This window comes from Rutilus rutilus (assembly GCF_951802725.1).
Source record: "Rutilus rutilus genome assembly, chromosome: 10".
Classification (NCBI taxonomy): Eukaryota; Metazoa; Chordata; class Actinopteri; order Cypriniformes; family Leuciscidae; genus Rutilus; species Rutilus rutilus.
The window spans coordinates 31,511,020-31,655,198 of record NC_140215.1 but is presented as its reverse complement, the minus strand read 5'-3'; the positions used below and the strand labels follow the sequence as shown (position 1 = coordinate 31,655,198).

At 40.0% G+C, this 144,179-nt stretch overlaps 1 protein-coding gene across 1 annotated transcript; it reads left to right on the top strand.

The window, feature by feature from the left end:
* The first annotated feature begins 47,664 nt into the window (after nt 1-47,664).
* Nucleotides 47,665-121,761, top strand: kcnj3a (potassium inwardly rectifying channel subfamily J member 3a). Its single transcript, XM_084420988.1, has 4 exons — nt 47,665-48,342; nt 50,143-50,811; nt 52,068-52,284; nt 120,439-121,761. Exons 2-4 carry the CDS (start codon nt 50,149-50,151, stop codon nt 121,029-121,031), a joined length of 1,473 nt encoding a protein of 490 aa, XP_084277114.1. The 5' UTR covers nt 47,665-48,342; nt 50,143-50,148; the 3' UTR covers nt 121,032-121,761.
* The last annotated feature ends 22,418 nt before the right edge of the window (nt 121,762-144,179 follow it).

Below are 144,179 nucleotides of genomic sequence, written 5' to 3'. Positions count from 1 at the left end.
CTGTATCGCAAAAAGATTCTTCACCCACAGCACCCCCTCATCTCTGGAAGATTTTTTGGCTGCTGTGTTAACTGCGAAAGTTTAAAATGCATTAATTGCTCCTCGCTGATGGGAGATAATCTGCACAATTAAAATAATTGTTCTGCTGGAGCTGTGCTGGAAGCGTCCCCTGTCACAGCTCTTGCAAGAGGCTGGCCATAAATAGCAAGATGCTCCTCACCATATGCTCTAGAGCTCATAAGGGACCGCTCCAGTTCAGACTGCCCTTATGCGCCACTTACTGTAAGAGCAAATCTTAGAGATAACAGAGGTCAAATTACATTTGTAACTGGCTGTTTTTGAGCATTACAAAGATCAAGATAACGTGTAAAGTCTTACCAGGAAATGTGATGTGTTTGTTTTACTTGAGTGAATGTGTGTGTGTGTGTGTGTGTGTGTGTGTGTGTGTAGTATGTTGTATGTTATTCTGTGTATTATGTATTGCCAGAAAGTAGAAGCCTGAGCTTCTTTTCATTCTTTGTTATGCTGCTTGTCATTTAAAAAAAAAAAAAAAAAAAACAGTTTTTAACCTAGTCAGCTAACTTCTATGGAGGACACTTTCTGTTAGTGTTGTAGTCAAGACCACCTAAACTGAGACCAAGTCAAGACCAATAAATTGAGGGGTTGAGACCAAGACAATACCAAGACCAGAAAAGACCATCTAAAAGATCCACATTATTTACTGCCTGTGAAATTTTTAATCAGTAAATAGAACTAGAATAATAATACACTATATAGAGCTGTTACCAATCAAATGAAATCACTAAAAACAAAAGTCATATTTGCACCGCAGAAGTGGCACGTCACGTGTGGCTGAGTAGAAACACACTACGTAGGAGAATATATATATATATATATATATATATATATAATAAATAAAAACGTAATTAAATCCAGACAAGAAAAGTGCAGGAGAATGGGAAAACACAACCACATAACATTGACGAGACAGGACAAAGAACTGAAGAAAACAGTGATATACCAGACAAAATGATGGAACTAATGAGCTAATAGGCTCTATGCACGATCGCTTCCGCGTTTTGTCTCAGCCCGCCCAGTTACATCCGGTGCTGCGTCAGAAGCAGTTTTTGCATTAGGTGGAGATAATGGCAAATTACACTCGCTGTTTACAAAAACTTCCAGCGGTTAACGTGAATGAAGTTAACAATATTGTAAGGCAGTTAAACTGTCACACATGAGTAAAAAAGAGAAGTTCTTTAAATTATAAATTACGAGCTACATCAACAACTTTGAGGGTGAGTATTCTCTCATATCGCGCGAAATCCGACTAGCGAATCAGTTTCTAAAATCGTTGTCTCCGTTTCTGAGAAAATGAATTTTATTGAAGTGAATTGTCCTATAGAACGCGCTATGCGGAAGTAAAGACGCTGGCTGAGATCCTACCGGAAATACGTCAGCAGCGTTCGTGCATAGAGCCTATTAATGTACACCAGGTGTACTAAATTAAACTGACACAGACTTGGAAACTAGGGTTACATTCAGACTGTCAGTCCAAAGCCGGTTTTGTGGATATCCGATTGAAATCCGATCAAAATTAGCTAATGTGTACAGCAAAAAAATCACATGAAATTTTTGCAAATCTGGTTCAAGCTACATACATATGTGGTTTGAAATCCTATTCAAATGCAGTCTGACCGCTCTGATCAAACACAACTGAACAGAACATAATCCTGACATTACCCCGCTGGAAAGGCACATCCTTGCGCCATACAAGGTCCAACTGAGGAGGGAGGGTGGGAGTTCTGGAGGAGGACGTGGAAGAAGCCATGAACAAAAACAGTCAGCAGGCAATCAGGAGAAAGAGTGGCGATGTAGGAACCAAGAAGTTCAGCCAGCCAAGAAGGAGGGGACACAGATGACTGTCTGAGGAGGAACCGGGGTACCAAAGTGCTGAGGTGGAGCCGGAGCAACTGAGGCCCAAGGTGGAGCCAGAGGGAGGGCAGAGCCAGAAGGAGCCTAAGGTGGGTCTAAGGCAGGGGTGGGCAACTTCGGTCCTGGAGGGCCACTGTCCTACAGAGTTTAGCTCCAACCCTGAAAAAATCACCTGCCTGTAATTTTCTAGTAATCCTGAGGGCCTTGATTAGCTTGTTCAGGTGTGTTTGATTAGGGTTGAAGCTAAACTCTGTAGGACAGTGGCCCTCCAGGACCGAAGTTGCCCACCCCTGGTCTAAGGTGTTTTTGGGGTCCTTGAGATGTTTTGACATGCCCTGACATTTGTGCTTTTTTCAGTTGCTTATAAACATATTAATGTCAAAGGTGTCATTACACTCTATTTAGAACAAACAGGGCTACCATAATATGTGAACAACATGTATGTACATGTTTGTATTTTTGAGAGAATAATGTTTATGCATGGTTATAAAAAAAAAAAAAAAAAAAAAAGTTTCTGAAATAAGGCCACAAAACACATACAAATATGTGTCCACAATACTTTTGACTTTTTTGCTTGAATTTTTGCTTCAAAATGATCTGAAAATAATCCTGCCTAATCATTCGCATAAAACAATACATTGATTTAAACTTTGTAAGACTGCATAAAGCTGCATAATGAGCCTTTCAGTCAGGTATGTCACTGAGAGGGTACCACAAGAAAGAATGCGAGGGCAAACGAAATATTTAAATATATATACATATATATATTGCTTTTAATTTATTTAGAATATAGTTAACAATATATAAATATAAATGAAAGTCAAATTAGTTTTTAGTACATAGTCATATCTGGAAACAAATCCTGTTCAAATAGGCTATATGTGTCAGGGTTCTGTCACTTCTGTCTAGTTCTATTCTAGGTTTTGTGACAGAGCTCTGACACTCTCGGTTCTGTCTCGTCTTTGTCTGAGTGCACGGTTACGAGCGTGCTCGGGCCGTGCACTCACTTGTCTACGTGCCTTGTTACGTGTGCGGGGCATAGTGTTGGATCCCGGCACGACGGTCTAGTTTAGTTTTCGGGTTCTGTGTCGGGATTCAGACATCCATGCTCCGCGTGTTTGTTTTCTGCTGTGAGCGCACAGGATTAGCTTACGCTCGTTCTTGTGTGCTCTGTCTTGTCGTGTGAGCGTGCAGTTTCGAGTTTGCTCGGGCCGTACGCTCTTGTCCGCGTGCTTTCATGTCATGTTTTGTCTTGTGCTGTGTAGCACACAGCTTGTTTTTCACTAGCTGTGTGCTTTCATGTTGTCTTGTTTTGTGTGAACACGTGGCTTATGAGTTTTCATTAGCTGCGTGTTCATATCTCATTTTGTGCTTGTGTTTTTTTTCATGTTTGGTGTGAGCACATGGCTTGTCATTTTTCCTTGTGCCATGTGCTCTCCTGTCTATTGTCTAACCCCACCCACTTTGTTACCTGATTATGGTTCATTTGCCCCATCTGTCCTCCCTCGTTACCTACCTTGTTTGCTCCTATTTATTCTCCCTGTGTTTGCAGTCCTGTGCTGGTTCGTCATCTTATGCACACTGTGTGTTTCCCTGCTGTGTGCTCAAGTCAAGTCAAGTCAAGTCAAGTCTTGTTTTCCCCCTCGGGGTAGTTTTTGTATTATTAAAATCATCAACTCTGCGCTTGAGTCCTCACTTCATCCCTCACCCACAAACCTGACAATATGGGCCATTCTACAGAATTGGTTCAAAGTTAGAGTTGGAAACATCTTGAAAAAAATGTGTATTTTTCCACAAATTTTGTATGCATGCAAATTGTATAATATCCAAGGTAAATATTTCTAGTAATTGTGCAGTTAATTCTCATACTGTATTTTCAGAAAGTTTTGGAATATCCTCTCCCCAAATGTGTCACTAATAAAACACAATAATAAATAATTTAATAAGAAGACTTATATTGACCTATTAAGATGTTGCTTACATCTACCTTGTAAATATATGTTTTGCTATTTTATTAAAAAGTTTTCACATGTAAATCAAAACCAATTACAATTTAACAATATTTCAAGTTTAATCTTTCTTTGTAAAAGGTATACATTTTATCATACGTATTTCAAAGTTACGGATTCATTAGTTTGAATATACATTGGAACAAACACTATAATAACATCTTAGTTGATGACTTTATTTTTGACAAAACATCCCATACTATATAATTAACATACCAGCAGAAATTGGCGAACAAAAGCTTATTTGATGTAGCAGTAGTCTATTTTACAGTAAAAAAATTATAATCTATCCAAGTCAACGAAATTTTGTCTAAACATTCATATTTTGTGAGTAACATATTGTTTTTATGATATATTAGGGCATATAAATGTTAATTTGCAGTTTAATATGTTGCTTATAAAAAAGACATTTTTTTGCAACATGTTTCAGTCAATTTTTACTCATCTCAGTATAGCAATATAGTTTGGTAAAAGCTAAACTAGTAGATGTGTTCATGTAAAAATAACATGTTTACTAATGTAAGTGCCTGTAAACAACAGCGCACATCTGTGCCGTTCATTCATTCACACATAGACATGCGATTCATATTTAAACAGTCTTTTTGCGGTTTGCAGACACTATTCCATATCGCGATTAGAACAAAGCACTTAAGAATAAAGAACTTACTATTCAAAATCCTTAGCTGGATCCATTGCTCCTCGAAATGAAAAAGGTACATTTTTCCAGGATTATATTACTATTACACTTTTATTATTCCTCACAGCGTCGCAAGACGATGTAAAGTACATGAATCTGATTAAACTTGGTGTGTTTTATCGAGGGCGGTGACAGGTTTGCATGGATTGCCTCAGATCATTTGCGTTTGCATAGCTCTCACACTCTCAGTTGGCGTGTTCACATTAGCAGATAATGAGCTGAAATGAGAACGTCTCGGTTACGGATGTAACCCTCGTTCCCTGAGTGGGAACGGAGACGTTACGTCGGATGACGACGATTGGGGTTTCGCTTAGAAGCCTATCACCTTCGAGTATTAGAAAACGAGCCAATGGCAATGAAATGCCATGGGTCTGCGGAATTTGCATAGCGTAACTCCGCCCGCCGCAGGGGGTATATAAGGAAGTACGCGGCACAATGCAGACATGCCTTCGCTGAGGAGCCGAGACTGGCCCCAGGCGTTTTTCAGCGGTACAGCGGAAGTGGCAGGAAGACGTAACGTCTCCGTTCCCACTCAGGGAACGAGGGTTACATCCGTAACCGAGACGTTCCCTTTCGTGGTCACTCCGAGTTACGTCGGATGACGACGATTGGGGTTCCAGTCTAATCACGCCACCTCGGCTGTCTTCCAGTGCCCTGCGTAAGTCTGAGCTCCCTGTTGTGAGACTAGCACGAACGAAGGAGTCCTACTTAACACAGGGATACCAAGGTACACTGGGGAGCATATCTCCAGGGAGAAGTATGCAATTACGCCCAGCCATTGATGGGGGGGACTTAGAATACACATATGGCCAGAGGCTGCATATGGAAGAACACTGGGGTGTCCAGCCGCAGGTGGAATTTTAAACCCCAGGGGTGGCAAGGGTGGCTTGCCAAGGGAAAGACACACGCTCACAAGGAGACTTACAGCGGAATACCCATGTGGGGGTCGCCCAGAGGGGGGACCATGCACATGGTGGCACCTAGTCAAGCGCAAAAGCTGAGTATGGAATTTGGCATAACTCAGGCGTTGACGTCAGCAGTGCTGGAGGAAACTCAGAGCTTATCAGACTCACCTGAGGAAATATCGCACGTATCCCGTCCGTGGAGAGGAATGGCGAGCAAGCGAAGACACCTGAGCAGAATCTAGCACCGGCTGGTTGAAGCGAGTACATGAGAAGAAACTGGCTCTACTCGGAGATTATAGAATCTCGCGAATGTGTTGGGTGTCGCCCAGCCTGCAGCTCTACAAATGTCTGTTAGCGAGGCGCCATGCGCTAGAGCCCAAGAGGAAGCCACACTACGTGTGGAGTGGGCTTTCACACCAAGGGGGCACGGACGACCTTGCTGCTGGTATGCCAAAGCAATGGTATCCACTATCCAGTGTGATAACCTTTGCTTTGAGAGAGCCTTTCCCTTCAGCTTCCCACCATGACAGACAAAGAGCTGGTCTGAGGTCCTGAAGCACTGCGTTCTGTCTACATAGGCACGGAGGGCGCGTACTGGACAGAGCAGTGCCAAGGCTGGGTCTGCCTCCTCCAAGGGCAGCGCTTGCAGGTTCACTACCTGGTCTCGAAAGGGTGTGGTAGGAACCTTGGGCACATATCCAAGCCGGGGTCTCAGGATCACGTGAGAGTCAGCCGGCCCGAATTCCAGGCACGCTTCGTCAACCGAAAATGCCTGCAGGTCCCCTACCCTCTTGATGGAGGCCAATGCAACCAGGAGCGCTGTCTTCATTGACAGGAACTTAAGCTCCACTGATTGCAAAGGCTCAAAGGGAGCACTCTGCAGGGCAGTTAGAACCACTGAGAGGTCCCAAGAGGGAACGAGGGGAGGACGAGGAGGATTTAGTCTCCTCGCTCCCCTCAGGAACCTGACGATCAGGTCGTGCTTACCCAGAGACTTACCATCAACTGCTTCGTGATGTGCGGCAATGGCGGCAACATACACTTTCAGGGTGGAGGGAGACAGCCTTCGCTCCAACCCTTCTTGCAGGAAGGAAAGCACGACACTGATCGGGCATTTCGTGGGTTCTTGATGTTTAGAAGAACACCAGTTGACGAAGAGGTTCCACTTCAACGCATAGGCATGTCTCGTGGACGATGCTCTAGCGGAAGTGATGGTAGCCACCACCGCAGGTGGTAGGGTACTCAAACCTGCCTCGTCCCGTCCAGGAGCCACACGTGGAGGCTCCAAAGATCGGGACGAGGGTGCCATAAGGTGCCCCGTCCCTGAGAAAGGAGGTCCTTCCTCAGAGGAATTGGCCAGGGAGGTGCTGTCGCGAGGAGTACTAGTTCGGAGAACCAGGTCCGGTTGGGCCAATACGGGGCAACCAAAATGACCTGCTCCTCGTCCTCCCTGATCTTGCGCAAGGTCTGCGCAAGAAGGCTCACTGGGGGAAACGCATACTTGCGTAGGCCCCGCGGCCAGCTGTGCGCCAGTGCATCCGTGCCGAGCGTGCCCTCGGTCAGGGAATAAAACAGGTCGCAGTGGGACGAGTCGTGGGAGGCAAACAGGTCTACCTGTGCGTCGCCGAACTGATCCCAAATCAGCTGGACCGTCCGGGGATGGAGTCGCCATTCTCCAGCGAGAGGCCGAACTCGAGACAGCTCGTCGGCCGCCTGGTTTAGGTGTCCCGGGATATAAATGGCTCGAAGCGACCTCAGATGCTTCTGACTTCATATGAGGAGGTGGCGAGCGAGTTGCGACATACGGCGGGAGCGTAGACCACCTTGATGGTTGATGTACGCTACTGTTGCGGTATTGTCTGATCGGACTAGTACGTGCTGGCCCCTGAGCAACGCCCGGAAGCGGTGCAGGGCGAGACGTACAGCCAGCAACTCGAGGCAATTGACATGCCAAAGGCGCTGGGGTCCTGTCCAGGAGCCCGCGGCAGCATGACCATTGCACATGGCGCCCCAGCCCGTGTTGGAGGCATCTGTTGATACAACAACATGCCGGGAAACTCGTTCTAAGGGCACTCCGGCCCGTAGAAAACTGAGGTTCGCCCACGGGGTGAAGGTCTGACGGCAGGCTGGAGTCACTGGCACTTGGAGCGTGCCGTGTTGCCATGCCCACCTCGGGACTCGATCGCGAAGCCAAAGCTGAAGCGGTCTCATATGAAGCAATCCCAGCGGCGTTACTGCGGCTGCGGATGCCATATGCCCCAGGAGCCTCTGAAAAAGTTTCAGTGGAACCGCACTCTTGCCCTCGAACTGACGAAGACAAGTCAGCAGTGACTGCGCGCGCTCGCTCGTAAGCTGCGCGCACATGGCGACCGAGTCGATCTCCATACCGAGAAAAGAGATCCTCTGCACGGGGCAGAGTTTGCTCTTCTCCCAGTTGACCCGAAGGCCCAGACGAGCTAGGTGCCGGAGCACTAGGTCCCTGTGTTCGCAAACCTGGTCTCGAGAGTGAGCTAGGATCAGCCAGTCGTCGAGATAGTTCAGGATGCGAACCCCGTGTTCCCGGAGGGGAACAAGGGCTGCCTCGACGACCTTCGTAAAGACGCGAGGAGACAGGGCTAGCCCGAAAGGGAGAACCGCGTACTGGTATGCCTGCCCCTCGAAAGCAAACCGTAGAAACGGTCTGTGTCGAGGTAAAATGGAGACATGGAAGTAGGCGTCCTTCAGGTCGATCGCTGCAAACCAATCCTGCGGCCGCACACACTGGAGGATGTGTTTGGCCGTTAACATCTTGAACGGCAGCCTGTGAAGGGAGCGGTTCAAGACGCGTAGGTCGAGGATTGGCCGTAACCCACCGGACTTCTTGGGTACAATGAAGTAAGGGCTGTAGAAGCCGGACTTCATCTCTGCTGGAGGGACAATCTCGATCGCACCCTTCGCCAGCAGGGTGGCGACCTCCGCTCTCATGACAGGGGCATTGCCACCGATCATAGTGAAGCGGACTCCCCTGAAGCGGGGAGGAGATCGCGCGAACTGAATCGCGTAGCCGAGCCTGATGGTTCTCGCGACCCAGCGGGACAGTCTGGGAAGCTCTAGCCAGGCCTCCAGAAAGTGCACCAGCGGGGTCATACGAACCACAGACGTACCGTCGGTGGGGCAGCGAGGCGGAATGACCGGCACCGGCGAGGGTGGTATAGCGGCCCTGTGCGGGGGCACGGTCATTAACCGCGTCCTGCCAGAGGAGGCCAGGGGAGGGCGCGCGTCCCACGGGGGCGTGCTCTGGCAGGGGTCTGGCGACAGAGGGGGATGAGAGGAGCGAGGCCCGTGGGCGGCGCGTGCTGTCATCCCGCACCTCTGGGACAGAGGAGGGCGGCAGTGGCGGGACCCGAGGGTGGCGCGCACTGCGGCCCTCGGGCTCTGTGGGCTCAGGATTGGGGATTTCGATTCTGTCTTTAACCACATTAGGGTGCTGCCCGTCGTGGGACGAGCAGCGGGGAGTGGAGAACAAAAGATTCTCCCCCGGCCCTCCACCGGGGGAAGGAGTGGCCCTGCTACCACCTCCTGAACAGAAAAGAAAGCCAATCCTGAGCTGCCCGTCTCAGGAGCGCCGCTTAGCCTGGCGTTTAGCGGGCGGCGGGGCTGGAGAGGGCTGTGGCGCCTTCCTGCGGCTTCCTCCACGACGCGACCCCGATGACTGCTGCTGGGGCCGTGCGGGAGGGGCGGGAGCCGCAGGAGGGCGCCCTCGGCGGCGAGCAGGCTGAGGACTCTGAACCGGTGGCTTAGCAGCAACAGCACGCCGGGGCAGAATGTGTTTAATGGCCTCAGTCTGCTTCTGAGCAGTCGAGAACTGTTGGGCAAAGTCCTCGACTGCACCGCCGAAAAGGCCGGCCTGGGATATGGGAGCGTTGAGCAGACGAGTCCGCTCAGGCTCACGCATATCGGCCAGGTTCAGCCACAGGTGTCTCTCCTGGACCACAGCTGTGGACATCACCAAACCCAGGGAGCGCGCGGTCACTTTCGTCGCCCGGAGAGCGAGGTCAGTGGCGGCGCGCAGCTCATCAAAGAGCCCTGGGTCTGTCCTACCCTCGTGCATGTCACGGAGCATCTTGGCCTGGTAGACCTGTAAGATGGCCATGGCATGCAGTGAAGCAGCTGCCTGTCCCGCCGCTCTGTAAGATTTCGCCACCATAGTAGACGAGAATCTACAGGCCTTGGAAGGGTGCTTTGGATCACCACGTGATGAAGCGCTTGCCGGACACAGCTGCATCGCGACAGAACGTTCAACCGTGGGAATCCCAGTGTACCCACAAGCATCAGCTTTATCGAGGGGAGGAAAGGCGGAGAAAGCCGACGAACGATCACGAGAAGACATGGGAGCCTTCCAGGACCGCGTGACTTCCTCATGCACTTCCGGGAAGAAAGGAATTGGGGTTGGGCGGCGACGGGTGTCAGCGGCCGCTCCCAAAAACCAATCGTCCAGCCGCGAGCGCACTGGATCAGGTGGCGGGGACCACTCAACACCAATGGCCGCGGCTGCCCGGGAAAGCATGGCGGTCAGCTCGGGATCAGACTCGGGCAACGCTGGCACGCCCGAGGGCGGCAACGCAGCCGAATCCTCACTTCCCGAGGACTCGCGCCCACCTTGTGATGCCGCGATCGACATAGTATCTTCCTCTGGAGCTCCAAACGAGACGCGCTGGGGCTCCGAAGAGGGACCAGCGGTCTCAGTCTGAACACTCGCGGGTACCACTGCTGAAGAGGGGTGTGTGGACCGCGGACGTGTCGGCGGTATGTCCCACACAGTCACCCTCAGGTCACCCCGGCCACCAGCCGAAGTACTAACCCTCTCGGAGTCAGTAGATCGGGGTGTGGGTAGGGGGACTCTCGCTCTGGTGAGCTCATTGAGTCTCGACCGCAGCATGGAGATGGTCATGTTCCCGCAGTGAGAACATGAGTCATCCATGAACGCTGCTTTAGCGTGATCAACGCCCAAACACGCTAAGCAGTGTTCATGCCCATCAGAGAAAAATATCTCGCGACCGCAACCAGAAGTGCACGGGCGAGGCATCTTTAAAAAGACGTGCCGCGTGCAAGCTCTTTTTGTGAGAGGATAAACTCCGCGGATGCTGAAGCGAACAGGGAGAAACACACTAACTGTCAGATCACTGAACAGACCAGCAGGGTAGTGAGCACTCGCTGAAATCGCCGTCACACCAACACCGGAGAGTTCGCTCGTCTCGAAGGTAAGAGAAGACTAACTCAGAATATTTGGCTTGCAGGAGTGGAGAAGTTCTCGGCTCCGAAGCGAAAGCATGTCTGCATTGTGCCGCGTACTTCCTTATATACCCCCTGCGGCGGGCGGAGTTACGCTATGCAAATTCCGCAGACCCATGGCATTTCATTGCCATTGGCTCGTTTTCTAATACTCGAAGGTGATAGGCTTCTAAGCGAAACCCCAATCGTCGTCATCCGACGTAACTCGGAGTGACCACGAAAGGGAACGACTGACATCTCTCTGTTTTCATACAGATTACATAAACAGAGAATATTTGTTTTCGTTTTGAATTAGATCATTTAATAGTAGACACTTAAATGTGCATAAAGATATATTGCTCATGCCTGGGTGAATAGTATTTGCTGAGTTTTGTTTAAGTTTAGAGAGAGACGTGCTCCAGAAAAAAAGTTCACGAAGAAAGCACACCCTGTTTATTATCTTAATTTTACCAAAGCACAATGTTTTGTTTCGATTGTAAGTGGACACATACAAAAGTAGACAAGTTGCAGTTGTCTTTTTTTATATATATTTCTTAAGTCTGTATAACCATAAATGACGGAATATTTTAAGTCTCACTGCATGAAAAGTGGGATTTTCGTCAGTAAGCAGCACTGTAGATTGTCGTGGAAGTTCAGGTTTACGACTGCACACGGCAATTTGCAGGCAACACTGAAAACTGACGTGAATTGTCGGAAATTGACGTGGACCTTGCTTGGCAGTTGTCCCCCCATGACCCCCCTCCCCCTAATTCTAGGGGAGGCTTTAACATGTAAATGAAAATGCTGTGAGCTATACAAATGCAAATCAGGGCAGGGGGAGTTTTACCCCAGGTAAAAAAATTTTTTTTTAAGTTATTTACTTCATTCTAAGAAAATCTCTGATATAAATAGATCAGGCTCAGTATAGCCTAATTATAGACTCTTACATTTTAGCTTAAATTGATATATTTAATGAAAGTAGCTAGATTAGTTACTATGTGTTATTAGCAGGGGTTAAAGTGGGCCGGAACGGTCCGGAACTGCGTTCCGGCACCTCATATAAATTAATAAATAAATAGATTCAAATCAAATCAAATCATTCTCATCAAATTCAATGATTCTCATCATTCATCAAATCAAAACTGAATATCACCGCCTGGCCGCACCTTCACAAACACGCTTCCCGACGTTACGTTCTCACGGTTCTCCTGTCTGATTGAGTGCATCTGCACCGGTTCACGTCTCCCCTCCCCACTGAACGCAAGCGGTTACTGATGCGTGATTGCACTCACAATCACGCATCAGTTGAGCGCGGTAAAGTAAGTTTTGGGTTCGATATTCGCCGGACATTTGTTTTCCCTTGTAATATATTTTATTATTTATTATTATATTATATATTATATTTATACCTGAGAATGCTTTGATGAGTTTCCACAGCGCATGATACTTAAGGGAACGTCTGCCAATTCCACCAACTGCGTTAAACGTAGACTATAATTTGTATTATTTAAAATTACTTTTAACATTTAAAAACAGACGTTTTTTTCAAATTCCAAAGCTTGTAGAAGGTTCCTATTGGCAATACTGACTTAGGCTACAGCTTGCCTGGTAGCCTTGAGTAAATTAACTTGTCTCAGAAAATGATTCATAAAACATATAAACATCAGTTGAGCCTATGTTTACTTTCTTCACTGACACAGACGAAAATGAAAAGACTATCAGTCAAAGTTCAGCTTTAGAAGGGGAAGAATTAGGGCTGAAGGAGACTGAGAGAAAAAGAAAGATGAAGATGAGGAGAGAGCAGGTATTGGCAAATAATCTAATGACAAAGTTTTAAAGCTATTTCTTATCAAATTTGTTTTGGCCTTCAAAAGCCCTAAATTGCACATATGTTGGCCAGAGAAATCCAAATTTTCTCGGGGGAGCATGCCCCCGAACCCCCCTAACTACCACACATTTCTGTCAGTTTTGGACTTCACATTTTTAGGTTTGTGAAAAACAAGGTTGTGTTCCATATTGTGGTGTTCAGCAATTTTTACATAGTATCGTCATCATATCAGTGTAGATGTAGATGGACCAAAATAAAAACATTGAAATAAGTATTGTGATACTTGGTGCCACAGTGACAATCTTGTCCCAAAAAGTATTGCTATACCACGATACTCAATATGTTGTCCCACGGCGAGTCGTTTTTCCCTATTGCACCAAAACAAAATTTGAGGGTTCCCCCACCTGCCAAATCCCACTTTAACCACTGGTTATTAGCAATGGCCAACAATGTTATGTAAAAAAGACACAAAACCATTTATTTCAACAATTAATTTCAATCAGGCTTTGCCACAAAGGTAAAATGTGCATTCCATGCAAACAGCATCACAATCTCTTAGAGCTCAACCACTGTGCATAATACAACTGTTCACAAACAAAAGATTGTATTTGACTCATGCTGCTTACACATACGCAATGACAAGAATTATGCCTACTGTACATATAGAGTTACAACTACGATTAGAGTTGTTTGCATAAAATGTACCGTGAACATTCACGTTTGCCCTGTGATAGGCTACAATTTATCTCTATAAATACTATTTTCTCAATTCTGTGCATATATTTTTACTTACTTAGATCAATTGACATGATGCTGATAATGACGACATTGTGTGTAAGTAACTTTTTTACTAGTCTGGCCTAGTAGTAGTGTAAATATACCTCGTTTCTATTTTGCATTAAAAATGTTTGTGGCCCCTTTAAGAAATCCCTCTCTTCTCGCGATACTATTCACTTGTGCTGGACGCGTGCGCGCGACCAGAGAAGCCATTTTTCAGTGTTCAGGAGAGCTCCATGTGGTGCATGCATCGATCGGATTCGGTGTTATACGTTCTTCTTTCTTGGTAAATATTACTCCAATATCTTTAATATGCACAAATAAGTTGTGAAGCGAAGTTAAAAGAACATTTGATGTGTACATTTTTTTTTTATAGATTTATTTCGAGCGCATGTGTGACGAGTGAACCTCGTGGTGATTGGTAAAGGATTGGGTATGTACGTTTCATGGTTTATGGGGTAAATTACTGATGGTATGTTTATTTGATAAATCTGTTAATGAGTTTAATCTATATTCTGTGATTATACTGTATAACTTTATGGTTTAATGCATATTTCTGGTTCTGCATGATTAAACGTGGGTTGTGGCTTTGTTGAAGTGCTTTTATTTCTCTTGTAACTTAGGCCTACCTCAGCTACTGCCGTATTCCAGTTTGTGTTATCGTATTTAATTGTAACATATTTTGGTTTGGAGAAATCGATTTAAATGACATAACATTCAATCAAAAACAACAATCAAATTTAAAAAAAAAAAATGACATAACATTATAGTAAGTTTATTTGATTCACAGCTTATTTAGAGTTTTGACCTCGACAACCCAACTGCATTTACGCAAACAGTCTAAACTAAAAGATTGTTTTGCTAATTGTTCTACACATTGTCATATACAGTAGATAACCTGAAAATACAGTAAAGGTTAAATCTTGCTAAAAATGGGGTAAGCACACTTAGCCTACATTCTCATTTTAAGAGGTGTTAAATGTGGTTTGATTTGTTTACATTAGTTAATGTATTAGGCTAACTAATGAACCACGAGCAGTACATTTGTTACTGTATTTATTAATCTTTGTTAGTCTTAGTTGAACAGTGAACAGCTGTATTTTTATTGTTACTTCACACAGTGCATTAGGCTAACTAACGTTAATAAATACAACTTTTAATTGATTAATGTTGTAGATGTGCAGTTTATTCATATTTAATGTTAACTAATGTAGTTAACTGGAGTTTAATAAATGGAACCTTATTGTAAAGTGTTACTGATTTGTTATACACTGATTCAGAGTTCATCAGTAGTTGATCAGTTGTTTTAACCATTCATGAAATGGAATCGGTTCAAAGGAGTCATTAGTTTGCGAATCGGACGTGTCATTAGCGGACTTGTACGCGTTGTGTGATTATCCCAGCCGGCAGTTAGGACATCACACAAGATTTGTCAACACAGAAAACATTTCATAATTGGATAGGTTTTGTTTTGTTTATTGAAAGTGTTTTTTATGTCAGCTGAATCTTTTCAGAGAAGATAAGGCAACGTTTTTTTTTATTTATTTTTTTTAGCACAATTCACACCCAGCGGTAATTCAGGGAAAAAATATCCGAATGCTCCACGTGAACACGCGCGTCCGGGCCTCTCTCTCTGCTCGTTCTTTCAGCAATACGCCCTATCGCAAGCGCAGCAGTTATCATCACTCACCGATCAAATAAGACTTTGGCGAGACAAAAATTCGCTTGTGAGAGAGACGCGTGAGTGACAGAGAGACGGAGGGAGAGCAGGGAAAGGAAATGCAGCTGAATGAATACGCTGCGTGTTTTAAATAGCGTAAAAAATAAATAAAAAAAATAATAACGAAACGCAATATGTGGTGGCCGGTGTTGATTCTGTGGCGCACCGCCACGAATTAGTCTATGTGTGGGAAACACTGTCTGATGAGGAAGACGGCATCGTCGGCGGGGTGTCTGGATGGATTGTGCGACCTCCGTCCTTTCGCAGCCAGGAGCTCACCGAGCTCTGTGCCACGCTGCAGTCGTGATTAGAGGCGACTCCGAAGTACAGGGCAACGCACCACAGACGTCTGCAAAATGGACCGAATTCAGACAGAATGCCGCTAGTTACCTGCAGCTCTGAAGCAGAAAACAGACACTTCACGGTGCTGTAGGATTTTGTGCTTCTCATGAGCTTCCCATTTGTTGTGTGGGCAAATCTCCTATGCTTTGTACATATATGATAGTTGTGTGTTTGTGCTAATAAAGCTCCTTCTTTGAATAAACAGCACGTCCCTGGCAAATTTTCCTTTCCTCAATAAATTCATTCATGTCCTTGATGATGGTAATAGTGTAGTCCATAGGATAACAATGACATGAATATACAACATAACATCATATATATATATATATATATATATATATATATATTATAATTATAATTTTGGGGTGAGGTTTAAATTTATAATGACCCAGGGTCACCAATAGTAACAGATCTGCCAACCAATCACGAGTGATTATTTTTTTTTTTTTAAATGTAGTGGTTTCAACCAATACTGAGTGAGGAAATTCAAGCCATTCTCTGGCAAGGCGCGGGCGCTGCTATTCATATGCAAATGAGCCATTAGCACCTCCGTGAGCTCTCCACATACGTCATGGTTAGTTTCCGTTAATATGTGGCACAGACGAACGCGACGTTCACAGGCTGTAAATTGTCGTTAACTGCCGAAAATTATGGAGATTTCCGGCCGTTTACGGGGACGAAAATCCCACTTTTCATGCAGTGTCTATTTTGCTGCTATGTGAAAACAATCGAGCAAAACGCGCCGGCACGTTTGCCGACCCCAGAGGGTTAACGCAGCGGACGGCTCGCAATACAGGTGAGGCGACGTCTGACAGAGGTAGAGCAAGAGGATCGAGGGAGCCCGGTGGAGCCGTAAGGCCGATGGTTGCCAAGTAGGGCAGAGGGAAGAAGGAGCCAAGGCTGAGAAGTCTGGACAACGGGCCGAGGTGGAGTGACAGGATTAGCTGGAGGCAGAGTCAGGGGACACCTTTACCCAGGAAGAGCTGGATGCCAGAAGGCCCAAGGTGGATCCACCCTGAAGAGGGGAGGCAGAGGAGGAGGAGCCGAGGGACTGACGAGAGACAGTGGAGACTGGGCAGAGGAGCTGGCTGAGATTTGAAGAGGAGGTGGGAGAGGGAGGCTGGGAGGGATCATAGGAGATGCAGGAGACTTGGAGCTGGGTAGGACCAGCGTACATGAAGGAGAACTTTAACTGGATGGGATCAGCGGTGACAGGAGAGACAGGGTAACATCCTCTTCAAACAAACACCACACAGAGGCCAGCAGCAGCTCTCCGTCAGTGGCAGGAGTGTGGGGGAGGCGCCAATCCATACCCGCGAACTCCACTAATACCCCCAAGACTTCACACAGTGTTTCCACACATAACCCTGGTCAGATGTTTAGAACCACATTTAAAAACAACCACATTTAGAAACGATATCGAGTCTATAAAAGCCTACTATCACTATAAGTCTACACCGTGTCCTAACCATGTATGACGCGACACGCAAGAAAATTTATCTTTTCCATGTTCCATGAGTTTTTTGTACTAACCAACCGCAACGGTGATTTTTTTTTTTTTTTTTTTTTTTGTTTGCATAAAATGTACCGTGAACATTCACGTTTGCCCTGTGATAGGCTACAATTTATCTCTATAAATACTATTTTCTCAATTCTGTGCATATATTTTTACTTACTTAGATCAATTGACATGATGCTGATAATGACGACATTGTGTGTAAGTAACTTTTTTACTAGTCTGGCCTAGTAGTAGTGTAAATATACCTCGTTTCTATTTTGCATTAAAAATGTTTGTGGCCCCTTTAAGAAATCCCTCTCTTCTCGCGATACTATTCACTTGTGCTGGACGCGTGCGCGCGACCAGAGAAGCCATTTTTCAGTGTTCAGGAGAGCTCCATGTGGTGCATGCATCGATCGGATTCGGTGTTATACGTTCTTCTTTCTTGGTAAATATTACTCCAATATCTTTAATATGCACAAATAAGTTGTGAAGCGAAGTTAAAAGAACATTTGATGTGTACATTTTTTTTTTATAGATTTATTTCGAGCGCATGTGTGACGAGTGAACCTCGTGGTGATTGGTAAAGGATTGGGTATGTACGTTTCATGGTTTATGGGGTAAATTACTGATGGTATGTTTATTTGATAAATCTGTTAATGAGTTTAATCTATATTCTGTGATTATACTGTATAACTTTATGGTTTAATGCATATTTCTGGTTCTGCATGATTAAACGTGGGTTGTGGCTTTGTTGAAGTGCTTTTATTTCTCTTGTAACTTAGGCCTACCTCAGCTACTGCCGTATTCCAGTTTGTGTTATCGTATTTAATTGTAACATATTTTGGTTTGGAGAAATCGATTTAAATGACATAACATTCAATCAAAAACAACAATCAAATTTAAAAAAAAAAAATGACATAACATTATAGTAAGTTTATTTGATTCACAGCTTATTTAGAGTTTTGACCTCGACAACCCAACTGCATTTACGCAAACAGTCTAAACTAAAAGATTGTTTTGCTAATTGTTCTACACATTGTCATATACAGTAGATAACCTGAAAATACAGTAAAGGTTAAATCTTGCTAAAAATGGGGTAAGCACACTTAGCCTACATTCTCATTTTAAGAGGTGTTAAATGTGGTTTGATTTGTTTACATTAGTTAATGTATTAGGCTAACTAATGAACCACGAGCAGTACATTTGTTACTGTATTTATTAATCTTTGTTAGTCTTAGTTGAACAGTGAACAGCTGTATTTTTATTGTTACTTCACACAGTGCATTAGGCTAACTAACGTTAATAAATACAACTTTTAATTGATTAATGTTGTAGATGTGCAGTTTATTCATATTTAATGTTAACTAATGTAGTTAACTGGAGTTTAATAAATGGAACCTTATTGTAAAGTGTTACTGATTTGTTATACACTGATTCAGAGTTCATCAGTAGTTGATCAGTTGTTTTAACCATTCATGAAATGGAATCGGTTCAAAGGAGTCATTAGTTTGCGAATCGGACGTGTCATTAGCGGACTTGTACGCGTTGTGTGATTATCCCAGCCGGCAGTTAGGACATCACACAAGATTTGTCAACACAGAAAACATTTCATAATTGGATAGGTTTTGTTTTGTTTATTGAAAGTGTTTTTTATGTCAGCTGAATCTTTTCAGAGAAGATAAGGCAACGTTTTTTTTTATTTATTTTTTTTAGCACAATTCACACCCAGCGGTAATTCAGGGAAAAAATATCCGAATGCTCCACGTGAACACGCGCGTCCGGGCCTCTCTCTCTGCTCGTTCTTTCAGCAATACGCCCTATCGCAAGCGCAGCAGTTATCATCACTCACCGATCAAATAAGACTTTGGCGAGACAAAAATTCGCTTGTGAGAGAGACGCGTGAGTGACAGAGAGACGGAGGGAGAGCAGGGAAAGGAAATGCAGCTGAATGAATACGCTGCGTGTTTTAAATAGCGTAAAAAATAAATAAAAAAAATAATAACGAAACGCAATATGTGGTGGCCGGTGTTGATTCTGTGGCGCACCGCCACGAATTAGTCTATGTGTGGGAAACACTGTCTGATGAGGAAGACGGCATCGTCGGCGGGGTGTCTGGATGGATTGTGCGACCTCCGTCCTTTCGCAGCCAGGAGCTCACCGAGCTCTGTGCCACGCTGCAGTCGTGATTAGAGGCGACTCCGAAGTACAGGGCAACGCACCACAGACGTCTGCAAAATGGACCGAATTCAGACAGAATGCCGCTAGTTACCTGCAGCTCTGAAGCAGAAAACAGACACTTCACGGTGCTGTAGGATTTTGTGCTTCTCATGAGCTTCCCATTTGTTGTGTGGGCAAATCTCCTATGCTTTGTACATATATGATAGTTGTGTGTTTGTGCTAATAAAGCTCCTTCTTTGAATAAACAGCACGTCCCTGGCAAATTTTCCTTTCCTCAATAAATTCATTCATGTCCTTGATGATGGTAATAGTGTAGTCCATAGGATAACAATGACATGAATATACAACATAACATCATATATATATATATATATATATATATATATTATAATTATAATTTTGGGGTGAGGTTTAAATTTATAATGACCCAGGGTCACCAATAGTAACAGATCTGCCAACCAATCACGAGTGATTATTTTTTTTTTTTTAAATGTAGTGGTTTCAACCAATACTGAGTGAGGAAATTCAAGCCATTCTCTGGCAAGGCGCGGGCGCTGCTATTCATATGCAAATGAGCCATTAGCACCTCCGTGAGCTCTCCACATACGTCATGGTTAGTTTCCGTTAATATGTGGCACAGACGAACGCGACGTTCACAGGCTGTAAATTGTCGTTAACTGCCGAAAATTATGGAGATTTCCGGCCGTTTACGGGGACGAAAATCCCACTTTTCATGCAGTGTCTATTTTGCTGCTATGTGAAAACAATCGAGCAAAACGCGCCGGCACGTTTGCCGACCCCAGAGGGTTAACGCAGCGGACGGCTCGCAATACAGGTGAGGCGACGTCTGACAGAGGTAGAGCAAGAGGATCGAGGGAGCCCGGTGGAGCCGTAAGGCCGATGGTTGCCAAGTAGGGCAGAGGGAAGAAGGAGCCAAGGCTGAGAAGTCTGGACAACGGGCCGAGGTGGAGTGACAGGATTAGCTGGAGGCAGAGTCAGGGGACACCTTTACCCAGGAAGAGCTGGATGCCAGAAGGCCCAAGGTGGATCCACCCTGAAGAGGGGAGGCAGAGGAGGAGGAGCCGAGGGACTGACGAGAGACAGTGGAGACTGGGCAGAGGAGCTGGCTGAGATTTGAAGAGGAGGTGGGAGAGGGAGGCTGGGAGGGATCATAGGAGATGCAGGAGACTTGGAGCTGGGTAGGACCAGCGTACATGAAGGAGAACTTTAACTGGATGGGATCAGCGGTGACAGGAGAGACAGGGTAACATCCTCTTCAAACAAACACCACACAGAGGCCAGCAGCAGCTCTCCGTCAGTGGCAGGAGTGTGGGGGAGGCGCCAATCCATACCCGCGAACTCCACTAATACCCCCAAGACTTCACACAGTGTTTCCACACATAACCCTGGTCAGATGTTTAGAACCACATTTAAAAACAACCACATTTAGAAACGATATCGAGTCTATAAAAGCCTACTATCACTATAAGTCTACACCGTGTCCTAACCATGTATGACGCGACACGCAAGAAAATTTATCTTTTCCATGTTCCATGAGTTTTTTGTACTAACCAACCGCAACGGTGATTTTTTTTTTTTTTTTTTTTTTTTCGGAAAAAATACAAATGTTTCAGTCACCCAATATGTATTTTGTAAGATTTAGGAATTTGATAATCTACTTATTCATTTAGTTTGTGAATGCAAGCTTGCATAAAAAATGAACACAGAAAACCTGTAACCTTACACTACAGCAAAGATGTTTCTACACACACTGCAACGGTCACAATATGATGTCACACTCAGTGCATATGTTTTAAAAACACAATTCAACATATAAATAACGCTTTTTAATAGCCCACTTAAACGCGTTTATTACAAATAAATTACTAAACGCTAACAATGAATAAATACATTTACAATCCAGCGAAAACAGGGGGTGCTGCAGTATCCCTAGCACCCCTACTTCCCACACCCCTGTTGGCCGCTCTACTGTTTTCCAGCACCCACTCCACAAACTCAGCGAAATTCTCAGCATGCCTTTGTCTCCGTGTTCAGGCTGGTTAAATAGAAGGTGCACAGTTATCGATCTATGAAATTTGTGAGGCACATCAGTTGTTGAAATCTCCGGGGATGGGACTCCTGCTCCTGGTTATATAAAATTAATATCACATTTGTAATAATGCTTATTTTTGTGAAAACAACTCTAGCTCATCTGATATTGCTGATTTTTTTCAAGCGTATATTACATTTAGTCAAGTCACCTTTATTTTTAATTATCTCTGATAGTATCAATCTTGCAAGTAAAGAAATGTATAAAGTAATTTCTGGTGTGCTGTTTGGAAATGTCCGAAATTGTTGAAGCTTTATTTCTCGTAAATTGATCAAATAAATACCTAGGGTCGTTTTCTACTAAAAGAGATAAAAAATAAGCAGATATAGCAGTTTTTAAGACCTTTCTGTATATGCAGCTGCAGTGGTCGTCTTGACCAGTCTTGAAATAGATAAAATAAAAGTACATTTATGTCATTAAACTCAGAAAAAAAGTAATGAAATTTGATACCAAACACATTCATTTAATGCACATTTACATGGATTACTTACAGTTTGATGTTAGCATGCTAACAATGTCCTGGGTCATTCCTACAGTTTCCCACAGGAAGTTTGTTGAAATATTTTATTTACAACAGAACAACTGTCAGGTTTGCACACACGAAGCAGACAAGATGGTAGGTTTGATATTTGAATAGCAGAATGGATCGGACAGCGTGAATGGTGAGTAAACAGGAAGTAGAGAATCTGATGAAGCTTAACTGAATGGTAACCAAGTCTCTCTCTTTCTTATCCAGATGAAGATGAAGTTTCTGATGACGGAATGAAGACTGGCTGAAGAGGATCGGGATCAACGGTGAGTATGCAGGTAGGTAAAGTCTGTAGGAAGGGAGTCTGTAGCCGTTTCTCAATACCAAGTACGCAAAGTTCGGACTTGAGTCCTTGGTAGTTCGGACTGACAAGTTCGACTCAGGAGAACGAACTCCCGAGGACGGGAGGACACAAGTCCGATAATTCTGAAATGGAACAGCAGCGTACTTGATAGTGTCACTCATGCAGCTCGCTCTGGCTACTCCGGTTATCTCTTTATAGGCTATACAAAATATGTTATAAACCACCTTTGCCTCTTTTCATTTTCATTTAAATAAAACTTTAACATAATGGCCACACAAATGTGGTTCAGGCAACGCAATTGATTATCTTAACTGCATATTTACAACAACACGAAATATAAAGCACAACCCTGACTCTTTGTTTTCATTTTAAAAATATGATGAATAAAAACATTATAATATTGATCATTAAAACGAACATTTAGCAAAAAGAGACAGGGTTGTGTCATATGTATATACAGTGAAGAGAATGTAGGCAACATGTAGGCTATAATAAAATATTTTATGTTTTAAATATATAAAATAAAATGGCATAACCTTTTTTTTGTTAAATGTCAGTTTTAATGATCAATAATAGCCATTCTAAAAGTATAAGTAGCCTAAAAGGTATAAGAAGCTATACAATAATAAAGCAAACGATTCAGTCAAACATAAGTCAGCTCTCTAGGCTACATCGTTAAAGTTAAATAGACTAACGTTAAATAGAGTTATGAAACTTCACTTTGCCCTCAGCTAAAACGTTTTGCCAGGGAACAAATTATACATTAATGAGACAAATAAAATAAATAAATCGCCTGTTGGATATACAGAAGACGATTTATATCTCATGTTAAACCACTAGACTAGAGACATCCGAGCCAGCGGCAAGTCAGCAGCAGTAGCCGAGGAAAGATTGTTCTCGGCGGGGTACGAGCGCCGCGCGTCCGATTGCCTGGTTCTCACAACTCCGAAAACGTCAGATCAAATTTTCAAATAGGTGCTATCTTTATAAATAAACCAAAGATTTGAGCTTTAAACAACTACATTCTCGCCTGAAATACTCTTAAAACTACATTTCATGACACAATTATAGCAGTATTTTTAAATTACGCGGGGTTTCTCCTCTGCTATTGACGCTTGCTGGTTGGTGTGCGATGCATTCTGGGATACCTGGCTGTCTCGAGTTCGCACAAGTCACCTCTCGATGCATCCTCGGTAAAAGGGGCGGATCAAGAACACATCCGGGGATTCGAACTGGACTTGGCTAGATGTGAACTTTGAATTGGAACAGTACTAGGGCAGCGACTGATGACGTTTCACAAGTCCACAAGAACACAAGTACAGACAAGTTCGCATATTGAGAAACGGCTTGTGTGTCTTGTATTAACGTGTATAGATGAGACCAGACGATGACTGAAGGGTGAGTGCTGAATATAAAGGGTGAGACTGATGAGGGAGTGCAGGTGATGCTGATGATTGATGATGAGAGAGTGAGTGCAGGTGTGCGCCACGGAGGATTCTGGGGAGTGTAGTGCACACACACAGGTGAAGGCAGATGAACATGACAACAACATGCCAGCAGAAGATTTACATTTAGGGAGAATTTTAATAGATTATGAATGATAAAATCTATTTAAAAAATAAAGGAAAATGTTCAATGTACATTGACACAACAGGGTAGACATGTTATGTTTTATGTTATTAGATAAGTCTCCTAAAAATTAGGAAACAAGAGAAAAGTGTATGACTAATACCAAAGGGCCTGTCCTAAAACCCTCACTTGTGGTATTTGCACTTCACCACTTGTCTAGTTACATGATGTATTTCCTGTATTTGGCCCGAGTTCAAGTGGGTGCAAAGACCACAAGTGTGCATATAACTTTTGATTACCCAATAAGACATGCTTCTAACATAGTATTGTAAAAAAGCAAGAGATTTATTTAAATTAAACATTTTGATTTGCAATACTCTTTAAAATAACATTTAGATTGTCTGTTCAGTCTAAAGGTTAAAAGTCTAAAGTTTAAAAGGTTAAAAGATTAAAAGATTATCAGAAGTGACCGGAGGCCTAAAAATGAAACTTCCTCCATCCCAGTAAAACCAATGCAATTTATTTTTGTTCTATAATATTTATTCTTTTTAATTTAGTATTTTGAGATCATTTTATTGAATTTATTAATATTTATGCAATATTTATGGGCTATTTTTGCCATTGAAAATAATTTAAAAATTTATATAAATATATGTTTTTTTTTTTTTTAATTATACAGTATTTTAGTTTAATATAGAGTCTAGGCCTTCAAAAAAAAAATGTTTGAAGCAGATTAGCACCATCTGGTGAGAGTATGGAGAGAAAGCGTAGGAGCATGGTGTAACCACTAGATGGCATCTACAGTTCTCTATGGAGAGGCATGTGAATTCCCCAGCTGTTTATGGACACATTTACTTTTTTTTTTGTACAGAATTTGTAACAAAAATTGCAATTCATTCAATTATAACACTTTTTGTAAAATAATATTAATTTTTTTCATTTTTTTTATTTTTTTTTCATTTTTTTTTCAATTTCCCATTCATTTTCTATGGGGGTCATTTTTGACCGAAGACCACAAGTGTGACTATTTTTTTTACGACCACTTAGCATGCTCGAATCATGACCTCGGAACATTCCAATGAAGCTGTGATTTTTAAAAATTCAAAACAGATTTTTTGTAATCAAAATTTATTGGTGTTTATGTGTATAAAAGTGTGTGTGTGTGTGGGTGGGTGTGTCTTTTTTGTACTCTTGATGTTGTAGAGTGTCACCCCTTTACAGCGGTGTACTTTTTTTTGGGATTGAGGCCGATTTGTAGATTGTACACACAAAAATTCGGAGAATTTTTTTTTTTTTGTGAATTTCCCATTCATTTCCTATGGGTCGGTCATTTTTGACCGAAGACCAAAATCGTCACTATTTTTTTTACGACCACTTAGCATGCTCGGATCATGACCTCAATTTTTTTTTGTATTCACATACCTAATGCCATAAAAGTCACCAAGTTTCATAACATTCCGATGAAGCTGTGATTTTTAGAAATTCAAAACAGAAAATTTATCGGTCAGAAATGACCGAGGACCGTCTGAAGGTTAAGAATAGAATAGAATAGAATAGAATAGAATCGGGCATTTATATAGCGCTTTCATATGTATGTTAATTGTGGTGCTTATAATTAAGTGATAAAAAGCAGTTGCAAATAATTTTTTTATTCAAAATACACATATCTCTGTACCAATAAAATGTCCACCACTTTACATTTCACTACCAGGTTATATGGAATATCTAATTAATGTAACTTACACTGGAAAGTTTTCTAGACATGTAGCAAAAATCGGGGCATGCAAGTTCCTGAATGTGATATTAGAGATAGTGTGGATAAAGTGTAAGGGTGAATTTCCTGCAGCGGTTCAGTCTGCAAGACTCCTGAATGGCTAGAGAAATGTTCTTAACAAGATGGTAGAAAACTGGACATTTCTTGTCTATACCACCCACTGCCACTTATACCAACAACGGAAATAAGCGCAGTTACAATAGCTAAATATGTGGGAGAGCGTTGCTATATAGAGTGACAATATTGTATTGCAATAGGTAGCACTTCAAAGTCAATGCCAAATCAAAACTAGTTAGCACATTATTTGTAATTGAAAAGGTTTAATGACAAAATATGGTTATGGTTACACTTAAAATAGTTACAAAATAGATGTATGAGATGATGATAACTTATACCAATAATCTTACCCAGCATGTAAAATGTTACCAGAGAGAGAGAGAGAGAGAACCAGAGCACCAAAAAGAGGCATAGCATCAGTTACAATCTTGTTTTATCCTTTCCCAGACCATGTGACTAAAACTCAAACGTGAGACATTCAAACTGATCAGATGACCAATCAGATAATTACAACTTCCCCCACCACACTAAAGGTGTGACAATTCATAGACCCCCAAAGTACAAACATCTTGGCCTACAGACCTTGATCACTATATGTGTCTTTGGGAACTCCAAATGGTCCTTGTGGTAGAAAAACAGGAAAGCAAATGTCTTTGTTAGTTTCAAATATCTTGGATTATTTTCAATCCTACAAAAGTAAAAAAAAGTGTGAATTCCAAACTGTGTTTTTGCTTCCTTGAAGGGCACTCTGGGAAGGGGATGACATTTGGAGGGTTGTTCCAAATGAAAGTTAACACCTGAATCCCTTCACGAAGGACCCTTCCACAAGTCTGTAAGCCAAGGGTACATTCGATGGTCACCTCAAGGAAGTAATTTTATCATTTATGGTCCTGTGACCCAGTGTTCATTTAAAAAAAAAAAAATGATATATTACACAGATTTATGCCTCTGTACAGGATGCTGCTTAGATTTAGGCTAAAATCATTTTGAATTTGATTTGCTTATTTCATCATTATCTTCTATTAATGTTGACAGATTAATGTTTCTTCCTTCAGTATGCAGATATGAAGCCTTCAAATTCTGTATTTTTTAGTAGTTCACAAGGGTTTGGAACAAAGCTTGTTTACAATAAGATATAGCTACAATGCAGTTATGTCACACTGCTCTTATTTTTAACATTTCTGCATTAGGCTAAAGTTTTCTCTCTCTTCTTGCTGGCTTCAGAATCCATTCTGATCTTAAACTGATCCGTGAGATGGTGTGAAATTCTTTTGTTTAGAGTCTACCATTAGCAGAGACTCAAGACAAACAGAACCTCTTCTGCTCATTAAGGAAGGGAAGAGCAGACGTTACACTGACCCGCTCTCACCCGGAACTCATTAATATCACTGACGCTTCCGTGAGCCGGGCCTGCTGCTCCTCTTATCTGACATCTCGCCATATTTAAGACTTAGAAGACTGGCCACAGGAAAGTTCATTATCTCTGAAGAAAAGGAAAAGGCCAAGAGAAACTGAATACTAATTGGATATGTCTGTATATTATTGAAATAAAAATGTTCCCATTACATAACACATTAGGCTGAGTAAAAGTTAATAGCAGTGCATGTGGACACTTCTAGTGACAAACGATGTGTAATTTGTTTTCATTATATTAAACCTTTCAAAAATATGAAGATTTTTAATTACAGACACCAATATATTTCATTTAGAATGCTATGAAGAATTATTCCCACTGTCTTCTGTACTGATATTATTTATGTAATATACCATCATACTTTATATGGTATTCATCCCTCCTGGAATGGTGCTGCTCTTCTCTCTGGTAATATGGCACATAGTCTTAGAGCTCAAACATGGCGATTTGGGACTCAGGTCAGGAAGCAGACAGACTGGCTAAACCGACCATGGGCTAGCTGTCTCACGTCACTGAGGTCAGATAAATCCCATCACATAGAGACTCTTTCACCTAGATATCATCATAGAGACTGTGTCTGTTCCCCAAATTAAGAAATACAAAAAACTCCCAAACCCATAAAAATGTAATTGATGTTCAACAAATAAAAAATAGATATAATACAGATGAACAAATAATAAATCTCGTGTTGCTGAATATTCGATCCCTTACTTCAAATGCACTTATTGTTAATGATATGATTACAGATTATGTCTGAAAACCAGTCAGTATCTGGTGTGACCACCATTTGCCTCACGCAGTGCAACTCATCTCCTTCACATAGAGTTGATCAGGTTGTTGATTGTGGCCTGTGGAATGTTGGTCCACTTCTCTTCAATGGCTGTACAAAGTTACTGGATATTGGCAGGACCTGGAACATGTTGTTGTATACGCCGATCCAGAGCATCCCAAACATGCTCAATGCGTGACATGTCCGGTGAGTATGCTGTCCATGCAAGAACTGGAATGTTTTCAGCTTCCAGAAATTGTGTACAGATCCTTGCAACATGGGGCCGTGCATTATCATGCTGCAACATGAGGTGTCTCAAGTCGGTTACAACGACAAACTGCAGTCAGGTTGAGACCCTGACGAGGACGACGAGCATGCAGATGAGCTTCCCTGAGACGGTTTCTGACAGTTTGTACAGAAATTCTTTGGTTATGCAAACCGATTGTTGCAGCAGCTGTGCTCAGTGGCTGGTCTCAGACGATCTTGGAGATGAAGAAGCTGGATGTGGAGGTCCAGGGGCCTCATTTATAACCGTTGCGTACGCACAAAACAGGCCCTGAAAGAGGCGTACGCCACTTCCGACGCTTAAGTTGTGATTTATAAAAACAAACTTGACGGGAAAATTTGCGCACCTGCACGCAGACTCTTACCCATGCGTACGAACGTTTTGGAGATGGAGCAGTTTGGCGATACCGATGGTGAGCTGGAGTTAAATGTCTTTTTGGTCACTTTTAGACAGAAAATCTAAAGACATACAGAAAGATGATACAAAATATAATTTCACTCACCAAGCCTATCACTTGAAGCAAATATCCATCCCTTCTTAAATGTCCACGCCAGTGAGCGTGTTGGGCCGTTTAGTGAAACTGACGCAACAGTTTAAATAAATAAAATAATGATTTAAACTATGTTTTACTTCTGATATAAACATTTAGATTAAATATGCCATTCAAATTAATGGAGTTTAACACTTAAACATGAAATCATTACTGAGAAGTTACAACATTTTTTAATATTCAATCAATAGAAATATTTGTTGTGGATGCGATGTTTTTGAACACTTTTCCTGTGGCGTGCTGTTTTAATGTTTTAACCACAGAGATAATTGCTTATCATGATAATACCAGATTGTCTGAGCAAATAATGTGCAAATAATTTTGTGCAAATAATGCCAAAGGCCTATTTGTTTCCATTAAAAATATAAATCAATTAAAAATACAATTCAGCCAGTGGGAAAGATTGAGAAAAAACTTTCTCTGAAATGTTTTTTTACACTATTTGATTTATGTATTCAAAAACAAGGCAAGATATAGGCAACTACTTGATTTTTATTAATGTAATGTGTCTTGTACCGTTAAACGTTCTCACGTGGATGAATAATCATATGCAAATGATATGCAGATGAGGATCTGCATAGTAAAACTAGGCGTTGTAAGCTCCATATATGGTTCACGAGTTCACGTTAATGAAATCTGATGTAATATTAAAATGCGTATTTGGCTTGCTGTCCGGGGGGAGGGCTCCGAGCTCGGAATTCAGCCCGACCCCAGAGTACTCCCCCCTATAAATGTATAGATCATCATAGGTATCTATGAGCAGACCCAGCCGAATGTGAGGTGATGGGGTGGTGGCGGGATGCTGAGAAATTAGTCATGAGACAGGAGGTAAGGGAAGGCTTTATTTATACTGGCTTCTTCTTGTGCTGATTGGATGATTACCTGAACATGCTCCTCCCGAACTTTGTTACATAAAACTTCATTTATTTCGGGGTGGAGACGCATGTGCGCACAATTTTCCGCTGACTGGGATTTCTAAAGTGAATTCTGCGCAGGTTCTGGCGTACGAACGGTTTTATAAGTCTGAATATTTTTTTGCGTACGCCATTTTTGGCTTTCGGGCGCACGTACACTTTTAGTAAGGTTCCTACGCACAGTTTTATAAATAAGACCCCAGGACTGGTGTGGTTACACGTGGTCTGCGGTTGTGAGGCCCGTTGGATGTACTGCCAAATTCTTTGAAATGCCTTTGGAGATGGCTTATGGTAGATAAATGAGCATTCAATTCACAGGCAACAGTTCTGGTGGACATTCCTGCAGTCAGCATGCCAATTGCATGCTCCCTTAAAACTTGTGACATCTGTGGCATTGTGCTGAGTGATAAAACTGCACATTTTAGAGTGGCCTTTTATTGTGGCCAGCCTAAGGCACACCTGTGCAATAATCATGCTGTCTAATCAGCATTTTGATATGCCACACCTGTGAGGTGGATGGATTATCTTGGCAAATGAGAAGTGCTCACTAACACAGATTTAGACAGATTTGTGAGAAATAGGCCTTTTGTGTACATAGAAAAAGTCTTAGATCTTTGAGTTCAACTCAAAGGGCATTAACAAAAGTGTTGCATTTATAATTTTGTTCAGTGTACATGTAGATAATGAAAAAGACGCATTAGGATTGGCATTTAGAGACATTCTGAACTCTACTGGAGTTAGACAACACTAACTCAACTAACACAACACCCACTCATTGTCATAATCATACTTTAGATCTAATATTGTCACATGGAATCAATGTTAATGCCATTGAAATTCTGCAGCAGAGCAATGACATCTCAGATCATTATCTAGTCTTGTGTATACTCCATTTAGCCAAGGTTGCAAAGCCGACTCCGTGTTACAAATATGTTAGAACTATCACTTCTGCCACTAAAGATTGCTTTATTAATAATATTCCTGATCAGTTTCATCTCCTCAGCATCCCAGATAGCATCCCAGATAGCTTAGAAGAACTTGATATTCCTATTTAGCACCTAAACTCTGGTACAGTCTCCCGAACATTGTCCGAGAAGCAGACACACTCTGTCAGTTAGAAACACATCTCTTTAACCTGGCATACACATAGAAAATTATACATTCCTATTATTCAAATCAGTTAAATGATGATCAGGCTGCATAAATTAGGTCAGCCGGAACTGGGAATACTTCCTATAACACCCAATGTACTCGTTACATCATAAGAAGAATGGCATCTACGTCTTCCTGCTTATTCCGAGGGTTTACTGTAATCAGCTGGATCCAGGCCGTATCCAGATCAGATGGTGGACCTGCGCCTAGACTAGGGTTGTAACGGTATACCGGTATGGCGGTTTATCACGATTTTGACATGTACGATTATCATATCGTGAACATTTGCTTATCCACAGTTTTGGGGAAAAAAATAAACCAGATCTCACCTGCGCATATGCAACTTCTTTCCACTTGACTGCTTAGACTGCACCCATACATGTGCAGCGGAGAAAATGTCTGAGACAGAGGCTGCGAATTCTAATCTCTATCCCCCGCCGAAAAAAAAAGTTAAAATCTGCAGTGTGAGAATACTTTGGTTATCCGAAAAACGAACGCGGGGTTTTCCTTGAAGATGGATATCCAGTTGTGTCCAGAAATGTGGACGAATAGTGGCTGCAAAAGGAGGAAATACGTGAAACACGTTCTCCCATATTCGCGAACACCATCCCTCCCTACAGATAATGTTCCATTTATAACTTAAGGCCGTATTATTTCCGTGATGCTGAATACATTTATAATATAACGCAGATGTCACGTAAAATGCACGATTTGATAGATGGATGAATAAATCTAAAATATAGCTGTGCAATAAATCAAATCACTATATGAGTGTGTCGATTAATATACAGTGCAAAAAACTGCTATACTGTAAACCTATATTCTGCTTGTTCTGCGTGTCTGTGTGAATGAGCAGTGCCGTTTCGCCTAGTACATACTCAAGTATGTGTCATGCTCATGATGTTTAAAGCATCTGCTGTCTCACTCACTACATGAGGACGTGAACACATGAACATATCCAGAGCTGTTCTCAGAGAACTAAATGAGCATTTAATAATTTTATTTAAAAGAATCATCGTCAAATACACTCTGACTGAAACTCATAGGAGTTTAGTGCAACCTGTCAAAATAAAAGGTCGGTTTCATCATTGCTTAGTTGGGGACATTAAATGTAGCATTTAATTAAATTTTCAACAATAATATTGATCTGCCTACTTTGACACCATTATATGAGAACTAAACTGAGCTGGACGATGACATCATGGTTTTCTCCAGAGCGGCTATACTGCCCTGCAAAGGCGAAAGACCTTAACTCGCTAGAGTGTGACACTGAGAAAAATGACTTAAAAGTTTCTGTTTTGTCCAGACAAAAGTATTATAGGTAGGACTCCCAAAATTTGACAACTAGTTGCTATAATGAAGAAATGTTTGTATGCAAAAAATCTTGAGCTCAAAATTTACCTTTGACCTTTGTTTGGCAGTTACTTTACTCTGCCATTGAATCATGTGCCAAAAATAAGGAGTCGTGCAAAGGCAAAAGGCAGTAACTGACATATAATCAATATTTGCTTGCTGTTCACCATACTTACATCCATTATAAGAACACCTAACCAAGGTCTAGTCATCATGGTATTTGTTTTAAATTATATAGAAGACCTTTGGTTGTTCCTATTTAGTGCTATAATGATCAGGATAGTGCGGCAACACTAACATAGTTAAATGTTAGATAAGTGATAATGACAGATAAGTTACTTTGCAGTACAGTATGTACAGTATGAATAAATACAAGAAATATTTTCTCAATAAAGATAATTTTATTATAATTGAATACAAAGGTATATTTATTTAAATGCAAGATATAGAGTAATAATTAATTAAACATTAGACCAAGACATCAGAGATTAGAGACTGTTCATTCCTCATCCTCCATGTTCACAGGCAGCGAGACCCAGAAGGCCCTTCTGCTGAAGGCATAAGAGGACACGGGTTTTTAATAATTTCAGTCTTCTTGCCCTCTTCAATCCCCCAGTCATGTGACCTGAGGAGAGAGTGTATATTCATGCTGAACAACTTCTGGAGAAAGTCCAATTCAATGAAGCTTTCATCTGTGTGGGTGAGCTTGTAAAATAAACTTGGCCCACGTCACAGCTGAATTTCAGCCATTTCGCTCAACTTGTGGGCCGTCTTGACCTTCGTAGTGGAATGGCCATCCCTCTAATTCAGTACATTGGCATTTTTCATTTGTAAAACCTCCACTTAACCGGAGTTGGAAGTGGCCACTACACTAAAACAGTCCTCATAGTCATAGACAGCACCACCAGGCCTCCTCTTCATCTCCAGCTCTACGCCATGGTGAAAACTGTCGGCGCTCATGAAGGTGTGTCCCTTTTCAAAGTACTTTAATGTGATATCCTCCCTTTCCAAGGTAGCAGCATTGATGTTGCAGACTAACGTACTCAACAGACACTAGTTCTTGTTCTGGGATGCACAATTGTCCACCCAGAGGATGCTGTGTCTGACATCTCGCTCTTTCTCCAATGCCATCACATAAGCTGATGCTATTTCTTGAGCACTTATGCGCGCCATGCCCTCATGCCAGACCACAGAGATGGTGTGTTTTTTATTCCCTTTCTTCTCCACTGAGGCATTGGTCTCATGGTATGCCACTATACGCCGGGTGAAGATGGCAGTTTTAACTCCAAGCATGCGTGGCAACATAATAACCTTCTGGAGGTCCACACTCCTCACTGATGTGTCTCCCTGCCAGTCCTTCTCTGCATCAGCCTGATATGCGAGTCTGCTCAGCAAAGCAGAATTTTTATGTTTGCGCCAACGCTCACATTGCAAGCAGTCTATGACTTCGTCATCACAAGCATGTTCATGCTGTTCATGTAGCAAGCACTCCTCACATTCCTCCTCTCCAAGCTTTGTGAAGCTGATGTTTTTTTGCCACACTGCTTTGCGATAAGTTTCGTAGGAGCACCTGTTGCCCTTTTCCAGCCAGTCTGCATACATCAGTTTGATGCTAATGTCACTAGGGAGATAGCGGTGATGGGGAGCATATTTCCTCCAATAATGACTGACGGAAGGGAGAAAAGACTCAATGTGATCCAACAATGGCTGCAGTTCCAGTTTGTTGCCCGGTGTGTGTCTCTCTCTTTGATCCTTTGGGATCCCCTCATTTCCCATATCCCTTCTCATCACGACAGAACCAGGCTATCATTTGTTGGGTGGTACCCCAAAGTGGCCAAAAAGAAATTCTTGGAGACCTGCTGTGGAACCTGATCCTCATTTTTAAGCCTGTAAACAAAAGACCTGTTGCACCGACTCGTTCCTTTTGGGACAAACAATCGTAGGTAGGTGGTTTGTTTCAGAACATAAATGCACGTTTTTCGGTGTAGTCCATGTTACAGTACATGGCCCAAACCTCCTTTCGCCATTCCTCACTAAATCTCTCGGAACATTTTCTCCTGTGTTTCTGACCACATGGTTCCCTCATCAGAGGGGCCGATGGTAGACAGGGCTCCGTTGGTGTTGGAGGCAGGCAGACAGGCAGGCATAGTGGCTGGGACGAGGGCCCCGGTGGTGTTGGAGGTAGGCAGAGTGGCTGGGACGAGGGCTCCGGTGGTGTTGGAGGCAGGCAGACAGGCAGGCGGAGTGGCTGGGGAGAGGGCTCCGGTGGTGTTGGAGGCAGGCTGACAGGCAGGCAGAGTGGCTGGGACGAGGGCCCCGGTGGTGTTGGAGGCAGGAAGAGTGGCAGGCAGAGTGGCTGGGACGAGGGCCCCGGTGGTGTTGGAGGCAGGAAGAGTGGCAGGCAGAGTGGCTGGGACGAGGGCCCTGGTGGTGTTGTCAACAGGCAGAGTGACTATGTCTGGACTACTGTAGAAATCCAGAAGCGCATTTAAAGAGGTATCAGGCGTGCTGTTAAACAAGCTATCTGAACCAAATTGCGGGAAACTGATGTCCAGACAGCTATCCAGGATTGCCCATGTTTTCATATCATCGTCTCGAACACAGTAATCCTTAAGAGTCTGAAATGAAAATTATAGTTAGAAAAATTATAATCAGAGACATGGAAATCTCAAATATATGAATGTAAGACATTGACATTAATTTGAATGAAAAGGCATACCATTGTCCAGAATGATCTTTTTTTTGTTGTGTATGGTGCTTCTGGAACACACTGAATAGGCTTGTCCCTACAAGGTTCTGAAATTATATGAAACAAGGAGATGATTAATACTGGTATACTAGTCCTATTAATAACAACAAGTGGTAGTGACGACCCCATGTGGCTCATGGACTATATGCCATCTAATGCACGGATGGCAGAAGTTACGTTCATTTATATTTAAATTTCTTAGTTGATGCTTTTGCCCAACACAACTAATTTTATATTTTGCATAGGGACCTAACAAATCACCTGAGGAAGGAAGTTTAACCATACCCTCCATACTGGAGAAAAAAAGAAAAAAAAATGCCCATGTTTACAAACGACCTATCTGGAAAAGAGCAGCACCTTGTGACCAAGCTGGTCAATAAAATTTAAGGGTTAAGGGTTAAGAGCCACCAAACTGCTCAAGATGCACAGTCAACGAACTCGACTTGAATTACTACTTTTTAATTCTGAGATAACATAGACAGAGTCGACCGAAAGAAAGTTGGAATTACTTTTACCATTTAGGTTAGCCTACTTTGTATGGATGTTAGCGATAACTAGCTTAGTGCTATTATGGATTTGTGTAAGATCTGACATGAACACCTGCAAGAAGGAAATATGGCTCAAACACGTATGGATTGTTGTGGATACAGCAGATGACGTGCATTGCTATGGATTATATCTTCCAAGGATTATATGGGATTGCATGGAAAGGTAGGATGCCTGTGTATTTAATAATTTGTTTTCTAGCGTCTGATGTGAGGCTCCGCCAAGTGAGGAGGTGTGTCAGCATTTACGTTAGCGCTACGTGACACAGATTCAATTTAGCTAGCTTCGTGCTGTCACTGACATTGACAGATCTGAACCATCGCCCTGAACAAAAATAACAAAATTGATGACAACCTATTAGCTTGCATACCATCTAAGTATGGCTTGTTCACCTTGCTTTGTTTCTGATTGCATACTTGGAGCAGTTTGTCTGGCCAGCTAAGTGGTGGTATGTTGTTCTCGCAACTGAATTAAGCAGAATACAATCGAAAATGTATCATGTTTTTAATCCAATTTATAATCTTTTTGGTATGTTCTTACCTTGCTCTTGATGTCTGCGTTTCAAGGCCATCTCCACCAACATTTTTCCACGAGAGTAATGGGCCATTAGGCTATCACAGTGTAATAATACAAACAAGCACTCAGCAGTCTACACTTTATTTCAAAGATGTGTCATGTGTATGTTACATGGTTTGGTGACAATTAAAGAGCGGCAAACTTTGACAGTGTGACAAAGCCAGAGTACTGTAACATCACGCCGGCACAGTAACATCTCTCTTGATGCCTGGCTAAACAAAGTCAGAACACTGTAACTCAACTTAAGCATGCCAGAACAAAGGCTAAATGTGATGATACACGGGGCAACTTTTTGAGCAATGTTGCTGGGCAATGTTGCCGTCAACGGGCAACCAGATGAGACACAGGGCAACTAATTAGGGCAATGGACAGTTGGCAGCAGCCAATCAGAGGAGCAAATCTATTGCCATGGAGACAGACACCACAAAGATGGATGCTGAAACTTTTGCAGCTGTCACTGTTGTCTTGGCTTCTTCAACAATTGAATTCAAAAAGAGAGACTGGCAATAGCATTGAGGTACTTGGCCACAGGACAGACCTTCTCCTCTCTGGAATACACATTCCGGGTTAGTAGGCACAGCATTTCCAGGATAGTAGTCGAGACCTGTGAGGCTCTACAAGGCATTACAACAGGATTACCTCAAAGTGCCATCCACAGAAGAGGAGTGGAAACACATCTCCACCAGATTTGAGGAGAGGTGGAACTTTCCACATTGCATTGGTGCCTTAGATGGCAAGCATGTCAACATCCTTCCGCCACCAAATTCAGGGTCTCATTACTATAACTACAAAGGTTTCAATTCAATAGTTCTCATGGCTCTAGTAGATGCAGACCTGAAATTTATTTATATTGATGTAGGCTCAAATGGCAGAGTTAGCGACAGGGGAGTTTGGGCCAAGTGTGGGCTGAGCCGGGCATTGGAAGACAACACACTGAACATACCACCACCAGAAGACCTGCCTGGACGTCAAACCCCTGTCCCTTATGTTGTCGTGGCAGATGAGGCCTTTGGTTTGAAGCCATGGATGATGAGACCATACCCAAGGACACAACTGGATAACAACAAGCGAAACTTTAACTACAGGCTCTCTCGTGCACGTCGTTGTGTTGAGAATGTTTTTGGAATCTTGGCAAACAGATTCAGAGTTTTTCGCCAAGCAATTGCATTGGAGCCTTCCAAGGCTGTAATAATAACAAAGGTAGCATGTGTTCTTCACAATTACCTAAGAACTGAATCCCTTACCCGTTACACCTACACACCTCCCAGTCTGGTGGATCAGGAGGACACAGAAACGGGTCGACTTATTCACGGAGCTTGGAGGGAAGAACCAGAATGTATGTGCCCTATTGCAGCTTTCTCAGACAGAAATTCATCTTTGCAGGCAAAACAAGTGAGAGAGGAGTATTGCAGCTACTTCAACACAAACGGAGCAGTAAGCTGGCAAGAGAACGCATTGTCTTAATTACTTATTCTTAATCCACACTGCCATAACCTCTGCCCATCTGTTTAATTAATACAGTATATGCAGGATACAAAAAGACGATAATGAATGAAATGCTACAAATACATTTTGTTTGTTTTTATTTTCAGTTCAGCCACCCTGGCAAATGCAAAATATAAAATACACAATGAAATAAGTTAAATTACTATTAAATAAGTTAAATTACAGATTACTATACATACTAATATACATACTCCATTTGTTTAAAATTCAGAATACAATTATATATATATATTAGAATACCAACTCAATTATCTGCCTTTTCAGCTTCTTCACCTTGTTGTCTGGCAGGCTTTCTAGGCAACTTTCTAAGTTCTGTAAAAAGCCAGTGTGTGGTGAGGAGGCCTTTCTTTTCAGGAAACCCATAGCATACTGCATGGCCTCTGTAGCTTTATCCATTTTTTTCTTTTTGGGCTCAGACACAGCATTGTGGCGTTGAGGTGGAGTTGTAGGAGTGAATGTGGAAGTGTAAGGAGAATGAGAAGATAAGATGTTCTCTGGGAACTGGGATGTTGAGGGAGCAGCCAAAACTGTTGACAAATTGTCACAACTTTCTTCAGGGGTGCAGGGGTCACGGAGAAAGGACAGGATGTAATAATACTTCCACTTGGGGAGGTAAACCTCTTCAGCTCCTGCCCCCGATTTATTGCTCTTCAGAACGATTCCATGCTCCCGCAAAAATACAGTACGAAAGTTTTTAAATTTCCTCTTGATATCTTCCTCTGAGAAAAAAAAGGAACATAATACTGTAACATAAATACTCTACAGGTGATCTATGTGATATCACTTTGTTTTTTTTTTGTTTTTTTTTACTATTTACACACAGTTTATTTTATGAAGCAATGTGGTATCAACTGTAGAAATTACAGTCATGGACACAAGTTAAGATTGTTCTTTAACCTTTGTCCATGACTGTAACGCTGTAAGAACCATGTTGTCGATAAATCCTACCTTACTACAAAAACATTATTGCAATAGCCATTAGAAGTTTAAAAAATATGCATAAAGCAATTTTCACAACAGGATGTACCGGATATAACTTGTTGCTCATCTGACAGCTGCTGACAGAGAGTCTGGAAGTCCCTCGTTTTAAGGTCCCAGTGTTTATACAGCTTTGCCTTTGGGTTCCACAAGTAGTCGTGCTCTGTATATACAAGGACACACAATACGAGACGGTGATGTTAGAAAAACACTGTTCCAACTTAAAACAAAAAACAAAAAAACAATCGATGAGCGGCCCTGCATTTATTACAAGTCAGTGGTTCTCAAACTTTTTAGAGTGGCGTACCCCCGAGGCATTTAACATCCTTCTGCATACCCCCTCTCATCCACTTAGACTGCAGTTGACCCTTCTCCATTAATGGCCAAAATTTGCCCCCTTAAATCGATTTTTCAAGTGCATTTTTGCCTTTATAAAATAAATAATGCTTTAAATTAAAAAATGTTAAATAGAGAAGTGATTCTTTTAAATATTAAATTAAAACAGCCAGTAGGTGGCGGTAAGCCAATGTCTTTATGAGTGAGCCATCAATTCATTCATCAGAAACGAACTGTATTTATGAATGAATCATTGACTCTCACAATTCATTCACGAAACACAGCTGTGTGTTGGAGATGCACAACAGTTCTGCTGTGGCTTTTGTTGGAACTATTATTTCGTTGCAAAATAGAGTAAAAAATACTGACAATAGCCTACTGTTTAAAATGAACATCACTTAATATTACCCTTTCATTTATTGAACTTTTTCAGTTAATAAACTGATTTATTAAAAGCAATGTCACATTTGCAATCGTGTGGATATTGGGGAAACATTGTATTCTTGCTCGTATAATATATGACCAACATTAAAAACAAGGACTCACACAAGGTATGTTTTTATATCGAAGAGAGTTTGAATCTTAAATCGATCTCTATGCACAGTCTGTGTTTATGCCATAGACTGTAAAAAAAAAAAAAAAAAAGTTTATACTTGTTCTTCATGCTAGTAAGTGCTAAATCCCCACTTTTACAAAGGTACACTGTCGAGACCAGCAGTAATGTATTTAGTGCAATTTGCTAAGGAAGCCGACTCTGCACGCAACCTATCATATGGACGCTAATAGTGTGGATGCAGTCCGTTTTGACTCAGTTTTGATTGGATGATGTCATGTATTTATTTTACCTGCTAGATATGCATGTTATGGGGTAGAATTAAATAAACGGCCAATTTTGTTTGCGTACCTTCTCTGTCGCCTCAATTTGAGAACCACCGTTACAAGTGAATTGCCGAGACACAAGTCAGGTTATCTAGTTAACTTTCAGGTAACTAACTATGTAGCAAATTCACCTCAAGTTATCTAAATCCCAAGTCTATGGAGCGGTGGCTAACGGCAGTTAACCAAAAACATTCAATGTCTAAATTACAGCCTGGGCATATTAAATTTGACATCTATTGGTATTTTAAGCATTAAATTAAGCAAATTTTCTGTTTTGGGTTTACACATGACAACTTACCAGCATAAAAAGATATTAGTTGACGCTCCTTTTCTTTGCTCCACTGCCGCTGAGAGGCCGCCATCTTGTTTGAAAATTTTCTGAAATCTCCAAGCCGGTCACGTGATCGGCGGCTAGCATTCTGATTGGAGGATCTCAAAAAGTTGCCCTCGACTGATCTAAAGTATCCAGATAGAAATATGTTGCCCATTCTCAATGAGAAAGTGCCCAAGCAACATCGCTCGGCAACATTGCCCGGCAACATTGCTCAAAAAGTTGCCCCGTGTATCATCACCTTAAAGACCCACTCCGATGAAAATCATGTTTTTCTAGGTGTTAACATGTTCTTGTAGCATTTTTCTGATGTTAGAGGACATATCTTGAGAAAAATAAGCTCAAAGTTGTATTTCTGAGTATTTCTGCATTCAAATGGCTGTGAATCAGTAGCAGGCGCTAAAATGCCAGCTAGAAAAGACTGGAGTTGTGACGTAGTAACTCCACTGGGTGGGGCCACAAGCTCATACTCCCCTCCGCCCCCGCCCACTCAGGTTCCGAGGAGTAGAGAAGACGATGGCGGATCAACACCTATGTGCGGTAGCGGGTTGCAATACTAACTACGAACAGTTCACACCGCCGCCGACTTGAGCGGCAAAGAAGCTCTGGCCGCCCTGTCAAGTACGCTTGTCAAAAAGTACGAGGAAGCTTGTTGACGCTTTGGCCGCTCTGAAGTAGCAGCATTCTATGTTCGATCATGGGAGAAGAGAAGTGCCACACCATGATAAGTAAACAGAATAAACAAGCAATACATTGACACTAGAAACCTTTTATAATGACAGCATTTGTATAACCGTTTTGGTCACATTATTATTTATTATTATTAATAGTGAGTGCGCGCGCGCGGCCGGGGCTCTCTCTCTCTCTCTCTCCTCGTTCTTATATGCCCTGTCAAGCGCGCCCTGTTAAACTGGCAGGACTTAAAAACACATGCAAATGATAAATGTTCACTCTGTGATGGTTAAACTGCAATTAATCCGATAAAGATAGGAAACCCAGCAACGGCGATGATCAGCTTCTCCTCCGTTTTCTCGGAAGCTCAAGTCTTGAACGTACAGAGGAGAGGAGGGGGAGGGTCGTCTCCGTGCCAACGGCTCCGCCCACAACACAGAGGCGAATTGCTAATGAGCTACTGCCGCTCTGCTGAAGCGAAGTCCCAGAAAACAGCACAGGTTTTGTGATTTTGGATAAAAACGGCATAATCATCATTTAAAGACCACTGAGAATGTTTAAAAATAGCTCGAAATATGATCGGAGTGGGACTTTAAGAGCCGTATTAACGTATTAACTGTGTGGTTTCTCGTATGGTTTTGGAAGTTATGGTTGTCATAGCCCTTGATTTTCTCGTTAAATTTTTTTTAAAAATTATCGTTAAAAGTATTTATTTACATGATAAAGGAGGTCTCGAATACCCCAAAAATTACATCTAATTTTTGACCAAACATGATGTTACGCCGTTTTGCCTATGTAGGGCAGTATATATATATATATATATATATATATATATATATATATATATATATATATATATATACACTGCTCAAAAAAATTAAAGGAACACTTTGAAAACACATCAGATCTCAATGGGGAAAAATATCATGCTGGATATCTATACTAATATGGATTGGGTAATGTGTTATGAACGAAAGGATGCCACATCGTTTGATGGAAATGAAAATGATCAACCTACAGAGGACTGAATTCAAAAACACCCCGAAAATCTAAGTGAAAAAATGATGTTGCAGGCTTGTCAATTTTGCTGAAATTTCATTGCAGCAACTCAAAATGGTACTCAGTAGTTTGTATGGCCCCCACGTGCTTGTATGCATGCCTAACAACGTTGGGGCATGCTCCTAATGAGACGATGGATGGTGTCCTGGGGTATTTCCTCCCAGATCTGGACCAGCGCATCACCGAGCTCCTGGACAGTCTGAGGTGCAACCAGGTGATGTCAGATGGATCGAAACACAATGTCCCAGAGGTGTTCTATTGGATGTAGGTCAGGTGAGCGTGGTGGCCCTTCAATGGTATCATTCCTTCATCCTCCAGGAACTGCCTGCATGCTCTCGCCACATGAGGCCGGGCATTGTTGTGTACCAGGAGGAACCCAGGACCCACTGCACCAGCATAGGGTCTGACAGTGGATCCAAGGATTTCATCCCGATACCTAATGGCAGTCAGGGTGCCATTGTCTAGCCTGCAGAGGTCTGAGCGTCCCTCCATGGATATGCCTCCCCAGACCATCACTGACCCACCACCAAACCGGTCATGCTGAACGATGTTACAGGCAGCATAACATTCTCCACGGCTTCTCCAGACCCTTTCCTGTCTGTCACGTGCTCAGGGTGAACCTGCTCTCATTTGTGAAAACCACAGGGCACCAGTGGCGGACCTGCCAATTCTGGTGTTCAATGGGAAATGCCAATCGAGCTCCCTGGTGCTGGGCAGTGAGCACAGGGCCCACTCGAGGACGTCGGGCCCTCAGGCCACCCTCATGAAGTCTGTTTCTGATTGTTTGGTCAGAGACATTCACACCAGTGGCCTGCTGGAGGTCATTTTGTAGGGCTCTGACAGTGCTCATCATGTTCCTCCTCGAAAAAAAGAGCAGATACCAGTCCTGCTGATGGGTTAAGGACCTTCTACGGCCCTGTCCAGCTCTCCTAGAGTAGCTGTTTGTCTTCCTGGAATCTCCTCCATGCTCTTGAGACTGTGCTGGGAGACACAGCAAACCTTCTGGCAATGGCACGTATTGATGAGCCATCCTGAAGGAGCTGGACTGCCTGTGCAACCTCTGTAGGGTCCAGGTATCGCCTCATGCTACCAGTAGTGACACTGACCCTAGCCAAATGCAAAACTGGTGAAAAACAGTCCGAAAAGATGAGTAGGGAAAAAATGTCAGTGGCCTCCACCTGTAAAACCATTCCTGTTTTGGGGGTTGTCTCACTGTTGCCCATCTAGTGCACCTGCTGTTAATGTCATTAACACTAAAGCAGCTGAAACTGATTACCAACCCCCTCTGTTACTTAACTGACCAGATCAATATCCCAGGAGTTTAACTGACTTGATGCTATTCTCTGATTAACAAGTGTTCCCTTTATTTTTTTGAGCAGTGTATATATATATATATATATATATATATATATATATATATATATATATATAAATTAACTAAATTAATAACTTTTTTACAACAAAAATTAAACATCACTGAACTTACTTAAGCTGGACTGTGATGCTATTTTCTTCTGGAAACAAACTTTGTTGCATTATTTTCCTGTTATCTCTGTAAAGCTACTTTGAAACAATCTGTATTGTAAAAAGTGCTATATAAATAAATGTGACTTGACTTGACATTGATCATTTCAAAGGCAGAAATGCTAAATTGGGAAAAAATCTTTACTGAAACTCTCTGGGCAAAGTATGATATCAACATTGATTTGAAAACTGATGTTACGGAGGTTTGTTTTAGCTGTTTGCACAGTTGTCTTAATTAAAATGACCTAAAGCAACACAAATCTATAATTTTTTACTTAATTGTCTTTTGCACTCAAATGTATTACCTTTTCTATTTGTTTTTTCTGAAGATCTACTGTAGTTAAAACAAATAGCCAACATACTCACAAAACTAACACAACTTAAGAACAAGCTCCTATCCAACATAAGACATTAAACACTTAAACACTAACAGATCTTTCCTTTTCCTCAAAAACTCAGAAAACTCACAGGGCACCAATCTCTGCTCTGCACAGGGCACCAATTTGACCATTGACAGCACTCTGGTTGGATCACCAAGAGTGAATTATGTTTAGGGAAATTAATAGTGATGGGAATAACATTTATTACATAATTTTATATAATAACAAAAATAACTTTTTTCAAGTAAGGATTTTAAACCTTACAAGTTTTATTTCCTGGTTAAATAAAAGAAAAAAAGGTGAAAAAAGTGACACATTACTTTTAAATTTACAAAAACTATCTGAGTTACCGGTCCTTCTTCAAATAAGTAATGCAAGTTTGTTTTCCCATGTATTGACTGACAGCTCTCTTGTCCTCATGTTGAGCAAAATCGGGAGTAAGCACTGTGTAAACTTGATGGTTATTGTAGATCTAGACTAAATGTGAGCATGCATTTACTCGCTTGCACAAAAACAGATTCAGTATTCCTCAAAATTGAATAAAAACAGTGAAATGCACACTTTTTTTCCAAATTTTTCTGCAATCCAGAATGGCACAGCTGAAGGTCTGTTTGAGCTGAGCCCTCTACTGTACAGGTGTGAGTTTGCATTTCCTTTAGACTGAGGCTTATTCTTTTCACGTTTGGTGTGAGAGGGCTTTTACATTTTTTTATTTTTTTTAAACATAGAAGCAAGCCCAGCCCATGTGAGAAAAAGTATTGGAAAAGTAATGTAATGCATTACCTTCCATTTAAAGTAACTAACACAATTATTTACATTTTAGGGAGTAAAGCAATATTGTAATGCATTACTTTTAAAAGTAACTTTCCCCAACACAGCAAATGAAATTGGTGTGATCTCATTGAATTAAGATTAATTTTACTCATCATTACAAGTACTCTAGTTTTAAGTTAATAAATCTATTCAACTGTGTGGAAATATGTGTCATAATTTTATTAATTTAGACCAACAAGATATATATTTTTGAGTGTGTGGCAGGGAGTAAATAAGACAATAAAAAACAAAATCAAAAGGGAGAGGGAAAGAAGCAAGGAGCATGAAAGGGAAAGTGCAGATCAGGTCGCGCAAGGGGACAAAGTTGTTTTTTTGGTGAGAGAGAAAGAAATGCCCAGCCAGCAAATAGATATACCTAAACATAACCAGGGTTTCTTTTCTTTTATAGTGTGTAAGATGTCACAATGGAATCTTTAAAAGCCTATTTAAATCTACTCAACCAAAGACTTTTCAGCCAAACATAAACGGTAATAAAAATATAAAGCATAAAATTAGGTCAATTAAAAAAATAAATGAAAGAAATACAAATAATAATCCCTTGTCATGAAAACAGTCAAGCATAACATTTCAGTTAAAAGTTATCTTCATTATAATCTCTTGTCTGAACACCAGTGCGGTTTTGGTGGTTTGGAGATCAAAATTCACTAAAGATATTGTAATTTAATACTTAATTGTTTGAAACCAATATAGAAAAAAACACTTCTTGACAACTGGCATTTCTGTAATTGGACATTTGACTCAAAACCTTCCAGTTACTGAGATATAACCCTTGTGACAACTTCCCAGTGGCACAATATGCGTCATGTCGAGGTCTGCCTTTATCTAAAAAATAAAATAAATAAATAAAAACAGACAGAGAGAGGCAGATAAATCATTATTTTTCTTTGTGAGCTCTTTGATGTAAAGACAGCACTCATATTATATATTGCTATATCTATACTTCCAGTAGCTAAACTTCTGAGTCAGTTTCAGTGGTTATTGTGTCTTGCTTTAACAAGTATAGATCAATAATCTATTTGTCCTTGAATGATGGGAAGAGCTGCTGCTCATTTTTTCCAGGGGTAGTGGAATGGAATATTTCTCTTGATTTGTGACACAAGGCACACACACACACACACACACACACACACACACACACACACACACACACACACACACACACACACACACACACACACACGCACGCACACACACACATGTTGTGTTTTCATGTTTTATGGGGACTTTCCATAGATATAATGATGTTTATACTCTACAAACTTTAAATTATATCCCCTAAACCTACCCATCATAAAAACATAATTTAGTCTGATTTATAAGGTGTTTTCCTTATGGGGACCAAAAAATGTCCCCATGTAGTACAGGTAAACCCTACGTTATGAGGACAAAATGTCCCCACAAAGATGGCAAAATAACCAAAATCCTTGTCCTTGTGGGGACATCTTGTCCTCATAATGTAGGGTTTACCTGGAACACACACAACATAAAAAGAATTTTAGTGTAAATATGCTGTTACTGCCTTGATAAATAAGGATAATGTATGTAAAATAATATATATTTTATTTTTTTCAGAAGGAAAAAATGTGCAAATGACTCTCTGATAGAAAAGATCATTGCAGCTGACTGCCTCACTTAGGCTAGGTGTAATTCAAAGAGCTTTTCTGTTTACAGAAAGTATTGAGATTCTTCAACGTGTCTAAATCTACATCCTCAAAAGGCCTCAGTAAATCAGACTGTCAACACAAATCAAATTAGGCAGGTAGACTACAGCGATATGTCAGGCAGGTGGCTGGTCATCGCTCTCCTTTGATGGGTAAATTACATTTGGCATCCACACAAGCTATAAATAGACACACACACATACACACACAACAAGATGTTTGATCTTGATAAAAGAAAGATTACAGCAATCTGACAACAGACTATAACATAAATCATGCTTTATCCCTGCTGTTGTTTGACTCAAAGGTTTTCAGCATTAGTGTGTTTGATTTGTTGTGTAACCAGAAACCATAATTTGCCTAAGGTGAATATGCTGAATGCAAAGAGGATAAAAAATGTCCCAGATGTTCAGTTGCATTTGGAGTAGTCCATGAATGTGTATGTGTGTGTAGCCTTCATTTGTTCTGTACCATTGCTGCTGCACCACTGAGACATGTAGTGGTACAATGGATGTGAAGACTCAAATGCACCTGATGTGCGGTGTATTGAATTTACTCACTGGATAACTTATCTCAACATAAAATAACATTTTACAAAACCAGTCACATAGGTAATTTTTTTTTTTTTTTTGAGATTTATACATCATCTGAAAGCTGAATAAATAAGCTTCCCATTGATGCTACGGTTTGTTAGGATATTACAATATTTGGCCGAGAAACAACTATTGAAAATCTGGAATCTGAGGGTGCAAAAAAAAAAAAAAAAAAAAAAAAAATCAAAACATTGAGAAAATCGCCTTTAAAGTTGTCCATTTATGTTCGCGATTGTGCTGCATTCACTCACAAAAATAAATGTTTTATATCTTTATGGTAGGAAATTTACAAAATATCTTCATGGAACATGATCTTTACTTAATATCCTAATGATTTTTGGCATAAAATAACTGGTCACCACCCATCGATTGCGATCGACTGGTAGCCTATAGATCTGAGACTGTCCCTGTTGCTCCCGAAAATAATAGAAAAATAAATACACAAATAGCTTACATTATGCCTGACTATATTTGTTTAATTTACTGTGCATCGAGCCTCTCTAAGGCGCTGAAACACCAAATCATGAGTTGCAAGCAAATGAATTCCTTGCTTCACGCTGAAACAGACAGCATAGGCTTATATGTATTTGCCAGAAAACCGCCAAAAATAAAAGCTTGATAACGTTTGGAAATTACGAAGTGAGGACATAAATATTAGTACTCTATTTTTACAGCGCGCTATATATATATTTTAATAGGCTACTCAATTGTTTAAGTTATGGCAGTTTCATAAATTATAGTATTTTATAATGCTGCACAAGATGGGACGTAGAACTGCACTTAGCTTACTTGAGAATTTTGTTCGCACACATTTCAGTTCAGTTCTAAATGATAATGGTAAATGTAATTATTTCAGAAGCTTCAGTTGATAAGCATAAAAGTGAACAGTAGCACTTCATATGATCTGCTCACTGCAAGTGTTTTCTTGGTTGCATCAATAAAATAAAATAAAAATAAGTCAAATAATAAATACAAAAAAATCTGTAAAATAATTCAAACACAATTACCCTGAAGTCAAATTCCTTGTAAGTATAACTTCCTTAGCCAATAAATGCGAATTGTCATTGTGAAGTTCCGCCCTCCCCTGCTGAATAACACACACCTCAGTATCATGTGAGGAGCTTCAGACGCTGCGAGAGAAACGCTAGTGCACAGGGGAACTGAAGAGACAAAGAGCAGCTTCACACACTCGCGCTGAGGGTCTGGAGGACACCCTGGCCGTCCCTGCAACCATTTCGGCTATTTTATTTCATTCCCTTGCAGCGAACTAGATAACACAGGAACAGCAGAGCTTTGGGTTTGCGAGCAAAACATAGTGTAAATCTGTCTGTCCGAGGCGCGCCCGTCAGTTTGGTATCACCACACAGGCTCTGAGCAACATAATCAGATTAAGTTGCAAACGTTCTACTGGTGAACATACAGAGGTGGAGAAAATCCAGCCAGATGTTGAAACGCATCTAGACTAGTTTTTTTGTATCCATCAATTGTTGGGCAAATCGGTGGACAGACGGATGCGCTAATCTGTGATCGGACTGACGAAAATCATCCACAACTCTGAGCTTCGGTTTGTGAAACTCAAATGAACAGACGAGTGAAGACAGACTGAGTGTTTCAGCACTCGAGCCGCTGGACAGCGCCTGTGGAGAGTTTCCTGCTTTCATCTCCAACGAGGGAACATGTCTCTTTACTCCTTTTCCGTAAATAAACAAACGATTGCTTCCCTTTAAACTACGCTTTAAACTGAGATGATACGCAGGTAATGAGAAGAGAGGAGAAATCACTGTATGGTGAAATATAGGTAAGACCATTGTCTTTTCTTATGATTTTTCTAATTTTTCTACTATTTTTCTACAATTCCCTCTGACTATTTCTCAGGTTTTGAAAGTCAATTGTTTATGTTTTATGACTACAAACAAGCTATTGAACATTTCCACCGCCAAGAGGTTAATTCACTACTATAGATATAATCATGGAATCTGACGTGGAACTTTAACTTTCTTCTATTTAAGTACAAAATCTATTTTCCACAACATGTTTCTAAAATATTACAGGCTATTTCATGGTTTTACAAAATGCAAACAAAGAATTATGGAGCAAAAACAGTTAATGAAAAAAAAAACTAAAACATATATATATATATATATATATATATATATATATATATATATATATATATATATATATATATATATATATATATATATAAAAGAAAAACATTGCTTTTCACTATTCCCATAGTGTATGATTGCAGAAAAATAGATGTTTGTATTGAACATTTATGGAGCAACATATTTTGTGTAAAAATAAATCATAAAAGTGGTTTATTTTGTTTAAAAATCGTATAAATGGATGAGGTGCCGAGGGGGGCCTTTTACCACACACGAGCTAAAAGGCTCACCAGCATGGGGCAAAAGGCACACATTATTAATACAAATATGTAAGCTAAAATTACGTTTTAATAATGTCTAAATTAGCACTTAATCACTTTAGCAAAGTTTGCACTATTTTCTATTTATTTTGATAATAAAATGATACAATTTTTGTTCAATAAATACATTTTAAGTCGTTAAAATATGTTAATATAAAAATATTTATTTAAAAAATACATAAACTATTTTTTTTTTAAAGTAAAGATCCTGAAAGCATAATAATATAGATTTGGAGTAGAAATATTACATCATATTTTAATATATTATAATTATAATTATGGTGATTATCTCTGAGGACACCCAACTTAATATATGATACTTACTATCTCAATCTAACCATGTCATGTCAACAGATGGAAAAGTCAGCCAGCTCTTTATTATCATGTTAATTATTATGCCTTTAGCCCCAACAACTGGGGCGCCTTTTACCCCAAATACCATACTTTTACATATTCTTCCGTTATTGAAAACTGTTGCTTTAATTAGCTTGAACAAAACTGAAAATCATTAAGAAGACCTTTGTCTCAAAATGTATTCAATAATTTTAACGATTCTCATTTGCTGCTTAAATCTTGCCTTCAACATTTAAAAAAAAAACATCAAATATTATCATATTAATATATCAAATTAGTGCAGAATCAGCTTTACTGCCAACGATCATGTCAAGGATCTGCCAAATTTCCACGTGCATCTTGAAAAGCGGATGTTTTGGAAAGTGCTGTGGCAAGTTTTTGTGCCATATCTACTGGTTTAGAGGAAAATAAAATCAAAGGAGCCTTTTACTCCGTGGAGCCTTTAGCCCCGTTGTACCCTGCTTATTTGTGTAATTACATTGTGACAGATCTTAAAATAAACTGTAACCTATAAAACTACTGTTCTGGTGAAACTGTAATAAATCAACTGAATAAATTTACTATAAAACACGCGTGAAATCTTGCCCGACCTGACATATCAGCCTTTCAGTAATTTGACTTTTGACTCAAAAGCTTGAACGGTAAGAGATAAAGACCAAGTGATCAATTCTTCATGTGACAACTAGCTTCAGTCTCTTCTATTTCTGTGGTCTTGTTTTTACTTATAACATCTTTATCCTCTGAAAAGGTCATGACAGGTCTAATACACTGCTAAAATATCAGACAGTCATGATAGTTTTACTGCTGTATCTGCAGGATAAAATGTCTGCACTTCGTAAGAAATTTGGAAGCGACTATCAGGTAGTGACCACCAAATCCTCCAGCCATCAGAAGGACAAGAGGAGGAAACGACAGCGATTCGTGGACAAGAATGGACGATGTAACGTCCAGCATGGAAACCTGGGTGGAGAGACCAGCAGATATCTTTCAGACTTATTCACAACTTTAGTAGACCTCAAATGGCGATGGAACCTCTTCATCTTCATCCTCACATACACAGTGGCCTGGTTATTCATGGCTTCAATGTGGTGGATCATTGCATACATTAGAGGTGACCTGTACAGAGTCCACGATAATAAGTACACGCCATGCGTGGCCAACGTCTATAACTTTCCCTCTGCTTTCCTCTTCTTCATTGAGACAGAGGCCACTATAGGATATGGCCACAGATACATCACCGATAAATGTCCAGAAGGAATCATTCTCTTCCTATTTCAGTCTATCCTGGGCTCCATAGTGGATGCCTTTTTAATAGGCTGTATGTTTATTAAGATGTCTCAACCAAAGAAGAGGGCAGAGACTCTGATGTTTAGTGAAAACGCAGTCATCTCCATGCGTGACGGCAAACTCACGCTGATGTTCAGGGTGGGAAATCTGCGCAATAGTCACATGGTTTCAGCACAGATCCGGTGCAAAATACTCAAGGTAAGAGCCTGGCTTTTGTCACATTTTAGAAATGTTTAACTTGAGTAATATACATTAACAGCATGTAAATACAGTAATTTGTTGCCTACTAATGTTGTGAAGCTGCATGTAAATATACTTTTTGTGTGTTTGCAACTATCTTTGTCTAATAGGTCTAACATGGACACTGTAGAGAAAATGATTATATCCAATACTTATATGTTATAAAAGAAATCGTATGTTCACAAGGCTGCATTTATTTGATCAAAAATACAGTAAAAAACAGAATGATTACAATTTAAAATAACTTATTTAAAATGTTATTTATTCCTGTGATGGCAAATCAGAATTTTCAGCATCATTACTCCAGGCTTCAGTGTCACATGATCCTTCAGAAATCATTCTAATATGATGATTTTCTGCTCAAGAAACATTAGCATCAATGTTAAAAACAGTTTTTGCTGCTTGTTATTTTTGTGGAAACTGTGATACACTACCATTCAAAAGTTCGGTAAATAAGATAAAAAATGGAAGAACTTTTATTCAGCAAGGACACATTAAATTGATCAAAAGTGACAGTAAAGACATTTATAATGTCTCAAAAGATTTATATTTCAAATAAATGCTGTTCTTTATATTCATTAAACAATCCTAAAAAATATATATATATATCATGGTTTCCACACAACCATCACAAGAATAAATGCTATTTTAAAATATATATTCAAATAGAAAACAGTTATTTTAAATTGTAATAATATTTGACAATTAATTTACTGTTTTAATTGTATTTTTATTGTATTTATTTGCAAACAAAAAAATTGCAGCCTTGGTGAACACAAGAGACTTCTTTCAAAAACATAAAAAAAATATTCCAAACTTTTGACCAGTGGTTATTTTCTACAACTGTAGCTGTTGAAAGTGTTACCCTGCCCTCTGTTGTCCATCTAGAGACTCAGCTCATGCTTGGATGTGATACTTGACATCCTCTCATTTAATAAAGATGTCACTAAGAACAGTGTAAAAAAATGTACTTATAAAATGTTCGTCAGAAAATGTGTTTTTAGTCCTTTAGACCCAGATGGGTTATGGCTGCCTTATATGCAGGCCTATATTTAAGTACACCGGCCACAATCTCGTACAGTAACCAGGAACTTTGATTTGATTTCCTACCTGTCTCTCCTTTGATGACTGACTGTCTATCCTCACAGCTCACTTCACCATACAGTTTGTAAAGCGATGTTTACGCCCCGTCTCCCCTCTTCTCGCTCCTGCAGTCCCGACAGACACCTGAGGGTGAGTTCCTCCCCCTGGATCAGCTGGAGCTGGATGTGGGCTTCAGCACCGGAGCGGACCAACTCTTTCTCGTGTCACCACTCACAATCTGTCATGTGATCGACACCAAGAGCCCCTTCTATGAGCTCTCTCAGCGATCAATGCAGACGGAACAGTTTGAAATAGTTGTGATTTTGGAGGGTATTGTTGAAACGACCGGTAAGTTATTTCGTCTGCTACTTTAATCTTGTATTGTCTTTCGCATTTTGATTTTAAATTGAAAAGGCCTCTGAAATTGAAATACACTACACAACCTTTGTCCTGTTTTTTTGCCCTGATTTTGCCTGGATGAGTCAACTCTAGTCAGTAGTCAGTATGCAGATTCTGGGCAGTAGACTTTTTTAGCTTCAGATTTTCATTCCATCCATCAGAGGATATCAAATATATTGATATTTTGAGCTGATTTTAGAACACGTTGTTTTCATTTTCCATGCGTCTCCTAGAAACTAAGTGCATGTTTCTGCGTAATTTCTTTTTCATAATGACTGGTAGTGTGTGATCCTCAGTCATTTAGAGTATGATGCTCAGTTTATCTCTGTAACCATTTACAAAGTCAGCAAGTGTATATGTTCTGACCTTCTGTCCATATCTGTTCTGAGTTTAAAAGTTGTGTAGAGTATTCCAGCCTTAAGTTGCATGCACAAGAACAAGGGACATTGTACTATTTATTCATTTAGAAAGACTACCACATCCTGTTAAAGCGAGTTACTAAAATAGGAGGCATTGGGTCTCACTGGCCTTGAAGTGCACATGATTGATTTTTTTTCTATTGATCAGCAATGAAGTGTAATTGTAGACATGCTGCTTGGGGAAGTTGGTAAAACCAGTGTGGTGTCAGTGTGTATCCCTTAGGATGAAAAGATAACATTTAACAGGGCTCAGTAGTTCACACACGTCTTAAAATCTAAATTTCAAGTTACTTGTAAAAATAAAAAATTGCAAAATTATCTGATTCTCATATTTATTTGATTGTTGTTTATTATGTCCATTTAGCTCTCAGTGTGCTACAATTTACTTACAAGGTAATAAAAAAGTTCAGAGCTTAATAGCAAATATTCTTGAGGAAAAAAGAAAAGCACTTGTATTGCATTCTGGAACACACTTTATTTGCCTTAGCTTTTGAAAATTCTATATATATACAGTATATATATATATATATATATATATATATATATATATATAAAGCTAATTTTAACAGGTGGTTGTCAGTTTTATAATTATATTCTATGTAGTTAGGATAACTGTTATGTTGAGATATTATCAAACATAAAATAGTACTGTTGGATGTTTGGAGGTTGGCCAGCACTACGAGTTTTCAATCTAATATTGTTAAAATAACTGGTGACTAATAGCATGCCAGCTTATTGATACTGCCTTCATGTTAACAGATTTGCCATTTTGTCAACAACCCAAAGGAAGTCGCAAATACAGTACTCTTTTCCAATATCTCGTTATCTTCCTCCAGGGGCCTCATGTATACAATTTTACGTAGTTGTCATCCTAAAATGGTGCATAGATACAAAATATTTTGCGTATACACAAAGGTTTTCAGATTTATAAAACCCTGCGTACGCCAGAACCTGTGCAAAATTCCCTTTATAAAACCTAGTCAACGGAAGATTGTGCGTACATGCATCTCTCCACCCCTTCTCCTCCCTGAAATAACCATATATGGAGCTTACATCGCCTCATTTTACTATGCATAACATCATCTGCATATCATTTCCATGCATATTCCCGTCCACGTGATATCATGTTTAACACAAGGCATTAGGAAAATATGAGATAAGATCTGCCGTTACATTATATTACTAAAAATAATTCAGTATCCTTGCCTTGTTTTAGAATAAATAAAGAAATATTGTATAGAATACATTTCAGTGAAAGTTATTCTCAATCTAAGATTTTTAATGGAAACAGATAGGCCTTATTTTAAATAATTTTCTGACTCGGCTCATCATTGACAAAACATTTTAAAAACTAAACCATGCATATCTTACCGTTTCCTTCAAATTCTATCCTTCAAATACAATAGTATTTTTCAAAATACTGGGAAGACCCTGGAAATGGTTATCATTAGGCTACTGACTGTCTGTGCACGACACCAACAGCACCTGCGTGCAGCAGAGGTTTTACAACCTAATGTCAACTATATATTGTCTATATATTATGGATTAACTGTGCATCATTGTTCGTGTGAAAATATTTTGTTAGTTCTGCTATTTAGAACACAATTCAAAGCAGAATTATCATGCACCAAGCAATCCTCGCTGTAATTAACACATAAAAAAAAAAAAAAAAAAATATTAATCCCGATATGTGCGTGGAAAATTTATGTATAAACGTTGCATACGCACAAAAGAGGCATTGACGTGTGGGCAAAACGTTTATACATCAGGCCCCTGGACCATTATTTTAAAGTAAAAAAAATAAATAAAATTGAATCAACCTATTTTTAACGAATTCCTTGTCGCCACCTAGTGGCATAACGATGTAATCGATACAATTGTTATTTGAAGCGCCATGTTACTTTCTAAAGGTGGTTTACTCTATTTTGATAGCTTACGTAGACATCAGTGTTTATTTCCGAACTATACACATTTAACCCAGTCCTTCTGTGATAATACGAATATTTATAACAGAAATAGCAATACATCATTATCATATTTTATATATATATATACATATATGTGTGTGTGTGTGTGTGTGTGTATATGCAAACCACTAGTAGTTCCTGCAGAGTGAACACTTGAGTAATTGATGCATTTTATAACCATGTTCTGATAAAAAGTAAATCTTCAAGACCTACTTTTGAAATATATACATTTTAAATTGAGTCAACATAAATGTGAGATATTTATATATACTGGTCCTGAAGAATGATTGTAAATTAACCGTGCAGTGCATTTTATATCTTTCACATATCTTTGATATTGATTCAGTCACTGCAGAAGTCATTGAGTCCAATCCCCAACATCTCATGCATCACTTGACAAGAATTTCATGTGGCATGAGCAAACGACAACGTTAATAACTGATGAACATTGAAAGTACAGAATCCCAAGAACACTGGTGGCTTTAGCACTGTTTCTATGGCAACCCATTTTGAACCCCCCCCCCCCCCCCCCCTTTTTTTTGCAGCCTTTGAACATATGATTGTTATGAAGCCCTGAAAAGTGTGTGCAAAGCACTTTTTTCAGACAGCAGAGCAAGAATGTGCATCAAACAAAACATAGAAAGAGGCAGAGGAACAGAGAGAGCAAAAGTGCCTTGACATTGGTTTATTAGATACAGAAAAGAGGTACTTTTATGTTCAAGTATTGATAGTTTATTTCATATTGGCAGTTTCTACAGTCTGAACAGAATAATCTCAACTCAAACGTGAGTAGGTGATCGTAAAATATACAAATATCTGGTATTAATAACCATGCACATTTGGCGTGCTAACAGATGCGTGAGTTCCTCCTTGTGCCATTTCCAAAATGTATCAAACGTTTTCAAATATTTTCTGAATACATATTGTGCAATAAAATGTTATTCTGCTCTCATTATACAGTATGTGTATTTCAGAATATTAAAATATGTTAGTTTATACCATAAATATATATCGTCTGCTCTCTACAGAGCATTGGATGTTGAAAAATACATTTCAGTCAGCCACTATTTATATTGGTGTGATCCATGTGTGTGTGTACTGTATAAGAAACAGATGAGGAAACATTCATCAGCATCAAACCTCATCTTTTTTAAACACTTACAGAGCACTTTTTTTTTCAAGGAGATGTTTTGAGAGCTCTTAGTTCACTCAGCAAATATTCCTCAATAGTTCTGACACAACAACAAAAGCTTAGGAAGTAGATTTTTGAATCCGTCATGCTGATTTGAGAAATTTTGTAAGTGTATGCAGGACCTCTTTAAAATAAAACTACACAAACTCTTTTGAATGTCATGAAAAATAATCTCCCCAGACTGTCAAGGCTGTCGCTGATGAAGTCTATACTAAAGATTTTTCAGTGAAATTAAGCTAATTTATTCTAATTCAGGGAATTTAGAGCAACACCTTTCATTATACTCAGTTTTTTTGTTTGTTTTGTTTTTTTCAGAGGTTGAGCTTTCTATGTTTATATATACAGTTGTAATTGAAATGATTAACCCCCCATTGCAAATCAGGTTTATTGGCAACATTTTCAGCTGTTTGCAATGAAAAAATCAAACAAAAGTAATTTAAATAGCTCAAACCAACAAATGTTTCAAGTGGTTTCCCCAAATTCAACTGAAAATGCAACTTTTAATGACTTCTGCAGGCTCAAAATTATTCAACCCCTTCAAGGCAAGCATCTTTAGTACTTAGTAGAACACCCTTTTGCTGTTATGACCTGCTGCAAACGAGATGTATAACCAGACACCAGCTTCTGGCAGCGTTTCTAAGGAATCTTAGGCCAAAATGTGTATGATTCAGTATCTTAGTTAATATTACTCTTGACTGAGAGATGGTTTCTGAGAGACACGCAGAGACAGCAACGTGGCTATTTGATTTGCAATCATTCTGTGCTTGTTTCGTTCATTTGTGTATCATATCATAATACATTTAAATCATTTAAATATCAGATTGTAGAAAATCTGTATGATGCAGTATTTTAGTTATTACTCTTGCCAAGCTCTTATTTCTTATTTCTGACGACAAAAACAAATAAATAAATAAAAATTGGCTTGTAAATTTGATTTGCGCTCATTTCATTCATAGAGTTAACACTCATTCACTTCACACACTAATGATTGCATAGTGATTTTAGAGGTTTATGTTGGCTATAATATTGTGCTGTCCCCTGGCTCACCTGTTATCGAGCAAACACGAAGAGTGACTGCCTGCTGATTATTTGTTCTATTATTTGGTAGAATTCGTTATTCGTTTTGAAGCCATTATCCGTGCATTTTCGAATAAGGTATTCGGCTTCGGGAACATCCCTAATCTGCACCCAGCACATTTGTTTGAGACTGAGTAAACATTATAAACTGTTTTTTTTTGTCTTTCCGAACGGGTGCATGATGATTCTGTATTGTAGAGTGTTGCATTGCTATGCCCCATTACTTTGACGTGGTCATGACCTGTTTCATCTTTGAAGGTCTAAATGCAGCTAATTTTGGCTTGCACTTCTGTAACCGGAGCTAAATGTCTTTTCCCATGTAACGCATCAGCCATTGTCCCTCTGGCTCAGCCTGCCTGTCACAGAAGTCACAGCCCAAACTCAGGCTATAGAGGGTATGCATTGATGTCACTTTCCCACCAGAACATTAAAACACATGCATATGATGAGCCTTGAGTTCTACAAAGATGGATGTTTGGATAATGTTAGACAAACCCAGTTTTCCTTACAAAGCAAGTTTATATAATTACTTAGTAGCACAAATGAGTTCTTAAATAAATTCAGCTTACAGCACAGAACTCAGTATTGTCTGCAATATCTGCATGACAGTAACAGCTGAAAGTTATCCAGGACTGAGTGGCAAAGCATACTGCAACATGACTGGATTTAATAGAAACTATGAAAACTGGAGTAAACCAAATTATTATCTTCTTAAATTTAAAGACAGCTGGACTCGACAGTGATCCTTCCAACTTATCAAAGAACCAGTGGTCCATGGACATTGGTATGTGGGCAGGAATCGAGTTTCCTGACATTTATGTGTCTGATTTGACGCCTGGGAAATATATAAAGCAAAGTCTGCGTACGCTTTATCTGCACAATAAATACAATATAGGTAGATATAAATGTGCATGATTACTTATAACATTGTTATATATAGCCTAGCCCTAAAACTCTAAAAATAAAAATAAGGCATTACAGACATAACATTATGACTTTCTGTAAAGCTGCTTGGAAACAATGCTCTAAAAAACAAAAATGTACGCTTCGTCGTACTTCAAGATTGGATAAAATGACGAGAACGTCAATTGATATTCTCGTTGTTTCAATATATTTTGAAGTTATCTGGATAACTGTCAGCTGTTACCGTCATGCAGATATTGCAGACAATACTGAGTTCTGTGCTGTAAGCTGAATTTATTTAAGAACTCATCTGTGCTACTAACTAATTATCTATATAAACTTGCTTAGTAAGGAAAACTGGTTTTGTCTAACATCATCCAAACATCCATCTTTGTAGAACTCAAGGCTCATCATATGGATGTTTTTTTAATAAATGCTTAATAAATGCTTTAATAAACTTTAGTCACACAGAAAATAAGATGGTCAATATTCAGTCTATGAGTTGTAAATACAATATATAACGTAGGTTATAAATTTACCCCAACATCCAACATATCTGACACCAAATGGCAATTTCAAATCCACATTTATCTGCCTGGATTCCAGTTGTTTCTGAGAATTGCAGCAGTCCGTTTGCTTCTCTTTTGGCTTTCAGCAGTCTGTAAAAAGATAGCTCAGATTTCTTGTTAAATCTGTACAGTCAATCACAAAGCTCTTTCCCATTTGAGATGTTTTGTTGTCGTTTGTGTTTTTCATGGCATTCAAGCTGAACACCAATGCTGACGCTCAAAAACACATAAATTAACACTTAATTTTAAGTGTCAGAGAGAAAGTATGTTCTGCTTACTGTTACTGGATGTACAGTATTTCATTATACAGATTGACTACAATACAATTCAATAATTTACTACAATAACAGTTACATATATATAGTGCTTTTTTTTTTTTTTATCTAAATATTTAGCTTCAACCCCTCAATGTTTTAGACAGTTTGTGCTGCCCCAGTCCCAACAACGACTGGTCATGCTTAAGAACGAGCAGCCCCTATCTGACATGACGATGAAGACAACTGAGAGTAGTAGCATTTTGTGTGTGTGTTGTGTGTGTGTGTGTGTGTGTGTGTGTGTGTGTGTGTGTGTGTGTGTGTGTGCGCGTGTCTGTTTGTGGGACATCTTTCGGGTGAAAATGGCTTGGTAATTGTCTCTTTAGGGATTTGCTATGGCTTGGGTGAATGGTGATACATTATTTGAGGGTGCGCAGTGGCACACAACCCCATGTGAACCCTATTTGGTGAGGAAAAATATCTTGCAAGGATCTGTCATAGACAGAAAGGAGGGAGGGAAAAATAATTGGCTCAGCAGTGCAACTGATGTTGTTCTGTTGTATAAATGATTTGTTCTGTACAGAGTTCAGAGATGGGCTCATGGGGTTTTACAGTCATACATGTTGTGATTAGCCCACCTGCACTGCAAACATTAGAACACTCAGTCAGTAACCCGTCAAAAAGTAAAAGCCTTTTTTTTAAATCTCTATCAGGCAATAAATGTTACAATAAACATACTTACATAAACATACTTACAAACATACACGCTTATATACAATACATACATACATACATACAACATCCATACAATCATGGGCGTCGGAACCATTGTATATGGGTGGGACAAGACCCACCCACTTTTTAAGACCAATGCTATTGGACCTACTTACTTTTACCGTCTCTAATTCAGCGCATTTGTCTGTTCGCTTTTCAGAGCGCCGTCAGTCAAATCCATTCCACTTGAGGAATTACCTAATAAATTAAACTACATTTCCGCTGAGTCGCTACATTATATTTCTCAACGAGCCGCAAATGACGAAAGTAACCGCCCGTTGTACCCTTCCAGTCAAATATTGCGTTGCAAATATCAATAACAGCTTTAAGTTGTCATTGCTGGCAAATTACCATGGTATTAGCGGGATAATCCACAGATAGCTGTTAATGCACATTTAATGCACAACGTGGAGGCAAAGTTTAGTTTACTTGTTTTAATTAAAAGGCACCAGAATACATGAAATGGTATTTACTCCTGTAACATTTTTTTCTGGGGGAGGACCCACCCACTTTTATTTTTCTTCCGACGCCCATGCATACAATGCATATAATACAATAGCAAGGTGGACCATTGCTCTACTTGGAAACACAGAAGCTCGTCTCACATTTGTAGTACTGGGATGATCGTACAATGTCTTATGGACAGATGATTAAAAAAGTGGGCATTTTTGGTAGACATCAAGGTCAAGCATGGTGCTTTTGGGCATGTTTTGCTGCAATAGAACCTGGAAGCCTGAAGGAACTATGAATTCTGCTTAGAATCAGATAAATCTCCTGGAGAATGTTAAGACATCTGTCCTAATAAAGGTCTGGACTTAAACCCCATTGAAATGCTGTTGCAGGACCTGTAATGCACAGTTCAGGCTCGAAATCATACAATTGTCACTAAACTGAAGCATTTCTAAATTTCTCCACAGCATTGTGAAACACTCATAAATAACTACAGAAAGCATTTGGTTGGTAGAACCAAATTTGCTTGTAAATTTCAAAATTAATAAAGAAATGGCAAGTAACACATTTTAATTAATCATGAATTTAACAAGGTTAGTTGTTGTAGGAAGAAGGAGGCGAGAACCGGCGAACATTTAACAAACTTTAATAATCCGACAACAAAACGAAAGTAAATGTGGCAGCCCCTCACGGTCGACTGCCGCCACATATAAACAAAACATAACATAAAAGTCCAGGCCTGGTCCTCTCTCGTCCTTTACTGTCGTCGCTCCTCCTTTTTTTCCTCTGTGAGAGATATGAGACTGGTTTTATGGATACAAATACGTTTTTCTCACAGCCCTCTGCCTCGTCCTGGTTGCCACATACCCCCATTGACCCTCGCAGTTGTTGTAGGAAGAAGGAGGCGAGAACCACCGAACATTTAACAAACTTTAATAATCCAAAAATAAACCAACAACAAAATGAAAGTAAAGGGATTCCTCCTCTGGGATCCACACTCCTCTGCCACTCTCCACTGCCTAATATCCTGCCTTCTCCAGAAACTGGAGTATGTTCGAAAAGAAAATAGTTTTTCAGTCTTCCTTCTTTAAAATGTCATTGTGGCGAGCAGGACGAGGCTGAGGGCAGTGAGAGAACGGTGCAAGGCCGGTGGCGTGATTGATGAGCAACACCTGCGTGACGCACCAGTATCGTTTCTCTCAAGGAGGAGCTACGGAAGCATAAAAGGAGGAGCGACGACAGTGACGAGATAGTGCCAGGCCTGGACTTTTATGTTATGTTTTGTTTATACACTGAACAAAATTATAAACGCAACACTTCTGTTTTTGCCCCCATTTTTCATGAGCTGAACTCAAAGATCTAAGACTTTTTCTATGTACACAAAAGGCCTATTTCTCTCAAATGTTTGGACCTTCCGGCGACCCCAGGGTCTTAACCCTCTGGGGTCTGAGGGGTTTTCTGGGCCCTGGAGGTGTTCTGACATGCTCTGACATTTGTGCTTTTTTCAGTTATTTATAAACATGTTAATGGCAAAGGTGTAAATTCACTCTATATAGCACAAACAGGGCTACCATAATATGTGATCAACATGCATGTATATGTTTGAATTTTTAAGAGAATAATGTTAATGCGTGGTTATTGAAAAAAAATTAAATTGAAAGTTGCTGAAATAAGACCACAAAACACATAGTAAATATGTGTGAATAAGACTTTTGACTAATGAATGTTGTCGCTTCGAGTTCTGGCTTCAAAATGATGTGAAAATCATCCTGCCTAATCGTTCACATAACACAATACATTGATTTACACTTTGTAAAACAGTTTTTTTGTCAGAAGAGGTTTATGCATGGGAGTGGTAATGGCCTATCAATATTAATGAGATTCAGACCAGGGGTGTGACAGACACTCCCCACATTCCTAAAAAACAACAACAAAAAAAAACTGTTAGCATACATTATCCAAAGTAAACTGATGGGCAATTAATTGTTATGGACGCACAATGTATGTATATATCTGTTGATGGTCCATAGGACAGAGAAATATCACTGCGAGTATCTGTTTATGGGCCATGACCGCACGTATTTAGTTACGCACGCAATGAACGGATCGTTCGCGAACGACACATGCATTTCAAACATTTACACCTGTATTCACAAACATCTGTGCATAAGGCAGTATGGAAGCATGATAAGCAGTGTCATAGTCTAACCAAAACCATACGTTTATATATATATATATATATATATATATATATATATATATATATATATATATATATATATATGTCTAGTATTTAGACAGTAGGCCTAGGCTATCACATATTTTACCGGAGGCTGAAATATATTTAGACTAAATCACATTACACTTAAGCAGATATTCGCAAATAAGCTACATTAAACATAAGGCAGTATTTTAGCATGATAATCAGTGTTATAAGCTAATCAAAACTGAGTGAAATATATTTAATATACAAATATGTTTAGAGAGTAATAGCCTATCACATTGAAAAAGTTTACACTTGAGCATATACACGAATGCCGACCCCAGGGGGTTAAGCAATCATGTCCTTGAGTTGTGCCTCATTTCACACCGGGACAGACTTTCGTCAGCATGGCGAAGTGGACATATCATTCCCCAAAGTGTCGTCATTCGACGCAGCGCGAGTTCCCTTGAAAGGGAACGTCTCAGGTTACCCATGTAACCATGGTTCCCTGAGAAGGGAACGAGACGCTGTGTCCCTTTGCCATGCTTCCTGCACACCTGAGAGCAGCTTGCTTCAGCCGATCAGAAGGCTGACAACAGCTGTGACGCCGGCTCCTTTATAGCTTCCGCATTCTGCCGGCGCGCGTCAAGGATGACGTTGCACCAATCAGGATTGGATTAAGTTGCACGTGACTTCAGGAGCGCTGACGCTGAAGGGATTCAGTATAATAGCAAAAATATATAGGGTAGAGTGGGGGAAAACGCCCCCCTGGGGTAAAACGCCCCCCACCTGTTTTTCCCAAAATAACCACTAAAAGTAGTCAATATAGGTTTTTACTGTTGCTATGCACTACGTTGATAACGGGGATATACAAATCTCTACGGAGAAGCTGACACCAGCGACACATTTGAAGAGAAGAGGATTACATGGTAAATGCTATAATTTTCAGATATTAGTAAATAAGTGTTTAAGAGAATATTGTTCTGCAGGATATCGCAGTGATGTATGATAGATGAATAGTGAAGTCTGTAGTTTGAGATCATATATTATTTATAAGGAATATAATTATATTTTAAAAATTAAACATTTTTTAAAAAACTCATAGCTTGTGGGGTAAAACGCCCCCTACGCTGAGGGGTAAAACGCCCCCCCTGGGGGCATAGTTTCTCTATCATAATTACTATAATAAAATATTTCTGTCTATCAAATCCTTTGTTTTACACTTAATGCAGTATAACTAGGTGGTAAAATCAAAATATTTGAACAAAACAAGAAAAAATTACCTCAAGTGAGCATTAACTAGCTAGCTTGCTAGCAAAGTTAGCTCACTGATGGAAGGTAGTTAAATTTGGCTATTTTGGACATTGCTGAAATAAATATTAATATATATACATGTTGATACATTACTTGCCTTTTACCTTTAGAGATTAAAAACTCTTGTCTGTTAATTTTGCTGTTGATCTATGAAGCAAACTGGTTGGTAAGAAAGGGGGTATTTTACCCCACCTTGGGGGGCGTTTTACCCCACCGCTGGGGCAAAACGCCCCCTTTGTACAAAAATATTTTCAGTGAAAATACTAATTAATTATGAAGGCTGAGCAATTTTAATATTTGGTGAATAACTCCTGCCATAGTCACTCAAAACCGGGATGGCAATTCTAGTCACATTTATGTTTTGTTTCACTGTAATGTCACATTTTCCTTAAGGGGGGCGTTTTCCCCCACTCTACCCTACAAGTTTACAAAATTATAATTTGCCAGACATTTTCTGCAGGAGATCAGCAAAAAAACAAGCAAACAAACAAAAACACAGCCGTTGCACCGGCGTTCAAGTGCGTGAATAGTGGTTAGTGCTCTGCCTTAATAAAGCGGCACTGAATGGCAATTACACTGAATCGTTCTTCTTCAGACCGTTGACTTGTCACCATTGGAACAAGCCCAACATAGAATTGACCGAATCACAAGCTGCTATTGCGAATGCGCAAGCAACTCCGCTTCTGTGCGTGTTCCGGTGAGAAGACAAACAAGAATCTGAGCTTGTGATGTGAGGTGCTTTTATATATTGTTCATCCAAAGCATCACTGAAATATTTAAACATTTTTGTTTATTTAAATTAAAAGTTCAGTTCTGTATTATGATTCTATTTTACTGTTATATGAAATAATGACATTACAATGTGAAACAATGTGGGGGGGTTAAAGGGAACCACTGCTGTAATGCATGCAAAACTACACAGGAGTGAATGGGTTAAACTCTAAACCATCAAGAGTGTAAAATAGACACACACACACACACACACACTCACAATGTGTGGACAACTTCGAAGCGACTGCTCAGTGTTCCGCTGTGTGTGCGCTGCGCTCGTTCCACTCCATGGGCAAATTCCAAATGGTGTTTTTGCACCCTTGAAGGGCACTTCGGAAAGGGGACGCCGTTTGTAGGGGTGTTCCAAACGAAAGTGAACAACTAGATCCCTTCACGAAGGGCCTTTCCACAAGGCTGTTAGCAAAGGGTACATGCGATGGTCCTGAGAAAACTCGCGATTCATTTTAAAGCTAGATGGCGGGAGAATTTGAGTTAAGTTACAAACAGAGAAAATCTAGTAGTTTTGTTTTGTTCGTGAAATATTTCACACATTTTTCATGTTTCATAAGTAAGAAATGTGTTAGGTAATGCTGGGTTCAAATATGAGACAGCAAGTTTTAAAGTTGAGAGCAGAGAAATACTCTTACACACAAATATTTAACATTTTAACAGCAATAAGACATTTCTGTCATATTAACAGCTAATCAGCTGATGGACACCGCAAGGCATTGTCATATACCGGTTGAAGATGAGGAAATACCGGTATGTTGTCTTTCATTGCTTCATTCGCCAAATGCATTCCAAACGGCGTCATAATGGCACGCAAGTGTCCTGCTCTCTCCGAAGTCCTCATTTCAAGGGCTTTGCCCTTCAAAGGGAGTAGGATATAGGGAATCTCACTTTAAATGTCTCTGGACTTGTTTCTTTTTGCAATAGCCCTACTGTGCTGTAACATGGTGTGGTATAGCTGTGCTGGGCAACGCTGGTAAAATGAACCTACCCTCTTGTTCACTGATCAACTCCCTGCTATCTGCTCACATGCTCTGATAAAAATAGCTTTGTAGGACTATACTTTATTTTTATAATTGGTCAAAATAATTGTTAAATCTAAATCTGTTACTGAACTTAATGAAGAATAGCATATTGAAATTAATATACTGATATTTAATATAGGCTAATCTTAAATATTTTGCCGCACCACCAGGAAAAGGGGAGGAGGGAGGTTGGTGCCGTTGGGCCGGATGGAGATGATTGGCGGGCCACCAGTTGAAAACTAGACATAGGTGGAACACCTGAGGGCAAATCAAAAACCATGGTAACTAATTAACAAATGTAATAGACCTTTCACACAACTTTCGTATTTGTGACCGGAAATACGCAATCGTCGTGGTACTCTTCCTCTCTGGTCAGGGCAACAGCTAAACAAATGGCGCAAGCAATGAGCAAGAGTTATTGTAGCATACCGGGCTGTTCTTGTTATTACAAAAGCAGCCATATCTGTCATTTCATTCCTTCCCTGTTGATGATGAAGTTCGACGAAATGGATTCAGGCTATCCGGCGGGATGAAGGACCAAACTTTACAATTTGAAGGACCAAACTTTACAATTAAAAAGTGGAGCACCTTCCTTCACATCAGACGACTACGTTTTAGGGATCACTGTTCATTGCTTGAAACCAGAGGCTGTCCCTAACCTTTTTCCTTGGAACGATTTCACCCCTAAAGGAAAAAGGGACCCTGTGTATGAGTGGTGCCAAAAACGGCAGCCGTTAACGTGTGTAGGAGTCGAGATAAAGGAAATAGCAAAGAAAGCTTTGAAACTGGACAACAATTGTGATGCCGCCGCCCGCAGGTAAGAAATTCCACCTCCTGTAACGTTATGTCTTCATGGTAGAGTGGTGTGTTGCCTTCTTCAATCACTGTAACAGCTTGTCAATATACAATACTTGTAGCCGTGCAGAAACTCAGCAGAAAGAGCTGCAACTGCAGCGAGTGAACAGTACTGCAACGGCAGTAAGAAGTGTAGGTTGCCACCATACGAACAGGGAACTCAGTGGTCAAACCTCTAGTTCCCTTTCAGTCAGGTAACGTTCGACTTAGTTGATCGTATACCGACTGTATGGGATAACGCCTAGTGAGCCCGATCACTCTGATTACTCTTAAAATAAAGCCAACAAGCTTTGCCAGGTGCGTAATCAACGCCCTGCCTTACCCTGTGGGTATAAACACGGAAGTGGATGCACCTACCAGTTGTCTTTCACTTTCGGAGCTGATCGATTCTGATGGTCTCTGATCGAGCGACTATACAATGAGTGTGCCGGTGTTCTTCTGGAAGACTCTCCTGGTGTCGGTGTTTACAGCAGTTGCAGCGGTGGTCGCGAGCTACGGAAGCTCTCTTCAGCTGTTTCTACAGCATTTTCTTTTTAGTAAGAGTGTTTTGTTGACGCGGTTGAGGGCGGAAGTAGTGAGTGCTTCACTTTCGAGTGTTGCTGCGGTTGTTCTCCTGTGTGCTCCGGCACTGGTGACAGGTCCCATTTCTAACAGAGCAAACACGGTTGTGATTCGTGTGTCTTTTTCAAGATGCCATTTCATCCGTGCGTTTCTGGGTGCGGTCGGTCTCTGTCGTCCTCTGGCGGCCACGAGAGCTGCATCATGTGCCTGGGCATTCAGCACGCTGAAGCGGCTCTTGTGGATGATTCATGTCCTCATTGCGGGGATATGATCATCTCAGTGCTAAGATCGAGACTCGCTTCCGTTAAACGCGAAAGTGTAGTCCCCGTGCCTTTGCCCCGTTCTAGAGCGCCCCCTGGATTAACCTCCCAGGGGGAACCTGGAATGCCGCAGGGTACAGGTGATCTGAGAGTTACGGTGAGGGGTAACCCGTCCGGCGTGGCCCCGTGGATCCCTCCCTTTTCTCAGGCATCGCAGCCGGGGGATGCTCAGCAGGAATGCGCCAGTCCCTCTGTGATGGACCGACCGGACATTTCTTTTGGGGCGACTCCGGACAATGGGATGTCCATCACAGCATCAGAGGGGCTTGATTTGACGGAGGAAGACTCTGTGCCGTTGCCCTCCTCCGAGAGGGTGGCGACGCCAATGTTGGATCCTGAGATGACATTCGTGTTTACTGTTCGGGCCTTTTTTGGAAGATAAAAAGCCCCCGTTCAGTTTTCACACAGCAGGTAAAACTGTGGTCCTTCAGTGGTTGCAACGAATGACCTGCTGGATCAGTACTTTGGGCTCCACTCTTCCGCGAGACACGGGTCATCCCGTGCCTGGCGTCTGGGGTCGAGGTCTCGGTACGGGTCCTTACCCTACGAGTGCTGCATAAGCCAGTGGGGTTTGCAGGTCAACTGAGAGAGGTTCCTTTCCTAAACAGAGAGGAACCTTTCTTAGTCTGGAGGTGAACTTGGTTTACATGTTCCTCAGGGGACATGTCTGGTCAGTGTTGGGGTGAGAAAGGGTCCCACTGATTAATTTCAGAGGCTCCCGGGGCATGTGTGAGACGCAGCCATCCTGGATGGTTTCCTCCATGTGTTGACCGCTTCAATATTGACTTTATGACCAGATTCGCTAGTGGCCGTGGCAGAGTAGCACACTCACGTGATGTGCTACCAAACCCTTAGCCGTGTACAGGTCTTGGTTTTCGAGTCAGTGACTCTAGACCAGATCTGGGGACATGAGCGCAGGGGCCATGTATAATGGGCATGTAGTCAGTTAAGTTGGGCGTGTCAGACCTCATTGGCGTCTTTTCGCCTAGAGTTTTAGCGAGGATAATTCAAGGGCTTCCTCGCTGGTCCAAACTCGCCTGCCACTACCTCCGATGGGGCTGAAGCTGGGTACGCTTCTCCACAGTAGAACTCTGCTCAATCATGCCGCCTCAGGGCCTCATGATAGCAAACGCCATAAGAGAGTGGAAACCCCATCCCCCTAGGTGTCAGTAGGGAGGATTCTCGGGGCTGCACTGGGTCATCCGTGCTGCTTTGGGTATTCCCATATCTTTTCGCTACTCACTGGGGATAGTGGTTGTATCGGAACGAACTGACGCCAGGGTTCACACTAAGGGCGTTCCCCGGTGAGCTTTCTTGCACGTCAGCATGCTATGTCAGAATGAAACAGTCTTCAGTTGCCCCGTTCCGGCCCAACTAGATTTATTCCTCGAGAGCCTTCTGACTTCCTCTGAGTCACTCAGAGATGGGCATCGACGGCACCCGCACTGAGCCCTAAACGGCAGCTTGCTTGTGGTGGTTCAGTATCTACCTCTGAAAGAGCTATGGATACTAATACTTCAGCATGAGCCCCCTCCGTACTGGAGGCCTGCTTGTGATCCGAAGTAGAACTGGTTCATTGGTGTTCTTAGAAATAAGAACCCCTGAGATGTTCGGTCATTTTGTCACTTCCCTCCTGCACTAGAATTGTTGGGTGCGGCTTCCACTCCACCTTTCTGGGTGATGTTCTCATGGGCACGTCACGGTGCGGCTTCTGAGGGGGCTACAATTTGATCGTCTGGTTCCTGAGCAATACAAGGGGTCATCCTTCTTGCATAGATCTTACCTTCTCTGAGACTTCTCCAGTGCCATGCACTCAGAGCGGTCCCCTGAGTAGTCCGGTAGCGAGTTAAAACCCTGTTTTAAGGAACAGTTCTCCTATTGTGTTTTACTCATCAGAAGGTGGGAACTTGCATCATTTCAACTGACGAAGTGTGCCTGGATTCGGGCCAGGGCTACTCCTGCAGGGGACCCTGGCCTAGATATATGCCAAGGCTCCTATCTCTCCTGTAATGGGAATAGACAGTGAGCCTGCGAGCGCTGCCTCAGAGGAGGCAGACCCAGCCCTGACTTTTCTCTGCTTCTCTTGCTCTGCGGTAGTAGAACAGAACGCAAAGTCTCGGTACCGGACTAACTACTTGTCTGTTTGGGGACCAGCAGAAAGGAGGGCGGTTCCCTGTGCGATGGTTGGCCCACGTGGGAATGCTTGTGAAACTTGTGTTAGGTGGGGCCCATACGTTGTGATCCCTATGGTGATCCCGTATGTGTATTTATCTACGGCATGCTTCCAACGGTAAGCTCGTACCTGAAGGAGGGAACGGAGACTTAGTCCCCTTGCCACTTCTACTGGACCACCGCTGACTGGGGCACGATCTGCTCCTCAGCGAAAAACAACTGGTAGGTGCATCCACTTACGTGTTTATACCCGCAGGGTAAGGCGGGGCGTTGATTACGCACCTGGCAAAGCTTGTTGGCTTGATTTTAAGAGTAATCAGAGTGATCGGGCTCACTAGGCGTTATCCCATACAGTCGGTATACAATCAACTAAGTCTCCGTTCCCTCCTTCAGGGAACGAGGGTTACATTGGTAACCGAGACGTTTGTGAGGCTCCTCGTTTTTCCTCTGAGATGGGTAGCATCTAGCCCTCACAAAAACATGCCCGTATACTACATTTGATACTGACACGCAAACACACGCACATAAACACAGACATTGCCAGAGAAAAATGTTAACTGATGATGATAGCATTCGGCTAACATTATTGTCGCTACACACAAGATGTTCACTTGGACAACCATAGACAGAACAAATTTATACCATAATGCTTCATTAAATGCAGACTATAATGGTTTAGTAAGGTAGTCTATATCCTCTATACTATACATACATACATTATGTCTAAGTGGACACGCTAATGATTTGTCATTCTAGTTAACAGTTCAGCAACAGTTAGCCTGATCGGTCTCTACTTACCTTGATACTTATGGACAAATTCCTTGTGGAAAAATGTGTACCCTTTATTGATTTTTTTTTGGTGACGGAGTTTTCCTTCACGAGTCTTGTAACGTCGGCAAATGTAATATTTGGCAAATCCGTTAGCAAAGTTGTGTAGACTCTTTGACAGGAACTCCGCTTCCGCAACGATTACGTATTTCCGGTTATTGTGCGAAAGGTCTATTGGGCCAAAGGGGCATGTTTAACTGCTCTTGACTATGCCACTCCAATTTAATTGGGTTGGAGATCCCAGATCACCTGAGGGTTTCCCTGCACAGCTATTCAATTCAATGAATATACTTAAAGCAAAATTACTATAAACAAAACATTATTTTTATTAAATACTTGGATTCTGGTCTCATTTGATTTCACTTAAAAGCTGACCAAACTTGGTCATAAAAAATGGCAATACAAGCATCTAAAGAGGGTAACATAAGGCCGGCGACACACTGGCTGCGTGGCGTGAGCGTCTCAGCTGCATGGCGTGTCCGTTTTTATTTCGGCTCCCATGTTAGAGCTTGCACACTGCCTGCGTGAGCCACGCGGAAAACGCGTGCATGCTAGAAATAGAACCGACGCCTATTTTTCACGTGACACGCAAGCGTGTTGGAAGCGTTTCCAGGCAAAATAGAATAGGAAAAGATTGTTTGAAAGTCTCTACATTTATATCTGCATTTATGTCAAAACCTAATTTTAAAAAATATTATCGACTTTCAAATATTGCACCTGTCAATAGCCTACAGAACAAAATATGCTGTAGCCTATTTTGCCGTCAATACTGCCGACGTTGTCTTATATATTTTTGTTTAACATGAAGTATAGGCCTTCCACAACTCTCTCCCCATATGTCGACTATATCACCAATGAGGCTTATCATATGTCACCTAGCAGCAGCAGTATGGCAAGCCAAGTGGTTCAGAATTACGCTATAGATTAATCGCGTTTACAGCCAAACGGCGTCAAATACGGCATTTTAAACCGTATTTGACGGCGCAAAATACGCAGTTGTAATTACAAATGCCGTAAAAAACGCACAAAATATCTCAAAGACGCCGTATTCAATGGCGTTTTAGTGTGCATGGAAAGTGCCGCTTTTTACGCCGTTCATCTCGCCATATGATGCCGTAAAAAATGCCGTTTTGGTTGTACAGAGCGCGCGTTATTTTACGGCGTTTTGCTTATAGTATAATGAGACACGCCCACTGATTTCCACAGCCAGTAAGTTTGAACTGTTCTCTCCCAATCAATCAGTCAGACCAGACCAATTCAGCACGGAACATTTAATCCAATTCTTATGCTGATAAGGAGTTATTAAAGGTCCCGTTTTTCCTGTGTTTTTGAAGCTTTGATTGTGTTTACAGTGTGCAATATAACATGTGTTAAAGTTTCGCGTGTAAAAAAAACACAGTATTTTTCACACAATTTACTTATCTGTATACCATTGTTTTCACTGTCCTAAAAACGGGCTGATGACTTCCTTGTTCTATGAAGTCCCTCCTTCAGAAATACGTAACGAGTTCTAATTGTGCCAGCGGTTCCTGTGTTGTGATTCGACAGCAGCTTAGCGCACGTTGCCCGGAAAGGTCACGCCTCTTACCATAACGTGGAGATGCATGCGCTCAGGCCAAACAAAGGTGATTTGACTCCGGGATGAAAATAACAGCGTCTCGACGACATGGCGACAAACACACTCTACAAATGCAACTCTTCCTCTTCTCCGTGGGAGCGCAACAAGACCACGCCCCCTTTTTTTGTGTATTCCTGTGGGCGGAGGTTAGTCAAAAAACTGTTCTAGTGACGTCATTAAAGCAGGAAGTAGAGGGATGTAGTCCAAACCGGCCGTTCGCTGTAGGCTTTGAAAGGGGACTTCTGTTAAATAAAATATCTCGCTTGGCATTGAACTTTGAGCTTTATAATTTTACAGGTATTATTTATGCTCTAACAGCAATATTACACACTAACTAAAGTTTGAAAAATGGGATCACGAAGAACAGGACCTTTAAACAAGGAAAATAATCCAGGTCGTTTTAAGATGGCCAAAAAAAAAAAGAAAAAAAAAGAAAAAAAAAGAAATGAATCCAGTTTGTTGATAAAAGAAGACATTTCTAATTTCCGTTTAGTTTAAGTTTTTAAGTTTAAATTTAATCCATAAGAGAGTTAGAGTTATGGATAGAGTTATGGATAGAGTATAGAGTTATGGATTTTATCCTGTTTTTTCTCCGTTCACAGAAGTGCTACAGGTGAATACGATGATGAATCCCCCTATTCTTTTGCTGCTATTTGTACATGCAGGCTTAAACTAAACCCCTGGTAAAAAAATGTTTGGGTATTTTTAATGGGTCACAGTCACAGACACTTGTTCATTCTAATTTAATTTAATTTTAATTTAACATAATCTTGTCGGTTAATGAATGTAGAATGATTGCGTCGGTTGAAGGTTGCAAAAAAAAAAGAAAAAAAAAAGAAATGAATCCAGTTTGTTGATAAAAGAAAACATTTCTAATTTCCGTTTAGTTTAAGTTTTTCAACTAATAGGCTAGTTATATTTTCCTTTATTTCAGGTTTATTTCGATTAGCATACATGTTTTTAATAGTTTTAGTTTTACTTAACTAACCCTGCCTGGGCAAAACATTGAAAGAACTGGCAATTTTCCAACTCTTTCAAGCCAGGAATATTTACAAATATTCACAAATTATTTAATGCCGGTCTGGGACACAATATTAGGCCAATCACACTTATCCAGGCCAATTAACCTGCAGCTATTGTTGCAAGCATAATTTTACATTTTCTTTCCCACATTTGAGTCATTATTCTTAAAAGAAATGTAAATTATGTATTCATATTACATTGATTATATATTCATTAAATAACATTATTACATTTCGTTATATACAATATATTTTTGTAAAATGAAGATTAAAATATTTTGCCATTTCGATCGTCCAGTTCATAGTGAAATAAATGACTTGAAAAAAAAGTCAAAAGTTTGTGGGTATAGTGGGTATAGAGTACAAAGCCGTTTTTTAAATCCGAATTTTGAAATAATTTCCTCCATTTTAAAAGATAAAACATAAGGTGCAAGGGGAGCAAACTCAGAAAAGGGAGCAAAAAAAATAAAATAATAATAATAAAAAAAAAAAAAACATTGTTATGTCTTCCCCAATAAAAATACCCAAACATTTTTTTCCAGGGGTTTAGTTTAAGCCTGCATGTACAAATAGCAGCAACAGAATAGGGGGATTCATCATCGTATTCACCTGTAGCGCTTCTGTGAACGGAGAAAAAACAGGATAAAATCCATAACTCTATACATTATCCATAACTCTATCCATAACTCTTATGGATAAAAAAAAAAAATTGAATCCATAAAATTAATAACTCCTTAGGAGTAGTGGTCGACCGATATATCACCAAGGCCGATATATCGGCCGATATTTGGCACTTTTAAAATATCGGCATCGGCCGATAAGTTTTTCTGATTGGCCGATGTGTTGGAAGCGGGACTTTTATTTTGACGGGTGACGCTAAGAACACCAGCGCCAGAAGAGAACTGCAGCGCCCACACAGCGCTCATGGTGCGTTCAAGTCATCTCGTATAGATCGTATTTACGAGTTGAATGCACTTGAACACCACCACAATGTCGTAAATACCAGTGGGGAGCTCGGGATTTTCTCTAAGCTCCGATCTTTACGAGTTGGGGGCGTGTCAGTGATTAACATGGCGGAATACACAATACGTAAAGGTATTTAGCTGTGATATTGTCTGGCTTTTCTATTAACAGCGCAGTTAGCTAATCGCCAACACAGAATATGATAGTATTATGATCTAACTATGCAACATATGTAACGATGAGTTGGCAGTGGCTTCATAAATTAATTAAAAACATAAAAATACAAAGTAGGCTACACCTGATGCACATTTCTTTGTTCTTCATTTTCTAGAACAAGAGTTTAAGAACCGTACTGTATTTTTGATTAATTAAGAAAAAGTACTCCGCCATCTTGCTCCGACGAAAGTGACTTGAACGCACATGCCGTTATAAGCACGACTTCCCACCTCGTACGTACGAACTTCCCAGGAGGACTTGAACCATCAGTCACATTCTCCGTCTTCATTAGTTTACGATCTCTGTCAGTCATATCTTATACTTTGTTAGACAGAACTGGTAAACAAAGAAAGTAAATGGTATGTGAAAAAGTAAAGTGTTGCTTGAAAAGGCAAACAATTAGGCTAAAATACTTTCTCATTTACTGACAATATTCAGCAAATGCGCATCTACATCATTTAAACAAATCTCTGAATATCTAATAAACATTTAATTTCACAAACCTTGCAGATTTAATAGAATCCAGCTGTGATATCTTGTGAAGTGTGCATTTGTAGCCTGCATAAATGTGTTACTGCGAGTGACGGTCGGTCCGTGCGAAGTGAGTGAATGCAAACAGAAGATCAGCTTCACAGGAGACGCGATTGAAAAACTTTAAAACCTTCATTTTAAAATATGCTGTGCTGTATCCAGTTGCCCACTGTGTCATATTCATATCGTTTTCACTGTGTGCTGTATGTAATATTAGCGTTACCTTGTCTTTATTTGAAAAAAAAAAATATTACCAGTGCGCACAATATTACCAGATTACTGAGTGCAATGTTACAGTGTTTACTTCCTTTTTATTCACATATTCATATATTTTTAAACAATTACTTTATTTGTGAAAAATACTGTAATAGGATTGCAGATTCAAGAAGTTGCCATCTAAAGTATAAGCATGTTTATTTTAAAGATTTGTTTTCTAATTTATTTAAAATGTATAAAATATTGATTAAAATAAATATAAAGTATACAATAAAAATATCGGCTTTATCTCGGCCATCCCGCTCTCTAAGATTTCGGCATCGTCCATCAAAAAAACAATATCGGTCGACCACTACTTAGGAGCATAAGAATTGGATTACCACAAATGATCCGTGCTGAATTGGTCTGGTCTGACTCAGTTCATCATTGATTGGGAGAGAACATTTCAAACTTACTGGCTGTGGAAATCAGTGGGCGTGTCTCATTATACTATAAGCAAAACGGCATAAAATAACGCGCTCTGTGCAACCAAAACTGTGTTTTTTTACAGCATCATATGGCGAGGTGAACGGCGTAAAAAGCGCCGCTTTCCATGCACACTAAAACGGCGTTGAATACGGCGTGATTGACGTATTTCGCGCGTTTGTTACGGCGTTTGTAATTACAACGGCGTATTTTGCGCCGTCAAATACAATTTAAAATGCCGTATTTGATGGCGTTTGGCTGTAAACGCGAATAAACTATAGCGTGATTCTGAACCACTTGGCTTGCCAAATACAAAGTAGCGCCACGTCAGACACGTTTCTGGTGTGCAAAGACATAGAAAAAGCCACGCATCCGCTACGCAGCAGACACGCAACAGAAATGCCACGCTCACGCCACGCAGCCAGTGTGTCGCCGGCCTACCTCTTCAAAAGATACACACACACAAAAAAATTATAATAATACAATAAACCCCAAAATAAAATAAAAATTCCCTACACACACACACACAAAAAAAAAAAACCACACCACACAGAACTCGAACGTGATTATCTCCCCTCTTTAGCTACAATATATGCAAAGCTGTAAGTAATGGCCTAGCTATAGTACAAAATATAAACCATTTAAAAAGTGTAATTGACTAGTCATGGGCCAACAAACAAACAAACAAAAAATTTTACAATCACAAAACCATATTTGATAAAAAAGCACAACAGCCATACACACTTCCTAAAACAGGAATACTAATTTAATACTTCTCTACGAGTCATCTGTCTTGATGTGTACAAAAGGTGTGCTACTGACCAGTTCACAAAATAAAACTATCCGCTTTAACAACAAATTGTAAACACTTACATGCAGTATGCTGTACCGATCATTCAGCATCTGCAGTTCATCCAACTCAACATAACCAGCATGAGGGCATTTAAAGGTGAACTAAGTAACTTTTTTATCTTAACCGAACAGCTTCGGAGTCATTGGAATGGTTATATGACTGTTTTCGGGTTGAATGGTGGTCTTCTCGCACCCCTCGAGCGCCTGTGAGACGAAAAACCACCCTTGCAACTTTGGGCCGGCGTGCCGCCGGCCGCAGCATCAGGAAGTATCGCGTGATATCAGGTCTCGCGATGTAACAAACTGCTTTATGGCACTGCACACATACACTATCTAAACATTTATATGCTAGCCTTCTGTGTATTATACATACCTCAGTGGACATGGCTCTGTGCGTTCGCCGGGTTCTTTGAAAACAAATGCACATGACCAGCGGGAGAAGATGGGAGGGGGGAGAGTCGCCAACGAGTTTTGACGACAGTGTTGTCAAATATCTATTCCGAAGCAGTAGGGGGAGCTCTATAGAGAAACCCGCGAGCAAAAAGCGAGAAAACAGCGAAGAAATCAGCAAAGCTGCATAATGCTGCTTTAAACCACACTTCTCTACAAAATAATGTTTTTTTTTCTTGATGCGTACAAAAGGTGTGCTACTGATCATTTCACACAATAAAACAATCTACTTTAACAATAAATCATAAACACTCACTTGCAATATGCTGCAACTATTATTCAGCATCCACTGCTCATCCAACTCAACATAATCAGCATGAGGGCATTTAAACCACACTTCTAAAAATCAACTAAACAGGAAAAGGCCACCAAATGATTACACACTGCTGGCATTATCCCAGACTGTTTGCATCAAAGTCATTGTCACTATAAGGTCGCTGGCTTTAGGCCAACACATCAAAATGATCACAAATAATTATGAATGTGAGCACTAAAAACTAGTGATGGCAATTTCAAAACACTGCTTCATGAAGCTTCGAAACCTTTACAAATCTTTTGTTCTGAATCAATGGTTCGGAGCGTGTATCAAACTGCCAGAGTCACGTGATTTCAGTAAACGAGGCTTCATTACATCATAACTGTTGCGAAATGTTTCGAAACACTTCGAAAAATGGTTCACCGCTGGGGACAATGATCTCTGTCAACCCAGGAATCAATAGGAGTCACTGAGAACCAATGAACGAGTGTCTCTGATCAGCTTTATACATTTGTAGACGTTTTAATTAGACATTAGAATAATTAAAATGTATAATGGTAGTTAAAACCTGTTAGCTAGCATCGGCCCGAGGACGGGCCGTGTCTATACTTTTTTTAAGCTTTGTTTTATAACAAATATTCAACTGACTATCATAAACTATGCATCATTTGAAAGCTAAAACACTCAAGAATCATGTTCTAAACTTGTTTTTGCAGTCAATACACCAGAGAGGAAAGGGTTAAATTAAATGCAAAAGGACTGTTCATGTAAACATGAGCAAAATGAACGGCAATACTTAACTTTCATTTCCTATGGTTCAGATCAGTTCGGACGAATCCAAGAAACAACAGCATACATTTCAATGTAAGGGTCTACTCTTCAAAATGCATCCCACTTTTTAATCCAAAACAACGAAAAAATAGGGAAAACCATTAAATATCCTCCTTTGTTTGCATGAGCGTTTTCGAGATAGAGTTTGCATCATGTTCATTTTCAATGAAATATCGATTCTAATCCATATTCCAACACTCAAAAGCCATCTCACCCCCGTAGTTTAGACTCTTCCGGATCAAATGAGACATTCCTCTTCTCTCTCCTTCAATCACAGGCTTTGTTTTTGACCAAAACAGTAAGGGAGCGCCTTACAGGCTCCACGCCCTGTCAATCTCGCACCTGGGTTTTCTACTGGACAAAAGCCTGGATAAAGCCAGCCAATGTCTAGTCAGCAGTTTTGATTGATGGGAGTATTAGCCAACTAAAATCGATTGCAGTGATAGACAGTTTATGCAAGCATATTCGTCAAATTCACGTGCGCAAAGTTTTCATTCAAATGTGCGCTTTCGCCATTCGCACGCAGAGCGCACACGCACACACATAGAGCACTGACACACACACATAACGCATTGTTTTGCCACATGGAGCTCGCATAAACGCACGGATTTACTCCAAAGCATATATCTGAGCATCTCCAGAGAATGTCTAATAAGGGGAGAAGTTTCACTCTCAGTAAACTTCCGGCTTCTGAACAGGTTGCAGTTCCACTCTGGCTCCATATGAGGGCGCTCATAGGACGAGTGCAGAATGAATGGAGGTCTATGGCGCTATACACATCAAAATCCACTTTTCTCAGGATATAATTTTTTGTCTAGTAATTTGAATGTTGTATTCGAAAGGAGATGCAAAGGAATTACACATTGTGGGGTGTTAGATTTTTTAGAGTCACTTATTTGCTTTAAAAAGTCTTTTAAATCGTCAATGACGTCATACACATCGTACGACCAGAGATACTGCTTAACGGCAATCCTTCACTCACTCTGGTGCGTTCGCGCTCTGCACTTTCTTTTCTCTCGAGGCATCGGCAACACAGCTGACACAGGTAAATACACGTGCTAGACGAGTTTTTGTTTTGTTTGTTTCTGGTCCTCCCGCTTCGGATGCCACGATGCCATCAAGCGGTATCTCTGGTCGTAATCAGTCCTTCACTGACCAATCAGCGTTAATTAGCAGAATGCTAGCGTGTTATGGGCAACAACAACTCAACTTGTAAGAAATCGAAAGGACATAAGTACTCCATTCAACTTTCGACCTATAACCCATGTTGACCTTGCAAAACCTACAATCAAATCTGAGATTTCTCAACGGCAATCGGGTGAAAGAGACAAATTTAGCCGTCTAGCCCCATAGACTCCCATTCATTTTGCACTCATGGGCGATCGCCCCCAGTGGAACTCTGGTGGAACTACAACCAAAATTCGGTACAATGGGATTTAATAGGGAGTGGGCAGGCTCTCCGTAGACGGGCTCTGGCATCTCTATCATGCATCGTCGACCACAGAATAGATTTGGTGCTGTATTGGAGAAGGTGAAGAGGAGCAGCGACGAAGAGCAGCAGAAAGTAATAGGATTTTCATTATAATTATCAGTTTATTGTAATTTATTTGAGTAAAAACCACTTTTGTAATTGCAAATGTTCTAAAACATTTTTTTATATTTTAAAAAAAATTTATTTTATACATTAGTTGGAAAACGATCACTTCTGGAATGTCTATACATGTAGTGAGAAATCACTGTTTTTGCTATTAGAATTGTTCAAGATAAATTTGGAGTCTCCAAATTGCCTTTTGGAAAGGACGCCTATACTTTTCTTGAATAAAAGCTTACAGAAACTACATTTTTGGGAGTATCATCCTCAAATTTGAATCAAAACATGGTCAGACATTCAATTTTATCTTTATGGTGTTTTCAGGGCTTTAACATAAAAGTCTGATCCATTTTTCCCTAAGTTAAGTTCATTCAAAGAAATGAGAAGAGTCACTTTCATGTACATTTGACCTTGTTTTACTCTGTTCCTATGCTACTTTGAGTTATAATGACTGTTGGGTAACAAAGTTTCAAGTGTCTAGTTAAAAAAAAAAAATCTGAGTTATGAATGTGGACCATAGGGTTTAAGAGCTACAGACATTTGTATTTGGGTATGTCATTTTCAGAAAATTCTCAAAAATAGGGGCGCTGGTTAATAGTCTCTCATCGGCCTGTTTAGCTGAGCCATTCATAGAACAAACAAAACAAACCCTGACAGCTGATAAAATAATATAGACACTTGATAATCTTATTAGATGATTAGATAATTGCATCTGAAAGATTTTACTTTCAATAAAAAAATTGCAATAGATTTGTAATAGATTTGTTACACTGTTCTGAACACTTGGGGTCACCGTGGAGACGGGTGTCGGTTTGTTTCGAAGCCTCGACACAATACGGCACATTTGCTTCAACTGTTTCAGTGTTCCACGAAGCCTTGATCTGCCCACCACTACTAAAAACTCTCTGCTCATAAAGCCAGAACACCCATTAAAGCTGCGTTCACACTACAAGCGACGTTGTCGCTGCATGTCGCCAGTGGCTTGCGATGAGGTTGCTAGTGGGCGTTCCCATTACTGGTTACCTAGTAATGTTTGTGAGTGACATTCACTGATGTTACTCCATGTTGTAGACAACAAATCTGTTTTTTTGCTGCTACAAACAAACGTTTTGTAAGGAAAAGTCTAAATATAAATGAAATTAGTACATAAAATACATCATATTAAAGATGAACGAGAAACAGCGAGTGCTCTTTGCCATCGCGGCTATTTAACTGCAGCAAATTGGCAAATGCCGGTCTATCTGGGTTCACGAAACCATTCAGTCTCGGAGTCAGCATGACGAGTACCACTGTATATTCACAGAGACCTATCATAAATTATAGGACCGTTTCTGACTGCTAAAATGAGCTTCTCATTCAACTTGCCTCGGTCGGACTCGGCACTGAAGAGTGACGGATCACGTGCGCTCCACTGACTTCACTCCTATTGGTTGTCGCTCCCGAAAGTTGCTCTTCAAGTCGCCAGACACGCCCCATCCGGTCGCCAACGATTGCTGTTGCGCGTGTCGCCGGAAATCGCCCGCTCCCCTTTGAAATGAATGGTATCGTGTCGCTTTGTCGCTTGTAGTGTGAACGGGGCTTTAAAGAGATGTACCATAACTTGTTCTTCCAGCGACCAACAACCACCTGCACGCCAAACAATTCAGGCACTGCAACCATTCCACTCATAGGAAGTGGCATATTTAAAGGCATATCGCACCTACTGCGGATACCCACAGCAGCGCCCCCCTATTAACTTGGCTACACATAGACATAGGAAACAGGAACAAACACAGGAAACTGAATTGGAAACCGTGGTGAACCAAACAAGAACACAACTAAAACAAAGTTAAGGGTACGTTTACACGACACCGTTTTCAAATAAAAACTAAAAACTTTGTATGCATTTTGGCAGTTCATTTACAAGACAACAGCATTTTGGGGGCCTGAAAAAGCAAACTTTTGAAAACGGGATTCAAAGTTTTTGAAAACGATACCGTTATTGTCTCTGTGTAAGCTACAAAAACGCGAATTTGTGGAAACGGTGACGTCATGTGCATGCGTACTACGTCTTTACATGTTCAGTCTATAGGTGCGTGGTATTTCTTTACAAAGTGACATCGCCAACTACTGGCCTGGCAGCATAATACAGCGTTTTTAGTCATTTTCGTGGGAACGGGGATCGTTTTGACACGTTATTATCTGTACGCAAAAAAATACATAGGAAAAACGTTTCTGTTTCTGGTGCATCATTGTCGTGAAAACGTACCCTGCAACATAGATCAAACAATTAGGTATCAATTTGTTATAAAACAAATTTATATTAATGACCCATTCTGGGTCAAGTATTGCTTGATGACTATCACATAAATGTCTGAATTGTCCCCTGGTCAATTTAGAACTGTAGCCTTTGTGTTTGGGCCTTCAGTACTATTGATTGATTGTGTCTGAACACCTCTAAAGAGCACTTTAATCAATTGCAGATAAACACATGGGCTCATGAACATTTTGTTTGCTGGAGTGACTCCTTGTGAGGTGATCCTCTGGGAAAGATAGTTGCTATTTCAGTCCTATTGTTATGCTACGCCTGTCAGATCCCTGGAAAAGCCTTTGTCAAAGGGAACGAGAAAAGGAATGCTCTTTTCGCTCCTTTTCTCTGACCTCACTTGATCTACAACCTCATTTATTCTGTATCTCTCTCTACCTATCCTAGTGACACCATACATACAAATCTTTTCTCTCTTCCTCAGCTTTACTTAAATGAAAATGAAAACCATTCCAATAAAAAAGGGTTGGGTTTGAAGCTGCAGGAATCAATAGCCTTTTTAAAGTAGAAACAAGTGATACTTTAGCTGTATATATATATATATATATATATTAGGGATGGGACGGTATGAAAATTTTCATATCACGATTATAGTGACCAAAATTATCATGATTATCAATATTATCACGGTTTTCTTAAAGGAGCATTGCGTAGGTTTTTACTTAAAAAAATCTTTAAGATAGAGTTTTCATTTGTACATGTATGAGCCAACCATGATGTAATAAAAAGAATGACACCTTGACTGTCCACCACGGTTGCCTCTATCAGCCTGTAGGCTCAATTGTGTGTGGAGGAGTCGGGCCCGAATCGGCGCGAAAATTCACAAAATGTGACGTCATGCGCGTTCTCGTCTACTTGGGCTTACATCCGTACGGCACGGCAGCCATTAGTAAGCAGCGGCAATCGGTAGTGTTTTCAAATGGTGTTTTCTTACCTCAAACATTATGCTGGTGAATCTCGATGAGCCGTGAGTGGTTGCTGCGGCAACCCTGGTTGATGTGGTCGTGTTCGTACGAGGAGCGCGTGCGCACCGAGAACGAGCATGAGACTGGCTGCAGTTCCTCTAACGGCCACTGGTGTCAGTAACTGTTAGAAATTTCAGAACCTACGCAATGCTCCTTTAAAACGAGATTAAAGTGTTCAAAAAGAACTGATGCTCACACTAAAAACAGTTTAATATTTGAAAATCAACAAACAACAAATAAAACAAGCAGATTATAAGCAAGATTATAATCTTGCACTTTTTTAAGCAAGATTATATTCTGTGGCATTTACTTCCTTATAATGACCGTCGTCAATAGCAACGCATTATAACACAGCGCACATCCATGTATCGCAACAACGGACGCACTCTCTCCTTTCATTCAAATACAACTTGCCGTCTTGCGTCTCCGTTTTTGGACGATTGTTTTGTACGCTGTACAAAATGGATTTATAAACAGGTAAGATTTAAAACATTAATCTCAGTTCAATATGTCCCCGTAATTATGTGGTAAAAAAAAAAAAAAAAAAAAAAAAAAAATGTTTGAACTTGATCGTTTGTCTTTGGCTCAAAGCCACTTGCCCTCTATTTGTAGTGAACATCCTCGATTAAGTTTTCACTCAGGACTTTTGTAAAAGCCAAAATATGACCACACCTCAGATTTGGTCCTCTCAAAAGGCTGAAAAATCTCCCGACTCCCGAGCACGGCCACTGCCTTCCGCCATTCCTTCTCAAATAAAAGAAAAACAACATTGAGCGCTGCTCCTGCGTCAGACTGTTGCTGGCTGGACAGGATTTAGAGTGAGTTATTAAAATCGCGATAATCAAACACGGTTTTAATGATAATTAAATTTTTAACGATAATACCGTCAGTACTTTTTATGGTGGTTTATAGTGAAACCGGTAATCGTCCCATCCCTAATATATATCGACCGATATGGATTTTTTAGTGCCCATGCCGATACCGATGTTTTTTTCATCAGCCTTAGCCGATGACCAATACGGGCTGCCGATTTTCTTGGGCCGATATTTGGAGCCGATACTGCTTTTGCTCACTCAATTTACATCATAAAAATGACACAATGATGATAACAAATGTTACAAGTCTCAATTTTAAAAAAAAGGAACATTTATTGAACTTAAAAAAAACAATATTTGACAAATATTAAAAACATGTGAGGTAGAACAAGTAAAAAAAAATGCTGAAAATACTAAAAATAAATATTTAAGCATAATTCAAATTCTGAAAATAAATTCTGAAAATAAATATTTAAGCATAAATAAAATAATTACACTATTGCACACAGTAGCAACAAGTAAGCAGCATAATAAAGTGCAAACTGTACTATACTTAATTTTAAAAGTAACCCACTATTTACAACCTAGTTATTTAATGTTTAGGCCTAAATTTTAGTGCACTTAACTTAATCTCTTGTAGAGCAAATGGCTTTCCTAAGAAAATGGCTTTTCCTCCATTTTAAACAAAACAAAAACGATTTTAAACTAGGGACTGTTCACATATCGCGTCTAAAAACGTGTGGAAAGCACGGCCGCGCCGCTTTCTCCTTTCTACAAGCGCTTGCGCTCCCGTGGCGTCTGTCGTTGCTATGCAACCATGAACTGCGCTCTCCATGATGACCAGGAAGTAAGGATTAATTTATTTCTTGCCCTTTACGACTACATATATGTATGGAGATGAGAAATAAAAACCCGCCCTGTCCAGCTATGATCAGCTGTTCGGCCGAGCTATCGATGTCGTCATGGAAAGGTCAGTTGTGTTTTGTCACATGACCTGTGTGCGCTTGCGGCATTCTGAAAAGTTTAGATGTTTTCATCTCACCACGGCATAGGAGCGCCTGGACAAACGAGCACGCTGCATCGCATGCGTGTCGCAACCGCGTCGCTTCTTTTATGAGCACACGTCCAAACCTCAGCCAGGTGGTCGCTGAATAAAACTCCCACAAATGTCACGGAATCACGGAACAATGTCGGCATTATTTAATCCTATGACCAGTGTTTGTAACAGCTGCCGTATGCATATGGATAGCCTCAAACGTAGCTATTTGCAGCTCCCTAAATACAATGACAAGCAGTTTTATAGATGAGGCATTCGCGTTTTCCATTTGGACCCACAAACTTGCTCAGCTATAGTTGCACGCACATATAGAGCAACGTGTTTCCACTTTCAAAGTGTATGGCAATATTTCAGCTAAGTCAAACAGTTAAAAGATGCTTTGAAAGTTTAAAACTTGCCGTTGTCTTGAAGAGGCTTCCAGCACTCTGCTAGTGTGGGAGGGACAGTGCATGGGCATGGGCACGTGAACTGCAGCGTCTCCAGCAACACAGAGCTGCCTGTGGACGCCTGTCTGTAAATAATGCCGGGAAAAAACTATCGGCGAATGCAGCAGCCGCGTATCGGCCGATGCTGATACACGTAAAACCCGCAAATATCGGTCGATCACTAGTATATATATATATATATATATATATATGCTGTATAGGTTATTGCTGCTGCTGCAGAGCAAGTATGGGACTTGCTACTGCCAATACATACACAACACGCTGCTGCTGCTGCTGCTGCTGCTGTAAGATATAGTGTACATAGATTACCCTTTGCAGATTACACAGGTGGAGCTGGGGAAGGTGGAGGGTTTCTGGAGGCGCGCTGCACTGCTAAGGCAAATGTTACCCAAGCATTTGAAGGTTGGGCATGCGAGCTCATTGGCTACTGATACAGCAGGAACCAATCAGCTGTGCCCTATAGATAAAGATGTGATTACAATCAGGTTGAGTTAAAGGACCTATTAGCCTGTGCCATCTAGAGTTTCATGACAGAACTTTGTATACATATAAATTGACCTGGTAATGTAACATGGCTGGAACGCTATATTGATGTATAGATGTGAGACAGATGAGCATATGGCTAACATAAGCAAAACAAATGTCATGTGCAAAGAGCATGGTCAACTGACACGACCCAGACCATGTGTCCATACAAAAATGTAGAGGTACCATGTTCCGCCCATTTAATTTTTTAAGAAATAAAAAATATTTGTGTAGTATTTTTCAGAAATTATATAATAGTAAATTGCACTGCCTTGCATGTTGCAAGTGCCTTGCATGTTGCGTGCCTCAAATTAATTATTAAAGGGAAACTGACAGGATGTGCCATTTTTCACACATGAAAGATGCAATTCTCAGACGAAGACCACTTAGACAGCAGGTGCTATTACGTTTGTGTGTGTGTGTGTGTGTGTCTATATATATATATATATATATATATATATATATACGTGTGACCCGTGCTGGCAAAATTAGTCGTAATGAGCCAATTTTCTAAATTTGTTATTTTCATATTCTCTATAAAATATTAATAATAATAATAAAAAAATCAAAATCATGTATGGTTTGTTTTAATCAGACAAAAAAATACTGCTGCACCTGTTTGAAAGTCGATAGAGTAAGCAAAGTCCATTTTGAGAAAAAGGTTCCAAAACAAAATCACCTAGCAACCATACCTTAAAATTCCTGGTAATAACACCAAATTTGAAACAAACCAAGTCAAAACCAAATATTTCCTATAGGAAAAAATATATATATTCAACTTTTTTTTCATGATTCCTCAAATGTTTGATTAACATTAATGGAACAGACAGCCTAAGATCTAGCCTGACTACGTCAGACTTCGTACAATTTCATTTCGCTTCTGTACTCAGTCTGAGACAGCGTCATAGCTTTCCGTTTTCCTCCGGCCTGAAAACAGCCGGGCCAATCAACGAACAGAGGGCGGGCTGAGAGCCGTGACGTAGACGCTGATTGTACCGTGGATGCGTAGATTTACTTCACATAATCTGCAAAAGTCGTTCACAGCCATGTTCACTCCGGTATTTCGCTCAATGGTTTTGTTTTCGCATCATACATGTGTTTACAGTGGAAGTTAGATGCGGCTGAGCATGCGCATAACACACGCCATAACCAAACGTTATGTGATTGGCTTACGGGTAACCAATGATTTTAAACTTCAGACAAGCGCCCCTCCGCGAGAAAGAAAACGCTTTTCAATTATGCCATGCCAGACTCTGTCTACGAAGCAAAGCGAAGTAGCAGAGTTTGGTATTACCAGGCTACCTAAGATCTACTCTATCGCACGGATCTAAAATAATGTTACACATCAGATGTTTTTCCAGATATTTTGAAATACTGTACTTCTGTGTATTATGTGTATATTGGGATCACAAACTGTCTTTGTGCACATGCTTCGGATCTGTCAGTCAGCGCGAGTAAGATCGTTTTGTTTACATCAGCATGAGTTTGAAAATATCATTTTAATCTTCCTTCTCATTTCTTTGATTCATTCTGGCAGAGCATGCTGGGAGGTTCTGGACTGGAGGGTCCCCTTGCTCTTCTAGTTGTATGAGAATGAGATTTTTATACCATTGAGGCAGATCTGTTGTCTTATCACAGTAATGAAGAAAAAAAAAAAAGTTCCATTGTGGTATCTAATACTGTTGTTGCCATAGAAACAAATTTCTAAAAAAAATCATGCAAGTACAATTGTAGAGTTAGAAAAATCAGTATGTTTGTTGATTCCTAACAGTCTTATTATTACTATTGCATTACTCTTTCCAACTCTTCAATTAAAATATATAGGCATATTTACTTTGACCATTGACTAACTCAAGCTTAAATGTGTTTGTCAGTGATAGGCCACTTCCACTTTCAGTTTTTAAATATTTGTATTCACCTCCTCCCAGAGTAGTTAAATTGCCCTGCGGCATGTTAAATAAATATTTTAAGGACAAATATTCCATGTAGTCTCTCCAAGTATCACAAACTGCATATGGACATATTAAATAATTGATAATCATAAACATGACTAAGACTTTAATGCTTGTTAAAAAAATGCTTGTGTTTCTGTTAGGTAGCGGTAACACACTACAGCAAAAAATGGATATCCCTGTAGTCCCACATAATAACTGCAAACTGAATTAATAATTTGTAATAGTCTTGCTAATTTTCCAAGCTGAAACTTATATATAATTATATAAAGTAATGAGTAAAGTAATGAGTAAATTACCACTAAATAACTACTCATTTGTGAAATCTGACCCCAGTTAGATAATACCACGTCCATAAATAAATGGACAAAAAAGTCACATTATGAACATCTGCAAGAAGTACATATCATAAAAATACATATACCTGCACAGCTGTATTTATGAGTTTTGGTAAGTCTTAATAAAAACAGAATTCTGAGATGTATTCATGTGTTTGTTGGAAGTTGAAGTCAAGATGTAATTTGCTTACCCCACTTTTCTCCCTTCATCTCCTCTAATATGAAATCATGAAATAATATGTAATCATGATAGAAATAGCATAATTGTGACATCACTATTTTGGTTTGCTTTGCTGAGTTCACGCAAGTGATTTTTTCTTTCTTTTTTGTATTTCTTACACTTTACTTCTCTTAAAACCTCTGGGATGAGGACAGGCAGATGGCCTCATTTGAATCAATATCTCTCTCTCTCTCTCTCTCTCTCTCTCTCTCTCGCTTGCTCTCTCTCTGTGTGTGTAACAGTGAGATAAAACAGAGTGTGAAAACACTGCAAATGTAAATACCTTTCCATTCATCTTAATCTTTTATTTCCACACTTTCCATCCTGGGGAGCTCTACTCTACAGCACAGATCATCATTTTGCTTGTGGAAATGTATATTTTTGATGGTTAAACCATGTGTGTGTAACTCACATTCAAATAGAATTAGAGGAAGAATAAATGTATTGCAGAAAGGAGCTGTAGGCCGAGCATCTTGCTCAGTCCTTGTATATTTTTGCACATGAAATGATTAGTGTTTGTTTGCTTTCATGCCAGGTCACTGCCTGAGAAGCACTGGGATTTTTTCCCCCATCCTTCTGCTGCCCTAATCCCAAAAGACTGAATTTTCACCTCACATTATCAAGGGAGTCCCTCTGCTTTTAGTTTAAGAGTGTGAAGGACTGGATTCCTGTGTGTCAGCACCATTCACCTTCATTTCCAGCTGTTATTTAAAGGATGTTACAAACACTTTCCAGTCACTGCCTTTCTTTGAATCCTGAGTAATGCCTGGTTATATCTGCTTTGGTGAGTTTGTACACACATATTTTAGGAGTTTATTGTCAAAAAGACCTAATTAAAGAAATAAAGAAAGAAATAAATAAATAAAGAAAAAAAGAGTTACATATATTGCAGAGCAATGCATTTTAACTAATTCTAAAATAATATTTTTATTTGAATTTAATGAAGTAAAGATGCTTTACTTAGCATAAACATCACTGAAGTTTCCAAAGTTCATTAATGAGATTAGGCAAGGGTGCCCTCTGCTGACTGATTTTACTGCTGAATTTATTTGCTTTGAACCTCACAGACAAACATAAAGACCCTGATTCCTTTATTTAGCTCCAGTTGGTTTTTATTCAAATTAGCACATGGGAAGTCTCCATTTAGCAGTTATTACTGATTCTTTAATTTTATATAGTTCCCTTTTTGCCTAAGGGAAATACATTATAGTGTGTTGTTTACTGAATTTCATCTTTGGGTAGTTTAGAAATGAAATCATTTTGTGCTTGTGTAGCCAGTGGAGAACTAAGGGCACAGGGCATCAAATGATTTGATGAAAAAAAAAAAAAAAATCTGCTTTTATACATGTTATAGCTGACAAGGTAATTCATTAATTTATACTGTATGAATAAAGCAAATAGGAGTTTTGGCACTCTTACAGTATGCTCTACACCACAATGCAGCCCTGCGTCCAGCTGAACACAATCACAAACGTGTTTTATGTGTTGCAACTGGCTGTGAAACATCCACAATGCACTTTTCCTCTCACAAAAGAGCTTGCACGTGGCACGTCTTTTTAAAGATATCTCACCCGTGCACTTCTGGTTGTGGTGTCCGCCCCAATACAATTCTTCCCGGAGGTGCATGAGGAGGTCACAAGGTCCTAGAAGGCCCCCCTGTCTTCCTGTGATCGTTCGGCGACCATCCCCTCCTTTCCACCATTCGACGGGGCCGCTGCCGATATGAGAGATGCCGAGCGAACCCGTTTCCTCGACACTCCCATATCCCAGGCTGGCCTCTTCGGCGGCGCGGTCGAGTACTTCGCCCAACAGTTCTCGACCGCCTAGAAGCAGACTGAGGTGATTAAACATTCTGCCCTGACGGCCCGCTGCTGCCTCCACCCAGCTGTCGGCTCAGAACCCTCAGCCTGTTCGCCGCCGAGGGCGCTCTCCTGCGGCTCCCGCCCATCCCGCTCGGTCCCAGCAGCAGCCCTTTACCCGGGCCGCACCGTGGAGGTGGTCGCAGGAAAGCGCCCAGCCTTCTCCAGCCCCACGCCTGAACTGACACACCCATCTCTGAGCACACAGAGATCTTGGATGACAGTGCGCGACGCTCACAGGGCTTGCCACTCTCGTCCCCCTCTGTTGCCAGACCCCTGGCAGAGCAGGCCCCCATGGAATGCTGGTCCTTCCCTGGCCTCCTCTGTCAGGACGCGGCAAATGACCGTGCCCCCACACCGGGACGCTACTCCTCCCTTGTCCGGGGCGGTCATTCCGCTTTGCTGCCCCACCGAGGATACGTCTGTGGTTCGCATGACCCCACTGGTTCAGTTTGAGTTTAAGCTTGGCTAGAGCTTCCCAACCTGTCCCGTTGGGTTCGCAAGAACCATCAGGCTCGGCTATGCGATTCAGTTCGCACGATCTCCTCCTCGCTTCCGGGAGTCCGTTACACTATGCAATCTATGCAAGGGCAATGCCCCTATCATGCGTGCGGAGGTCGCTACCTTACTGGCGCTACCTTACCCCTACTTCATTGTACCGAAGAAGACCGGTGGGTTACGGCCAATCCTGGACCTGCGCGCTTGAACAGATCCCTTCACAGGCTTCAGTTCAAGATGCTCTCAGCCAAACGCATTTTCTAATGTGTGCGGCCGTAGGATTGGTTTGTAGCGATCGACCTGAAGGACACCTACTTTCATGTCTCCATTCTTCCTCGACACAGACCGTTCCTACGGTTAGCTCACTCTCGAGACCAGGTTTGCGAACACAGGGACTTTGTGCTCCGGCACCTAGCCCGTCTGGGCCTTCGGGTCAACTGGGAGAAGACCAAACTTTGCCCCGTGCAGAGGATCTCTTTTCTCGGTATGGAAATCAACTCGGTCGCCATGTGCGCGCAGCTTACGAGCGAGCGCGTGCAGTCACTGCTGACTTGCCTGAGACAGTTCGTGGGCAAGTGTGCGGTTCCACTGAAGTTATTTCAGAGGCTCCTGGAGCATATGGCATTGCTTCATATGAGACCGCTTCAGCTCTGGCTTCGCGATCGACATGCCAAAGGATCGATTCCCGAGGTGGGCATGGCAACAAGGCATGCTCCGAGTACCAGTTACTCCGACCTGCCGTCAGACCTTCACCCCTTGGACGAACCTCAGCTTTCTACGGGCCGGAGTGCCCTTAGAACGAATTTCCAGGCATGTTGTTGTTTCAACAGATCCCTCCACCACGGGCTGGGGCGCCATGTGCAATGGACATGCTGCAGGACCCCAGCGCCTTTGGCATGTCAATTGCCTCGAGTTGCTGGCAGTACGTCTGGCTCTGCACTGCGTCCGTGCATTGCTCAAGAACCAGCACATACTAGTCCGATCAGACAATACCACACATCAACCGACAAGGTGGTCTACGCTTCCGCTGTATGTCGGTACTCGCCCACCACCTCCTCCTATTAGGCTAGTGACATTGTGAAATGTGACATTGTCACTAGCCTATATGGAGTCAGAAGCATCTGAGGTCGCTTCGAGCCATTTATATCCCGGGAGACCTGATCTGTGCAGCTGACAAGCTCTCACGGCTTCAGCCTCTTCCTGGAGAATGGAGACTCAGACGGTTCAGCTGATTTGGGAACAGTTCGGGGACGCACAGGTAGATCTGTTTGCCTCCCACGACTCTTCCCATTGCAGCCTGTTTTACTCCCTGACCGAGGGCACGCTTGGCACGAACACACAGCTGTCCGCGGGGCCTCCGCAAGTATGCGTTCCCCCCAGTGAGCCTTCTTGCACAGACCCTGTGCAAGATCAGGGAGGACGAATCAGTCCACGATCAGGGAGGACTCATTGGCCCACCCGGACCTGGTTCTCCAAACTAGTACACACGACAGCACCTCCCTGGCCAATTCCTCTGAGGAAGGACATCCTTTCTCAGAGACGGGGCACCCTATGGCACCCTCGTCCCGATCTTTGGAACCTCCACGTTCCACTCCTGGACAGGACGAGGCAGTTTTGAGTACCCTACCACCAGCGGTGGTGGCTACCATCACTTCCGCTAGAGCATCGTCCACGAGACATGCCTACGCGTTGAAGTGGAACCTCTTCGTCACCTGGTGCTCTTCTCGCAGAGAAGACCACAGAAAATGCCCGATCAGTGTCGTGCTTTCCTTCCTGCAAGAAGGGTTGGAGCGAAGGCTGTCTCACTCCACCCTGAAAGTGTATGTTGCCGCTATCGCCGCACATCATGACACAGTCGAAGGTAAGTCCGTAGGAAAGCACGACCTGGTCATCAGGTTCCTGAGAGGAGTGAGGAGACTGAATCTTCTTCGCCCTCCTCTCGTACCCTCTTGGGACCTCTCCCTTTGAGCCTCTGCAATCAGTGGAGCTTAAGTTCCTGTCATGAAGACAGTGCTCCTGATTGCATTGGCCTCCATCAAGAGGGTAGGGGACCTGCAGGCATTTTCGGTTTTTCTGGAATTCGGGCCGGCCTATTCTCACGTGAACCTGAGACCCCGGCCTGGATATGTGCCACTAGTTATGCCACCGGCAGCTGTCGCGTTGGCCAGGTGCCTCCATGTGCATGGTTCCCCCTCTGGGCGACCCCCACATGTGTATTTACACTGTAAGCCTCTCTCGAGCATGTGTCTTTCCCTTGGCAAGCCACCTTGCCTCCCCTGGGGTTGAAACATTCCACCCTGCGGGCTGGACACCCCAGTGTTTTCCATATGCAGCCTCCTCCCGGGTCATGTGTATTCTGTAAGTTACGCTATGCAAATTCCGCAGACCCATGGCTCATTTTATTTCTCGAAGGTGAGAGGTTTTCTAAGCGAAACCCCATTCGTCGTCACGACGTAACGTCTCCGTTCCCTACTCAGGGAACGAGGGTTACATGCGTAACCGAGATGTTGTAACCCTCAGACTGTCCTGTATAACCCTCAGACTGACAGATTTGAGGTAAACAGTCTATGTTTATTAATGGGAGCATCAGCATATGCGTATGAGAGAACAGCTTTGGATGCAAGAGCTATGCATGTGCACATGGCAAGATTAGGTTTCCATAGAAACACAGTGTTGTAGTTCCCTTTCGAGTGAAACTCAATGGAGCGTCATGGCTAGACGCTATGGGAACGCTTCACGTGAACTGGTGTCTGAAGCACGTGTTTACACACACAGAGCCTGTTTTTTCCTAACTTTTTTTTTCTCCATTCTGCCTCCTGATGGAGTTTTTAGTTCCTTGACACTGTCGCCTTTGGCTTTTGGCTTGCTTAGTTGGGAACACTTAATATTCAACAAAATTATTGATCTGCCTGCATTGACACCTTTATATGAGAACTGGACTGAGCTGGATGATGACAACACTGTTTTCTCCAGAGCGACTTTAATAATTGAAATTAATAACTTTTTTATAACAAAAATTAGCCATCACTGAACTTACTTAAACTTACGCTATCTTCTTCTAGATCTGCTGTACAGCAGAAATAAACTTTGTTGCATTATTTTCCTGTTATCACTGTAAAGCTGCTTTGAAACAATCAGTATTATAAAAAGTGCAATATACAGTAATTAAAGGTGACTTCAACTTGATCAATCAGCGATCGGAAGCGTGATTACGTAGTGGCATAGTGTAGTGTGTCAGGTTGGGGTTGAGATTGAACGCCAAGAGTGTGCTTTCTCCAGCTCAGAGAACCACTTTTCTTGGGGTCATTTGGGACTCAACCACGATGCAGGCACGGCTGCCACTGCACTTGTAGAATTGATCCTAAATCCTATGAAAGATATCAAGCTAGGTTGAAAAACAGGGTTGGGAATCGAAAATCGATTACAACTCTGGAATCGAATACTTGAGGTCATGAATCGGATACTTGTTTTAAAATAAAAAAATTCGATTCCTCTAATCGATTACTTCGTGAGCATTTCAATATGACTTTAAACAATTCAAGCGCAAGATGACTCGCGGGCTGTTTTCTGTGCTGCGCAAACATCCAAAGCGCGCTCACAGAAAAAGTGATTTCAAAATTAGGAATCGATAAGAATCGGAATCGTTAAAATTCAAACGATACCCAAACCTAGTTCCAGAGCTTTCAGTTCTTCAATTTCAGAGGCTGTTAGGTCTTATGGCAGCAGCGGCCAACATTATTCCACTAGGCCTACTGCACATGATCCCAGTTCTGGCTCAAAAGCAGGGGAATCCATCCTCTTTGCATCACTCCAGGGTTGTAACCGTTATGAAAAGAAAATACATTTTCCCTATATGAATGATCAATATATTAAATGGTTTAACAGTATATTTGAAAATATACAGAATAATATAAAAGGAATTGCCGCTGTTCATATATTGTAAAACATGTGATAATATATTTTATATATTATATAATATATATAATATAATATAATATATATATATATATATATATATATATATATATATATATATATATATATAATACATCTTAATGTATGTAATTTTATATTCAGTAATACACTTTATAATATATAGATATATATGAGATCAGATGGTACAGCATGTGTAATATATTGCAGATATTTACTCATGCAGCATAAACTCACATATATAGAGAAATATATAATGTTAAATATCTCTCATATTCTTTAATTATTTACATTATAAATGTTTCATATTTTCAAACTAGTTCAAAAAAGCACAATCACACCTGCATGTACTAAAGTATTTACAAATATTGAAAAATATAAGCACTAGTTTCCCATAGATAGAAATATAGTGCATTATATTTTGCAGTATATTCCCATATATTTGTGTTCCATAAGGGAAGGCTCATGCGCCGCACGCTCTGTGCTCTACAAATTTGGAAGGACCCATGGTTCCTGAAAAAAGGTCCATGCTCTCTGGGAGTGTTGCGTTGCAAGATTCTAAGGACGGACACTTCCCTCACAGGATAGGGTGCTGTTCTCAATGGCCTTCCAACCAGTGGGCTGTAGGGGGGCCTTCATCTTCACTGGCACATAAATTGTCTAAAAATGAGGGCAGTGTTTCTAACTCTGAAACACTTCCTCATCATGTCTTAGTCTGTACAGACAACACATCGGTAGTCTTCTACATAAATTTATACAATAAAACAATGAAATAAAGGATAAATAGACAGACATTGTCGGGTTAAACTGGGTTATCATAAATATCACCACCATGAAATCCAAACACCAGTCGAATGAGGAAAGACAGCTGTCCATCACTGTATTCCCGAATGAAGGTAAGCTCAGCTGTACCCCCTTCCTTTAAGTTTCGTCAAAGAAAGACAAGTTTAAGAACATAAAACACGAAGTGCTGTTAGAAAGTTCCTTCGATGGCTGGCCAGCCTGTGGTCTTGAAGGCTTCCTCAAGTCCTTCATGGTTGATCCAGTATTAGCTTGCACTCACATCTGTCTTGCAGAATCACAGCCTTGTGGGACAAGCACTTCCCCGTGGCGTGGTGATTTTGTCATTAAAGTTTCCATAGCGTCTAGCCATGACAGTGTTAAGGTCCACTAAAAAGGGAACATCTCAGGTTATGTATGTAACCCCTACTACACTACACTGCTACATCATCACGCTCAGCCAATCGCCGATTGGTGTGTGTATACTTCAGACACTGGCTCATGCGAAGCATTCCCATAGCATCAAGCCATGACGTGGCGCTGAGTTCACCTCTCGGGGAACCGGCTTACATACGTAACCTGAGACGTTTTGACTGCATGAACCCTTTTGCCTATGTTTGGCATTATTAGTGGTGTTGCAAGCATTTCTTTTACTATTCTTTATTAGTAGGTTTTGTGATTTGATCAAAGCCACGAACCTTAACTCTTGTAATTGGTAACACTCCAATTGTTAACATTAGTTAACTACATTAAAGGTGCAATAGCTGATTCTCTTTTGAAATATTGTTGTTATGCTGGTTGAAAGTCTCGTAACCTGATAGCAATCACTATATTAAAGGAACACTCCACCATTTTTTGAAATAGGGCTTATTCACCTTCTTTCCCACATTTAGATAGGTGGGCAAATGCATTTTTGTCTCAGTGCATGCATTGTTTTAGTTTGACAGGGTCGGCGCTAGCTTAGCTTAGCACAATGAATGGAATCCTTTGTTGCCAGCTAGCATGTCCTGAGTAAAAGTGATAAAAAAAAAAAATAAAAAAAAAATTACTTGTGGCCTGCGTATTCACAACGAGTACAAAGAGCAATGCAGATTAACACTAGGCGATTTCCTAGGCAGATATTGACTTGGGACTATATTAGGGGGAAGCACAGGTGAAGCACTGCTGCTTAGGCGAAGCACTGCTACTTGGGCGCAGAGATATCACGCAACACATGAAATCCCACGACTTCCGTCAACATACCGGCGTGAATAGTAGCTGGCTATTTTTCCTACAGTACATGAATGGCAATGAACATGGCTAATTTTGTGAGAGACGAAGAGGGTGACTTCTCAGACAGTCAAGAGCCAGAGCCAGAACCATACCTGAGTTTTCAGAAGATGAGCTGCGTGCTTTGGAAATAGAACAACAGGAGGAGGAGGTTGCGATCGCTCAACAGCCTGAGGACGTGAGGATGAGAGCCAACACGAACTGGTGGTGTGAATGTGGGGGAATATGCCAATCTATCCCGATTGAAATAGTGTCTGTGCTGTGGAGAGTGGGACAAGTTACTGCCACCGATGACCAGGCTCAGTGCGTCAGATCAAGATGAGCGTGCCCGCAGTTGTGTCACAGCTACCGAGGATTTCACGGCGTTGATCTATCCTGCAGTAACTTTTACTCAATTTTTTTTCCCGGTTTGATAAAGTGAACTGGAAAAAAAGCCACACGCCTGTCCAACTGTCCACAGAGTAAGTGATTATTTTAAACATGACGCATGTATAGATCGACCCATATTATACCTGTATTCACATTCACATATTATACCACATATTCCCATTTCATGTGTTGCGTGATATCTCTGCGCCCAAGTAGCAGTGCTTCGCCTATGCTTCCCCCTAATATAGTCCCATGTCAATATCTGCCTAGGAAATCGTCTAGTGTTAATCTGCATCGCTATTTGTACTCGTTGTGAATACACAGGCCACAAGAAGTAATTAGGTGGGGTTTTTTTTGTTTTTTTTTTATCACTTTTACTCAGGCCATGCTAGCTGGCAACAAAGGATTCCATTCATTGTGCTAAGCTAAGCTAGCGCCGACCCTGTCAAACTAAAACAATGCATGCACTGAGACAAAAATGCATTTGCCCACCTATCTAAATGTGGGAAAGAAGGTGAATAAGCCCTATTTCAAAAAACGGTGGAGTGTTCCTTTAAGCGGTCTAAATGTATTTTTATAAATATATATCGTCTGTGGAAGGCTTAGGACCATAAAATGTTTGTTTAATAATTGCATTTGGTCCGAATTAAATGATAGCATCTGTTCCCTGTCAGTTAACGTGTGTTTAACCATGGTGCAGCCTGTTCACGTAGACATCATACGTCATCAAGCGCTCATGTACGCTGTATAGACAGAATGAAAATGGCAGGCAAACAACTTTCCTTCTGAACTGACAAGTGTCACTGGCAAAGGATCTACAAAAAGAAAGGCATCTTCATCGGAGTCAAACAGACTCTCATCATGGAAACCCTGGCATGCAAGAAATATTATTACACACAGACACGCTTTGCTAGCTACACAACCGAAAACTGCATCTAATTCAGTTTTTAAAAAGTAATTGAGGTAAACCGTCTATGTTTATTAATGGGAGCATCGGTATATGAGCGAGTATGGGAGAACAGCTTTGGATGCAAGAGCTATGTATGTGCACATGGCAAGATTGGGTTTCCATAGAAACACAGTGTTGTAGTTCCCTTTCGTGTGAAACTCAATGGAGTGTCATGGCTTGACGCTATAGAAACGCTCCACGTGAACTGGTGTCTGAAGCACGTGTTTACACACACCAATCAGTGATAACATTTTTAAAGTTATATTAATTTGTTATTGTAGTACTGTTACTCACTTTACAGTAAAGTTTTCTCACTGGTGAATGACACATGATGTAATCCATTAATGTTGTCACTGGTCGTCTTGCTTCTGGTCTGTGCGCATTCATGAGTTTTGAAGGAGGCGTGGCTTTGGACAGTGATTTGCAGGGAGGGTGGGATCGTATGCTTTCAATACTAGCAGGCTTAAGTTTGCATTTCCCAGATCACCTATTGCACCTTTAATTATCACAAAAAAAAAAAAAAAAAAAAACATTTATTAACCTTAGTTTGTTCATTTCAACATTTACTAATAAACTATTAAAATCAAAAGTTGTATCTTTTAATATTATTTAATTGACCTGAGCTAACGTGGACTAACAACTAATAATTGTATTTTTATAAACAGATTTATATAAGATTAATAAATGCAGTAACAAATGTATTGATAAACTGAATTAAATAACATTTACTAACATTGTGCAATAACATGGTAACTAAACTTATATACTGTAGCAAACAATGTGTATATGTTACTCTCATAAACAGGCAAATAAACAGAGTATTTAGTAGCCTGCACATGGAATTTCTATAATCCACCTTTGTAACATTTTGATGAGTTCAGGGTTGTGCACTCAGAAAGTAATTTTGTACTTGAAAATCAGAAGACTACAATACTTAGCCAATAAAAGTCAACTGGCTGAAGGCAGCCTGGGCCATGCTGATAACATGGGTTTTTTGCTTCTGTCCTTGTGAGGGTTTTATTAATTATCTTCCTCCTTATTACTTTTTGCATTGAGGTCATCTGCTTTTCATGACAGACACTGTAAATTATTTATTGAGGTCAGATATAAGCAAGCTCAAACTGGATTTTGTTAATTTGAAAGAGACAAATATTGAGCTCATTTCATGTGACCCTCATTTTATTGGTCTAATCAGGGTATATCAGAAATCTATCTGTGATATAAAAATTTAAATAAGCCTCTTCTTTCATTTTTATGTGTATTCTTTATTATTAATATTATTACACTGACATTAAATGTAGAAGAACACAGATAACCAAAAAGACAACAAATCCTTGGACAACAAGTCTTTGAAAGCATTTCATATGTTTGTAAGACTAGTTGGTTTTGTTAGCATATTTAGATTGCATGATGCATTGTATTATAACTCGACATGAAAATAGGCTACATAAAGCACTAAAAGAAATCTTGCATGTAAACTGGATAAAAAGATTAATCTATCAAGCAAAAGCTTTTCAACACTCTACAAAGGTTCAGAGAGAGAGAGAGAGAGAGAGAGAGAGAGAGAGAGAGAGAGAGAGAGAGAGAGAGAGAGAGAGAGAGAGAGAGAGAGAGAGAGAGAGAAAGAAATTGATTTTGAAAAAAAACTTTATTTATAATAACCTCAACCTCAACTTTATTTACTCATTAACCCTTTACAAAAGGATTAAAAATACAATACATTCAACATATTGCACATTAGAAAAAATATAACACCTTGAGATAATGAAGAAAAACCAAATCACCTTCACATATTGCACACAATGTGCCATGACTGCACCATATAAGTTCACTAGTCAAGTCAAGTCACCTTCATTTGTATAGCACTTTTAACAATATAGATTGTTTCAAAACAGCTTTACAGTGATAATAGGAAATTAAAGTAACAGAGATTGTTTTGGCTTTACAGCAGCTCTAGAATAAAGTTATTGTCCAGCTAAAGTTAGTTTTGATTGATTCACTTCCGTTGCAAAGATCATTAGTTATTAACTTAAGGGCCGCTTACATGACACCGTTCTAATAGAAAACCCTTAATGCATTCCGGGCTACTCATTTGCACAACAACTGTGTTTGGTGCTCGAGAACGCAAACCATGAAATAGGTTCCAAGGTGCAAACGTTGAACAATTTTGAAAAACGCTATCATCTCTGCGTAAACTTAAAAAACGTGAATCTGTGAAAACACAAAAAAAAAAAGTGTAAAGATCTTTCATAGTTTTATCAAACTAAAAATCAATCAACACTCTCAATTTTACCAAAGTTAAAACACTCACGTTGACATCATCACTAGACCTTTGTTTGACCTTGTTTTTTTAGCTAATATACATAGACAATTTAGGTTGCCAATTTAAAATAAAATTCAATGATTGACAGATAAAAAAAAAATATATATGAAAAACTCATAATGAAAGTCTCAATACAACAACGTTTGTTAAACCTACAAAACAATGCATTTAACTTTATAAATAAGGTTCTGATCTAAAACAATACATAAAAGCATGAAAAACAGTTTCTCTATAAAGAAAGAAAGGGAATTCAGGACTGACTTCTGGATTCATCCTAAATAAATAAATTCACAGCAATGGCACCATGGATAATTCTCCATTGTATGTCACCTAACCTCTTTGATAATGGTGGCCTATATAAGGATCTCCATTTAGGTTTTACATCATTGCTCAGTTTAAGAACAGAACGCCATGGTGTATACATTTTTCTATCAAACATCTTCTAATTGAAAACCAAAACACAGGCTCTATACAGCTTTTTTCCTTCACTTGACAAAAATTAACAAAGAATCACATGATTTTATACTCTCTTATACTCTCATCAAGAATGGATTGCACAACTAGACAGGGAAAAGGATCCTCAATATCAGGAGTACTAACCCCTATAAAAATGTCTTTCAACAGGTGGTCCTCTTCAACTGTGAAACGTGAATTTAGTTTGACCAAAAACGAGTAAACAAGCGAACAGATCTGATTACCAAATGCTTGGATGTTGCCTCCACATGCTTAAAATTAGGCCCACATTGGATTCCCGAAATGAGGTACTGAACCCCGGTAAATTACAGTGTGTAGTGAAGTCCAGACGGGCCCCAAGGAACAACGGTTCCTGTAATAGCCAGTGGAGAGAATATGCATTATTTTTCAACACGAAAAAGCCCATTCTATAAGACATATTTGGTAATAACCATTTCCATTTATCCAAGTGTCCTTTAACTTTTTCCAACACCTCCTCCCAATTTTTCTGTAACACACTAACCCCTTTTCCACCAAGGCAGTGCTGGTGCCGGCTCGGAGCCGATGCCTACTCACGAACCAGTTCTTTGTGTTTCGACAGCCAAAGAACCAGTTCTCGGCCAGGAAAATTGGTTCCAAAGTGGAACATGCTTACGTAGACAGAACGCAGTGTTTCAGGACCTCAGACCAGCTCCTTGTCTGTTATGGTGGGAAGCTGAAGGGAAAGGCTCTCTCCAAAGGTTGTCTCACTAGATAGTGGACGCCATTGCTTTGGCATACCAGCAGCAAGGTCGACCAGGTGTGAAGGCTCACTCCACCCGGAGTCATACGTGGGTTGCGAGCCATATGTGTATTCTGTAAGTCTCATAAGAGACAGGACTAAAATTCTTTGTAAATAAAATAGCAACTCCCCCACTAATTGAAGTATTGTGACTTAACACAGGTATACCATCAAACTCCTTCGCCTAGTCAACTGCATTGTTCAAATCACTGTGAGTTTCTTGTAAAAGAGCAACATCAATATTTTTCTGTTTATTTACTTCATATATAATTGTTCTTTTTCTAAAATATCGTGCATCATTAACATTCAATGTAGCTAAATGAACTTCACTCATAACTAACAAAAAATAATGTGCGGCTGTCAGTCACCGCGCCAGTGTGGATACTGTCATTCGGAATCACAGATTCTACTTTTTGGAAGTATGACCAACATAAGAATTTTCACCGGGAAATTTCATCTGAACAAGTAACATCCACTTTTGTTCTGACCAACTAAGAGAAAAAAAGCATTGCAGTAAATCGTGCTGATTAAATCTAACGATTGCTTATCACGTCAAACCGTGCAAATTATACTTTGTTCTCAAATTGTTAATGTTAACAACATCAGCATTGCGCGACTACATTTAATGCCCTTCCGATATTTATCCTTGTTTTCGCATGGGCCCGGTTACAGTCTCTTTTTTTTTTTGTAGCCACTCCGAAGTCTTTTGCATTTTATAACGGGTGAGTCTCCAGTTGTCACTGGTGATTGTTGTTTGAACCTTTCTGGATCCACCATCAAATTGATAAGTTTAATTATATCAAGTGCTGTGAGAAAAGGCTATAAATCTCCACCTCCAACATCCTCACACGCAATATAGCCTACTAGCCAGGACATCTTCTTTATGTGTACAGATGTGACGTAATGATGCAAAGACATGCTTGAATTTCCCGCGGAAATCCACCAGTACCACTGGAATTAAAACCATTATTACAAGCTTACCATCTTGAATCGAGCTAAGGCAAGTAGATAGTTTTGAACACTGGCTGGTTATGTACTTGCTCAAAAATTTATTTTGGATCATTTCTAACCCAAAAAAAGTTACAGACTGCAGCTTTAACAGACATCATTATTCACTGCATAGTTGAGATTCCTCACAATTTTCTTTAATCGATAGACTTCTTTATTTGTAATTTCTAATTGTGCCATTAGGCCTCTTTCTGTTTCAACTAACTGTTTTAGATCAGGAAAATATTCCTGCACGTGCAGACCTCTTATTTTTAATCGATCTAAGAAATAACTTGATATCATCAAGCTCATTACTCTGACCAGTCAGAAGACTCATCAGAAGACTCTTCATCAGAAGTCAAAAGACTCTTCATCACTCTTTGTATTCTGATCCTCATCCTCGTGCACTTCACTTTTTGTTTGTTACATATTTTGGCATCAATTACTTTGTTAATTTTCTTTCTTTTTGGGGGCATTTTGAAAAAAGTTTAATCTTCATCCATTCTAACACAATCCACCTCACATGTTTTTTTAATACAATGGCACTGAAGTTTTCTTTGAAACGCTACCATTTTACCCATCTCTTTTGTTTCCAGAAAACTATGCCACACTCACTAAATCCTTTACACCAGTATCTGAATGTGTTTCGCTGTGGGGCGTACAAAGCCTGAGTTAAAATGTCATTGCTCACAAAAGGTGGAACGTTTGTGAAAGTAACTCACAAGGGGAAGAACAGGAACAAGTTAACCGCTAATTACTATTCCATGCTCAACTATTTCATTGGCTTTGTCAACACTAAAACGGCACTATTCATTCAGTATATTATCATCCCTTCAATAATAGTTTTAACAAGAACAAGACAACCTTTTAGAAATTCTTCTGTTTTTTTCAATACTAACTTTTCTATGTGGAGATAAAATGGAGAGTAATTCCAGCGCTCAGATTTGTACCATGGCTAAGTATGCTGACCTTTCCACCACATCCCCCACTCTGCTTCATTATCAATATCACTATGGGTTTCTTGCAATAAAATGACATTATTTCAGACACTAAGGCTCGTTTATGTCTATCCCTCCCTCCGTTAATATTTAATGAACCCACCCTCAAAAGATCCATATATAGGTTTAGGAAGGAGAGAGAAAAGACAACAGCAGAAGAAAACAGTAAAAAAAAGAAAAAGAAAAAAAAAAAAGACAAGAACATCACGTGATGCATGGCTTATCACATAAGAATGCTTTTAGCCTCTTCTTTTTATCCACCTTTCTTCATTTTCAAATGACTGTAACATGTTTTTTTAAACGAAAATGTTTCTTTACACTCAACTGATCAAGACACATTATTTTAAAGAAACGCCACCGACCCCTCAAATTCTTCAACATCAGGAAAAAAATTTTTTAAATCGTTAACACTTTACAATAAGGTTCATTTGTTAACTTTAGTTAATGTATTAACTAACCAAGAGCAATCCATTTGTTACTGTATTTGTTAATCTTTGTTAACGTTAGTTAATAAAAATACAGCTGTTCATTGTTAGTTTGTGTTAGTTCACAGTGCATTAACTAATATTAACAATATTTTTATAAAGTATTTGTAAATGTTGAAATTAACATTAACAGAGATTAATAAATGCTGTATACATACAGTTCATTATTAGTTCATGTTAACTAATGTTTAATAACGAACCTTATTGTAAAGTGTTACAAAAAAAATTCAAACGTCTCATCAAGAAAGCCATTAATTTCCCTCTAATGTATACAAAGGAGGATCTTTAATGGACATATCTTGAGAATCACATTCAGGTCATCATACAGATCCTCCTTGTGAGTCACTTTCATAATCAAGAAGATAACCATTTTCATCAGATAAAACATCTTCCATTGCACTACCATAATTGCTAAGACACAGCTCTCTCTTTCTTGTACCCAAACAAACAGGCTCCTCATATCTACTTGAACTGGGCCCTGCAATTACCACAATGTTGCTGACGTTCATTCACATTAGCATCTGTATTAGTAACAACAAGCTCATGTAGTTCCATAGCGGATGGCGCCGCATCAGAATCGGTTACATCAGATGAGCCTGCTTTTGAGCAGTGTGCTCCGCCACATCTCCCTCTCCTGAGACAGTGGGCCTATCCTCTGGTGGGCATGCAAACGTTTTGTGACCTATATCACCGCATTCTAAGCACCTTAAAATACCAGTTGTTGCATACACCATATAAGTAATCCCTTTGTGTCTCACTCTGAATGAAACATCCAGCTTGTTCTCGGGGGAGTCTAGAAACATAAACACCTGTCTTCTGAAAGATTTGACGTGTTTCAGAGACAGGCATTTACAGCTTAGCGTAATTGTTTTGAAACTACTGGGAAATTTCCCAAATTGTACAAATTACTGTTCCAACATCCGGAACTGGATGCATTATCTGCATCTGCGTCATCCGGAATAAAAGGTGGAACATTCTATTCTGTAATTTTCGCTGTCGGAGCATGTAACGGGGTAACCTGAACAAAGTTGTCGTTTATAACGAGACCATTCTTGATTAAACGATAAACAAAGTTTTGTTCTTTCAGCTGTATAGTCCTTCTTTCCCCCCAGTCGAAATGAACACATATTCCACTGTGACGCCATCCTCTTGCACTCACCTGAAGCCATTGCGCAAAGGACAAATACATCTCATCTCCTCATGAGATGCCATCTCTCCTTGTGCAATATCGTCAACAATAATCAAACTAAGTCTAAATCAAACTTAAACCATGCAACAAATAAGGAAGAAAAGAAAACCAGCCATAAACCGTAAATAAGACTAGGTGAATTCATACAGCTCAGGTCTCACCCAACACCACTCTCAACCCTCTCCCAGCATGGAACAGAGAGAGAGACTGATTTAAAAAAAACTCTTAAATTAAACATATACTAAACCATTAAAATACAATATATTCTACCCATGCAATGCTATAGTGTGCATATGCAAAACAAATCTCAAAATCATAAAAAAGACCATCAGACATCACCAGTTAAACACCATAGTTCCACCTTCACATATTGACAATAAAGCACCATTCACACACCATTTAAACTCAAATTCAAGTAAATTCTTTGTGATTTGATACAATTTGTGTTCCACTCTGATTCTCGATTCAACCAAAGCAGTAAAAATTTGCAATGCACTTATGTTTTTACATTTAGTCATTTAGCAGACGCCTTTATCCAAAGCGACTTACAAATGAGGAATACAGCAAGCGAGTCATCATGAAAAGGCAAACAACGCAAGAAGTTCTCAAAATACAGTTTCAGACATTGCTTAGAGTAGCATTAGCCAGACAAGGAAGGGAATCAAGGAAAAGGAAATATTTTTATTTCATAAAAAAAATGTATGAGGTTAAGTGCTCATGGAAGAGATGAGTTTTCAGCTGTCTTTTGAATGTTGTCAGGGATTCTGCATTCCGGACTAGGCTGGGGAGATCATTCCACCAGCAAGGAACTGTGAATGAGAATGTTCGGGAGAGTGATTTTGTGGCTCTCTGTGATGGTACCACGAGTCGTTACTCATTGACCGATCGTAGGCTTCTGGTAGCCTGTGGTCTATCTGTAAGCAAGCGTCAATGCCTTGAACTTGATGCAAGCAGCGAGTGGTGGCCAGTGCAGAGAGATGAAGAAAGGTGTGGCATGGGCCTTTTTGGGCTCGACGAGCTGCAGCGTTCTGAATCATTTGTAGTGGTTTAATTGCACATGATGGAAGTCCAGCCAGAAGAGCATTGCAGTAATCCAGCCTAGAAATGACCAGGGCCTGGACGAGAAGTTGTGTTGCATACTCGGTTAGGAAAGGCCTGATCTTCCTGATGTTGTGCAGTGCAAACCTGCATGATCGAGCTGTCTTTGTGATGTGGTCTTTGAAGGTCAGCTGGTCATTAAATAGTACTTCAAGATTTCTGACAGACCTTGATGGGGTGATTAATGATGAACCTAGCTGGATGGTGAAATCGTGCTGTAGAGTCGGCTTGGCAGGGAAGATGAGAAGCTCAGTCTTTGCCAGACTGAACTGCAGGTGATGTTGTTTCATCCATGCCAAGATGTTCGCCAGACAGCTTGAGATACGTGCAGCTACTGTGCGATCATCTGGTTTAAATGAGAGGTAGAGCTGTGTGTCATCAGCATAGGAATGGTAAGATATAAACCATGTGCCTGTATGATGGGTCCCAGTGATGTAGTGTAAATGGAGAAGAGGAGTAGCACTGAACCCTGGAGAACCCCTGTGATAAGTTGATGTGCTTTGGATGCCTCCCCTCTCCAGGCAACCATGAAAGACCTACCTGTGAGATAGGATTCAAACCAGTGGAGTGGAGTTCTTGTGATGCCCAGTAATGAGAGGGTGGACAGAAGTCCAATTGTATGAAAACCAGAATTTAAATATCTACTGGACAGTACAAAAGAGAAGAAGAAAGAAGAGTATAATTTAGCTTGGTAGACAAGAAGAGCTGGGTGTCATCTGCATAGCAATGACAGCTAATACCTTATTTCCAAAAAATGTAACCAAGAAGTAGCAAGTAAATGATAAATAAAAGAGGGCCTAAAACAGAGGCTTGAGAAAAACCAATAGTAACAGATGAAGAGTATGACCTGAAATTTTTAAGATGGACAAACTGAGTGCGCCCGGAGAGATAAGATCTAAACCAGGTGTGAGGAACACCAGTGACACCTATAGAGAATAGTCAATCTAGAAGAATTTGATAGGAAATAGAATCAAAGGCAGCATTTAGAAAGGATAAGTATAGTTAAGAGTCCAGAATCAGCTGCCATCAGCAGGTCATTAACAACTTTTACCATTGCAGTCTCTGTACTACGAAAACCAGACAAAAAAAAAAAAAAAAAAACCTGGTTATATTTTAATAGGTGAGCATGAGCCTGAGATACAACAACCTTTTCCAGGATTTTTGAAAGAAAAGGTTGATTGGAAATTGTGCGAAAGTTTGAAAAATTATTAGGATCAGTGCCCGGTTTCCTGAGTTTTGGTGTTATTACAGCAACCTTAAAAGATGATGGAACAACACCTGAGGTGAGAGAAGAATGTATAATACCAGTTATTATACCAGATAGGGGAGATAAACAGGCTTTGACCTAGTGAGTTGGAAGTGGATCTAACTGACAGGTGGAAGACCTGTCGGAAGTTCAAAACTATAAAATAAGGACAGAAGACAATCATGGGAAGGCAGATACAACAGATTACATGCCATATTATTTTGAGGAGAGAGTTGATGAGTATTGTTCATTTTGGTATTAAAAAAGGTCATACACAATAGATTATAGGTGAGAAGGAAGGATATCAGGTGGCCTTAAGATATGATTTACTGTATTAAACAACAATCTTGTGTTCCCTTCATCTGACCTAATTATTGTAGAATAGTAATCAGATTTAGCTGTGAAGAGAGCATTCTTGTAATAGAGCATGTGATCTGTATACATATCTTTATGAACAGTCCAGTTTTAATGCATACACGTTGCAAGCGAAGTTTTTTAAAAGTACAAGTGTATCAAGCACACTATGCAGTCCCTCATTATAATAGGAAATCAAATCATTTGGAGTAGAAAAGGCATCTCTCTTGAAGAAATTGTCAAGTCCAACAGAAAGAGTGGATAGATTAATGTTGAACAACCCATGTAAATTTGTTCTACCATTAAGTTAACAATGAATGATATTAACTAGTGATCTGAAATGGGTAAGTCCGATGCAAGACAGTTAGGAGTTTCATCAGAGCAGCAAAAAAGGTCAAGAATGTGGCGTTTACAGTAAATTGTAAAAATTAACACACTGTTGTCTTCCAACACTATCAAGGCATGATATAAAATCTCTAGTGAGGGTGTTATTGACATTGTCCATGTGTATATTAAAATCATCCAGTATAATAACATTGTGAGATGCAGAATTTGCGTGATCAGAAGCATCAGATTAATTAGTCAGGTACACATTTAAAATCATTAAATTGTTGATGCTAATCAAGCAATAAAACAACAAAGCCTTCAGAGAGCAGCGGCAGCTGTTCGCGCCAGCGTTCACTCGTCATTTGACTCATTGTGCTATTCCCCCATTGTGCCTGCAGGTGGCACTGCCACTTGTAATTTTTATCCGTTGTGTTCTTTTAAAATAAATTCAGAAGAAAGTATTCCTGAATGTTGGCTGTGTTATTTCAGTGTGGTTTACCCCAAGTGTTTTCTACATGTTATGATAGTGAAAAACAATACATAATTGTCGATAAGGTGGATTAATTCATTATGAAGCTTCCACAGTGAATTGTGAGTAGTTAGGCGTACTGCAACTTTTATTTTATTTTCTCTGCATAGCTAAAGTGAGCTAGGTTAGCTAAGATGGCTAATACTATTGGCCAAACAGAAGGTTGATGAAAAAAACGTGGACCACTTACATGGAAAGATTTGACCACTTTATAGAAGCTAACTCCACTGAGGCTGACAAGAAAGTGCCTGTGCTACTCAGTGTGATCGGAGGAAAAACATATGGATTACTCTGAAGTCTTATCATGCCGGACAAACCGAGAGAGAAAAGCTTCAAGCACATAACAGACATGCCCTGGCCAGTCCCTGGCCGTCGTGGAGCGTTTCCATTTCCACAGGCGGAATCAGGAGCAGGGCGAGCCGGTGACACAGTGTGTTGCAGTGCTTAGAGGATTGTCAGAAAACTGTGAATTTGGGGGACATTTGGATGATGCACTTCACAATAGATTTGTGTGTGGCTTGAAGAGTGAAGCTACACAAAAGCGCTTGTTGACCGAGTCTATGCTGACATTTCAGAGAGCAGTAGATTTGGCGGTCTTCATGGAAACAGCGTTATGTGAAGCACACCAACTCGGCGGATCACTCACGGTAACGTCTCAGGTTACCCATGTAACCATGGTTCCCTGAGAAGGGAATGAGACGCTGTGTCGCTGACGACACTCTTGTGAATCCCTTCTGTGTTAGCGCTCCTGAACTTAGTCCAATCTTGATTGGTGCAACATCATCCCGTGATGCAGCGTCTCGTTCCCTTTTCAGGGAACCATGGTTACATGGGTTACCTGAGATGTTCCCTCTCGAGGGAACCCGCGCTGTGTTGCTGATGACACTATGATATGCCCACTAAATTTTTTTTATATTTTCACGGAAATAAAAAGATATTTCCTCATGCTGAGGAGAGTCTATCCTAGAGCGAAGCAATGAGGCACAGCTCAGAACACAAGTGCTTGTGACCCCGAAGGGACCATCCCGCCGCCCGCATCACATACATCTTGGAAGGATGCCCCCGACCACAACACCCTTGAAGATGCCATGCTTCGAGTGGAATGTGCTCTAATTGACAGAGGTGAGGGCAGCCTGCGCCCCTCGTAAGCCATAGAAATAGCAGGCTTCTGGATCCCGACCACAAGCACTAGCTCCATCTTTGATCCCCACAAGTGAAGATGCTGGGTTGCCTCGGCAACCGTGGGACCAGCACCGCGTGGGGTACAGAGCTGGCCGCTTTGATCAAATACTGCTAGTCGAGAGCAAAGTGTTCTCAATGGTAAACGCTCGCAATGCCAGCAATCAACCCCCTCGCGGGCTGACCGAATATGCTCCACTCCCAAACAACTTACACAAAGATTGCGTGCATCCCCATCTGGAATAAAACAAGGACAGGGGTGAACACACTTCTTAAAGTTTTGCTGTTCACTCGCCATTTTGATGTTTTCCTATGCTTCACGGGTTGACGTTGCACAGGTGCTTCTGGAGCGCTGACGTTGAAGGGATTCCCCAGAGTGTCATCAGCAATGCAGCGTCTCGTTCCCTCGAAAGGGAACTATACTAGCCCTCATTATCATAATATAATTTAAAAGACTCTACCTATTAACAGCATCACGACACCCATTGATATTGAAAGTGCCAAATCTCAAGGATGCCATGAGAAAAAGACAAAAAAAAGACAAAAAATGCATCTAAGCCATATCACTTTTTACCTTGCAAATGCAAAGTACTTCTAACATTACAGAGAAGCTTCTTAAGGTGTTACCGTTTTGGTCTATCAAGCTCATCAAAGGTTGCCTTCTGCTTAGCTACAGTACAATATATCAGAAATAGTTTTAAATCTGAAAAGTATGACTCGATACTGGGCTTGCGAAGTCCTTTTGTATTGTCAAGAAAAGTATTAATCTGTTGTTCTGAATAAAGTTTAGTCCTACCTTCAGAATCATTCTCCGAGTACATCACATCATTCCCATCAAATTTTTCCTCGTCATCCTTATCGAAATCCTCCATCTGTAGCCTTAAGCAGTAAGGCCGATTATGAATGTAATTTGATACTTATGACGATCATGCCCAAACGCACCGAGCCAGAGACAGTTGCGTTCAGTCAGTGTTCGCAGTCTGTGTTTAAAATCTACTGCCTTAGAATGTTTCAGCTAGCCGTTAAGTGTGTCCCCGACATTAAATACATCACTTCCTTCAATCCTTCAGATTGTGTTTGTTTTTCATCCCCGGTGAGTCGGCATCATGCACTTCTTTTGCATGCTCAAAATCTGTCTGTGTGACTGCAGGCATGTCATTTTGGTCGGCCGCTACCTCAGCTACCTCCACGGCCCTATTGCTGGAATTAGCAGACAGGGATCTTCCCTCATGCGCTTCTTGCAAGCTACTCGGTGTTGATTCCACTCCGGCCTCTGGAAGTCGTAACGACGCAACGTCCACAATTATATCAGAACCTCACACCCTACCATCTTCCATATTATTAGCCGAAATCTCCATTTGTCACGGTTAGGTTCTGTTTGGTTTGTTTTACCAAATTGCAAATTAGATCCTGCATCCTTCCCTGCTTCAACCTGCATGTGACACAATTAACGTCATTATTTCCATTACGATTTAGGCAAGTCTGCCTAGTGTGTCCAAATTAGCCACAAATAAAACATTTAATTGACTCTAAAATAACTAATAAATAAACGAACTAATAAAAATAGAGTAATCCTTACTCTCAATGGTTAATTTCGCTGACAGGTTCAAAGGATCACTCTGAGAATTCTGAATCATGACAACCTGGCGCCGAATAGACATTACATGTTTAAGTTCGGGATTTTTGCATCGGAGCGTAACCATCTTAATGGGACTCACTAATTTACCATATCTCTGAAGTATTTCCTCGAGTTTCTCATTTTTAACAAATGGGGGTTCATTTGACAAGACAGTCTTCTTTGATGGGCTCGACAGAGGCAAAACGGGCACAAACATTTAATTGATCATTAATCTGCTCTCTATTAAATCATTTACCATTTGGCTTTGACTCATGAAAATAACTATTGCCTTGTTCATCCAAGAGGAAGATATTTGTGCCACCGACTGCAGCACTCATGGCCACCAGGCAATCCTCTACTGACACAGACGCGTCAGACATGCATTTACATCCATGTCTAAGGCCTCGTTTACACTGTCACTGAAATGTGACACAATTCCGATTTTTTACTCATATGTGACACAGATCGGATGCGTTCTATGACCGTGTAAACAGGAAAAAAACACATGCATTCAGATATTTCGAGATCGGTTTCAGGCCTCATTCAAATGTGGAAATAAATCAGATATAATTCAGATATGTGCCAATGCGACTGTCATGTAAACAGGCAGATCAGATTTTCTGAGGCATTAGGCAACGTCTCCGCGGTTTAATGACGAGAGCAACCCCGACGCGCGTTTGCAAAGTGGGATGGAAAAAAGAATGGCAAGTGTAAACACATGAATCGGATATGGGTGAAAGAACGTGTAAACGGATGGTCACAAAAATCTGATAAAGGTAACAAATCAGAATTGGGCATCAAGACCTGCAGTGCAAACGAGGCCTAATAGTCATTTGCAATAAATCACCCGCATTTGTCCCCATTTTCCCCACTCACTGATCGAAGTCAGCCCAAATAATCATACCACTTTACAAAACACAGAAAAAAAGGTCAACTCCAACACATCAAGTCTCACCAATGCCAAACTCTGTTCACTCGCTCCCAGCATGCAACACACATAGAGACAGAGAGAGCAACATTTAGCTAATCTGATTTTCTTAATCTGTTTCTATTTGTTCTGGCTTGATGGTGCCTGAATGCTTAAGCACTGTGAGACAATAGAAAATGAGGCTGACAAGATTTACATTTATGGATTATTGTGACCCAGGCAATTATTAGTGAGAGGTTTCATATTTATTTATTTTGCTCCATAAGAGGCAAAAGACCACTTATATTTGCACCACTGTTATAAAAATTATAGAAATGTCTTTGAAATTATTAATATTTAACATATTTCAAAAATTTTCAAAATTTTTCCCTAAATGTTATTGATTTGTTTAATAGGCCTGGTTTTTATGATTAAAATAATCATTATATTATATTTATGCTTTATTCTGCTCAACATAGCCATAAATTAAACATAAAATGTTTTCAAATTGGCTATGGATGGTGCCACGTCACCCATTCAGTATGGACAGAATTGTCGCTGCCATTGTAGACTGGGTGTTGTGGGGTTTCTTGGATGGGAAAAGGTATACAGCTCCTAAGGGCCAGTTGCATAAACTTAGCCAAGACTGTGGCTTAAAAACTAGTATGACCTAGCATTTTTTTCCTGTGGCTAGTGTATTTTTTCAATTATTTTCAATGGGAGCACCGCATTTTTAAAACACCAGGAGCCTAACGAGGCGTTGAGTGTCTTTTTCACGCTGAAGTGCTGAGTGCTCAGCGTTTTTTACTGATTGTCGAGAGTTGAAGAATGTTTGGGTAAAACGCAGCGCTCATCATTGTCACTTTTTACTCAGCCGTCCAATCACAGTGGGGGAAGGGCGGGACAAATTCCATACTGACCAACTGTCACATTCTGCTAGCTAGTACAACGTAAACAGATGACACCAACAAGCAAAATAACGGAACAAAATAATTTAAAACAAGAGCCAGAGCAAATACTTTACATTTTATCGACATTTTTATATAAACAATACAGAAACAAACTATCTGTGAAATATAAAGATACAAGTAACACTTCCGCAGATACAGTATATCATAACAAGCAAAGCGTCTCAGCAGAGCGCCTAGCATTTTCAGCTGGCTAAAAACACTTTGGTGGACACGCAGCCTTAGTTAGGGGTCTGATTACCTTACTTTTTAGTATCAATTAAACCAATCTATGTTTTTATGTAACAGTTATGAACAGTCTTAAAGAAAACACTAAATGGATGACAAACTTGAAAGACTAGTCTTAGCAGTTTATGCAACCGGCCCCTGGTCAAGAGTGTCATCACTGCATTTATGTCAGGTGATGCTGGATCTATACTGGATGCATAGGCAGGGGTGAGCAGCCAATCATCTGTCTTGCCCACCATATCAGACTTTAGGCTTTTTTAGACTTTTAGGATTTGTGCATTGATTAAAAGCAATACGAAGTGGGCTGTGTGTTGAGAAGTTTGAGAAGAGCTGAAAACTGCCCCAACCAAATATAACACTGGAAATTTGCTGTATTTGTCCTTTATTAGCGGAAAGTAACTTGTGATTGTTTGACCATTACTCTACTAATTTCCAGCCTTTTTCACAACACTTCCTTTAGAAAAAATATAATTTGGATGACATGACAAATCACAATTAAAGGAGTAGTCTACTTTAAAATGAAAATTCCCTCATGATTTACTCAACCTCACGCTGTCCTAGGTGTATATGACTTTCTTCTTTCAGACAAATACAATCAGAGTTATATTAATAAACACCCTGACGCTTTCGAGCTTTATAATGGCAGTGGATTGCAACCATCAGTTTGAAGCAAAAATAAATAAATCATCCATCCATCATAAAATAACTCCACATGGCTCCGGGGGGTTAACAAAGGCCTTCTGAAGCAAAGCGAGTTTGTGTAAGCGTCAGAGTTTGTGTAAGCAAAATATTCATATTTAACACATTACAAAATAAAATTCTAGCCTTTGGCCAAATGGCCATACGCAGTCTACTTGCGTCTACAGCACAACTTATGACATCGGAAGTAGCGTAGTGTAAATATCAGAACTTGCGCTTTAGACTGAAGTCGAATCATGATTATTATGCATTCATTAATTTCACAACACTACTATGTATAAAAATTAGTGGTGGGCCGTTATCGGCGTTAACGTGCTGCGTTAACGCGAGACTCTTATCGCGCGATAAAAAAAATATCGCCGTTAATCTATTCTCAAAGTTGGGTTGGGAGCTGGCTCTATATCCGCGTTACCCTCAGTTTCCGCTCGTACTGCGTGGAGTCCTGGACAAATGCGGAAGTTGTAGTTGTAGCGTCTATCAAGCAACAAACGTTAGCTTGTTTCGTGCAGTCGTTATGGAACACAATTATTCTTTACCGATTGCAGCTGGTTCTGTCGACAAAGCATGCTTAATTTTATATTTTCCAAATGTAGCATTCGGTAATAGTTATGTTTATGTATAAGGGAAGTATTATTGCTTTAGATTTGTGTTTAGTTTATTGACATTGTTTATCACGTCTGGTGTTTATGGCCATGTAAATAAATATAGCATGTGTTATACATAAAGATTAATCAGTATTTTGGCAAATGATGTGGGTATGTTCAAATGTACTTTTACAACAATTGTTTAGAACACGTAAAGCTACGCAGCGTTATCACAACAATGAATTTGACATACAGTAACATCTATGATAACCAATTTAGTATTAAACCTTACTTTTCTTGCGGTTAATTCATTTTAATGAAATAAAAGTGTGATGAGGTTCAAGAGTCAGGAAGGAAGAAGACAGGGATCGGCGTGACTGGGACTCGTACTTTATTAAAATAAAACAAAACAAACAAAAGTCGTGCACAACGCGCATTCACCGTGGCAACCGCGACGGCACAAAACAGTTCAAAAATGAGAGCTCGGATCCACCGGTTTTCTTTCTCTGCGTCCAATTTTCTCTTCAGTCTCTCTCTCGTTCCAGCGTGCGGCTTAAAAGCGGTCTCTCCATGCGGATCACAGCAATAAGACACAGGTGTTCGTCATTTGCACTTGACCTACTTGCTCGTCTCTTCTCTCTCCCATTACAGACCGCGCTGAACCACGCCCCCCTCGCCACAAAAAGCATGTCATTATAAAAAAGACCTTAGCCTCATCCATGAACATGATTTTTCGGTTCCCGTCTGACTGATTTACAAACACGGTGGAGTTTAAAACGACAGTTCCCATCATTCCACGCTCCTTCACATCGTCATCAAGCTACGCCGTTGTTGTTGTTTGGAATGTAGCGCCCTCTAGCGGCAAAAAATTATTGCATATTGTAGCTTTAACATTCCTCTACTCTCAATATAAAATTTTATTCTCTCAACAATCATCCTTTCCATTATTTTCCCATCATGTGATGTAAGAGCAATTGGCCTATAGTTTGCTGGATTTGTTGGATCTTCTCTTGATTTTATTATGGGAACTATTACTGCATCTTAACAACTTGAAGTACGTCTACCTTATTCCCATACCTTATTATACAAACCTGTTGTTTTAGCATAGTATAACAAATCTGATCTTTTCCTGAAGTTAATCTTGCTTTGTCTCATTTATCTCAGTCTTTGTCTCAAGACTCATTTCTTGCTACATAAAAGGAGCATCCATAGCATCTTCTGTACATTCCTGTCTCTGCAATGCTTCTAAATTTGCATCTCTAGTTTAATTTCTCCCTCCAAAACCTTCCTCTGATACATTTTTAGAACTATGAATTTCAACAAAAGTCTTAGCTATTATTTCTATTTTTTCTTTATTTGATACTGCTATGATTTCTCCAGATTTTAATTTTAATTTTATTGTGATAAATTAATTTAATTGCAATAGATTTTATTGCCAATTTCTTCTAATTCCCCTCATCTTTCTTATCATTCCCCTACACCTAAAGGCGGGCGTACACGGTGCGATTTTTGCCGTTTTATGAACTCGCAGATGATTTTTTTTTCACTTGGGAGAAATCGTGTGGAAATCGGTGATGCTTGCATGGTCGCGGCTTGCAGCGTGTGAGAGGAATTACGAGCCGAGCACGTTACGAGCACTTTCCGACCTCCTGATAATTTTTAAACATGTTTAAAAAATTTGGGAAGTCGGACCGATTTTTTTTGTCCCCTATTGGCAAATCATACACAAGCACGTCACAGGCTAGATCAATGGGGCTATACCTCAGTGGCAGCAACCATACAGCGTGCGCATTCTCTCTCTCTCTCTCTCTCGAAAGGAATGGCTACTGTTCTCTGCTTTTCAACAAATCATTTGCTCACACATTTCTGTTATTTTTCTATCTGAAGCTATAGTTGCCTGCAACATTGAAAGCTCCGGTATCTGTGTTTAGCGTGAAAGCTCACGTGATTGCCGCCGGCTCGGGATAAAATTTGTGCAGGACAGTAGTGCCGTGTACCAGCTGCTTTGATGCGATAATCAGGTTAACTGACTCGTAACGTGCAATATCTCAGGACCTTCCGAATGTCCGAACTCACCCCGTTTATGCCCGCCTTAAAGAGTTGTTCTGCCTATTTAATTGCAATATTCTCTCCAGCCATTTCTTTTTGCCTTTCTCACCACTTTCTTTACTTGAGTTTTTTTTGTACTCCACTAATGTTTGAAAATGATGGGTTCCTCTCAACATATTAAAGGGATGGTTCGGAGTAATTTCAACCTAGGGTCCTTTGCACCATGACCTCGAACCAAACACCCCCTATAGAGATAGTCAGACACAGTTACTTCAAACTACTGCAGCGGGATTTAAAAGATAGGACAAGATGCCAAACACATGTATCTATCCCGGCTGCGGTATCCCAAATTTAATTTTTTGGGGGGGGGTGTTTGGCTCGAGGTCATGGTGCAAAGGACCCTTTGTTGAAATTACTCCGAACCATCCCTTTAAAGGCATTATTTATTTCTTTAATGATTTTACTGCACTCCTCCATCCACCATGGTACTGGTTTTCTATTCAATTTCCCTTTACTTTTGGGTATCGATAAATTAGCTGCTTTTAAAACAACTTCTCTAAATGTATCATCAATATCTTCTATATATTGATTTAGATCTATTTCACTACTCTCCACCTCACAAAGATATTCAAACTTACCCTAATTAGCCTTACAAAATATCCATTTAGCCTCTCTTTCCTCTATCTTCTCATCCCTCTCTACAACTATTTTACAAAAGGATAGTGGTCACTTGTTGATTTTTCCCAAATCACCCCCTGCCAGCTCTTTCGACACTATTGTTAAATCAAGTGCTGAACTTCTACCCGTGTGAACATCTATTCTTGTTCCTCTTCCATCAAGACACACCAGATTATTATCCTCCACAATCTGTTCAATTATCTGCCCATTTATATCCGTTTTCTCCCCTCCCCATTATGAACTGTTAGCATTAAAATCTCCACACCACAAATGTGATTATTAGCCTTCCCTTGGATCCGACTAATCTTCCAAGGGTTATATAAAAGTTTATAATGACAAACTGGTCTTGTTTAGTCCATAAGTCTAAAATTCGAAAATCTAAGCTAGGTGTCAGTTTCTTGTATGCAAATTACATCAGGTAATACTGGTAACATTTCAATAAAATTATGTTCTTGTCCATTTGCCACCAAGCTTCTTGCATTCCATTGTAATATAATAACCATATTATCAGCCAACAAAAGAGGCTTCTTGACTCTCACTTCTTTCCATGATAATTCAGTAAAGGTCAAATGGTTTACTGCTGCCTTTACTATTATTTGTATCCTTTCTGTTTTTTTGTTTTGTTTTTTTGACTCTGTTGTAGCATTAATGACTCCTGTTATGAATATGATTAATTTCTTTAAATAAATCAGTACTTTCCCTTCCTTTGGATGTTCTTGTTGTTTTTTACACTGTATTTCATTCATCTTTTCTTCATCGCTCTCTCCCCCCTGCTGTTCACCATCTTGACAGCATCTGCATATGAGATCTTATTTTGCACTCTGATCTGCTGAATTTCTACCTGCCTTTTTTCATTACTTTGCATCCTCCATATGCCACAATATGGTTTACTCCACAATTACAACATTTTGGTTGAATCTCTTTCCTACATTTCTCATAATCATGGTCCTCTCCACATCTAGCACAGCACCTTCTTTTCCCTTTACAAGTTGAAGCAGTGTGTCCACATCTCTGGCAGTTAAAGCACCTCATAGATTTAGGGACATATTCCCTCAAATTATATGTCATGTAACCTAGACATACTTTGTTTGGGAATATTTCATCCTCAAACTCCAACAGTATTCTTCCGCTGTCTTGTTTTATCCCATCTTTAAAGGACTGTAATCTTCATGCATCTTTCCTCTTGTCAAATTTGTCTTTATTTCATCCATGTTAACCTCAACAGGTATTCCCCAAATCACACCTCTGTTCCACACGTATCTCTTCTCCACACGTCTATCACTTGTCACTTTATGTTTTCTTACTTCTTTCATCCTGCAAGCTCTTTCCCTTTTTTGTTCGTTATTGCATGTGATTTCTCAATATCGTAGTCAATTTCACTGGAATTTATCATCTTCAACCCCCGTATTTCCACTTCATCTTTCAGATTTATTAATCATCTTTTTAAATTGCTTTGTACCCACTTTTTCAAATGAGTTTCCTCGTTTCTTCCTAGTTTTTTTTTTTTTTTTTTACTTCTCTGGCAAAGAAAATTCTCTGGTAATATGAAAGAAGGAGGCGGGATGAGAGGAGCACATGGCCAACACAAACAAAGACAGCCATATATGCTAAGGCACAAGACAAACAAAAAAACATTAAACAATGACAAAACAGACAAGACTGTCAGGACAGGATCTGGTTTTTGACTTAAACATAAATAATACTATAACAGGGATAATAAAACACAATGAAAATAAAAATAAAGTTAATTATCATAAAGTTAATTAAATAAAGTATTTGTATCTTTGCAATTAATTATAAGCTACATAGTAGCTATGTATTTCCCTTTTAAAGAAAACAAATGTAGTCAAAGGCTGCTGGACCTCTGTTTTAAAGGCTCTTTTTATCAACTATATTACATAAGTAACGTTAAAAGTTCACTGACTGAAGGTCTTGAGAGGACTACATTAGAGACGTTCATGGGGCGGATTTTTCAGTCCCGCTCCCACAGGATATATGATAATATATGCTATCGCTCCTGCCCGCAACACTCATGTTTTGTCCCGCTCCTTTGCGCAAAAGCCTGCATAAAAGTATAAATAAAGCACCAACATTCTCAAGCCACTGTTAACATAAATGGAAGAATAGGCTACTGCCTGCATGGTTTGGCATGGCAGAATGCACGCAAAGTGTGCTCCCTTAATAATCCTTAAAGGGGTCATCGGATGCAAAAGTCACTTTTATATAGTGTTTGCATATAAATGTGTCTTTTGCAGTGTGTGTGGACACAACCACCATACAATGAAAAAAATCCATTCACTCCTTATTTTTAATCCTCAAAAAGCCTAAACACTCTCAATAATCAAGCCGTTTGGATTTTCTGAGCAATATGATGTCATATTGCTCATGCTCCGCCCGCAACCACTGACGGACTGTCCCGTATTAGCATATTTCCGCCCTCAGCCATTTGTATACTGTCCACCAAGGCAGGTTGCCAAGGCAGCACTTTATGTGTCTTGTGTGACACCCCCCATGGAAGAGAAGGATGGGGTGAGCAGTGGCTCATTATCATTTAAAGAGACATGCACCGAAACGGGTCGCTGTCAACAGAGCTGTTTTGAGGAGGTAAAAAGGGGAATTTTAACCAAAGTATGTTACAAAACATCGTACTTGCAAGTTCACACACCTCTTTAATATTAATTTTGGTGATCTCCGACTGGCAGAGTTGAACATCATTTGTGCCGACGTGAATAATAATCTTAGAGAATTTACGATTAGCATTTGCCAGCACTTCTAAATTTGCTTTGATGTCAGGTGCTCCCGGCAAACATGTGACTATGGTGGCTGGTGTCTCTATTTTCATGTTCCATGTAATAGAATCGCCAATAACTAGGGCACAATCAACAGGATTCTCAGTGGGTGTTTCACTGAGTGGGGAGAACCTGTTTAATGTTGTTATCGGAATGGAAGAGCGGTGTTTTGTCCCGCGACTATAGCGTCTCACCGTCACCCAATTGCCCTGCTGCATGGGCTCTACTTCAGCCGGAACCAAACAATGTACAGAGTTCACTAAGCTAGTCGCATCCAAAGCAGTATCTATTATAGTATCTGTTAGCAGTATAAACAACAAGGAATGATTGTAAATAATGATTCAAAACAGGAAGATATATGAAGCTTTTCAGACGCACACCAACGCAAAAAGCAGCAGAGAGTCTATACACAATGTATCTTCAAGACAAGGGTCAAGTCATCTTCACATGTTTAATGTGTTTAATACGTATAGGTTTAGAAGTTTAGAACCAATCTCAACCAGAAATTGAGCAATATCAATACAGTTATGCCTTCCAATGCCTTCCACTGTACTAATCAAGAGAGTTGTGTATGATACTCTAAGTGAAGCAGTGCTTTTCCCAATTCCATCTGATTGATTAATCCCTGACCATTTCTTTAATTCTTCCATCTGTTCCTTTTCATGTGTCTTCTCTCAAAGGCATGACTTGTCAAGCACGGACATCGTACACAGAGGACGAGGTGCTCTGGGGCCACAGATTCTTCCCGGTCATCTCTCTGGAGGAGGGATTCTTTAAAGTGGATTATTCTCAGTTCCACGCTACATTTGAGGTTCCCACAACTCCCTACAGCGCAAAGGAGCAGGATGAGGCATTACTCATGTCCTCTCCACTCATGGCCCCATCACTGTGCAACAGTAGAGAGAAGAACAGCTCCCTGGACTGTCTGGAGCTGCTGGAAGATCTAGAGAACACCAGTAAATTACCAACCAAGGTACAGAAAATGACAGGTAGAGACGGGCTGCCCAGGAAGCTACTGAGAATGAGTTCCACCACATCAGAGATGACATACAGCCTTGGAGAACTGCCCATGAAGCTCCAACGCATCAGTTCTGTGCCTGGGGTCTCAGAGGAAATGCAGGTTACCAAGGCGACTAAGATTTCCACAGAGGCCATCAGCAAATCGGTTGCAGACTTGCCGCCGAAACTTCAGAGAATGGCTGGGGGAGGAGGTCGCATGGACGGACACCTGCCACCCAAACTCCGAAAGATGAATTCTGATCGTTTCACATAGAAGAACTTTCTTCTTTAGCAACAGTCAAATGAGCCCTCTTATAATTCAAGATATTTAGCGTGTTTATATAGACAGATACACCGTTTATGCTACTAATGTAGGTTAATGTAATTCAGAACATCTGTTCCTGTAGTGGGTTCATATGCAGTACAGAGACTCTTTCAGATTGTTGTTACTACAAGCACAATCTGGTATGGATGACACCCTCAAGTGCATGTTAAAATATTTCTCTCCCTCTGATGGCATGACAAGCTGTACATATTTATTTGCCAAGGAAATGTTAGCAAATATTATTTTCTCCAAGCCATATGGTGATATATCGGACAATTCCTCCTACGTGGCTAATTAGCGATTATTCATGTCATACAGTTAAGTTGTTCACCATAATACCTCTATACTGAGCTTATCTTACAATGCATGTGCATAAACATGATTAGATAAGTAATTATTTAGAATAGTAAAGCTATTGATGAACACTGAAGAAACAACATTACTGAGACTTGTCATTACTGAGCTTTTTATGACTTTTATATTTACTGAGAATATCAGAAAAGGTAAAAAAAAAAAAGAATAATAGGGAAATCAATTGGTAAAAGCTGGTATCTGTCACCTCATTCAGAATAGTTCATCCCAAAATGCTTTTGTTTCTCTCCCTCAGGTTGTTTGAAAGCCGTCTTGCTTTCTTTTGAGAAACACAGTCCATGCTGCAGTTCCTGGGGCTGTCAAAGTTAAAATAAGAAGAAAAGAAAAAGAAAAAGAAACCTGCAAAAAAAAAAAAAAAAAAAAAAAAAAAGGTCCAAAAGAATGTACACTATATTCCAAGCTGAACATTTTCTCCTTCACATTATTGGGTTTGAAAGAACACGAGGACAGAAATTCCATTTTTGGACGAACTATTCATTTTACTATAACAGAGCAATAATTTAATGGCTGATGAGTACCAAAATCAGTGCTACCATTTAGCAAAATTACCTGGAATTTCAACACAAATTTGTTTATATGTCTTGTTTAAACTTGGGACATCTAATACTCATTTCACTACAGGTAAAGTGTGCACATTTTTAAATGTTAAGATACTGCCTCCTACACCAGGTACATATGTATAAGCCATTCTTAGGTTGATTTCTCTAAAAAGATTAAACACTGTGGTATGGGGTGCCAGTTGTAACCTGACTAATCATTCTATTTCTTGCACACAACGGTGAATGTACTTTTCATTTCATCAATAACATATAAAAAATGTGCCCAGCTTGCACAAAATGTGTTTTATTTAAAGAACACTCTTTCAGTGGAGGATATTTTGTGAATAAATTGTACTTCTAAATTTGGTGACACTAGTGGCACAAAAATTACACTCTTCACCTTAAGAACTGGACATTTTCAATGTCATTTACAGCAAATAGTTTCTAAAGCATATTACTTGACAGTCTTTGATGTGCTTTCAGGACTTTAGGGCTCAATATAATTCCCACTATCCACATTATTAAATTATTTACTCTTAATAAGTCGAGTGAAGAATCCAGGAATGAAAAATCTGATTCTGCCTCTTCAACTTTTAATAACCCTGGACTTAAGTGCACCTTTTGCCTTTATTGAAAAGGATTTAAAGGAAGGTTAATTTAATCCCCCCACCACCAGCACCACCGTTCTTTCAGATTTTAAATGTAAAGTTCGGCATCTGTGCAATCAGTGAAGTAGAACCGAGCATTAGAAGTCTTGATTGGCTTATCCTTTAAAGTGTTGAGGTGGTGTCTAATGTTAATGCTTCCTCACTGAGCACCTCTCTCCCGAGAGATTTTTTCTTTTTCTTTTTTCATGGATTGCCATTAAGGTCCCTACACTTATGTCCATTAGCCACAGCATCTTTAAAAAAAAAATTGTAATTTGAGTGTTGTACACCTGCACCCTTAAAGATCATCACTGCTGTATAATAAATGATAGGTGGATTGAGATCCTAAAGCACTAAATAGAGTAACTCCATCAGACCAACCCCTTACTATCATCTTCTCTACTGACTCTGTTACTGATGCCTTTTTATACCACTCTGACTCTCCATTGCAGGTCTGTGGTCATTATCATTGGAGAAAAGAATGAGGATTGAGGCTGGAACCAATACCCAATTAAATGCTGTCTATAAAACCAGTCAATCAGTCATTAAGGAACTGTCTGTTAATTAGATATATTGATTTCAGAGCTGGGTCATTCTCGGGAAACACTGCAATTAGTGGCTGGTAATTTCTACAAGGTGGCCTTTATATGTTATCGGAATTATAATAAATATGAGTTGACGATTTGGAAATTGCACATAAATCTCCCCTTATCATAATTATGACTGGAAAAATCTGATATTAGATATGGTATAATAAGTAACAAATAAGAGAAACGTTTCAGTAGTGAATGGTAGGTTCATTCATACTTCCAATACTTAATGTGCTTTGTGGCAACAAAACTTGAACTATTAAGGTCAAAATAAGTGAAATATTGATAGAACTTTGCCTTTGCTTCAACTTTGGACAGTTCAAAAAAACATATATATAGTTTGAACACAAAAAGTGGGTAACACTTTATAATAACTGCACGCTATTAATTAGTTAAGCATTACTAAACAGTTAATTTGTTATTTATAAAGCATTAATAGACATTAATAAGCAGTTTATAAATACAGCTATAAATGCTTTATTCTTGATCTATAAGCATATCTATAATGTGTTTAATAACTGTATTTTCATACTTTATTAATGAACAATTTATAATTTCTAAATGAAGTATTCCATTATTTACAAACCGGTAATTATAGGTAGTTATAAAGCATTTATTAGTGGTCCGTTAACTATTTTTGTGAGCTCATCTAAAGTGAGGACTAGTTATGCCTAGTAAAGCGTTTATAAAGGAGATTTAAAGGCTCAGTTTTCTTCTAAACAGAAAAAGGAAACAACCACAACACAGTGATACAGAACATATCAATATTTAACAACCTTTAAATCATCTTTATAAATGATTTACAAGGCATAACTAGTCCTCACTTTAGATGAGCTCACACACATAGTTAACTGACCACTACTAAATGCTTTATAACTACCTGAATTAACCATTAATTACAGTAGAAATGCATGTTAATAAAGCATTTATTAACACACTAAGTAGCTATTACTATATGTCTGAATAATAATATGTATTTAAACAGTTTATTAATCATTTACTTACATTTTCTAAGTGATCTTATGAACCACTGACAACTCCTAAATAACCGGTTTGTAAATAATGGAATACTTCATTTAGAAATGATAAATTGTTCATTAATAAAGTATGAAAATACAATTATTAAACACATTATAGATATGCTTATAAATCAAGAACAAAGCATTTATAGCTGTATTTATAAACTGCTTATTAATGTCTATTAATGCTTTATAAATGACGAATTAACTGTTTACTAATGCTTAACTAATGATTAATAGCGTGCAGTTATTATAAAGTGTTAGCAAAGTGCAGTGACAAATACAAATTCACAAACATTTAAGAGGAAAAAAGGAAGCTAAATAGACAAGCAAATTTAAGGAAGAATACTTTTATAGGTGATATTTAGAACATATGAAAATACATTCAATGTTAAATATTTCAAATAGTGTGAATGTCAAATAGTATCAAGAAGTTCATTATCCTCTTAATTACCAGCCCGTTCTCATCCCAAGGCGTCATATACTGACGCTTTTGACATTTCGTCTACATCGAACGCACATGGCACCCTTTAGCGTCAATATGAGACGCAGATAGATCAGGGTTCCCACACCTTGGTTAACTTCAAATTCAAGGACCTTTCAAGGACTTTCCAGGTCCAATACCCTCAAATTCAAGGACTTAATGTGGGGACACATTTGTTGTGTCCAACAACAAACAATGAGGTACCATGGTAGTTTCATGCGCGCGTGAATGTCATGGCAACGTACAACTAAAAGTATCTCATGCGGGAAACACTTAACGTAACGTAACGCGTAAATGCGCTTAACTAGTGTAAATCAAGCAAACTAGTATGCATAGGCCGTGAAGTGTTGGCAAAATAACACATTAGGGGACCGGAGTGAATATGGAATTTTTTCCAGAAAACTTATTGCACAAAATAAATTCAAGCACTTTCAAGGACCTGTCTCTATGTATGTTTATTTTCAAAAACTTTCCAGGGCCTTGAACACATTTTTTCAGATTCACAAACTTTCAAGGATTTCAAGGACCCGTGGGAACCCTGATAGATATGGGCCTGAAGGCGCCTCCTAACGGTCTAACCCTAACCCTACCCCAGACCTAAACCTACCCATAACCGAACAAAGCTCTGTGCGTGTCATATTGACGCTAAAGGGTGCCATGTGCGTTCGATGTAGACGAAATGTCCAAAGCGTCAGTATATGACGCCCTAGGATGAGAATGCGTTGTAATTACCAAGCAAATGACACTGTTTCCTAACAGCGGCATTGTTGTCAAACATGTTTTAATAAATATATTTAAGCAATATCACACAACATACAGAAAATAAAATAAATTAAATCCAGGCAATGTTACATGACTCCTCTACCCAATCTGCTTTTACTTCAAACCACTCACTACTCAGGTCTGGAACCCTTGAAAAAAAAAACAAAAAAAAACAGAGACATTGATTGGAATGCCGCTTGGTCAATATGTAGTATTGAAGTAGCATAATATCCTTTAAAATAAAAAATAAAAAATTAGTATAATATCTTACATCAGAAACATTTTTTATATTATATTATATTGCATTGTACAATGTCAGACATTTCCTGTTGCAGTGAGAGTGTGAGTTAAATGAGCATACTTTACTATTATGCCTAAGTGGAATGATATGGACAAATTCTCAATACACACCATGACTATATTAAGGTAAATATGTTAGGTAAATCTGTATGGAATGTTAGCATATTACTATAGCCATATTAGTTACTGTATATTTGGGGTGTTAGCTGAGGAAGAGAGTGTGTGGGGATATCTGCACAATTTACTGCGGATATTGTAGAGTGATGAACTGTATCCAAAATAAACAAAATAAAATGACTTAATTTGTCCTCTAAGTGACAAAAGTATTTGCTTGCTTGTTAATTATCTGTATTATGGATGTGCCCGAAGCCGAATACCTTTCTCGGAAAGGCATGGATAATGGCTTCAAAACAAATTACAAATTCTACCGAATAATAGGACAAATATTTGGTAGACACATTCACTCCTCATGTTTGCTGAATAACAGGTGAGCCAGGGGACAGCACAATATTATAAAACCTCTAAAATCACTACACAATAATGAGTGTGTGAAGTGAATGAGCATAAACTCTATGAATGAAATGAGCACAGTACAATCACAAATCAAATAGCCACGTTGCTGTCTCTGTGTGTCTCTCGTAAATCAAGTCAAGTCACATTTATTTACAGTATATAGCTCTTTATACAATACAAATAGTTTCATATCAGCATATCAGTGATAAACAGGAAAATAATGATTCAATGAATGAACATGGTGTGATTTAATTCCAGGCTGCATCACAAGTCAGAATGTGGATTGATATCATTCAGAATATTTCATCCAGTTCTTTCTGCTTAAATTGGGGTACATCGCACCGGCATATGGAGGGAAGACGAGTTGCAAGTTGAAGCTGGCCATAAGGTCAGTGCAGATTACTTGTCTGGTTCTCATGGTCTTCGCTGAGGATCTGTGTCAATGGCTGTCTAGACGACAAGGTCTTCACAGAGCTGAGCTTCAACCCTGCACCATTCCCAGGTGGTCCATCTGATATGGAGTCGATTCTGGGGAGCACAGGTGGACCTGTTCGCCTCCCCGGAATCCTCCCACTGTCCACTGTGGTACTTCCTAACCGAGGCCCCCCTCGGCACAGACGCATTGGCTCACAGCTGGCCCTGGGGCCTGCGCAAGTATGCGTTTCCCCTAGTAAGCCTCACTGCAAATACTCTGTGCAAAGTCAGGGAGGAAGAAGTACAAGCCCTAATGGTTGTGCCATACTGGCTCAACCAGACTTGTTTCTTAGACCTCATGCTGATTGTGTCGGCTCCTCCATGGTGGATTTCTTCTTAGAAAGAAGGTCATACTTGCGAGTTCACACACCTCTTTAACTCCCTGGGGTCAGCAAAGTTGCCGGCACTTTCACTTGCGTTTTTTCCTGATAACTGCGAAAGAGACTCAAAATACGCCGTCAATTTTGGTTATACACATAAGTGTTATACATCATTTGAAACTGTTAAGTGTCTACTTTTATTTGTGTACACTCACTATAAAAACAAAACGTTGTGCTTTTCTCAAAATAAAGAAAACAAATACGATGCACGATCTGCCGTCTCTCTCTCTCAATGAAGTCCATTCTGATACTCAGAGAATTAAATGTAACTTGAATACTTGTCACACAAACATGAGACATATGTCTAAAGAAACGTTGAAATGGCAGGTTTTAAATAATGTAAGTTGAATGCAAATCGAACACAAACATTATCTTCTATGTAATCTGTTTGAAAAGAGAGAGATGTCAGGCCTTTGCGAGTAACCTCATTATCCGCTAATGCGGTCATGCCCACAGAGAATGTGCACCATTCAAAGGCAAATTGTGAGGCGATCCATACAAACAGAGTCAATGCCCGCATCAACTCGAAAAAACGCATCAAGTTTAGTCAGATGCATGCATTTTACATCGTTCTGAGACGCAGTGAAGAATAATGCTGGAAGAATTTACCTTAAAGGGTTAGTTCACCCAAAAATGAAAATTCTTTCAATAATTACTCACCCTCATGTTGTTCCAATCCCATAAGAATGTTGTTCATCTTCAGAACACAAATTAAGATATTTTTGATGAAATCTGAGAGCTGTCTCACTCCTCCATAGGCTTCTAGGCAATTTAATTCTGCCAGTCCAAGTTAGTAAAAACATTGTTAAAATAGTCCAAGTGACTACAGTGGCTCAATCTTAAGTTTATCAAGCGGTGAGAATACTTTTTGTGTGCAAAAAAAAAAAAAAAAATAACGACTTTATTCAACTATTCATTTTCTTCTGTGTGGGCCTCTGACATGAGTTCCACGAGAGCGTCACGACGCATGCGCGAGAACTGAGAAGATGATGCAGATGATTCAAATAATGTTTTTCTATTTTAATATACTGTAAAATATAATTTATTTCTGTGATGCAGAGCTGAATTTTCATCAGCAATTACTTATTCATCAAAGAATCCTGAAAAAAGTATCACAGGTTATTAAAAAAAATATTTAGCAGCACAGCAGTTTCCAACATTGATAATAAATCAGCATATTAGTATGATTTCTGAAGGATCATGTGACACTGAAGACTGGAGTAATGGCTGATGAAAATTCAGCTTCACATCACAGAAATAAATTACATTTTAAACGATATTAAAATAGAAAAACATATTTTGCCAGGTGTGTGATGTTCATTTATATATTTGAACAGGATTTGTTTCCAGGCATAACTGTGTACTCAAAATGTGCCTTTGACTCTCATTTATATTGTTAACTATATTCGAAATAAACTACAAATATATTTATTTTGTCCTCACATTCTTTCTTGTAGTTTCTCACATACCTGACTGAAAGGCTCATTATGCAGCTCACTATGCAGGTTTATGCAAGATTATTTGATTTATGTGAATGTTTTATGTGAATGAGTAGGCAGGATGATTTTCACATCGTTTTGAAGCAAAAACTCTAGGCTATAACATCCAATACTCAAAAGTCTTGTGGACACACACATTTAGAGTGTTTTGTGGTTTTATTTCAGTGACTTAATTTTTCTGTTTTTTTTCAATAACCACACATAAATGTTATTCTCTCAAAAATACAAACATGTACATACATGTTGCTCACATATTATGGTAGCCCAGTTCGTGCTGAATACAGTGTAATGACACTTTTGCCATTGATATGTTTATAAGCAACTGAAAAAAGCACACGTCAGGCCATGTCAAAACTTCTCCAGGGCCCCAAAACCCCCTCAGGCCCCAGAGCGTTAATGTTATTTTGAGTGATCTTTGACGGACAAAGTCAGACATCATTAGTGGCAACATGAATAACAATCTGAGAGTATTTACGTTTAGCATTAGCCAGAACTTTTACATTTGCTTTGATGTCAGGTGAGAAGGTATAATAAAAAGATTTCATAATTTCTCATCGTAAACATTTTACTGTCGTGGCTAAAGTCTCTATTTTTCCGTTCCTTACAAAAGACTTGCTAATAACCAGGGAACTTTCAACAGGTTTCTTAGTGGGTGCGTCACTGAGTAGGAAGAACCTGTTGCATCATTGAGTGGGGAGAACCTGTTTATTGGTTTAATAGGAACAGAATAGCAGTGTTTTCAAATGCTTGGTCCTAGCGATAGTGATTTACATTTGGATCTAGCAGTGTCAGATTAAGTTGATAGATAATATCAGATATATGGTGATGATGAATTTATATTGTTATATTTAACAGTTTAAATGAGAAAGAAGGTAACACTTTAGAATACAGGAACACGCTATTAACATTCTAGTAACTATTATTGACTAAGTAATATCGCTCAGTTCAGTGTGGTAGTTCACTATTAGTTAATCAGTAATTACAATTTTATTATACCTCCCAGAGTACTATTAAGTGTTAATAGTGACTCAAGTGTTACTAAATCCTTCTAAAGGAATTGCTAATTATTTGGATCAGTATTCTAAAGTGAAGATCATGGTAACCCACTAGTAACGATTCAAGTGGTACCAAATCCATCGGAAGGAATTACTATCCAAAACCTTAAAAAAAATTAAAAAACGTACAAAAACCTCAAAAGCTAACAATAAACGCGTTTCCATTACCCTTCAAATTGCGCAAATTGAAATTGCGAATTGAAAAGACTCTCAATGAAAACTCCCATTTATCGCAAAAAAGTTTTTGATTTGGCAAAAAAGAAATGCCACAATCAAGACCTCGGAGCAGAAATGAGTGAGAAAAAAACACAGAAACACATCATATGTGCCGCTCACAGTATAAGGGTCTTTCCTTGCCATTAATGGATAACACGCCTACGTTTCCTTCCATTAATAATAATAACGTCTAGTGTGGTACGTGGCTGTGATATATACTGCATACTGTACTGTATATAAACTTACCAACGTCCGTTGCCATGATTTTTGGAATGACTTATCGCGAGAGGAAAAAATGACGTTTTAGTCGCATAACATCGGTTATGGAGTTAGTTTTTTGTCGATATTTAGAAAAAAAAAAATCGCAAAAGTTTTGCGCAAATATTTAATGGAAACGCGCCTAATGACTTCAGTAATTACTAGGGAGCTATCATGCTTTTCACTTCAGAATACTGATCCAAATAAATAGTAAACTCTAAAAAGAGATGTGTTAAAAAACAACACAGAGCATGTGTTGATGGTATTTTTACACATGTTGTGTAGATTTGTAACACACAATGTGTGTTAAAATGTAACTGGATAGAGCAGCACTGGGTGGAGGGCAGATTGTGTTTATGAAAAAAAATATAGGTATATTTTATATGGTATCCCATAAAAAGCTCTAAAATATATAAAACAATACATTAAAATAAATAAATAAAATCTTAATTCATAAAAAACTTTAAGATTAACGGGTGTTTTTTTAGCAGCCAATCACATCATGCCTCTCTTTAAATGTCTTTTTCAAATGCTGCTTTCACCGTGCTCTTCACTTAATATTACTAACCAGATTGACTTTATTTCTGTCAGACTCTACAGAAGCTCTTATTGAGAATTAACAGGTTTTGATGTTGACGATTCATTGAATGTTTCATTTGAAGTAACCAGAATCGTGATTAGTGTCACCTTTATTTGGGCTCTAGACCCTTGACTCTTTAAATTTATTTTTTCTCTGTTTGCTAAAACTGTGTATTTATTTTGCACATTTGAAACAGCAGGAATAACCATGAAAAAATTATGATCAGATGATAATATTATCATCATGTAGTTTTGTTAAGCTCAGCAAAAGTTAAATATCTGAAAGATGACCTTTAAAAAGGTTTAGAAAGATAAGCATGCTGCAATTAGCTTAAAATTTGTTTTTAAATACACAGTGCATACAGTATCAAACAGACATCAAGAATCAGCACATGAATCTCAACAATGGTGACAAACGAAAATACTCCCAGCATGCATTGCGGCATGAAGCTTTTCATTTGTCACCATTGTTGAGATTCATGTGCTGATTCTTGATGTCTGTGTTTGACTAGTTTCTGCTGCAGCTTAAAACTTTCTGAAAACATTTTCAAGAAATCATTCTGCATTGCTGGATAATGTGTTTCACAAGAGTGTTATAACTAACAGCACATAAATAAAACAAATGCACACCATCCATATACTCAAAAACTTGATCAGATCAGTTCTTGCTGATTATGACATAATTAAGAAACATCTAATCATATTTCCTCTCGCCATAAATGCATTTTATTAAAATACAGTTACAGCAGCCAAAGAAAAACTAAAAGAAGAGTAAAGGTTCAAGAGCCCAAATAAAGGTGCCATTAATCACGATTCTGTGACTTCAAATAAAACATTCAATGAAACATCAATATCTAAACCTCTGTTAATTCTCAATAAGAGCTTGTCTATGTAGATTCATGATGTCTAAAACATCCAGCTAATAAAATGTTTAAACAAACTCTTTATTAAACATCCCTGGACTACATAAAAACAAGTTAACAATACGTTTCAGTTTTCATCCAAACACTCAGTTGTAAAAACACAGGAAGTAACTCTGGCAAATACACCTACGACAGTCACATGTAACACATATCTGGCACAAGTTGTGTTACTATAACACATTAGTGTGTAAAAGCTTTCAACACAATTCTGTGTAAGAGGAATAACACATTAGTTGTGTTAAAGGTAACACAAAACTGTGTTGTCCTTATATAAGCACAGAGATGTGTTAAGAAAGACACAGGTTGTGTGTTAAATTTTATACAACATGTGTCATTTTTAACATCTCTTTTTACAGGTTGTGTTGTTTTCAACACATCATTTTATAAGAGTGCGCCGACATTCACCATCAATGTGCATTGAATGCAGTGTTTGCTATGTTCTCAAACAAACAGGCCAGTGTAAATAAAAGTTATTTATATACAATATTTTGTCAGTTGCTACATTTTTATTTAATTCAAAGTTTAAACTCTGTAAACTGTTATCTCTTCATGAACTTTTCTCAAAAGCAGCATAATCAATTAGGGGTTGAAGCATGAATAATTGAATAATGTACAGTACAGTGAGTCTGCCCAGTCACTGAGCTTGAAGCATTGTCTTGTACTTTGTGTGCACATGCATTCTGTACTCGACTATTGATTAAATAGGTAATGTTTTTTACGCCCCTTTCGCTTTATTGTTAAAATTACATCTGAGTATGTAATTACCTGACACAATGTGTTAAAATGACTTACACATTTATTGTGTTAAATTTGACACACCATGTTTTGACCCTGAGCACACTCACATACATGTGTTAAAACTGACACAACGTGTCATTTTTAACACATCTCTTTTTAGTGTAGTTTTCTTTAGAAGGATGTAGTAACACTTGAGTCATTATATAAAACCTTACAAAAACCTCAAAAGTGTACAATGACTTCAGTCATTACTAGAGAGTTCATGATTTTCACTTTTGAATACTGTTCCAAATAATTAGTAATTCCTTCTAAAGGATTGGCATTTCTAATGGGTTACCATGATCTTAACTTTAGAATTAATTATACATAATGCATTCTTCATGTTAATTATGAACCTGTATATTGTAGTCTTAGTAGTCTTCTGGGAGGTATGAAAAATTGTAGTTATTGATTAGCTAATAGTTAAGTACCACATTAGACTAAGTGCTATTACTTACTAATCAGAGTTTATTGTTAGTTAATAGTAGTTACTTGAGTTTTAATAATGCATTACTCATTTGTTGCTTGTTTGAACAGTATTCTAAAGTGTTACCAGAAAGAATAATAGTAAGATAGAGATTCAAATCAACGCTACACAGAGCTACAATCGCAAAACACTTAGCAGAAAGGAAGACAGTAAACAGAAGTCAAAGCACCTCCAAATCAGAGCCAGCCAGGTGTAAGAATTTAACTTAGCCTCACACCGGGCACCATAAATGTCAACGATTTTACTTACTCTCACATGAGGCACCTGTTAAGTAGAAGTTTCACAGGTGGAACCAAATTAATATTTTCAGTTTTAGTATCTTAACTCAAGGCTTGTTCGACTACATGCAGTGCTGCGCAGACCGATCGACGGCTGACTTGAAGCAGTCCGACCTGAGACAGCGCCAACGCTATGTCACTTTGACGTATGCCATCAAAGTACCGCGAGAACGATTCTAGAGCAGACGGCTGACTCAGCTTGCGCAGATTCTCAAGAGCGGCTATACAAGCTCCAATGATAGCTGTTTCACGACTGGCCCGATTCATCGCATGACATGCGTTTCATATTTATTCCACTGATCAGTGGTTTATTTTAACACCTTCAGTTTCACTAATGCTGACAAATCTGTATTTTTATAACAGTAAAAGCTCTTTTCATGTAGGCGCAATGTTATATTGTGTCATGTTTCTCAAAATAAAACTGATAATAAATGTAGACCCCACTTCTTTGGCATTTAAATAGTATAGGCTTATGTTGAACTGTATTCTTGTAAAAACAGACACTGTATTAAAGGGTTAGTTCACCCAAAAAGGAAAATTATGTCAGTAATTACTCACCCTCATGTTGTTCCAACCCCGTAAGACTTTCGTTCTTCTTCGGAACACAAATTAAGATATTTTTGCTTAAATCTGAGAGCTGTCTCACTCCTCCATAGGCTTCTATGTTATTGAAACTTGCCGGCCCAGAAAAGCTAGTAAAGGCAATGTTTAAAATAGTCCAAGTGACTACAGTGGCTCAACCATAAGTTTATCAAGCGACGAGAATACTTTTTGTGCGCAAAATGAAATAGATGTGTTTACATCAGTTTTGAGGGTTTCCAAACATGGTTATGAATGGATTTGTATGGCCTCTTTTTCTTTCAGCCACCACTGCCGCATCCAAAGTCAAGTCAAGTCAAGTCACATTTATTTATATAGCGCTTTTTACAATACATATTGTTTCAAAGCCGCTTTACAGTGATAACAGGAAAATAATGCAAAAAAGTTTGTTTTCCAGAAAAAAAATAGCGTCACAGTCCAGCTTAAGTAAGTTCAGTGATGTTTCATTTTTATTTTAAAAAAGTTATTCATTTAATGATGTCATCGTCTAGCTCAGTTCAGTTCTTGTATAATAGTGTCAATGCAGGCAGATCAATATTATTTTTGAATATTAAATTAAATGTTAAATTTAATGTCCCCAACTAAGAAAGTCAAGCCAATGGCAACAAAGGTGGAAAAAGGCGACAGTGGCAAGGGACCAAAACTCCATCAGGTGGCAGAATGGAGAAAAAAAAACCTTGGGAGAACCCAGACTCAGTCGGGGGGCCAGTTCTCCTCTGGCCTATGAACGAACAGTGTATGATTATGATTCAGGCAGAATTATAGGTCAGAAGTCAGATTGGTTTGGAACAATCAGAATATTATCCAGTTCCATCTGGTTGAAGATCAGAGTCACGCCGGAATGGAGACGGGTTTGTTGAGGATCAGTGTCGATTGCTGTCGTGTCGATGAGGCCTTCACAGGGGAGAGTCTAGTTGACACAATCTCTGCTGACACTACAGGGATGCGTTGTGGTTGTGTCTAGGTGCAGGTCCTTCATCTGGTCTGGATACGGCCCGGATCCGGCTGACTACATCATGCGTTGTCGTCGTGTCTAGGCACAGGTCCACCACCTGATCTGGATCAAGCTGATTACAGTAAACCTCGGAATAAGCAGAAAGACTAACATTAGCGTAGATGCCATTCTTCTCATGATGTAACGAGTACAATCGGGTGTTATAGGAAGTGTTCCCAGTTCCAGCTGACCTAATTTGTCCAGCCTAATAATCATTTAACTGATTTGAATAATAGGAATGTATAATTTTCTATGTGTATGCCAGGTTAAAGAGATGTGTTTTTAGTCTAGATTTAAACTGACAGAGTGTGTCTGCTTCCCGGACAATGTTAGGAAGACTGTTCCAGAGTTTAGGTGCTAAATAGGAAAAGGATCTACCGCCAGTAGTCGATTTTGATATTCTAGGTATTATCAACTGGCCAGAGTTTTGAGATCGCAATAGACGTGAAGGACTATAATGCCTATAGAGCTCGCTCAAGTACTGGGGAGCTAAACCATTTAATATTTTGTAAGTAATCAGCAATATGTTAAAATTTATACGATGTTTAATATAATCCCCTTGTGAGAGTGAATGAAAAGAAGTGAGTGGATTGAAGGACAGAGAAACAAGAACAGAAAAAAAAAGAAACACAAGAACTCATAAAACGATTATTTCTTTCATACATGTACAGAAGTTCTTGTTGAGAATTAACAGTTATTTAGTTGTTGATGTTTTATTAAATATAATAAAAGTTTGTAGTCACCATGATGTAGATGAGTATTTGCTTTTGTTGGGCTCTTGACTTTTTACTATAAATTACTCTCTGGCTGTTTTAACAGTGAGTTTATAAAACACATTTGTTATGGCAAGAAAAAGTCAAGAGGAAGATAATCAGGTGTTTATGGCTGTTGTGATAATGCCGTGATCATCCCGGACATGTCTGATTCTCTGATCTCTTCCTGTGTATAAGCTTTGAATTTATGGGTATTTAATATTTGTTAATCATATATCTGTGAATCTACAACATGAAATCCAGCAATGTTTCTGTTAACATTTATTATGAAAGTTATTGAAATCAGAGTGCATTAATACACTTCAAATTCGCAATGGTGACAATCAAAAGTTTCATGTTGCAATGCATGCTAGGTTCCTGGATAGTATAAAACTCCCAGCATGCACTGCAGTATGAATAAATAAATAAAAAATATTGCCACCATTGTTGAGAGACGTGCTGATTTTTTATATCTCTGTTTCTGCAAGACAGTGTAGCTCTGTTTCTTTGGTTGTGCATGAGGTTGTTAAAAAAATTCATCATTTTTGTAGTTTCACAGTGGTGGTAATGTAACACTTTTGATACAGAATTAAACTCTGAATGAGATTAGTGAATGAACAGGCAATAGGATGATTTTTTCATCATAATCAATTTAACAAACTGCATTCACAAAACATGTGTGTATGCACAAGTGTGGCTTGCTAAAACACAGTTTCAAGCAGGAAGAGAAAAACTGATGTTAAAAAGTCAAGGGTCAGCATCCCAACTAAAGCAAACACTAATCTCTATAATGGTAACCAAACATTTTCAATTAAACATCTCAATAAAACTTCTGTAGATGTATGACAGAAATAAAGTCATACTGGGTAATAATAAGTGTAATAATGTGTAATGGCTGGAAGTCAGGTGTAGTTCTTGTGTTTCTCTATTTTCTGTTCATGTGTTTCTCTTTCCTTTAGTGATTCTGCTTGTTAACAGCAGATGTTCATCACTAATGCCCAACAATCACTTACATATTCCATTAATTATCTCACTGTGTCAATGTTACTTTTTACTCTTTGTAGTGTGGATTTTCCTGTGGGGTTGAAAGGGTTAACAGTTTAAGATAAAAAGACACACCCACATAATGTATTTTAACAAGAATAAACTGTAAGTTATAAAACAGGTATTAAAACAATTATAAAACAGGATCCACCACAAGGAACTCCGGCGGAGCCGCCACAAATTGAGCCACCAGAGGCCGCGATGTCCGATGCCGAACCGACGCTCGTAGAGGTAAAGGCGGCCATCCGGACTTTGAAAAATGGCAAAGCGCCTGGTGTGGACGCGATTACCACAGAAGCAATCAAGGCTGGTGGAGACGTTCTTCTCCAGCGAGTACACCTTCTCCTGCAAAACATCTGGCGTACGGAGAAAATACCAACGACATGGAAAAAGGCCATCATCATCCCGATCTTTAAGAAAGGCGACAATCGGGAATGCCAAACCTACCGTGGCATTAGTCTACTCTCAATCGTCGGCAAGGTCTTCATGAAAGTTATCCAAGCACGCCTGCAGAAACACCGTGAGCAACCGAGTAGAGAGGAGCAATCCGGCTTCAGACCACAACGGGGGTGCTGTGACCAAATATTCAGTCTCCGCCAGGTGATGGAGGAGCGAATTCGATGTGGAAAGCGGACGGTCATCGTCTTTATCGACTTTAGATCCGCCTTCGACTGCGTCGATTGGCAAGCACTTTGGACGACGCTGGAGACCGAGCACATCCCATCGAAAGTCATCAAGCTCCTGCAGGAAAACTACAATGGATCGTCAAGCCAAATACGCATCCGAAACGAACTATCTGCTGAACTTACCATCCGCACTGGAGTACGCCAGGGAGACGTCGCCTCACCATTGCTCTTCAACATCGTTGTCGACGCAATCATGAGGAAAGTCTTCGAGGGTAGGCGAGGAGTCCAGTTCGACGAAAATGGCTCATCAGTAACGGATCTTATGTTTGCCGACGACAGTGGCGTGCTGGCCGAGGATGATGCCGAAGCCACGGACATTCTCTACGAGATCGCCGGCGTTGCCCAATCATATGGTTTAAAAATTTATGTTGACAAAACGAAGGTACTGACAACAGATGGATCGCCGGCCGACGTCAACCTCGACGGCATCCAGATTGAGCAAGTTCAGAAGTTCAAATACCTGGGCTCACTGGTTGAAGAGAGGAGAGTTGCGTCTACGGCGGAGACCTACAGTCGAATTGGCCAAGCAACCGCAGCATTCGCCTCGCTAAAGTGGTGTCTGTGGAAGCGAACTATCCCGACCAAGGTTCGCCTGTTCCGGACGCTGATCCTGCCGATTCTACTCTACGGATCCAAAACGTGGACGGTGCTGAAGGCGGACCTCAACAAACTCGAAGTTTTCCAAATGCGATGCCTGCGCCAGATCTTGCGAGTATCACTTCGAGATTGCCTTCGAAATGAGGACATCCGGCGCAGATGCCAACAACAACCTCTGATCGAGGAACAAATCCAAAAACGATGACTGCGATGGTTTGGTCATGTCTGCAGAATGAGTGGGAGCCGACTACCACACCAACTCCTCTGGCATGACCGACCCTCCCAGTGGAGAATCCAGCGAACGGCACCAAAGAAAACGTGGCTCAAACCGAGATGGATGCAAACCGAGGAGATGTTCGTTCTGCTTCTGACTTCTAGGGAACAGCCCCATGAGGTCAATCCCCAGCATATGCCCAGGTTCCACTACTGGTGTCGACTGCATTTGGCCAGCTAATTTCGAAACGGTCGGTTTGTACTTTTAACATACCTGGCATTCCTTGCAATGCTTCCATACATCAGAACGTATCGTTGGCCAGTAGCATACGTCCACTAGTCTTAGCAATGTCTTGAGTCTGCCGAGATATCCACTTAATGGATTGTCGTGAGCATATTTCAGAAATTCAGCTCTCAAGGAAGTAGGAATGACAAGTTGAAGTTTTTATCCTTCCGGCCCTTGAGATAGGCTTCTGAAAAGGAAACCATTCCTCGTAACAGTGTATACGATTAGTGTCCGTAACAGAGGTTGATTGTACTTCAGCCATAAGTTCTTGAATTTCTGCATCCTCTTGTTGGGCTTTGTCAATATCTGACCATTCTATGGGAAAAGTTGCAAAGGCATTTGAAGAATCCTTAGGTTTTGACGTAGTGAGTAGATGGAGTGATGAAGATTCAGCGAAACCACGGGAAAGGGTGTCTGCAACGATATTACATTGTCCTTTTCTGTACTTGACAGTGAATTCAAACTCTTGCAGACGAATGCCCCAGCGTATCAACCGAGATGAAGGTTTTGGATGGTTGAAGACCCAGGTAAGAACAGCATGATCGGTGATCACTTCAAATGGTCGTCCCTCTAAGTAAGGCCTCCATTTTTCTACTGCCCATACCACAGCGCAACACTCCTTTTCCGAAACGGAGTATGACTTTTCAGCTCCTCTTAAAAGACGTGAAGCATAGGCCACTACATGTTCTACTCCCTCAATGTCCTGGGTAAGGACAGCTCCGACTCCAAGATCACTTGCATCTGTCTGGACTTTGAATGGTTTACTCAGGTCAGGTGCAATGAGGATTGGTGGGTTAATCAACTCACTCTTAATCAACTCAAAGGAATTCTGAGATTCTTCTGTCCACATCCAAGTAGCTCCTTTTTTTTTCAGTGCATGCAATGGTGCAACCTTCTCTGAGAAATTTGGAACAAATCTGTGGTACCAGCCTGCCATACCCAGAAATCGTTGCACTTCCTTCAGAGACTTTGGTACAGGGAAATGGTTAACAGCATTGACCTTGTCTTGATCTGTCTTTATTCCTTCAACGGAAATCACGTCCAAGAAATTTCAATGACTTCTGCATCAAGTTGCACTTTTGAAGATTCAAAGTTAAACCTGCCTTGTGTAAGCACTGCAACACTTCTCTCAGATGGGTAAGATGCTCTTGCTCAGATTTTGAGTACACTACAATATCATCAATGTACACAAAACAGTTTTTTCCTTTCTGATCCTTCAATACAAACTCCATAAGACGTTGGAATGAGGCTGCCGAGTTTTTAAGGCCAAAAGGTAATCGTAAAAATTCATATAGTCCTAATTGTGTCACAAAAGCAGTTTTATGAATGCTTTCAAGATCCATCTCCACTTGCCAATATCCACTTTTAAGATCGAGGGTACTGAAACATGCAGCTCCGTGCACTGACTCAATGATATCATGGATCTGAGGTATTGGATACCCATCTAGATACGTCTTGGCGTTGAGCCCTCTGAAATCAATACAACATCTTTGTCCACTATCTTTCTTTGGGACTAATACTACAGGAGCAGCCCAAGGAGAAAATGAAGGACGGATGACCTTCTTATCCACCATCGACTTAATCTCCTCATCAATGAAGACTTGTTTTTCTTGTGACACACGGTAAGCTCTCTTACGAACAGGTACCTCGTTGGTGTTGATAATGCAATGTTTAACTACCTTGGTGTGTCTTATTTCACTTGTGCAGACAGTAGGCCATTCTTGGAGTAGATTATGAAGTTGTGACTGGTATAGGGAATTTGTATCAGCGTTGGTGATCAGCTGTTGAATATATTGCCTGGTTTCTGTCGTTTCTTCTGGAATGGGTAAGGCAATTAAAAGTGACAGCAATGTATCGGTAGCAGGAGTCAAGAATGAAAATGTTTCTTCTTGATAATCAATGGTAGCAGGTAAAGTGAACAGAACATTACCAATATCCAAATTAATTCTAGTGGCTACCAGGAAATCCAGACCTAGCACCATGGGTATTGTGAGATCCTCATCTTTCATTACAAACAGGATCGATTGCTCCTGTCTGCCTCATTGCTTCTGCTGCTGTTGTTTGCCTCATTGCTTCTGCTGCTGTTGTTGGTGCGCGTCTGAAAGCTTCGTATATCTTTCTGTTTTGAATCATTATTTACTATCATTCCTTGTTGTTTATACTGCTAAATATAACTTACTTAACATCACACATTAACCTGACATAGCTAGCTTCAATCTAAATCGTTATTGCTAGCACAACACGCTAGTAATTCGCTTTTATTTTTCTCGCTCGCGCCTTTTACGAGTCCATCAAACAACTTAGGTGAGTAGGATCAGTCAACAAACACGGTAAGTCATGTCATCTTCTCCTCTTATTGTTATTTGCACCTCATGTAACATGTTTAGCATATCCTTCTCTGTCAGCACAGGATTTACATGTGATAAATGCAGGGATATAGTAAAGCTGACGGGGAAGATTTCAGAACTAGAGACACGCATCCAAACATTAATCGAGGATAGTAAGAATGCAAGGGCTTTAGATACTGCTTTGGATGCGACTAGCTTAGTGAACTCTGTACATTGTTCGGTTCCGGCTGAAGTAGAGCCCATGCAGCAGGGCAATTGGGTGACGGTGAGACGCTATAGTCGTGGGACAAAACACCGCTCTTCCGTTCCGATAACAACATTAAACAGGTTCTCCCCACTCAGTGAAACACCCACTGAGAATCCTGTTGATTGTGCCCTAATTATTGGCGATTATATTACACGGAACGTGAAAATAGAGACACCATAGTCACATGTTTGCCGGGAGCCAGAGCGCCTGACATCAAAGCAAATTTAAAAGTGCTGGCAAATGCTAATCGTAAATTCTCTAAGATTATTATTCACGTCGGCACAAGTGATGTTCGACTCCACCAGTCGGAGATCACCAAAATTAATATTAAAGAGGTGTGTGAACTTGCAAGTACGATTTCAGGCACTGTAATTTGCTCTGGCCCCCTTCCTGTTCGCAGGAGTGATGAGATAGTCAGTGGATTGTGTTCACTCAATGGCTGGCTGTCGAGGTGGTGTCCGCAAAATAATATAGAATTCATAGACAATTGGAAAAGTTTTTGGGGCAGACCTGACCTGTTGAAAAGAAATGGTATTCATCCCTCCTGGGATGGTGCTGCTCTTCTCTCTAGTAATTTGGCTCATAGTCTTAGAGATAAAACATGACAATCTGGGGCTCAGGTCAGGAAGCAGACAGACTGACTTAACTGACCGTCTGGTAGCTGTCTCACGTCACCAAGGTCAGATAAATCCCATCACATAGAGCCTCTTTCACCTAGCTATCATCACATAGAGACTGTGTCTGTTCCCCGAATTTGGAAATCCAAAAAACGTTTCAACCCATCTAAGGTTAAAAATTTAATTGATGTTCAACAAATAAAAAACAGCTATAATACAGATGAGCAAATGATAAAGCTTGGGTTGCTGAATATTCGATCTGTAACGACAGACAAATCAGACACAATTATTTGATATATGTACCAAAAAATCTTTAAACTTCACTCTGGGATCTGTGGTCCCATCCCCCAAACAGGGCAAGACGGTCTTAGTTACCATGACCACAATCAGATAAGTTGGTTTTATGACTCTTAGCAATGTGAACAAGGCCCCTGCTACAAACCTACAGATATTAGAACAGACTCTCCTGCATTCATTTATCGATGAACTGATTAACATGAAATTAACGTGCATTACAGAACATTTTGTGAATGATTCACTGTCTTGTGTTGTGTCTTTTAATACTATTATCTGTTGATACTATTATCTCTTTGATACGATGATGTTATTATAGAACCAACAGTCAACGTAACTTCACGTATACCATGTTTGGTCTCTATAAATTGGTACTTTGAAGATCGAAATGAACAAACAGTTCCTGGAGGGCCACAGCCTTGCAGAGTTTAGCTTCAACCCTAATTAAAAACACCTGATCAGCTAATCAAGTCCTTCAGGCTTATTTGAAAACTGCAGGTGTGTGTGTTGAAGCAGGGTTGGAACAACACTCTGTAGGGCTGTGGCCCTCATGGAACTGAGTTCCTATGGTGTACATCACATGTGTCAAACTCAAGGCCCGCGGGCCTATTCCGGCCCGCCACATTATTTTATATGGCCCGCGAGAGCATATGGGTGTCTTAAAATTAGGGATGCAACGAAATTTAGGCTGCCGAAAATTGTCGGCCGAAAATAACATTTTCGTTTTTTGGTCGAAAGATACTAAAAAGCCGCCGCGCCCCTCCGTGTTCGGCGATGGTTTGACTCTGGCTCAGCATGTTTTATGACTTTGCGTGCGAGACGAGTCCGCTTCCGAAGATGCATAACTTCTAAGCGCGTTCCGCTGTGTGTGCGAGCTCCCGCGCTGTGCTCTCCGCTCCGTGTTCACAGCGCGTTCTGCTCAATGTTCCGCAAGCAACCTCCGTGTGTGTGTGTGTGTTTGTGTTGCAAAGTCCGCTACAAAAAAGGGGCCGACATGAAATTTCTCTGGACTTGTTTCTTTTTGAAATAGCACTACTGTGCTGTAACATGGTGTGTATAGCCATGGTGTGTATAGCCGTGCTGGGCAACACTGGTAAAATTACACGAATCACGATCCTCTTGTTCACTGGTCCTCTCCCTGCTCTGCTCATGCTTATGCTCTGATAAAAATAGCTTTGTAGGACTATACTTTATTTTGACAATTGGTCAAAAAATAAATCTGTTAAATCTGATTCTGCTGCATAGAACTGATTGAAGAATAATATATTGATATTTTATATTATTTGAAATTATTATTATTTTTTTTTTATCAACAAAAAGTTTTTTACAAACATTTGTATATACATTGAAATACAATATAGATACACACTAGGGGGCTATTGCTAATTTACATGAAGATATTAAAGCATTTACAAATTTTCAATGTTTTAATTGCTTTTTGCTTTATAGAAAATCAGAGTGAATCAATATAAAGCTCAATTACTTTCCTGAATGAAATAAAACAAGTTTTTTTTTACAGGAGAATTTACATTTGTGAACATAAAATTTTGCCATTAAAAGAATAAAATTAATTATATAAACCTGACTATGCTTGATTCTACTGTTCTCCCAAAGACCAAATAAAATATGTTTCCAAAACAACATAAATTGGTCATCAATGTTTCTTGTGATAAAATCACAGACATTTTGCCAAAATGGTCTTACAAATGGGCAATGCCAAAATAAATGAACCACAGTTTCAGGGCAACTGTCACAAAAGGTGCAGTTAACATCAATATCACTTTTAAATTTTATAAAGTAATGTTTTACAGGGTATATTCTATGTATCAATTTGAATGATACCTCCTTAACTTTGTTTGTAATTAAATATTGATTAGGTATAAGCCAAACCTTTTCCCACACAATATCTTCTGTAAAACGATTCCAATATGAGTAAATATAAGGCAAAGACACAGAATTTCTTTGAAATAACTCTCTTATAGATCTGTTCTTTGCGTTAAGGGAAAGACAGATATTACCTACATAAGTACTTACTATAGTAGGTGGGGACAATTGTTGAGTATTAATTCTTTTTTGATGTCTAAACAGCATACAGATTTCAGGAGAAATTGCACCAAAAACTTTTGCATATTCCCCTGGTGTTACAGGAATCTTATAATGCGCCAAAAACTCATTGTAAGTGAAAAGAAAACCCTTTGAGTTAAATTACTGATCCACCAATATGATGCCATTATCAAACCAATGTTTCAAAAACAACGATTTGTGCT

What these genes read in the sequence shown, in the direction of transcription:
- kcnj3a (XM_084420988.1), top strand. Translation starts at nt 50,149, where the DNA reads ATGTCTGCACTTCGTAAGAAATTTGGAAGCGACTATCAGGTAGTGACC. An exon ending in TCCGGTGCAAAATACTCAAG is followed by an intron (nt 50,812 to 52,067) that starts GTAAGAGCCTGG and finishes TCGCTCCTGCAG; the next exon opens with TCCCGACAGACACCTGAGGG. An exon ending in GGGTATTGTTGAAACGACCG is followed by an intron (nt 52,285 to 120,438) that starts GTAAGTTATTTC and finishes CTTCTCTCAAAG; the next exon opens with GCATGACTTGTCAAGCACGG.